At 45.5% G+C, this 109,016-nt stretch overlaps 1 protein-coding gene across 1 annotated transcript; it reads left to right on the forward strand.

Moving 5' to 3' along the window:
• Positions 1–35,402: 35,402 nt before the first annotated feature.
• LOC136577902 (carboxypeptidase O-like) lies at positions 35,403–96,298 on the forward strand. Its single transcript, XM_066577819.1, has 10 exons — positions 35,403–35,423; positions 35,543–35,667; positions 38,353–38,464; positions 43,256–43,357; positions 49,577–49,681; positions 81,383–81,493; positions 81,710–81,800; positions 90,959–91,161; positions 93,643–93,727; positions 96,027–96,298. Exons 1-10 carry the CDS (start codon positions 35,403–35,405, stop codon positions 96,296–96,298), a joined length of 1,227 nt encoding a protein of 408 aa, XP_066433916.1.
• Positions 96,299–109,016: the final 12,718 nt, after the last annotated feature.

Consider the following 109,016-nt stretch of genomic DNA (forward strand, 5'->3'; position numbering starts at 1 on the left):
CCAGTAACATTTCTGTAGCAAAAGTATAGGCAGACCCCAGTAACATTTCTGTAGCAAATGTATAGGCAGACCCCTGTAACATTTCTGTAGCAAGAGTATAGGCAAACGCCTCAAACTATTCAGTATAAAACCTACAGGCAGACCCCAGTAACATTTCCATAGCCAAAGTATAGGTGGACCCCTGTAACATTTCTGTAGCAAAAGTATAGATGGACCCCAGTAACATTTCTGTAGCAAAAGTATAGGCAGACCCCTGTAACGTTTCTGTAGCAAATGTATAGGCAGACCCCTGTAACATTTCTGTAGCAAGAGTACAGGCAAACCCCAGTAACATTTCTGTAGCAAGAGTATAGGCGAACCCCTGTAACATTTCTGTAGCAAGAGGATATTCGAACCCCTCAAACCATTCAGTAGCAAAGTTATAGGCTGACCCAAGTAACATTTCTGTAGCCAAAGTATAGGCGGACCCCTGTAACATTTCTGTAGCAAAAGTATAGGCAGACCCCAGTAACATTTCTGTAGCAAAACTATAGGCGAACCCCTGTAACATTTCTGTAGCAAAATTATAGGCAGACCCCAGTAACATTTCTGTAGCAAATGTATAGGCAGACCCCAGTAACATTTCTGTAGCAAATGTATAGGCAGACCCCTGTAAAATTTCTGTAGCAAGAGTATAGACAGACCCCAGTAACATTTCTGTAGAAAAAGTATAGGCAAACCACTGTAACATTTCTGTAGCAAATGTTAAGGCAGACCCCTGTAACATTTCTGTTGCAAGAGTATAGGCAAACCCCTCAAACTATTCAGTAGAAAAGCTATAGGCAGACCCCAGTAACATTTCCATAGCCAAAGTATAGTCAGACCCAGTAACATTTCTGTAGCAAGAGTATAGGCGAACCCCTGTAACATTTCTGTAGCAAGAGTATAGGCGAACCCCTGTAACATTTCTGTAGCAAGAGTATAGGCGAACCCCTTAAACCATTCAGTAGAAAAGGTATAGGCAGACCACAGTAACATTTCTGTAGCCAAAGTATAGGTGGAACCCTGTAACATTTCTGTAGCCAAAGTATAGGCAAACCCGTGTAACATTTCTGTAGCAAAAGTATAGGCGAACCCCTGTAACATTTCTGTAGCAAAAGCATAGGCAGACCCCAGTAACATTTCTGTAGCAAAAGTATAGGCAGACCCCTGTAATATTTCTGTAGCAAAAGTATAGACAGACCCCTGAAACATTTCAGTAGCAAAAGTATAGGCAGACCCCTGTAACATTTCTGTAGCAAAAGTATAGGCAGACCCCAGTAACATTTCTGTAGCCAAAGTATAGGTGGACCCCTGTAACATTTCTGTAGCAAAAGTATAGGCAGACCCCTGTAACATTTCTGTAGCCAAAGTATAGGCAGACTCCAGTAACATTTCTGTAGCCAAAGTATAGGTGGACCCCTGTAACATTTCGGTAGCAAAAGTATAGGCAGACCCCAGTAACATTTCTGTAGCCAAAGTTTAGGTGTACCCCTGTAACATTTCTGTAGCCAAAGTATAGGCAAACCCCTGTAACATTTCTGTAGCAAAAGTATAGACAGACCCCAGTAACATTTCTGTAGCCAAAGTATAGGCAGACCCCAGTAACATTCCTGTAGCCAAAGTATAGGTGGACCCCTGTAACATTTCTGTAGCCAAAGTATAGGCAAACCCCTGTAACATTTCTGAAGCAAAAGTATAGGCAAACCCCTCAAACTATTCAGTATAAAAGCTACAGGCAGACCCCAGTAACATTTCCATAGCCAAAGTATAGGTGGACCCCTGTAACATTTCTGTAGCAAAAGTATAGGCAGACCCCAGTAACATTTCTGTAGCAAAAGTATAGGCGAACCCCTGTAACATTTCTTTAGCAAAAGTATAGATGGACCCCAGTAACATTTCTGTAGCAAAAGTATAGGCAGACCCCTGTAACATTTCTGTAGCAAATGTATAGGCAGACCCCTGTAACATTTCTGTAGCAAGAGTATAGGCAAACCCCTGTAACATTTCTGTAGCAAGAGTATAGGCGAACCCCTGTAACATTTCTGTAGCAAGAGTATAGTCGAACCCCTCAAACCATTCAGTAGCAAAGGTATAGGCTGACCCAAGGAACATTTCTGTAGCCAAAGTATAGGCGGACCCCTGTAACATTTCTGTAGCAAAAGTATAGGCAGACCCCAGTAACATTTCTGTAGCAAAACTATAGGCGAACCCCTGTAACATTTCTGTAGCAAAATTATAGGCAGACCCCAGTAACATTTCTGTAGCAAATGTATAGGCAGACCCCTGTAAAATTTCTGTAGCAAGAGTATAGACAGACCCCAGTAACATTTCTGTAGAAAAAGTATAGGCGAACCCCTGTAACATTTCTGTAGCAAATGTTAAGGCAGACCCCTGTAACATTTCTGTAGCAAGAGTATAGGCAAACCCCTCAAACTATTCAGTAGAAAAGCTATAGGCCGACCCCAGTAATATTTCCATAGCCAAAGTATAGTCAGACCCAGTAACATTTCTGTAGCAAGAGTATAGGCGAACCCCTGTAATATTTCTGTAGCAAGAGTATAGTCAAACCACTGTAACATTTCTGTAGCAAGAGTATAGGCGAACCGCTGTAACATTTCTGTAGCAAGAGTATAGGCGAACCCCTTAAACCATTCAGTAGAAAAGGTATAGGCAGACCCCAGTAACATTTCTGTAGCCAAAGTATAGGTGGAACCCTGTAACATTTCTGTAGCCAAAGCATAGGCAAACCCCTGTAACATTTCTGTAGCAAAAGTATAGGCGAACCCCTGTAACATTTCTGTAGCAAAAGTATAGGCAGACCCCAGTAACATTTCTGTAGCAAATGTATAGGCAGACCCCTGTAACATTTCTGTAGCAAGAGTATAGGCAAACGCCTCAAACTATTCAGTATAAAACCTACAGGCAGACCCCAGTAACATTTCCATAGCCAAAGTATAGGTGGACCCCTGTAACATTTCTGTAGCAAAAGTATAGATGGACCCCAGTAACATTTCTGTAGCAAAAGTATAAGCAGACCCCTGTAACATTTCTGTAGCAAATGTATAGGCAGACCCCTGTAACATTTCTGTAGCAAGAGTATAGGCAAACCCCTGTAACATTTCTGTAGCAAGAGTATAGGCGAACCCCTGTAACATTTCTGTAGCAAGAGTATATTCGAACCCCTCAAACCATTCAGTAGCAAAGTTATAGGCTGACCCAAGTAACATTTCTGTAGCCAAAGTATAGGCGGACCCCTGTAACATTTCTGTAGCAAAAGTATAGGCAGACCCCAGTAACATTTCTGTAGCAAAACTATAGGCGAACCCCTGTAACATTTCTGTAGCAAAATTATAGGCAGACCCCAGTAACATTTCTGTAGCAAATGTATAGGCAGACCCCAGTAACATTTCTGTAGCAAATGTATAGGCAGACCCCTGTAAAATTTCTGTAGCAAGAGTATAGACAGACCCCAGTAACATTTCTGTAGAAAAAGTATAGGCGAACCACTGTAACATTTCTGTAGCAAATGTTAAGGCAGACCCCTGTAACATTTCTGTTGCAAGAGTATAGGCAAACCCCTCAAACTATTCAGTAGAAAAGCTATAGGCCGACCCCAGTAACATTTCCATAGCCAAAGTATAGTCAGACCCAGTAACATTTCTGTAGCAAGAGTATAGGCGAACCCCTGTAACATTTCTGTAGCAAGAGTATAGACGAACCCCTGTAACATTTCTGTAGCAAGAGTATAGGCGAACCCCTTAAACCATTCAGTAGAACAGGTATAGGCAGACCACAGTAACATTTCTGTAGCCAAAGTATAGGTGGAACCCTGTAACATTTCTGTAGCCAAAGTATAGGCAAACCCGTGTAACATTTCTGTAGCAAAAGTATAGGCGAACCCCTGTAACATTTCTGTAGCAAAAGCATAGGCAGACCCCAGTAACATTTCTGTAGCAAAAGTATAGGCAGACCCCTGTAATATTTCTGTAGCAAAAGTATAGACAGACCCCTGAAACATTTCAGTAGCAAAAGTATAGGCAGACCCCTGTAACATTTCTGTAGCAAAAGTATAGGCAGACCCCAGTAACATTTCTGTAGCCAAAGTATAGGTGGACCCCTGTAACATTTCTGTAGCAAAAGTATAGGCAGACCCCTGTAACATTTCTGTAGCCAAAGTACAGGCAGACTCCAGTAACATTTCTGTAGCCAAAGTATAGGTGGACCCCTGTAACATTTCGGTAGCAAAAGTATAGGCAGACCCCAGTAACATTTCTGTAGCCAAAGTTTAGGTGGACCCCTGTAACATTTCTGTAGCCAAAGTATAGGCAAACCCCTGTAACATTTCTGTAGCAAAAGTATAGACAGACCCCAGTAACATTTCTGTAGCCAAAGTATAGGCAGACCCCAGTAACATTTCTGTAGCCAAAGTATAGGTGGACCCCTGTAACATTTCTGTAGCCAAAGTATAGGCAAACCCCTGTAACATTTCTGAAGCAAAAGTATAGGCAAACCCCTCAAACTATTCAGTATATAAGCTACAGGCAGACCCCAGTAACATTTCCATAGCCAAAGTATAGGTGGACCCCTGTAACATTTCTGTAGCAAAAGTATAGGCAGACCCCAGTAACATTTCTGTAGCAAAAGTATAGGCGAACCCCTGTAACATTTCTTTAGCAAAAGTATAGATGGACCCCAGTAACATTTCTGTAGCAAAAGTATAGGCAGACCCCTGTAACATTTCTGTAGCAAATGTATAGGCAGACCCCTGTAACATTTCTGTAGCAAGAGTATAGGCAAACCCCTGTAACATTTCTGTAGCAAGAGTATAGGCGAACCCCTGTAACATTTCTGTAGCAAGAGTATAGTCGAACCCCTCAAACCATTCAGTAGCAAAGGTATAGGCTGACCCAAGGAACATTTCTGTAGCCAAAGTATAGGCGGACCCCTGTAACATTTCTGTAGCAAAAGTATAGGCAGACCCCAGTAACATTTCTGTAGCAAAACTATAGGCGAACCCCTGTAACATTTCTGTAGCAAAATTATAGGCAGACCCCAGTAACATTTCTGTAGCAAATGTATAGGCAGACCCCAGTAACATTTCTGTAGCAAATGTATAGGCAGACCCCTGTAAAATTTCTGTAGCAAGAGTATAGACAGACCCCAGTAACATTTCTGTAGAAAAAGTATAGGCGAACCCCTGTAACATTTCTGTAGCAAATGTTAAGGCAGACCCCTGTAACATTTCTGTAGCAAGAGTATAGGCAAACCCCTCAAACTATTCAGTAGAAAAGCTATAGGCCGACCCCAGTAATATTTCCATAGCCAAAGTATAGTCAGACCCAGTAACATTTCTGTAGCAAGAGTATAGGCGAACCCCTGTAATATTTCTGTAGCAAGAGTATAGTCAAACCACTGTAACATTTCTGTAGCAAGAGTATAGGCGAACCGCTGTAACATTTCTGTAGCAAGAGTATAGGCGAACTCCTTAAACCATTCAGTAGAAAAGGTATAGGCAGACCCCAGAAACATTTCTGTAGCCAAAGTATAGGTGGAACCCTGTAACATTTCTGTAGCCAAAGTATAGGCAAACCCCTGTAACATTTCTGTAGCAAAAGTATAGGCGAACCCCTGTAACATTTCTGTAGCAAAAGCATAGGCAGACCCCAGTAACATTTCTGTAGCAAAAGTATAGGCAGACCCCTGTAATATTTATGTAGCAAAAGTATAGGCAGACCCCTGTAACATTTCTGTAGCAAAAGTATAGGCAGACCCCTGTAACATTTCTGTAGCAAAAGTATAGGCAGACCCCAGTAACATTTCTGTAGCCAAAGTATAGGTGGACCCCTGTAACATTTCTGTAGCAAAAGTATAGGCAGACCCCTGTAACATTTCTGTAGCCAAAGTATAGGCAGACCCCAGTAACATTTCTGTAGCCAAAGTATAGGTGGACCCCTGTAACATTTCGGTAGCAAAAGTATAGGCAGACCCCAGTAACATTTCTGTAGCCAAAGTTTAGGTGGACCCCTGTAACATTTCTGTAGCCAAAGTATAGGCAAACCCCTGTAACATTTCTGTAGCAAAAGTATAGACAGACCCCAGTAACATTTCTGTAGCCAAAGTATAGGTGGACCCCTGTAACATTTCTGTAGCCAAAGTATAGGCAAACCCCTGTAACATTTCTGTAGCCAAAGTATAGGTGGACCCCTGTAACATTTCTGTAGCCAAAGTATAGGTGGACCCCTGTAACATTTCTGTAGCCAAAGTATAGGTGGACCCCTGTAACATTTCTGTAGCAAAAGTATAGGCGGACCCCTGTAACATTTCTGTAGCAAAAGCATAGGCAGACCCCAGTAACATTTCTGTAGCAAAAGTATAGGCAGACCCCTGTAACATTTATGTAGCAAAAGTATAGGCAGACCCCTGTAACATTTCTGTAGCAAAAGTATAGACAGACCCCTGTAACATTTCTGTAGCAAAAGTATAGGCAGACCCCAGTAACATTTCTGTAGCAAATGTATAGGCAGACCCCTGTAACATTTCTGTAGCAAGAGTATAGGCAAACCCCTCAAACTATTCAGTATAAAAGCTATAGGTAGACCCCAGTAACATTTCCATAGCCAAAGTATAGGCGGACCCCAGTAACATTTCTGTAGCAAAAGTATAGGCAAACCCCTGTAACATTTCTGTAGCAAGAGTATAGGTGAACCCCTTAAACCATTCAGTAGAAAAGGTATAGGCAGACCCCAGTAACATTTCTGTAGCCAAAGTATAGGTGGACCCCTGTAACATTTCTGTAGCAAAAGTATAGGTGGACCCCTGTAACATTTCTGTAGCAAAAGTATAGGCAGACCCCAGTAACATTTCTGTAGCAAAAGTATAGGCGAACCCCTGTAACATTTCTTTAGCAAAAGTATAGATGGACCCCAGTAACATTTCTGTAGCAAAAGTATAGGCAGACCCCTGTAACATTTCTGTAGCAAATGTATAGGCAGACCCCTGTAACATTTCTGTAGCAAGAGTATAGGCAAACCCCTGTAACATTTCTGTAGCAAGAGTATAGGCGAACCCCTGTAACATTTCTGTAGCAAGAGTATAGTCGAACCCCTCAAACCATTCAGTAGCAAAGGTATAGGCTGACCCAAGGAACATTTCTGTAGCCAAAGTATAGGCGGACCCCTGTAACATTTCTGTAGCAAAAGTATAGGCAGACCCCAGTAACATTTCTGTAGCAAAACTATAGGCGAACCCCTGTAACATTTCTGTAGCAAAATTATAGACAAACCCCTGTAACATTTCTGTAGCAAATGTATAGGCAGACCCCAGTAACATTTCTGTAGCAAATGTATAGGCAGACCCCTGTAAAATTTCTGTAGCAAGAGTATAGACAGACCCCAGTAACATTTCTGTAGAAAAAGTATAGGCGAACCCCTGAAACATTTCTGTAGCAAATGTTAAGGCAGACCCCTGTAACATTTCTGTAGCAAGAGTATAGGCAAACCCCTCAAACTATTCAGTAGAAAAGCTATAGGCCGACCCCAGTAATATTTCCATAGCCAAAGTATAGTCAGACCCAGTAACATTTCTGTAGCAAGAGTATAGGCGAACCCCTGTAATATTTCTGTAGCAAGAGTATAGTCAAACCACTGTAACATTTCTGTAGCAAGAGTATAGGCGAACCGCTGTAACATTTCTGTAGCAAGAGTATAGGCGAACCCCTTAAACCATTCAGTAGAAAAGGTATAGGCAGACCCCAGTAACATTTCTGTAGCCAAAGTATAGGTGGACCCCTGTAACATTTCTGTAGCCAAAGTATAGGCAAACCCCTGTAACATTTCTGAAGCAAAAGTTTAGGTACACCCCAGTAACATTTCTGTAGCAAAAGTATAGGCGAACCCCTGTAACATTTCTGTAGCAAAAGCATAGGCAGACCCCTGTAACATTTCTGTAGCAAAAGTATAGGCAGACCCCAGTAACATTTCTGTAGCAAAAGTATAGGCAGACCCCAGTAACATTTCTGTAGCAAATGTATAGGCAGACCCCTGTAACATTTCTGTAGCAAGAGTATAGGCAAACCCCTCAAACTATTCAGTATAAAAGCTACAGGCAGACCCCAGTAACATTTCCATAGCCAAAGTATAGGTGGACCCCTGTAACATTTCTGTAGCAAAAGTATAGGCAGACCCCAGTAACATTTCTGTAGCAAAAGTATAGGCGAACCCCTGTAACATTTCTGTCGCAAAAGTATAGATGGACCCCAGTAACATTTCTGTAGCAAAAGTATAGGCAGACCCCTGTAACATTTCTGTAGCAAATGTATAGGCAGACCCCTGTAACATTTCTGTAGCAAGAGTATAGGCAAACCCCTGTAACATTTCTGTAGCAAGAGTATAGGCGAACCCCTGTAACATTTCTGTAGCAAGAGTATATTCGAACCCCTCAAACCATTCAGTAGCAAAGGTATAGGCTGACCCAAGTAACATTTCTGTAGCCAAAGTATAGGCGGACCCCTGTAACATTTCTGTAGCAAAAGTATAGGCAGACGCCAGTAACATTTCTGTAGCAAAACTATAGGCGAACCCCTGTAACATTTCTGTAGCAAAATTATAGGCAGACCCCAGTAACATTTCTGTAGCAAATGTATAGGCAGACCCCTGTAAAATTTCTGTAGCAAGAGTATAGGCAAACCCCTCAAACTATTCAGTAGAAAAGCTATAGGCCGACCCCAGTAACATTTCCATAGCCAAAGTATAGTCAGACCCAGTAACATTTCTGTAGCAAGAGTATAGGCGAACCCCTGTAATATTTCTGTAGCAAAAGTATAGTCAAACCCCTGTAACATTTCTGTAGCAAGAGTATAGGCGAACCCCTGTAACATTTCTGTAGCAAGAGTATAGTCGAACCCCTTAAACCATTCAGTAGAAAAGGTATAGGCATACCCCAGTAACATTTCTGTAGCCAAAGTATAGGTGGAACCCTGTAACATTTCTGTAGCCAAAGTATAGGCAAACCCGTGTAACATTTCTGTAGCAAAAGTATAGGCGAACCCCTGTAACATTTCTGTAGCAAAAGCATAGGCAGACCCCAGTAACATTTCTGTAGCAAAAGTATAGGCAGACCCCTGTAATATTTCTGTAGCAAAAGTATAGGCAGACCCCTGTAACATTTCTGTAGCAAAAGTATAGGCAGACCCCTGTAACACTTCTGTAGCAAAAGTATAGGCAGGCCCCAGTAACATTCCTGTAGCCAAAGTATAGGTGGAACCCTGTAACATTTCTGTAGCAAAAGCATAGGCAGACCCCTGTAACATTTCCGTAGCCAAAGTATAGGCAGACCCCAGTAACATTTCTGTAGCCAAAGTATAGGTGGACCCCTGTAACATTTCTGTAGCAAAAGTATAGGCAGACCCCAGTAACATTTCTGTAGCAAAAGTATAGGTGGACCCCTGTAACATTTCTGTCGCAAAAGTATAGATGGACCCCAGTAACATTTCTGTAGCAAAAGTATAGGCAGACCCCAGTAACATTTCTGTAGCAAATGTATAGGCAGACCCCTGTAACATTTCTGTAGCAAGAGTATAGGCAAACCCCTGTAACATTTCTGTAGCAAGAGTATAGGCGAACCCCTGTAACATTTCTGTAGCAAGAGTATAGTCGAACCCCTCAAACCATTCAGTAGCAAAGGTATAGGCGGACCCCTGTAACATTTCTGTAGCAAAAGTATAGGCAGACGCCAGTAACATTTCTGTAGCAAAACTATAGGCGAACCCCTGTAACATTTCTGTAGCAAAATTATAGGCAGACCCCAGTAACATTTCTGTAGCAAATGTATACGCAGACCCCAGTAACATTTCTGTAGCCAAAGTTTAGGTGGACCCCTGTAACATTTCTGTAGCCAAAGTATAGGCAAACCCCTGTAACATTTCCGTAGCAAAAGTATAGACAGACCCCAGTAACATTTCTGTAGCCAAAGTATAGGTGGACCCCTGTAACATTTCTGTAGTCAAAGTATAGGCAAACCCCTGTAACATTTCTGTAGCCAAAGTATAGGTGGACCCCTGTAACATTTCTGTAGCCAAAGTATAGGCAAACCCCTGTAACATTTCTGTAGCCAAAGTATAGGTGGACCCCTGTAACATTTCTGTAGCCAAAGTATAGGTGGACCCCTGTAACATTTCTGTAGCAAAAGTATAGGCGGACCCCTGTAACATTTCTGTAGCAAAAGCATAGGCAGACCCCAGTAACATTTCTGTAGCAAAAGTATAGGCAGACCCCTGTAACATTTATGTAGCAAAAGTATAGGCAGACCCCTGTAACATTTCTGTAGCAAAAGTATAGGCAGACCCGTGTAACATTTCTGTAGCAAACGTATAGGCAGACCCCAGTAACATTTCTGTAGCAAATGTATAGGCAGACCCCTGTAACATTTCTGTAGCAAGAGTATAGGCAAACCCCTCAAACTATTCAGTATAAAAGCTATAGGAAGACCCCAGTAACATTTCCATAGCCAAAGTATAGGCGGACCCCAGTAACATTTCTGTAGCAAAAGTATAGGCAAACCCCTGTAACATTTCTGTAGCAAGAGTATAGGTAAACCCCTTAAACCATTCAGTAGAAAAGGTATAGGCAGACCCCAGTAACATTTCTGTAGCCAAAGTATAGGTGGACCCCTGTAACATTTCTGTAGCCAAAGTATAGGCAAACCCCTGTAACATTTCTGAAGCAAAAGTATAGGTACACCCCTGTAACATTTCTGTAGCAAAAGTGTAGGCGAACCCCTGTAACATTTCTGTAGCAAAAGCATAGGCAGACCCCAGTAATATTTCTGTAGCAAATGTATAGGCGAATCCCAGAAACATTTCTGTAGCAAATGTATAGGCAGACCCCTGTAAAATTTCTGTAGCAAGAGTATAGACAGACCCCAGTAACATTTCTGTAGAAAAAGTATAGGCGAACCACTGTAACATTTCTGTAGCAAATGTTAAGGCAGACCCCTGTAACATTTCTGTTGCAAGAGTATAGGCAAACCCCTCAAACTATTCAGTAGAAAAGCTATAGGCCGACCCCAGTAACATTTCCATAGCCAAAGTATAGTCAGACCCAGTAACATTTCTGTAGCAAGAGTATAGGCGAACCCCTGTAACATTTCTGTAGCAAGAGTATAGGCAAACCCCTGTAACATTTCTGTAGCAAGAGTATAGGCGAACCCCTTAAACCATTCAGTAGAACAGGTATAGGCAGACCACAGTAACATTTCTGTAGCCAAAGTATAAGTGGAACCCTGTAACATTTCTGTAGCCAAAGTATAGGCAAACCCGTGTAACATTTCTGTAGCAAAAGTATAGGCGAACCCCTGTAACATTTCTGTAGCAAAAGCATAGGCAGACCCCAGTAACATTTCTGTAGCAAAAGTATAGGCAGACCCCTGTAATATTTCTGTAGCAAAAGTATAGACAGACCCCTGAAACATTTCAGTAGCAAAAGTTTAGGCAGACCCCTGTAACATTTCTGTAGCAAAAGTATAGGCAGACCCCAGTAACATTTCTGTAGCCAAAGTATAGGTGGACCCCTGTAACATTTCTGTAGCAAAAGTATAGGCAGACCCCTGTAACATTTCTGTAGCCAAAGTATAGGCAGACTCCAGTAACATTTCTGTAGCCAAAGTATAGGTGGACCCCTGTAACATTTCGGTAGCAAAAGTATAGGCAGACCCCAGTAACATTTCTGTAGCCAAAGTTTAGGTGGACCCCTGTAACATTTCTGTAGCCAAAGTATAGGCAAACCCCTGTAACATTTCTGTAGCAAAAGTATAGGCAGACCCCAGTAACATTTCTGTAGCCAAAGTATAGGTGGACCCCTGTAACATTTCTGTAGCCAAAGTATAGGCAAACCCCTGTAACATTTCTGAAGCAAAAGTATAGGCAAACCCCTCAAACTATTCAGTATAAAAGCTACAGGCAGACCCCAGTAACATTTCCATAGCCAAAGTATAGGTGGACCCCTGTAACATTTCTGTAGCAAAAGTATAGGCAGACCCCAGTAACATTTCTGTAGCAAAAGTATAGGCGAACCCCTGTAACATTTCTTTAGCAAAAGTATAGATGGACCCCAGTAACATTTCTGTAGCAAAAGTATAGGCAGACCCCTGTAACATTTCTGTAGCAAATGTATAGGCAGACCCCTGTAACATTTCTGTAGCAAGAGTATAGGCAAACCCCTGTAACATTTCTGTAGCAAGAGTATAGGCGAACCCCTGTAACATTTCTGTAGCAAGAGTATAGTCGAACCCCTCAAACCATTCAGTAGCAAAGGTATAGGCTGACCCAAGGAACATTTCTGTAGCCAAAGTATAGGCGGACCCCTGTAACATTTCTGTAGCAAAAGTATAGGCAGACCCCAGTAACATTTCTGTAGCAAAACTATAGGCGAACCCCTGTAACATTTCTGTAGCAAAATTATAGGCAGACCCCAGTAACATTTCTGTAGCAAATGTATAGGCAGACCCCAGTAACATTTCTGTAGCAAATGTATAGGCAGACCCCTGTAAAATTTCTGTAGCAAGAGTATAGACAGACCCCAGTAACATTTCTGTAGAAAAAGTATAGGCGAACCCCTGTAACATTTCTGTAGCAAATGTTAAGGCAGACCCCTGTAACATTTCTGTAGCAAGAGTATAGGCAAACCCCTCAAACTATTCAGTAGAAAAGCTATAGGCCGACCCCAGTAATATTTCCATAGCCAAAGTATAGTCAGACCCAGTAACATTTCTGTAGCAAGAGTATAGGCGAACCCCTGTAATATTTCTGTAGCAAGAGTATAGTCAAACCACTGTAACATTTCTGTAGCAAGAGTATAGGCGAACCGCTGTAACATTTCTGTAGCAAGAGTATAGGCGAACCCCTTAAACCATTCAGTAGAAAAGGTATAGGCAGACCCCAGAAACATTTCTGTAGCCAAAGTATAGGTGGAACCCTGTAACATTTCTGTAGCCAAAGTATAGGCAAACCCCTGTAACATTTCTGTAGCAAAAGTATAGGCGAACCCCTGTAACATTTCTGTAGCAAAAGCATAGGCAGACCCCAGTAACATTTCTGTAGCAAAAGTATAGGCAGACCCCTGTAATATTTCTGTAGCAAAAGTATAGGCAGACCCCTGTAACATTTCTGTAGCAAAAGTATAGGCAGACCCCTGTAACATTTCTGTAGCAAAAGTATAGGCAGACCCCAGTAACATTTCTGTAGCCAAAGTATAGGTGGACCCCTGTAACATTTCTGTAGCAAAAGTATAGGCAGACCCCTGTAACATTTCTGTAGCCAAAGTATAGGCAGACCCCAGTAACATTTCTGTAGCCACAGTATAGGTGGACCCCTGTAACATTTCGGTAGCAAAAGTATAGGCAGACCCCAGTAACATTTCTGTAGCCAAAGTTTAGGTGGACCCCTGTAACATTTCTGTAGCCAAAGTATAGGCAAACCCCTGTAACATTTCTGTAGCAAAAGTATAGACAGACCCCAGTAACATTTCTGTAGCCAAAGTATAGGTGGACCCCTGTAACATTTCTGTAGCCAAAGTATAGGCAAACCCCTGTAACATTTCTGTAGCCAAAGTATAGGTGGACCCCTGTAACATTTCTGTAGCCAAAGTATAGGTGGACCCCTGTAAAATTTCTGTAGCCAAAGTATAGGTGGACCCCTGTAACATTTCTGTAGCAAAAGTATAGGCGGACCCCTGTAACATTTCTGTAGCAAAAGCATAGGCAGACCCCAGTAACATTTCTGTAGCAAAAGTATAGGCAGACCCCTGTAACATTTATGTAGCAAAAGTATAGGCAGACCCCTGTAACATTTCTGTAGCAAAAGTATAGACAGACCCCTGTAACATTTCTGTAGCAAAAGTATAGGCAGACCCCAGTAACATTTCTGTAGCAAATATATAGGCAGACCCCTGTAACATTTCTGTAGCAAGAGTATAGGCAAACCCCTCAAACTATTCAGTATAAAAGCTATAGGTAGACCCCAGTAACATTTCCATAGCCAAAGTATAGGCGGACCCCAGTAACATTTCTGTAGCAAAAGTATAGGCAAACCCCTGTAACATTTCTGTAGCAAGAGTATAGGCGAACCCCTGTAATATTTCTGTAGCAAGAGTATAGTCAAACCACTGTAACATTTCTGTAGCAAGAGTATAGGCGAACCCCTTAAACCATTCAGTAGAAAAGGTATAGGCAGACCCCAGTAACATTTCTGTAGCCAAAGTATAGGTGGACCCCTGTAACATTTCTGTAGCCAAAGTATAGGCAAACCCCTGTAACATTTCTGAAGCAAAAGTTTAGGTACACCCCAGTAACATTTCTGTAGCAAAAGTATAGGCGAACCCCTGTAACATTTCTGTAGCAAAAGCATAGGCAGACCCCAGTAACATTTCTGTAGCAAAAGTATAGGCAGACCCCAGTAACATTTCTGTAGCAAAAGTATAGGCAGACCCCAGTAACATTTCTGTAGCAAATGTATAGGCAGACCCCTGTAACATTTCTGTAGCAAGAGTATAGGCAAACCCCTCAAACTATTCAGTATAAAAGCTACAGGCAGACCCCAGTAACATTTCCATAGCCAAAGTATAGGTGGACCCCTGTAACATTTCTGTAGCAAAAGTATAGGCAGACCCCAGTAACATTTCTGTAGCAAAAGTATAGGCGAACCCCTGTAACATTTCTGTCGCAAAAGTATAGATGGACCCCAGTAACATTTCTGTAGCAAAAGTATAGGCAGACCCCTGTAACATTTCTGTAGCAAATGTATAGGCAGACCCCTGTAACATTTCTGTAGCAAGAGTATAGGCAAACCCCTGTAACATTTCTGTAGCAAGAGTATAGGCGAACCCCTGTAACATTTCTGTAGCAAGAGTATAGTCGAACCCCTCAAACCATTCAGTAGCAAAGGTATAGGCTGACCCAAGTAACATTTCTGTAGCCAAAGTATAGGCGGACCCCTGTAACATTTCTGTAGCAAAAGTATAGGCAGACGCCAGTAACATTTCTGTAGCAAAACTATAGGCGAACCCCTGTAACATTTCTGTAGCAAAATTATAGGCAGACCCCAGTAACATTTCTGTAGCAAATGTATAGGCAGACCCCTGTAAAATTTCTGTAGCAAGAGTATAGGCAAACCCCTCAAACTATTCAGTAGAAAAGCTATAGGCCGACCCCAGTAACATTTCCATAGCCAAAGTATAGTCAGACCCAGTAACATTTCTGTAGCAAGAGTATAGGCGAACCCCTGTAATATTTCTGTAGCAAGAGTATAGTCAAACCCCTGTAACATTTCTGTAGCAAGAGTATAGGCGAACCCCTGTAACATTTCTGTAGCAAGAGTATAGTCGAACCCCTTAAACCATTCAGTAGAAAAGGTATAGGCCGACCCCAGTAACATTTCTGTAGCCAAAGTATAGGTGGAACCCTGTAACATTTCTGTAGCCAAAGTATAGGTGGAACCCTGTAACATTTCTGTAGCCAAAGTATAGGCAAACCCGTGTAACATTTCTGTAGCAAAAGTATAGGCGAACCCCTGTAACATTTCTGTAGCAAAAGCATAGGCAGACCTCAGTAACATTTCTGTAGCAAAAGTATAGGCAGACCCCTGTAATATTTCTGTAGCAAAAGTATAGGCAGACCCCTGTAACACTTCTGTAGCAAAAGTATAGGCAGGCCCCAGTAACATTCCTGTAGCCAAGGTATAGGTGGAACCCTGTAACATTTCTGTAGCAAAAGCATAGGCAGACCCCTGTAACATTTCCGTAGCCAAAGTATAGGCAGACCCCAGTAACATTTCTGTAGCCAAAGTATAGGTGGACCCCTGTAACATTTCTGTAGCAAAAGTATAGGCAGACCCCTGTAACATTTCTGTAGCAAAAGTATAGGCGAACCCCTGTAACATTTCTGTCGCAAAAGTATAGATGGACCCCAGTAACATTTCTGTAGCAAAAGTATAGGCAGACCCCAGTAACATTTCTGTAGCAAATGTATAGGCAGACCCCTGTAACATTTCTGTAGCAAGAGTATAGGCAAACCCCTGTAACATTTCTGTAGCAAGAGTATAGGCGAACCCCTGTAACATTTCTGTAGCAAGAGTATAGTCGAACCCCTCAAACCATTCAGTAGCAAAGGTATAGGCTGACCCAAGTAACATTTCTGTAGCCAAAGTATAGGCGGACCCCTGTAACATTTCTGTAGCAAAAGTATAGGCAGACGCCAGTAACATTTCTGTAGCAAAACTATAGGCAGACCCCTGTAACATTTCTGTAGCAAAATTATAGGCAGACCCCAGTAACATTTCTGTAGCAAATGTATAGGCAGACCCCAGTAACATTTCTGTAGCCAAAGTTTAGGTGGACCCCTGTAACATTTCTGTAGCCAAAGTATAGGCAAACCCCTGTAACATTTCTGTAGCAAAAGTATAGACAGACCCCAGTAACATTTCTGTAGCCAAAGTATAGGTGGACCCCTGTAACATTTCTGTAGCCAAAGTATAGGCAAACCCCTGTAACATTTCTGTAGCCAAAGTATAGGTGGACCCCTGTAACATTTCTGTAGCCAAAGTATAGGCAAACCCCTGTAACATTTCTGTAGCCAAAGTATAGGTGGACCCCTGTAACATTTCTGTAGCCAAAGTATAGGTGGACCCCTGTAACATTTCTGTAGCAAAAGTATAGGCGGACCCCTGTAACATTTCTGTAGCAAAAGCATAGGCAGACCCCAGTAACATTTCTGTAGCAAAAGTATAGGCAGACCCCTGTAACATTTATGTAGCAAAAGTATAGGCAGACCCCTGTAACATTTCTGTAGCAAAAGTATAGGCAGACCCGTGTAACATTTCTGTAGCAAACGTATAGGCAGACCCCAGTAACATTTCTGTAGCAAATGTATAGGCAGACCCCTGTAACATTTCTGTAGCAAGAGTATAGGCAAACCCCTCAAACTATTCAGTATAAAAGCTATAGGAAGACCCCAGTAACATTTCCATAGCCAAAGTATAGGCGGACCCCAGTAACATTTCTGTAGCAAAAGTATAGGCAAACCCCTGTAACATTTCTGTAGCAAGAGTATAGGTGAACCCCTTAAACCATTCAGTAGAAAAGGTATAGGCAGACCCCAGTAACATTTCTGTAGCCAAAGTATAGGTGGACCCCTGTAACATTTCTGTAGCCAAAGTATAGGCAAACCCCTGTAACATTTCTGAAGCAAAAGTATAGGTACACCCCTGTAACATTTCTGTAGCAAAAGTGTAGGCGAACCCCTGTAACATTTCTGTAGCAAAAGCATAGGCAGACCCCAGTAACATTTCTGTAGCAAATGTATAGGCGAATCCCAGAAACATTTCTGTAGCAAATGTTTAAGCAGACCCCTGTAAAATTTCTGTAGCAAGAGTATAGACAGACCCCAGTAACATTTCTGTAGAAAAAGTATAGGCGAACCCCTGTAACATTTCTGTAGCAAATGTTAAGGCAGACCCCTGTAACATTTCTGTAGCAAGAGTATAGGCAAACCCCTCAAACTATTCAGTAAAAAAGCTATAGGCCGACCCCAGTAACATTTCCATAGCCAAAGTATAGGCGGACCCCTGTAACATTTCCGTAGCAAAAGTATAGGTACACCCCTGTAACATTTCTGTAGCAAAAGTATAGGCGAACCCCTGTAACATTTCTGTAGCAAAAGCATAGGCAGACCCCAGTAACATTTCTGTAGCAAAAGCATAGGCAGACCCCAGTAACATTTCTGTAGCAAAAGTATAGGCGGACCCCTGTAACATTTCTGTAGCAAGAGTATAGGTGAACCCCTTAAACCATTCAGTAGAAAAGGTATAGGCAGACCCCAGTAACATTTCTGTAGCCAAAGTATAGGTGGACCCCTGTAACATTTCTGTAGCCAAAGTATAGGCAAACCCCTGTAACATTTCTGTAGCAAAAGTATAGGCGAACCCCTGTAACATTTCTGTAGCAAAAGCATAGGCAGACCCCAGTAACATTTCTGTAGCAAAAGTATAGGCAGACCCCTGTAACATTTCTGTAGCAAAAGTATAGGCAGACCCCTGTAACATTTCGGTAGCAAATGTATAGACAGACCCCTGTAACATTTCTGTAGCAAGAGTATAGGCAAACCCCTCAAACTATTCAGTATAAAAGCTACAGGCAGACCCCAGTAACATTTCCATAGCCAAAGTATAGGCGGACCCCTGTAACATTTCTGTAGCAAAAGTATAGGCAAACCCCTGTAACATTTCTGTAGCAAAAGTATAGGCAGACCCCAGTAACATTTCTGTAGCAAATGTATAGGCGAACCCCTGTAACATTTCTGTATCAAAAGTATAGATGGACCCCAGTAACGTTTCTGTAGCAAAAGTATAGGCAGACCCCTGTAACATTTCTGTAGCAAAAGTATAGGCAGACCCCAGTAACATTTCTGTAGCAAAAGTATAGGCGAACCCCTGTAACATTTCTGGAGCAAAAGCATAGGCAGACCCCAGTAACATTTCTGTAGCAAAAGTATAGGCAGACCCCTGTAACATTTCTGTAGCAAAAGTATAGGCAGACCCCTGTAACATTTCTGTAGCAAAAGTATAGGCAGACCCCAGTAACATTTCTGTAGCAAATGTATAGGCAGACCCCTGTAACATTTCTGTAGCAAGAGTATAGGCAAACCACTCAAACTATTCAGTATAAAAGCTATAGGCAGACCCCAGTAACATTTCCATAGCCAAAGTATAGACGGACCCCAGTAACATTTCTGTAGCAAATGTATAGGCAAACCCCTGTAACATTTCTGTAGCAAAAGTATAGGCAGACCCCTGTAACATTTCTGTAGCAAGAGTATAGGTGAACCCCTGTAACATTTCTGTAGCAAAAGTATAGGCAGACCCCAGTAACATTTCTGTAGCAAATGTATAGGCGAACCCCTGTAACATTTCTGTATCAAAAGTATAGATGGACCCCAGTAACGTTTCTGTAGCAAAAGTATAGGCAGACCCCTGTAACATTTCTGTAGCAAAAGTATAGGCAGACCCCAGTAACATTTCTGTAGCAAAAGTATAGGCGAACCCCTGTAACATTTCTGGAGCAAAAGCATAGGCAGACCCCAGTAACATTTCTGTAGCAAAAGTATAGGCAGACCCCTGTAACATTTCTGTAGCAAAAGTATAGGCAGACCCCTGTAACATTTCTGTAGCAAAAGTATAGGCAGACCCCAGTAACATTTCTGTAGCAAATGTATAGGCAGACCCCTGTAACATTTCTGTAGCAAGAGTATAGGCAAACCACTCAAACTATTCAGTATAAAAGCTATAGGCAGACCCCAGTAACATTTCCATAGCCAAAGTATAGACGGACCCCAGTAACATTTCTGTAGCAAATGTATAGGCAAACCCCTGTAACATTTCTGTAGCAAAAGTATAGGCAGACCCCTGTAACATTTCTGTAGCAAGAGTATAGGTGAACCCCTTAAACCATTCAGTAGAAAAGGTATAGGCAGACCCCAGTAACATTTCTGTAGCCAAAGTATAGGCAAACCCCTGTAACATTTCTGTAGCAAAAGTATAGGTACACCCCTGTAACATTTCTGTAGCAAAAGTATAGGCGAACCCCTGTAACATTTCTGTAGCAAAAGCATAGGCAGACCCCAGTAATATTTCTGTAGCAAAAGTATAGGCAGACCCCTGTAACATTTCTGTAGCAAAAGTATAGGCAGACCCCTGTAACATTTCGGTAGCAAATGTATAGGCAGACCCCTGTAACATTTCTGTAGCAAGAGTATAGGCAAACCCCTCAAACTATTCAGTATAAAAGCTACAGGCAGACCCCAGTAACATTTCCATAGCCAAAGTATAGGCGGACCCCTGTAACATTTCTGTAGCAAAAGTATAGGCAAACCCCTGTAACATTTCTGTAGCAAAAGTATAGGCAGACCCCAGTAACATTTCTGTAGCAAATGTATAGGCGAACCCCTGTAACATTTCTGTATCAAAAGTATAGATGGACCCCAGTAACGTTTCTGTAGCAAAAGTATAGGCAGACCCCTGTAACATTTCTGTAGCAAAAGTATAGGCAGACCCCAGTAACATTTCTGTAGCAAAAGTATAGGCGAACCCCTGTAACATTTCTGGAGCAAAAGCATAGGCAGACCCCAGTAACATTTCTGTAGCAAAAGTATAGGCAGACCCCTGTAACATTTCTGTAGCAAAAGTATAGGCAGACCCCTGTAACATTTCTGTAGCAAAAGTATAGGCAGACCCCAGTAACATTTCTGTAGCAAATGTATAGGCAGACCCCTGTAACATTTCTGTAGCAAGAGTATAGGCAAACCACTCAAACTATTCAGTATAAAAGCTATAGGCAGACCCCAGTAACATTTCCATAGCCAAAGTATAGACGGACCCCAGTAACATTTCTGTAGCAAATGTATAGGCAAACCCCTGTAACATTTCTGTAGCAAAAGTATAGGCAGACCCCTGTAACATTTCTGTAGTAAAAGTATGGGCGAACCCCTGTAACATTTCTGTAGCAAAAGTATAGGCAGACCCCTGTAACATTTCTGTAGCAAATGTATAGGCAGACCCCTGTAACATTTCTGTAGCTAGAGTATAGGCAAACCCCTGTAACATTTCTGTAGCAAGAGTATAGGCGAACCCCTGTAACATTTCTGTAGCAAGAGTATAGGCGAACCCCTCAAACCATTCAGTAGCAAAGGTATAGGCAGACCCAAGTAACATTTCTGTAGCCAAAGTATAGGCGGACCCCTGTAACATTTCTGTAGCAAAAGTATAGGCAGACCCCAGTCACATTTCTGTAGCAAAACTATAGGCGAACCCCTGTAACATTTCTGTAGCAAAATTATAGGCAGACCCCAGTAACATTTCTGTAGCAAATGTATAGGCGAATCCCAGAAACATTTCTGTAGCAAATGTATAGGCAGACCCCTGTAAAATTTCTGTAGCAAGAGTATAGACAGACCCCAGTAACATTTCTGTAGAAAAAGTATAGGCGAACCCCTGTAACATTTCTGTAGCAAATGTTAAGGCAGACCCCTGTAACATTTCTGTAGCAAGAGTATAGGCAAACCCCTCAAACTATTCAGTAGAAAAGCTATAGGCCGACCCCAGTAACATTTCCATAGCCAAAATATAGGCGGACCCCTGTAAAATTTCTGTTACAAAAGTATAGGTACACCCCTGTAACATTTCTGTAGCAAAAGTATAGGCGAACCCCTGTAACATTTCTGTAGCAAAAGCATAGGCAGACCCCAGTAACATTTCTGTAGCAAAAGCATAGGCAGATCCCAGTAACATTTCTGTAGCAAGAGTATAGGTGAACCCCTTAAACCATTCAGTAGAAAAGGTATAGGCAGACCCCAGTAACATTTCTGTAGCCAAAGTATAGGTGGACCCCTGTAACATTTCTGTAGCCAAAGTATAGGCAAACCCCTGTAACATTTCTGTAGCAAAAGTATAGGTACACCCCTGTAACATTTCTGTAGCAAAAGTATAGGCGAACCCCTGTAACATTTCTGTAGCAAAAGCATAGGCAGACCCCAGTAACATTTCTGTAGCAAAAGTATAGGCAGACCCCTGTAACATTTCTGTAGCAAGAGTATAGGCAAACCCCTGTAACATTTCTGTAGCAAGAGTATAGGCGAACCCCTGTAACATTTCTGTAGCAAGAGTATAGGCGAACCCCTCAAACCATTCAGTAGCAAAGGTATAGGCAGACCCAAGTAACATTTCTGTAGCCAAAGTATAGGCGGACCCAAGTAACATTTCTGTAGCAAAAGCATAGGCAGACCCCAGTAACATTTCTGTAGCAAAACTGTAGGCGAACGCCTGTAACATTTCTGTAGCAAAATTATAGGCAGACCCCTGTAACATTTCTGCAGCAAAAGTATAGGCAGACCCCAGTAACATTTCTGTAGCAAATGTATAGGCAGACCCCTGTAACATTTCTGTAGCAAGAGTATAGACAGACCCCAGTAACATTTCTGTAGAAAAAGTATAGGCGAACCCCTGTAACATTTCTGTAGCAAGAGTATAGACAGACCCCAGTAACATTTCTGTAGAAAAAGTATAGGCGAACCCCTGTAACATTTCTGTAGCAAATGTTAAGGCAGACCCCTGTAACATTTCTGTAGCAAGAGTATAGGCAAACCCCTCAAACTATTCAGTAGAAAAGCTATAGGCCGACCCCAGTAACATTTCCATAGCCAAAGTATAGGCAGACCCCAGTAACATTTCTGTAGCAAGAGTATAGGCGAACCCCTGTAACATTTCTGTAGCAAGAGTATAGGCGAACCCCTGTAACATTTCTGTAGCAAAAGTATAGGCGAACCCCTGTAACATTTCTGTAGCAAATGTATAGGCAGACCCCAGTAACATTTTTGTAGCAAGAGTATAGACAGACCCCAGTAACATTTCTGTAGAAAAAGTATAGGCGAACCCCTGTAACATTTCTGTAGCAAGAGTGTAGGCGAACCCCTTAAACCATTCAGTAGAAAAGGTATAGGCAGACCCAAGTAACATTTCTGTAGCCAAAGTATAGGTGGACCCCAGTAACATTTCTGTAGCAAATGTATAGGCAGACCCCTGTAACATTTCTGTAGCAAAAGTATAGGCGAACCCCTGTAACATTTCTGTAGCAAATGTATAGGCAGACCCCAGTAACATTTTTGTAGCAAGAGTATAGACAGACCCCAGTAACATTTCTGTAGAAAAAGTATAGGCGAACCCCTGTAACATTTCTGTAGCAAATGTTAAGGCAGACCCCTGTAACATTTCTGTAGCAAATGTTAAGGCAGACCCCTGTAACATTTCTGTAGCAAGAGTATAGGCAAACCCCTCAAACTATTCAGTAGAAAAGCTATAGGCAGACCCCAGTAACATTTCCATAGCCAAAGTATAGGCGGAGCCCAGTAACATTTCTGTAGCAAAAGTATAGGCAGACCCCAGTAACATTTCTGTAGCAAAAGTATAGTCAGACCCCTGTAACATTTCTCTAGCAAGAGTATAGGCGAACCCCTCAAACCATTCAGTAGAAAAGGTATAGGCGGACCCCAGTAACATTTCGATAGCCAAAATATAGGCGTACCCCAGTAACATTTCTGTAGCAAAAGTATAGGCAGACCCCTGTAACATTTCTGTAGCAAAAGTATAGGCAGACCCCAGTAACATTTCTGTAGCTAAAGTATAGGCGAACCCCTGTAACATTTCTGTAGGAAGAGTATAGACGGACCCCAGTAACATTGGTGTACCTGGAGTATAGGCGAACACCTGTAAAAATGTGTTTACCAAGAGTATAGGCTAAGCCTGGAAAAATTAGTTTGCTAACAGTATTGGCAATGGCCTGAAAAATTGGTGTACCAAGAATACAAGTGTACCTCTGACAAAATTGCTCAACCGCGAGGGCAGGTGAAACCCACAAACATTTTTTAAAGATATAGCTCGTTATTGGTTAATTTGTAACAGAGCCTGGAGACAGCTCTTCCCAAAAATTAGTTTAAGTTTAACTTTAAAAACTAAAAACTAATAAAACTTTTAAAAGTTTTTAACAGAGCATTTTTGGCCGCATAGAAATTGGCAGTTCAGCGTGATGACATTCTGTTTTAGGAGGAGAAGGAGGAGTAATAATATCCGAGGGGATACACAAAGCTAATTCTCTCCTTTTTTGGGGTGATAGAGGATGCATTTTTCTCCTGCTGCAGCGAAAAGATTCTTTAGGATCGGCTGCTTTCCACCGGTGGAGAAGAGAAATCTGGGAAACCCAGCCTGTGGTCATCTTTATGAGGGTAAGCATGTCGGCGGAGTCAGTTGTCAGGCGGGTTCGCTTATCCATGATGATTCCCCCAGCTGCACTAAACACCCTCTCTGACAAGACGCTAGCGGCAGGGAAGGCCAGCACCTCCAGGGCATACAGCGCAAGTGCGTGCCACGTGTCCAGCTTTGATACCCAATAGTTGTATGGAGCAGAGGCATCATGGAGAATGGTGGTACGATCAGCTACGTACTCCCACACCATCTTCTTACAGTGCTCCCTCCGACTCAGCCTTGACTGGGGAGTGGTGACAAAGCCTTGCTGGGGAGCCATAAAGCTGGTAAAGGCCTTGGAGAGTGTTCCCCTGCCTGCGCTGGACATGCTGCCTGATCTCCGCGCCTCCCCTGCTACTTGGCCCTCGGAACTGCGTCTTCTGTCACTAGCGCTGTCAGATGGGAACTATAGCATCACTTTTTCCACCAGGGCCCTGTGGTATTGCATCACTCTCGTACCCCTTTCCTCTTCGGGAATGAGAGTGGAAAGGTTCTCCTTATAGTGTGGGTCGAGAAGGGTGTACACCCAGGAATCCGTTTTGGCCAGAATGCGTCTAACGCGAGGGTCACGGGAAAGGCAGCCTAACATGAAGTCAGTCATGTGTGCCAGGGTACCAGTACGCAACACATCGCTGTCCTCACTAGGAGGAAGACTTTCTGACTTTCAGGATCCTCTTCCTCCTCCTCATCTTCAGCCCATACACGCTGAACAGATGAGAGGGAAGCAGCATGGGTACCCTCTGCAGTGTGGCCAGCTGTCTCTTCCCCCTCCTCCTCCTCCTCCTCCTCCAAAAGGCGCTGAAATATAGACATGAGGGTGGTCTGGCTATCAAGCGACATACTGTCATCCTCCGTCTCCTGTTCCAACAGCAAAGCGTTGGCCTTTATGCTTAACAGCGAACTACTCAGCAAGCAAAGCAGCAGGGTGGTAACGCTAATGATGGCCGCATCGCCGCTCACCATCTGGGTAGACTACTCAAAGTTTCCGAAGACCTGGCAGATATCTGCCATCCATGCCCACTCCTCAGTAAAGAATTGCGGAGGCTGACTACCACTCCGCCGCCCATGTTGCAGCTGGTATTCCTCTACGCTGCTCGTACAGCCTGGCCAACATGTGCATCGTAGAATTCCAGCGTGTGGGCACGTCGCACAGCAGTCGGTGCTCTGGCAGCTGAAACCGGCATTGCAGGGTCCTGAGAGTGGCAGCGTCCGTGGTAGACTTGCGGTAATTTGTGCGCAGACACAGCGCACCTTGCCAAGCAGGTCAGACAAGTGGGGGTAGTTTTTCAGAAACCGCTGAACCACCAGATTGAATATGTGGGCCAGGCATGGCACGTGTGTGAGGCTGCCAAGCTGCCGAGCCGCCACCAGGTTACGGCCGTTGTCACACATGACCATGCCCGGTTGGAGGCTCAGCGGCGAAAGCCTGAGGTCGGTCTGCTCTGTTAGACCCTGCAACAGCTTGGGGGCAGTGTGCCTCTTGTCACCTAAGCTGATTAGTTTCAGCACGGTTTGCTGATGCTTGCCCACCGCTGTACTGCCGCGCCGCACGCTACTCACTGCTGGTGACGTGCTCACACTTCTTTATTGAGAGTTTGGAGGAGGTGGCATAAAACGCCGCAGATACCAGCACCGAGGTAGGACCCGCTATTCTGGGTGTGGGTAGGACGTGACCGGTCCCAGGCTCTGACTCGGTCCCAGCCTCCACCAAGTTCACCCAATGTGCCGTCAGGGAGATATAGTGGCCCTGCCCGCCAGTACTTGTCTACGTGTCCTTGGTTAAGAGGCCCTTCCCAGTAACCACATTGGTGAGGGTGCGATTTATGTTGCGGGAGACGTGCTGGTGTAGGGCGGGGATGGCACACCTGGAAAATAGTGGCGACTGGGGACCGAGTAACGTGGGACCGCCGCCGCCATCATGTTTTTGAAAGCCTCCGCTTCCACAAGCCTGTACAGCAGCATCTCCAGGCTGATTAATTTGGCAATGTGCACGTTTAAATTTTGGGCATGCGGGTGGGTGGCGGCATATTTGCGCTTTCGCTCCAATGCTTGTGTTAGTGACAGCTGAATGCTGCACTGAGAGACATTGCTTGATGGAGGTGAGGGTGTGGGTGCAGGCTGGAAAGGTCTCGTGCCTGTGTCCTGGGAGGCGGATTGGATCTGTGTGGCAGGTTGGGGCACAGGGGAAGAGGCAGTGGTGTGATCCGGAGGCGGTTAATGGCCTTCGTCCCACCTTGTGGGGTGCTTGGCCATCATATGCCTGTGCATGCTGGTGGTGGTCAGGCTGGTAGTGGTGGCTCCCCGGCTGATCTTGGTGCGACACAGGTTGCACACCACTGTTCCTCGGTCATCCGCGCTCTCACTAAAAAACATGCACACCTTTGAACACCTAGCCCTTTGCATGGGGTGCTTTGGGAAACAGTTGGGGTATTCTTTGCTCTGGCCCTGGCTCTACCCCTGGCCACTCCACTGCCTCTTCCAACCTGTCTTGCTGCTGCACTTGCCTCCCGCTCTGAAGCCCTGTCCTCAGTAGGCTTAGCAAACCAGGTGGGGTCAGTCACTTCATCATCCAGCTGCTCTTCCTCCGAATCCTCTGTGCGCTCCTCCCTCGGACTTACTGCCCTTAGTACTATCTCACTGACAGACAACTGTGTCTCATCATTCTCATCCACAAAAAGCTCTTGAGACAGTTGCCGGAAGTCCCCAGTCTCATCACCCGGACTCCGGGAACTTTCCAAAGGTTGGGCATCGGTCACAACAAACTCCTCAGGTGAGAGAGGAACTATTTTTTCCCACTCATGGCAGGGACCGGAGAACAGTTCCTGGGAGTCTGCCTGCTCAGAATATGTCATTTTCATAAAGTGAGGAGGCTGGGAGGAAGGAGGAGCAGCAGCCAGAGGATTCAGAGTTGCAGTCCCTAGGCTGGGAGTAGTGGACTGCGTAGAAGACTGGGTGGTCGGTATATTGCTGGACGCGTTTTCTGCCATCCACGACAGGACCTGCTCAAACTGCTCTGTTTGTAAAAAATGTCTACCACGTGGACCCGTAAATTGTGATATGAAGCTGGGGAGCCCAGAAACTTGCCTCTCTCCTAATCCCGCAGCAGCCGGCTGTGATTCACCATACCTAGGAACTCGGCCTGAGCCCACGCACTGGAGGACAGATGAGAGGAGGCAGGAGAGTAATACAAATTGCCAGGGGCAGATCAGCGGGCCACAGGAAAGTTATATAACAGCTGTAGAGGAAGTATGGATTAAAACCAATTAAATATAAAGCAGCCATTATTAACAAACATTAATATGTATAATTGCTATGCCTGCATAAGATAAAACAGAGCAGGTACAGCGAAAATGTGAGCTCTGTGTTTAGCTATGCCGTTTTTCTAGTAACAGACAGATTTCTCTAGTAACAATGTCTTCTAGTTGTGTAGCTGAATAAGGATTTTCTATGAAAATGTATAGAATGGACTGATTTAACATATTGCAAAAATGCTTGTAATTGCCTATTCTGTACATTTTAGGGAAAAAATTTAAAGTGCAATTACACTCTAATCTTTTTTCCTTTAATTGTTTTTTATTCCCATTAGAGATGAGGTTTTAAGCATTAACCCAGAGACACCAAGCCATGTTGCATACATCAAACAAATCTGCAGTGATTTACAGGTAAGTTACAAATACAGTATTTTTTTATTGCCTGTTTGTGAAAAGGTCTTTGCAGTATTTTGATGAAATAATAGGATAGGACACCAATCGCTGAATCTTAGGGTGCGTTCACACGAACGTATATCGGCTCGGCTTCGATATATGTTGTTCTCATGTGCAGGGGGGGAGGATGGAAGAGTCAGAAGCAGGAACTGAGCTCCTGCCCCCTCTCTGCCTCCTCTCTGCCCCTCTGCACTATTTGCAATGAGAGGAGGTGGGACGGGGCTAAGTTCTGTGAATTAGCCCCGCCCCTGCCCCGCCTCTCCCCATTGCAAATAGTGCAGAGGGGCGGAGAGGAGGCAGAGAGGGGGCGGGAGCTCAGTTCCTGCTCCTGGCTCTTCCAGCCTTCCCCCCCTGCACACGAGGACGACGTATATCGGCTCGGCGTGAAAACCGAGTCGATATACGTTCGTGTGAATTCACCCTTACAGACAATATCCATGTTTTGCCTTTTCATATCAAATTCTCACCTTGCTTGCTGCTAAAACCCAACAGCACAGGCGTATAATGGAGAAATTCCTCTAAAGTGATTCTTTTCGCTGGCAAGTAAATCTAAAAAGAGGAGATTACAGTTTTCCTTAACATTTTTTGCCAGAGGATCCACTAAAGCAAAACCGCCCTTTATCTGGTCTGGGGGAATAGTTGCATTACTTGTTTGTGAATGAAACTTTATAAATCAAACTGCAATGCATGAACCTGGTTTTCAAGATTATTGTTTTATCAAGGTGAAGATTAACTAGACATCAAGGCACTGTGAGGTTAAGAATAAAGGGGTATTCCGGGTCATAGTGAGGTTTTTCTATTGATGATCGACAACTCATCAATAGATGATCCCCACCAATCAGCTGATATGCGGTGTCACTGTCGCTATGGAAGGCGGAGGAAGCTGAAAGCATTGACCATAGTGCAGTGGCCCGGGTTGGCATTGCAGTTTAGCTGTCATTGAAGCCAACAAGAAGAGCATCTGCAATCCCAACCCACAGCGTTACACTATGGTCAGCACTTTTTGCTTCCTCTGCTGTCTATAGCGACGGTAGCAATGGGAATCAGCTAATCGGTGGGGATTTGAGCAACCGGTTCCTGCTGATCATGTATTGAAGACCTGTTGATCATCAATAGAAAAAGTTCACTAAGTCCTGGAATGTCCCTTTAATCTTACCCTGACAGTGCCTTGACGTTTAATTATGGTAATCTTGACTTTGGTAAAACAATAATCTTTAAGATACCCTAAAATTTTGCAATGCCCCTAAATAAAAGGATACAAACTCCTATCTTTCAACTGGTTATTCCAAAAGGACAAAATAAAAGGAGCAGATCATAGGGAATCTCTAGCGAACATTCAAAAATGGTCAGATACTTGTGAATCAGAAAGCAAATCAGTAAAGAAACAAATATGCTTCCTTTTTTTTTTAATGTGGCAGACATTTTGGCAATAGAAGGTGCAGTCATATCGGTTCTAATTTTTACCAAAAAATTCAATTTTCATACCACAGGACATGATCCTGTTGATTGCACATTTTCCAACATATCTGATTATGATGCTGCAGCTGCAGTATAATACCTGCTTCAGCCACCAAGTGGTTATCCCCTTAGAGCTAGCATGTTGCATGTTTGCTTCCCTTGCTCACCGGCCTCTGAGTTTTGTACCTACATAGACTAATAGAAAATTAGTTGTGAATTAGAAGTTTGTGACAAGATTTATTAAATGTATCTCCATGTTCAGAGTTAATTGTACTCTCTTAGGCCTCGTTCACACAAGTGTGTGTTTTGTGCGCGCATAATGCATGCTTCTAAAAGAAGCAATGGGTTCTTATAGAAGGGTTAATATGCGCGAAATTTCAACCGCAAAACAGCGTTCACCTAAAAAAGATAGGATATAGGTGCGCGTTTTGCAGAAGTTACTATTGGCTCCTATGGGAGCAGGAGTTAATAGAAACTCTTGCGCTGCCAATAGGTTCCCCGCTGCTTACAGCAGGACATTTAAAAGGTGCTTCTGGTATCTTTAAGATAATAGTGACATCCCATGGCGGTTCCCAGTAGTAATAGTGACATCCCATAGTGACCCCCAGCAGTAATACTGACATCCCACAGCGGCCCCCAGTAGTAATAGTGACATCCCATAGCAGCCCCCAGCAGTAATAGTGACATCCCATAGCAGCCCCCAGCAGTAATAGTGACATCCCATAGCAGCCCCCAGCAGTAATAGTGACATCCCACAGTGGCCCTCAGTAGTATTAGTGACATCACATAGCAGCCCCCAGCAGTAATAGTGACATCCTATAGCGGCCCCCAGCAGTAATAGTGACATCCTATAGCGGCCCCCAGCAGTAATAGTGACATCACATAGCGGCCCCCAGTAGTAATAGTGACATCCCACAGTGGCCCTCAGTAGTATTAGTGACATCACATAGCAGCCCCCAGCAGTAATAGTGACATCCTATAGCGACCCCCAGCAGTAATAGTGACATCCCACAGCGGTCCCCAGTAGTAATAGTGACATCCCATAGCAGTCCCCAGCAGTAATAGTGACATCTCACAGTGGCCCTCAGCAGTAATAGTGACATCCCACAGCGGCCCCCAGCAGCAATAGTGACATCCCATAGCTGCCCTTTAGCAGTAATAGTGACATCCCACAACGGCCCCAGCAGTAATAATGACATCCCACAGTGGCCCCCAGTAGTAATAGTGACATCCCATAGCAGCCCCCAGCAGTAATAGTCACATCCTACAGTGGCCCTCAGTAGTAATAGTGACATCCTACAGTGGCCCTCAGTAGTAATAGTAACATCCCATAGCGGCCCCCAGCAGTAATAGTGACATCCTATAGCAGCCCCCAGCAGTAATAGTGACATCTCACAGCGGCCCCCCAGTAGTAATAGTGACATCCCATAGCGGCCCCCAGCAGTAATAGTGACATCCTATAGCAGCCCCCAGCAGTAATAGTGACATCTCACAGCGGCCCCCAGTAGTAATAGTGACATCCCATAGCGGCCAACAGTAGTAATAGCGACATCCCATAGCGGTCCCCAGCAGTAATAGTGACATTTCACAGTGGCCCCAGCAGTAATAGTGACATCCGATAGCGCCCCAGTAGTAAGGGTGAAATCTCATAGCGGCCCCCAGCAGTAATAGTGACATCCCATAGCGGCCCCCCAGCAGTAATAGTGACATCCCACAACAGCCCCAGTAGTAATAGCGACATCCCACAACGGCACCAGCAAGTAATAGTGACATCCCATAGTGGCCCCAGTAGTAATAGTGACATCCCATAGCGACCCCAAGGAGTAATAGTGACATCCCATAGCAGCCCCCAGCAGTAATACTTACATCCCACAGCAGCCCCCAGTAGTAATAGTGACATCCTATAGCGGCCCCCCCCCCCCTCCCCTACCTCACTCACAGTTGTGGTGCGCTCTGCGCTGTAATCCTGCGCCTCAGCCTCTTCCGCTGCAGCTCCCAGGGTCGGCATTGTCCTCTGTCCCGGCGCTCCCAGCCATGCCGCTGTCCTGTATGCCAGGGCCGCTGGGCAGGCTCTGCGGTACATTTGCCGCCACTCTTGGCTGTCTCTGCCTCGGGCCCGCCGCGGTCAGCCTCACCGCAGTCTTCCGCCCCCAACCAATCAGAAGCTGGGGGCGTGAATCAGTTAGTTGACAGGTGTATTATGTCTCCACCCATTACTTCCGGTGGCGACATAATACACCAGTACTGAGGAGACGTCACAGTGTCCTGCCGGCATTTACAAGTGGTGAGCGGCCAAAGGCTCTGCGTGCCAGTAGGGAGGACTCTGCGTGATATAGGGTCTGAAAAAAGCTGCAGGTTCTCCTCTAATGCTTTTTCCTTCTTAATATAAGAGGATTATTATAAGTATGCTGGGTGATTCAAAATTCAGGGTCACCTGGAATAACGGTAGTGTCCAGGACAAATCGAGAATTGCTTTTCCAAGCACTGTTAGCGGTTTTCATGAAAAGTCCACAGAAAAGCACCAAGAGACTAGCATCGGGGCATTGTGTAAGTCAGTCAACTGTCACAAGAATCCTTCAGGTGCGAAGGGGCCTGGACACTACCAGTTTCCCTGAATGTCTGAATTAGTTTCCTGATAGCTTGTGCACCCACTGGCTGTCTACTTGTGTATTCTTGATTAAAGCCTCAGCCACCACATGTAAACTTCTGCTACCAGCCATCAGGACTAGAGATGAGCGAGCACACTCGTCCGAGCTTGATGCTCGTTCGAGTATTAGGGTACTCAAGTCAATTGCATTTCCTTCTCCGCATGTTTAGCGCCATTTTCTAGCCAATAAACATGCGGAAAAGGCATTACCACTTCCTGCTGTGACGTGCCAGCCCTTTGCCCGCCAACAGCAGTGAGTGGCTGGGCCGATCAGGTGACCGCCGAGTACTTAAACTGGTCCAGCCCGCGGCTCGCCTCAGATGCATGCTGGCAGAGGTTAGGGAAAGTGCTGCTGCATATACAGGGATAGTGTTAGCGTAGGATCCTGTCTTCAAGAACCCCAATAGTCCTTCTTAGGGCTACTCCTCATCGTGTGCATTATAGTTGTGGCTGGCTGGGAGCAGTAGTGCACCAATTATTTTTTTTAAGCATCTCGGGCTGTGCAGGCCATTTCAGCTATAGCGTTCTCAGTCTGCAGTGTATTACGCAGAGTTTAGGAACATAGCTGCCTATATAGGGAAAGTTTTACAAGACTCCTGATCCTCTGTGCAAGAACCACAACTGTCTTTCTTAGGGCTACATCTCACCATGTGCATTATAGTTGTGACTGGCTGGGAGCAGTAGTGCACCAACTTTTGTATTACACATCTAGGCCTGTTCCCAGCCTTTCAGTAATGGCGTTCTCAGCCTGCAGTGCTGTACAACGAGCTCTCACCATAAAGCTGCACTCTAAAATTTCCTAGCCTACTGCAAAGTAGTTCAGCTATACTGTTCTGTGTGTGCAGTGCATAACGCAGAGTTTAGGGACAGAGCTGCTTCTATAGGGAAAGTTATACAGTCCTGATCCTCCGTACAAAAACCCCAACGCTCCTTCTTAGGACTACATCTCACCGTGTGCTATTTATCTCACGGCACCTTGGGTCACACAAGGTGGAGGCTGGGATCGAGCCTGACCCAGGGCTCACGTACTTTCCTCACAGAGTATCCTTGGTCATGGTTTCTCAGCCTTATTATGTCCCCTCCTCCTCCTGCTTGGGGTCTGGGGATCAGTGGTGGGCAACATGTATTTTCTCTCGTGTTATCACAGTTATCTGAGACAGTGGTTTGGGCCAAACAAAAGGAGCGTTACTGCATTAATGAGACGTTCACAGCTGCAGTAGCATCTGAGTGCACTTGAGGCCCACGATTACTGAGGGTGTGGGCAGAGGCAAAGGTCCTGGGGGGGAAGAATCAATTGCGCCAGGTATGGCCTGTGGAACTTCTTTGTGGTTCATCCAGTCTTTGGAGCAATGAAAGCAACCGTTACTGATTTAAAGAGACATTCACAGCTGCACTAGCATCTGAGTCTGCTTTATGCCCACGATTACTGAGTGTGAGCCAAGGCTGAGGTCTTTGGTGGGGTGAAACTGCCTTGTTTGGGCGCTTTGATATCTTTAGATGTAATACTGTATTTGAGTTTAATGGGCTCACCTATGCTGTGGGTGCACGAAGACTTCCCATTGCATTTTTTTACCTGTCTGGTAGAAATACACTGACTGACTTGGCTAGGGTGCAGACAGCTTTCCCATTGCAGTGTATTACCTATCTGGCACAAATACACTGAATGACCAGGGCAGAAGTGTGGGCTCAGGTCCTGGGCAGGGTGAAACTCTGCCATGTTTGGGCACTCTCTTTTCTTCCTGTTTAATTTTGTCCCTGTTTTTCAGGGGCTCGCCTATACTGTGGGTGCACAAAGGCTTCCCAATTGCATTCTTCAGCTATCTGACACATACAAAGAATGAATTGGGCAGAATTGTGGGCAGAGGCCGAGGTCCTTGGCGGGGAGAAACTCTGCCATGTTTGGGCACTCTCTTTTCTTCCTGTTTAATTTTGTCCCTGGGTTCCAGGGGCTCGCCTATACTGTTGGTGCACAAAGGCTTCCCCATTGCATTGTTCAGCTATCTGACACATACAAAGAATGAATTGGGCAAAAATGTGGGCCGAGGCGGAGGTCCTTGGTGGGGTGAAACTCTGCCATGTTTGGGCACTCTGATTTCTTCATGTGTGATACTTTTCTTAGGTTCCAGGGGCTCGCCTATGCTGTGAGCGCACAAAGACTTCCTATTGCGTTGTTTTACCTGTCTGGCACAAATACACTGACTGACTAGGGCAGAAATGTGGGCCGAGGCCGAGGTCCTTGGCGGGGTGAAACTCTGCCATTTTTGGGCACTCTGATTTCTTCCTGTGTAATATCATGTTTGTGCACCGACAGCATGGGCGAGCCCAGGGAACTCAAAGCCTTCCCATTGCAGTGTTGAGCTATCTGACACCTACACAGAATGAATTGCGTAGGGACACATGGATTTCCCATTGCTATGTAACTTGCGGCACCTTGGGTCACACAAGTCTGACCCTGGGCCCGCTCATGCGCTTCCCACACACAGTATTGCTGCATTGTGGAGATGTGTAGAAGTGCTGGCACCTGAGTCCCCCTTTTGCCCACGTTTGCGGCTCCTGACAATTTTGTGACGGAGCTGGCACGGGATTGGAATGATGATCGTACGTCAATTTCTCATCAATTCTCAACAGCATTGTAGGCTATTGCCCACACTTTCAGAGAAGGACGCTTCCTAGCCCTGCCAACCCTCTGCAGTGTGTGCCTCCGGTTCCTCCTCATCCAGTACGCACTTATAAATAAACATGAGGGTGGTGTGGCTATGAAGCGAGCACTTGGCAACGATTATCGTTCAATGTAAATGCATGCCCCAACTGAAAAATGAAGACAAATTCATTCACTTCTCATTTGTCATTCAGTTTATGCATGCATAAGGGTGTGGGCAGACGAGCGTAGGCGTATTTACGTTCGCACGAGCGCAACGTATAATCGCCCGAGCGATCGTTTTTCACCGATCACGACCAGAGCTAGAAAGCGTATTTTTGTTTGTTCCTACTTTGCAAACGGTCTTTTCGGCGATCGAATATGCGTTGGCGCGTATTTCGGTCGCATATGTTCCGTTTTTTTTCGAATTGCCGTTTTTACGCGCCGTAAAATCGCCCATGTGAACGAATACATTCGAAACCATTGCCTCAGATGGTCACGTATATACGTTTGGTCGCCAAAACGCGCCGTTTATGCGCTCGTCTGCCCGCACCCTTAAGCTGAACAATGGATTGGCCTATGTAAACAGGTAGTCGTTCACTTATCAATAACTGCCGGCCTGCTGTGAATGGAATGATCCCCTGGCCCGCTCTGCCTCCATTTATTAGTGATCATCCTTTCTGTGTAAAAGCACAGTTGCGATCATCACTCTGACGACCTGTCTGGCATCTGTACCCAAAAGGTCATCCTGTGTAAAAGAGTCCTTATAATTAGAATTGCTTGCACATCCCACATCTTTAGGAAGGATTGGTTTAGGATGCTAGCCTTAGGTGATAGACTTCCTTTAATTAACACATCTGTGAAATTTGTACTGGTAATTAAAGTTGTATTCTGGTAGCTGCTGTTTCTAAAGTAGTCACCTATACACTGGATAAGTGAAAACTGATTGGTGGGGGTCTAATGGCTTCATTCATTCAGTTCTGGCAATCAGTCGGGATCCCAGTGGTTGGATCCCCACCAATTTATCAGTTTCCACCTATCTAGTGGATAGGTGAAAATCAGAAAAATCATCACCTAACCAGAACACCCCTTTAAGGTATAATGCAACCCAGTCACACAAAGGTTAATGCATGCAGTATAAACTACTCAAGTATGTTTGACCTATAGATGAACTATAGTATAATCTGCCTACTCCAAAATTAACATACAGCATGTTGACATTCCATTCTGTTTCACTGCAGCTCGACTTGTGGAAACCAAATTACTTAGAGGACATTCACCCTGGCAGAGAAGTACATGTACGGGTGCCATCATCACAGTTGTATGATACTAAGCAAAATCTGCAGCAAAAAAAGATTTCATTTAAGTATGTGTGTTTTATTAAATAAGAGCAGCTGGAAGAAATGTACGAAAGGTTGCTTTTTTTCTAGTATGCTTACATAAGACATTCTATTAAATTTGCCTATATATCTTTAAAATGACAAACAATATGCAGATTGTCCCACAGCAGGGTCATATAGCTCACCAAATAAACAGGGGCATCATCATGCCAGAATGTGTTACGATGCTGTTCTGGCACTATTTTTGGCTAGCAGGACACTCTTAACCCCTTCCAGCCCCATGACATGCATGTATGTCATAGGAAGGAAGCAGTTCATGTGAAATGACATACATGTACAGCATGTAAATAGTGCAAGCTCAGAAGCTGAGCCTGCGATATGCACAGCAGGTGCTTGGTGTAGCTGATAGCTTGGGTCCTGCTGTAATGGAATATAATGTGTATATATTTCCTAGACTGCAAAGGAGTTAAAGATGGCCCTTGCACAATGACAGTCAAACACGGCAGGAACAAATAAGAGGAGACAGCCAGAGGGTGTTCTGCACATTGGTTTATTGCTACTGCACTGAATTACTGATTGAAAAAGAACTTGTTGGTCTTCTCGACAGGAGAACATCCAGTCAGCATTTCTCATTGTAAATAGTGAAGGATCAATAGAATATGAGAGTGAGTGTTGGCCAGGGTTGCCAACCATCTGTAAATTAGTGAATAGTACATAAAATAGGGTTTTCTTTTACAGTGTTTGTAAAAAATTTGTGTCCGTGACTTTTTGAAGCTGGAGAAACTTGTGCAAGCTATCATAATTTTATAGTACAAAGTAAATGCAGGTCATGTACTCATCTTACTATTATGAGCTATATACATGCATCACTTATCATATTAGTGATTCAGTACGGTTTTCCAATGCGTCCGTAAAAAATGTCTGTCCGTGATTTTTAGATACGTTGTCCAGAAAAAAAATAAAAATAACAAAGTATGCTTTTATCATTTCTAGAGTCTTAATAGCTAATAACCTGCTTAAATATGTTTTCAACCAGTACCTCAACTTCTGTATCTTGTTTCTACATGAAAATGCCTTTGCATAATTGCACCCACAAATATTGATCAAACTGGACAACTGTGTTGCTTACTGTCTCTTCAGACATTATAGCCCTGACATTTTTTTCTTTAAGATGATACCTCTGTACATTGGCATTCATAGAAGAGATGGAGCCCCATAGCAAAAACTTAAATGCCCACCTCCCATTAAGGTGCTCAGTTTTGCCACCCCACCAAGCACAGAAGGGATTGACCCTTGTTTCCTATTCCATGCCCTTTAACCCCTTGAGTGGCGGGTTTCCTACCACCCTGTCGTGCCCACCAGGGCAGGTTTTTTAAAATGGTCTAATCATTGAATTTCAACTAATTTTGCAGTTGCGTCTCAAGAGCCATAACTTTTTCATTTTTCCATTGACATGGCATATGAGGGCTTGTTTTTTGCGGGACAAGTTGTGATTTTTTTAAACAGGGGGGAGGAAAAAAAGAAATGGGGAAAAAAGAAAAAAAGGGGCCATGTCATTAAGGGGTTAAATAATGTATTAACTTCCTTCTCTGGGTCATTACGACGCATGGATACCACATGTGTGATTATATTTTTGATTTTTTACAAAGTAAAGGGAGACAAGTGTTTTTATTATTTTTTTTTATAATTTTTTTACTTTTTTTTTTCTTTTTTTTTTTCTTTTGTCCCTTTAGGGGACTTCCACAGGGACCCATCAGGACCCCTGATCACATTCCGGGGGTCCGATGGTGACAGCCCTTTACATGCTGCAGTGACAGCCCTTTACATGCTGCAGTCACATAGACTGCAGCATGTAAAGGGTTAACACAGCAGAGATCGGAGGTTTTCTCTGATCTCTGCTGTAAGAGCTAGTACCTAGCTGTCCTCTGACGGCTAACAACCAGCTCTCCCTGCCACACAGACCATCCGCTTGCTTCTGACAAGCCGATGGTCTCTATGGCAACCTGTAAACAAACCAGTGCAGGAGATTGCCGGCATGTCAGCAATATCTTCTGCTGGTTTTTCAAAGCCCTTGCTTTGTTCTCTGTGGGTCTGTGCAGGCAGAGCACATTGTCACAGCTTGTGGCATTGTGCTCTGCAGCTCACATAGTGATACATAGCCCGGAAATCTTCCGGGCTATGTTGCTATGAGCAGTGGAGCTCGTCCAGGAAAATTTCGGGGCGTGCCACTCAAGGGGTTAATATGACCCTTGGGTCAATTCTCTACATATTAGTTTGCCATCAATGCAGTTTTTCTTTGGAGGAAGGTCCTGGTTCCATACATTTGTTCTCACTACTCAGTAGCAAAAAAGAGATGGTGCAATCAGAGATCAGGCCTCCTTTTTCCATGGACCCCATAGCAGTCACTTGGTCTGCCTCTATAATATGTGATCTCTTGCCCCTGCATATAAGTCTATTCGACAAGTCGCTGCTCTGTTACATCAACTATCTGTCCCAGCCAGTATGCTGTGTGCTGCCACTCCTTACACCTACCTCTCGTACATGATACAAATCCACTCCCAATCCCCATTATTAATATGACTTTGTTCATTTCTATAAATGAGTCCTTACTGGTACATTTAATAGCTAACAGAATAAGTTATAATGAGGAAATCCTTCTAAGACAACAGTAACTTACCTTGTTCTCTTTGATCTTGTTTTTTGTCTTTCAGGGTTCTGATAAATGATGTACAAAAGCTTATAGATGAGCAATTTGTTTCTGAACGCAGACATAAGAAATCATTGGATTCATTTATTTATACAAAATACCATCCAATGAATGAGGTAAGGAGGGGGTTTAATGTTACTTTGTTACAACGTATCGTATTATTGGTTTGAACAGATTAAAAATGCATCAATACTGTCAAAAAGAGGAATACGGTAATTTAAAAAATACACTGAATGGCCAGATCTATCCTTTAATAATTGGAGCTTCCCTTTATGAAAATAGGACATGTGACCGCGGAGTGCAGCGTACAATCAATTGAGTAGGTTTTCGTGCAACTTGAGCAGCTTTGAATGAGGCATGGTCATTGGTGCTAAAGTAGTATGGGCAAGTATTTCAAAAACTTCCAATCTTCTGTTTACAGATGAGCAAAATTTTGAAATATTTGGTTCAGCTGGTTCGATGTATTTCGTCAAAGTTTGGTTTGGACTGAATTATTTCGAACTGCACCAGAGGTTTATAAGAACCCCTAAAACAACTAGGGAATACTTTCTAAGAGCCCTGAAACAATGGTGGTGCATGCAATTGAAAACTCCATGCAAATGTTGTCTTTGGTCAGATTTGAACCAAGGACTCCATCACTGCAAGGCAAGGGTGCTAGACACAGAGCTACATCTATTAAAGAACAACCACCACCATTGTTTCAGGGCTCTTAGAAACTGTTTCAGCATTTTCTGTTAGGGGTTTTTATAAACTTCCAGTTTGGTAGAAACAAACCGCCTGAGGTCCAAGTTCTCATTGAGTAGAATATTTTGCAAAGTTCAACCTGAATTTGGGCGTTTGATGTAAAATATGTGATTGATGTAAATTATCCAGAGAAAAGGAATCCTATGGACATAAACAAGTCATTGAAGAAAGGGTTCAGAGGAGGATGTCAAGAATCATTTTGATGAATACAGTCAAGCAATTAGTAGCTGAATACAATACGTTTGTACTAATATGCCAGAATGTACAACTCATTGTTCCATAGCATACATAGGCTATGACAGCAGACAACCAATTCAAGGGCCATTGCGGTCAAACACAAAATCTTAATCACTGAGTAGTAGAAAAACATTGCCTAGTTATAATGAAGGGACCAAAAAAGAAAGCTGCATGACATTTAAATACCTATATAAACCGTGGTCTGTTGTTAGGGACAGATATTCTACAGAGGATATATTGCTGCTTGGTGTGAAAACTTCGATACCAGCAGAAGTCTTAAACAGCGTTCTACTGGAGGGACCAAAGAAAGTTCTGCTTCACATTTATATGCCTGTACATTGGGGATGGGTATATTTCTGCTGCTGTCATTGTATATAGCAGCAAAGCAGACAGGCAAACTACGCTTTATCATGGGGAATACTGCATTTCACTGTTTATTGCCTCAGACGTTGTTGAATGGCATCAGTCGGCCCTTATAAATTATTTGCAGGCCTTATACTGTTAGCAGTGGGGTGATGGGAATTCAATCACACTGCACAAATAAGGGACAGTGCACAAATGTACAAGCTCTGCTGTGTGGTCTTATGTTCTTACATATTGTGTTGCCCAGAGATTGCAGCTTATTTAGTTGGTGGTGTTTTTTTTTTGCTTATACTAAACAAAAAAAAAACAAATAAGGAAACTGCAAATGCAAACAGTGCATGTCAGTGGCCGCAGATGTCATTCACAGTTGCCAGTCCGACCACTACGAATTATTTGCATGCCTTATGCAGCTAGCAGTGATTTTCTGCTAACTATTAATTTAGCTGAAAAGGTACATTTAACTACACTAAAAAGTAAGCAAATACATAAATTAATAAAAAGACAACATGAATAAAAGAAGGGGTGATGATGAAGGTAGTATAGGATGGGCCAAGTTGGCACTTCAAGCAGCACCCACTGAAGCAACAGCTTCTCATACTGCTGGAGGCAAGGCAAGCCTGCAGCAATTCCTTAGAAGTGGTTCTGCCCATGTGTTAGATTCGCTACACGCAGAACAGATCGTAGAGTGGATGACACAGCATGCCTCAAGTACCACCACCACCTCTTTTCAGTCACAAGCTCACAGCAGTCAGTCTGCACCAGTTATCTCCCTCTACTTCAACCCCATGCCAAGTTCCCCGCACTCTCTGAAGCAGTCCAAATGGTGGAGTCTGGGAAGCTGTTTGATCATACAGTGTTATGGATGTCAATGAGGCAGTCCAAACAACCAAGACATTGAATGCACTGATGCCCAACCATTTTTTTCCACCAAAGAGGAAGATGAGGGTGAATCAGTGCACGTGGTCAGCGATCCACAGGCAATGTGTATTCAAGGGAATGCAGAAACAGAGGTGCCAGCTCCCAGTGTTCACTGTGATATAGTTTCTACGCAAGAGGAGAAGGATGACAAAAAAGGAGGAAGAGGTGGAAGAGGAAAAAGTACTCAATCTAAGATGGAGAATCAGAGAGAGTCATCATAGCAGCTCGCAGGAAAGGAGGAAGAGCTGGACATTGCAGGGCAGTACCATGCAAAAACAGTGATCAGGGTGTTACAGTAAAATAAAAAGGGCAGTGCCGTCACTCTCAGCCACAACTAGCCACAGCAGCAGCAACATAGCTAGGTCTGATCACAGGACTTTTGCAGTCTTGGCATTCTTTGAAACAGCAGGTGATGACAGAAGAGTGGTCATTTGTAAGATCTGCAGTAATTGTTTAAAATACAGCAAGAAGATAGATAACCTCAACACAATATGTATGAACAGCAACATGAACTCCCCCCACCTGCTGCCTTGGAGAGCTCACCTGGGCCAGAGGGCAAATAGTCAGCCTCATTCTGCTCCCTCTTCCACTGCTGCAGCTGCCTCTTTCTCCACTTACTTCCCTGTTCATGGAGTAGCCTCTCAGCACAGAGAGGCAGTTTCGTGTAGGGGCAGTAGCACGCCTACTTCAGACCACTCCTCATGACCAACAGTGAAAAAAGGAGAGTAGAAGATGAGCTGCCACTATGACCTTCACCTTCATCGACATCTACCCAATATTTCAACGTGTCCCAGGTCAGCCGACAGCCCTCCATCCACCAGCTACGGAAATATAAAATAAAATAACCACCCCAACCATCCAAGAGCACTAAGCCTGAACACAAGCATTGAACAGCTGTTTGCAATGGAAAGGCTGTCCATTAGGCCCGTGGACACAGAATCCTTCCACAACGTGATGCTCTGTGCTAACCTACAGTACCAAATTCCTAGCCACCATTTCTTTGTACAAAAAGCCATCCCTGCATCATCATGTGAGTGATAATGTGCCCTGAAGTTGCAGAACACTGTCAGAGGCAGGGTGTACCTAACCACAGATAAGTGGTCAGGCAAGCATGGCCAGGGGCGTTACTTATCCTTAACAGCACACTGGGTCAATATCCTGCAAGAAGCCAAAAGGGATGATCCACATTTCATGGTACGACAAAGACACATGGGACATTCATCAGTGTCTATCCCGTCCTCACCACCCTCTTTCTCTTCCTCCACATCAGCACAGGTATCTGTATATGACAAAACCCGGCCTCCATACAGTGCTCCTCGTGGTAAAAGCCAACATGCTGTCCTAAAACTCATATGCCTAAGGGAGTTCAGCCACATTGCCAAAGAGCTGATGATGGCTTTGTGGCCCAAGGCTAACATATGGCTGACCCCACACAATCTGAAGCAGCCAGGCAAGGTTGTACATAACAATGGGGCCAACCTGCTGGCAGCCCTGTTGCAGAATTAAGCCAACAGTAGAGAGCAATCACATAGTGCCAGATGGTGTATTTTGTTAGCAGGTGCTGTATGGAGATCAGTTATCTGACACCTGTGGAGTGGCTGCAGATCAAAGATATGTGTGCTGTTTTAGCCTGCTTTGAGGAAGTGACCAAAATGGTCAGTCATGATGATGCACTGATCGTTATGATCATCCCTATTGTCTGCCTGCTGGAACAGATTGTACAGGGCTTCAAGGACAATGACATATTGTTGTCACATGAGAAGGAGGAGGAAGGGATATCCAGTTCCCAACTATCTGGCCAGTCCGCGATTACTCAACATTGATGTTGGGAGGGTAGCTTTCAGCAAGAAATGGGGACATTTTCTCTAACTCATTTCTTCACCTATGGGAGAAGTATAAAGGAGGAAGAACGGTAGGAGGATGAAGTAGAGAATAAGGAGGGGGCTAATTAAGATACAGAGGCAAGGAAGGGGGCTACACAATGTTATTTCTATCCATCACTAACCCAAGCTATTCTACGTGGAAGGGGAAACCAGGCACAGAACACTCTTAGTTCTGACCCTGAGGAATGTGGGCCATCACCCTGAGGCACTTTAAGGCATATGAGTGATTTTATGCTTCAGTGCTTGCAGAAGGACTTTTGCATAGCCCACAAAGCCCACACATGACTGGAATAAACATTAAACAGTCTTGGTATGAACATATATCTATCCTAAGAGGAAAATAAACAGGAAATAATATAAGACCAGGCTAGATGGGACACGTGGTCTTTTTCTGCTGTAAATTTTCTGTATTTCTATAAAATACTAATGTTTAGCACAGTTGAAGACCATTTGTCAAAAATATTTTGATGCAATGCATTTAAAAGGGTCCGGAATACTGTAGTGCATGTGTGTAGGCATACACAATCTATAAATATAGCTATTTCAAGAAAGTTTCAAAGTAAATTAGTTATTTTTGATAATTAGACCCATCATAATAATTAATATGATGAGTGGCAATGTAGCGTTAATCTGTTCAATAGATAACCATAGATAAAAAGTGTGAGAAAATTACATTTTCATCCTCCTGTCTGCTTTCTAAAAAGCAAATGTTAAACTTTGGAGTTATAATTACAGTTTTTTCTGATGGTTTCCAATTTACAGATCTATGAATGGATATTTCAGATCCAAGAAGCATATAAAGAATTAGTCTCATTATATTCTCTGGGGTCAACCTATGAGGGAAGAATCATTTACTATTTTAAAGTAAGTTTCCCTCATGCTTTACAGTGTTATGTGAGTAAATTATATTTTGTGCCATTATGGTAAAGAAAATACTATAAAATTCACGATTACAACAGGCTGCAGTTCTCTGAAATCATTAAAGAGGTTGCCTGAGTTCTAATATCTCAGTACAACCCCTTCCCCATGCAGTAACATAAGAAATAGTCATATACTCATCTCTCCTCGCTACCTCCCTGTTCTGCGCCAATGCTCAGTGACCCATATCAATCTGTGTTTACAGCTGCAGCCAATAACAGACCTCAAAGATCGATTGCTAAGCTCTGTTATTGGTTGCAGTCCATGTGACACCCTGTAAACCAGGCGGGACCACATCTGTAAACACAGACTGAAGCAAAGGGACCGAGCATTGTCACGGGAAACAGGGGAAGTGGAGAGAGGTGAATATATGACTATTTCTTATATTACTGCATGGGGAAGGGGTTATATCGAGATATTACCACTGGGACAACCCCTTTAACAATTTACTGTACTTGTGATTTCCAACTAGGATATGTCATAACATTAAAGTGACTCTACAGTTTCATGACAAAATTCTGTCCCAGGACTGGAAAGTGGAGGGGTATCTTAGCTGTACTTTATCTTCTCTTCCTGGCCTCTCTGTTCCACTGGTTCAGTGCTTTGCTTTAAGGTGGCTATGATGGCCACTACCATTTCCTAGCAATCTGATGGTAAGGTAAAGTCCCCTGGTGCAAGCACAGAGTCATGACTGACTCCTAGAGTGATGTCACATTCTGACTTTTTCTTGGCAGACTGCTTTTGCGGGGTGGTTTGCCATTGCCTTCTCCAATCATCTTTACCCCCTAGCAAGCTGGGTACTCATTTTACCGACCTCGGAAGGATGGAAGATTGAATCAACCATGAGCCGGTTACCTGAACCATGCAGTGATTGAACCCGCAACCTTCAGGTCGTAAGCAAGAGCTTAGGACTGCATTCTGCTACCTCAACACTCTGCGCCCCACGAGGCTCATAGCAATCTGATAGACACTGTGAACTGCTTTGTGATTGGCAGCCCTGATCAATCACCGGGCAGCTAGAGTGCATTACTAGTCCTTACACTACCAATGCCCTATAGATGCTTTAGGTAGCCTAAAGTTGGTGTCAGAAATCTTGGCTACCTGAAAACCGGAATCTAAACCAGCAGACCAAAAAGCCAGAAAGAGAAGATAAACTTCAGGTTAGGTCCCCTCCCACCTCCAGTCGTGGGACAGATATTTGTCCAAAAACTGAAAAGTTGTTTTAAGATCAGTGTGATCTGCTGTACGGATTCTGCAACGAAAAAGGTAGAATTTCTTGTACTTGGTTTACAGCATTCTGTCAATCATAACTTTTTTAAAATTTAATAACCCCATAGCTGTTTGAGAACTTGTTTTTTGCGGAACAAGTAGAACTTTTTTCAAGAATTCTTTAGTTAAAGATGTGTTCCCATGTTGACCAAGCATGGGCGAGATCGGAACAGTGCTCTGTATGACATGGCCAGGTGCTAGGATTACAACCAAACACAGCTGAGCTATGATGTTTCTGTGTAACTTCTATAGAAGTCAATGGGAGCTACTTAAACAGCATGGAACAGGGAGTTATGCTATTTCCGTAACTTGGGAGTTACAGAAACAGTGTAGCAAAGCATGCTGAGTAGAGATGAGCGAGCACGCTTGTTTAAGGCTGATGTTCAAGCGAGCATCGGTCTTTTCGAGTAACTGATTACTCGTCTGAGTACCATGCGGAGGGACGGCGGGGGGGAGAGAGAGATCTCTCTCACTCTCCCCCCCGCCGCCCCCTCCGCGGACCGATGTTCGCTCGAGCATCAGCCTCAGGGCTTCTTCCCACGGACGGATTTCTGCCGCGTATAAAGCAGCGGAAATCCGCTGCGTTGCCCGCAGCTATTAGGTTCTATTGAAACTAATAGCACAATGCTTACGGTGAGGAATTCCACCGCGGAATTCCGCACCGTAAAATCACCCGTCCTCACCCGCGGCATGCTCTATTTGCCGCGGGTGTACACGCAGACGGCTTCCATTGCAGTCAATGGAAGCCGTCCGTCACGCTATCTTCCGCTGTAGCACAGCGGAAGATAGCGTGAAACCGCTTCCCCGCCTACCGCCAGCCGCGTCATATGACCCGGACGGCGCATCATGTGACGCTGTGGGCGTGTCATATGACGCGGTCGGCGCATCATGTGACGCTGTGGGCGTGTCATATGACGCGGCCGGCGCGTCACACGCTCTATTGCGCATGCGCGCCGAAGCGTCATGCGGGACGTAGAACGCCGGATCTGGAGGTAAGTATTGGGGTCTCGGGGGATGCGCCGTGACGGGCTCCGCCGCAGAATTACGCAGCGGAGCCTGTCACGGCTGTGTGAAGCCGGCGTTAAACGAGCATGCTTGCTCATCTCTAATGCTGAGTCGTTCTTGTAATCATGAACAAACCTTGGCCACTTCTTACAGCTGGGCTAGTTATGTTGCACTCCAGAAAAAGGTATAGGTCCAAGAGGTGGGACCTGCACCTATCTGATTTTTATGACATATCATATAAATATGCCATGTCTGTGATAGGAATATCCTTTTAATTTAAAATGTGCTTTGGATTATATTGTCTTGTTGTAACTGTATTAGGGATGCCTGAAGTAATAATTAGCTATACGATTAAATTATTTTGTTAATTATGGTGAATACTGTAAAAAAAATAAGCAATCCGAAATATAATTCTCAAATTTTCTACATAAATTCACAGAGAGGCAGCAAGTCTTTTCAAAATTATAAAAGCCCTGTCACAGAAAAGATGAACGTAAAAGAGATAAATTTTATTGAAGTTTCATTAAAAACTACACTTAGGGCACAACATATAACACACACAAATGGTGTCGCCAAGACAGGAGGAAGTGGCGCACCTACTACACTTGGACAGACATTCACACATACGGTCTGAGCCCCACCGGCTAGAGGTTATTAATAATGTGTCGGATGAACTGAGGGTCCGACAGTAGGCTGCGGAGAGGCCTAGTGGTGAATTAGAAGAAATGCCAATACGGGCTTAACAACTCGTTTATGGCCTCCACGCTTAAAGTCTTTCACTCAGACTAAAGACCCTTTGTGAAATTCATTCAATAGAAATTGATAGGGTCTTGTTTATAGAGAGTGCCTGGGCTGGTGGGGCCTCGGACAGAAGTGTTTTAATTTCTAAAAAGACTGAATCTACGGTCTTATTTTCAAGTAGAATGCTACAGAGAGTGTGTCTCCAAGTACCCCAATGGTATGTAAAGGTAAGTATGTTATTCCTGAGTAATGAATTTCAATGGAGAATGTCTCTGTAGGTGACCAGCTCATTAAAAACTTCGTACAGATTGTGTATGCTGTGTGGTTAAACTCTTTAGTATATAAATCTGCTCGTTTACTACAACTATAAACGGTTTCGACTCTATGCGTTTCGCCACTCCATGTGTGTGGCTCTTCAGGAGGATTCGTATTTTAGATATACAGAGCAGCTAAAGAAGAGTTTTAGTCTAATAGAGCTCAGAACAAGGTAGAATCAAAATCGAAGCAATGTTCGTCCAATGTTGAGCATCTACTATAAAGATTCTCTCAAAGCTATAAGGGGATGAACTTAGATACTAGCTGGGGTGCGGATCATGTCCTAACCCTGTCTGGTTCACTGATGGGTTCTAGCTAATACAGAAGCCCATCTGGTCTCCAAACCCAATATACAATCTCTAAAAAGATTCAGAGAATATAGAGAAAAGACGAGAATAGCTCAATTGTTAGAGCTGTCCTCAGAGCTAGACTGAGTTTTTTTAATGTTGAAGCTTGTCAGTATATAAAGCTGAGTGAAAAAGGACTGTTAGGGGTATGAGACAAAATTAGTACTCATGGCCTAAAGTCCTACGCATGGATACCGCAGCTTTTAGATTTCTGACATTAATCAGATAGTCAGGCTGTGTATAGGTAGCGTGGACCTGAAGGAGAGGATTATCCTCCTATCCAAAAACCCTTTCAATAAAGAGTACAGCCGCTGTCTGAATAGCTCAGTGCTGGGTCAAAAAAATCTAGACCATCGAAGCTAGAAAAAATATCCCCATTAGATATAAGTAGCTTAAAGAGAGAGAGTAAAATAAAAAATGGTAGCTCCCACAGCCTTGATGGTAGGCCAGGGAATCTAAAGAGTTTAACCACACAGCATACACAATCTGTACGAAGTTTTTAATGAGCTGGTCACCTACAGAGACATTCTTCATTGAAATTCATTACTCAGGAATAACATACTTACCTTTACATACCATTGGGGTACTTGGAGACACACTCTCTGTAGCATTCTACTTGAAAATAAGACCGTAGATTCAGTCTTTTTAGAAATTAAAACACTTCTATCCGAGGCCCCACCAGCCCAGGCACTCTCTATAAACAAAACCCTATCAATTTCTACTGAATGAATTTCACAAAGGGTCTTTAGTCTGAGTGAAAGACTTTAAGCGTGGAGGCCATAAACGAGTTGTTAAGCCCGTATTGGCATTTCTTCTAATTCACCACTAGGCCTCTCCGCAGCCTACTGTCGGACCCTCAGTTTATCCGACACATTATTAATAACCTCTAGCCGGTGGGGCTCAGACCGTATGTGTGAATGTTTGTCCAAGTGTAGTAGGTGCGCCACTTCCTCTTGTCTTGGCGACACCATTTGTGTGTGTTATATCAAATTTTCTACATAAATTAAATCCTTACTTATATGTGCCCCAAAATAATTTGTAAAAAAAAAGATTTGTGTTTTGCAATGGCCAGGTCCTGCACTTTACCCTATTAAGATACTGTGGCATGACCTGAAGAGGGCTGTGCATGCAAGTCATCCGGGAAATATTGATCAAATGAAACACAGGGAGGAATGGTCCAAAATTTTTCTTTAAGTTTGTGCAAATCTTATTTGCAGATACAGAAAACATTTAGTGGAAGTGACTGCTGCTAATGGGGAATTTACAGATTCATAAAGTTCACTTACTATTTCTCCCTGCAAAGCACTGTGGATGTTTAGTCAATGGGGCACAGATACTATTTAAAGTTCAAAGGTTTTCGAGCACAAATTGTACCAGAAAACTGCCTTACATGGTTTTTGTCATATTTATTATGTGTTTTTAAACACTTTCAAACATAATATACAGGTCATCTGACAAAGGGGCATGTCTTCAAAAAATGTGGGGGGAGAGGGGTGGCCTAAGTGTAACACTTTTTCAGTCCCTTCAAGCAACTTTTGCTTTTAAACTTTTCAACTGTTCTATTTTATGTAAAATGGACAGGCACTTGTTGTGGGCATACCTAAAGTACCTATAATAACAAGGTACCTTATAATATACTTAGCTACGGGGACTTTTTTTAGGCCTCAAACTGACAGTATAAAACAATCAATCACAGCAATCGCAATTATAGGGCTGACAAAGAGATGACAAAAACCCAATAGGTCAATGAGCGAGGATTGGAGTTTCCTTCAATCCAAGCTATTGATGCGGGAGAGCAGCTGTCAATCAGCGCATCTGAGCCCTGCGCAGTTACCATCACCTATATGAGCATTGGGATGTGAGAAGGGGATATTTACCATGCCATAAAAATGGTGTAGGAAGATGGTAATAATAAAAAATAGCTTTATTAGTAATACAACACTAATAATCACCAAATCGATATACATTTTGGTGTTGTTTATAGTACCTTGGTTATTTGTAATTTATATGCATTTTTCAACCTTTTTGGGTCTAGAATATATAAGCATTTGTTTGCTATTGGTCATTCTATATATGCTATACATATTAAAGGTAACTGTATTACAATAAGGCCGGGCTCACACTAACATGCAGGAACAGCAAACTCCGCACACGGGTCTTGTGCGCATAATACGCCGTACAAATCTGCCATAGGCCGCCATGTTGCCGCTTACATGATTTGCAATAAGTATGAATGCCAAAAAATTACAGCATGTTCTATCTTGGTGCTTATTACACGTGCATACACGCCGAGATAGTACATGGCTACAGGCAGCCCGCAGCAAGTACAATATGTCATTGTGTACTTGCTGCGTGCCTCTCATGGGTGGCACATTCTGAATCACAGTCGCGTGAGCTCAGCCTAAGTATTGAAAGTGTGCTTATTTTATAAACATTTGAAATGTAAAAATGAAAAAGAATTTTCCAATTATATTTTATGATTTTCTAGATCGGGTTGCCATCTAACACAAGAAAGAAAATCATATGGATGGACTGTGGAATTCATGCTCGTGAATGGATCTCAGTGGCATTTTGTCAGTGGTTTATTAGAGAAGTATGTAGCTTTGTATGTGCTTTGTTTCAGTTTCGCACAATCGTGTTTCTTTATGTTTATTTATCCTTCATGTCCAGTCAGGACGCTACACTGCATATCTTGGAGGAACCTTTCTCCTTGTTCCTCGGAGTATGCTTCCATGTTCTGCTTGAATTTATGTAGATGAGAATCTAGGATATGAACTTTGAGCGACATCCTGCAGTACATAGCGTGGTATTTTTTCACCATCATTTCCACCAACTCCACATAGTTGTCTGCTTTGTGATTTCCCGAAAATAATAATAATCTTTATTTGTATAGCGCAAACTTATTTCTCAGCGCTTTCAAGCATTGGAGAACACAGACAATACAACAATTACATGTGGTATACAATCAATTTGAAACAAACAGGGTGGGGGTGATACAGGAGGTACAAGTGGGGGAAGACAAGGCATGGGGGAACACAGTCAGTAGGGGGATTACCTGTGGAAATCAGTTATTAAGAATCAAACACCATGGGGCAGTGAGGAAGTGCAGGGGTAGAGGTCGTATGCAATAAGCAGGGTGTAAGGTGTGGGGAGCCATAGGGAGGAGCAGGGGGACTAGGTTAGGAGATTTGGTATGCCTCCCTGAAGAGGTGTGTTTTTAACGCGCATCTGAACTTTCGTGCATCGGAAATTGTCTGGATGTCTTGGGGTAGAGTGTTCCAGAGAATAGGTGTTGCTCTTGTAAAGTTCTGTAGACGAGCATGTGAGGTTCATATTAGAGGGGTCTTTAGTCTGAGTGTGTTAGTGGATTGGAGTGTGCGGGTTGGGTGGTGTATGGACAGGAGGGAAGAGATTACGGTGGTGCTGCGCCATGGAGAGCTTTCTGGGTGAGGTGGAGGAGTTTATATTTAGTTCTGCAGTGAATGGGCAGCCAGTGCAGTGACTGGCATAGTACAGAGGTGTCTGAGAAACGGCTGGATAGAAAAATGAGCCTAGCTGCCGCATTTAGTATGGATTGGATAGGAAAGAGTCTGGTACGGGGAAGGCTAATGAATAGAGATGAGCGAACGTACTCGTCCGAGCTTGATATTCGTGCGAATATTAGGGTGTTCGGGATGCTCGTTACTCGTAACGAGTACCACGCGGTGTTCCGGTTACTTTCAGTTTCCTCTCTGAGACGTTAGCGCGCTTTTCTGGCTAATTGAAAGACAGGGAAGGCATTACAACTTCCCCCTGTGACGTTCAAGCCCTATACCACCCCCCTGCTGTGAGTGGCTGGGGAGATCTGATGTCACCCGAGTATAAAAATCGGCCCCTCCCGCGGCTCGCCTCAGATGCCTTGTGAGTTAGCTGAGGGAAAGTGGTGGTATGCTGGAGCTGCTGTAGGGAGAGCGTTAGGAGTTAGTGTAGGCTTCCAGAACCCCAACAGTCCTTCTCAGGGCCACATCTAATAGTGTGCAGTACTGTGTTAGCACTGTATTTTTTTTTTTTTTTTCAAAATTGGATCTGCAGAGCATTGCGCCCTGCAATAGGGACAGAAGTGGTGGTTAGGCAGGGAGAGTGTTAGCAGTGAGTGTAGGCTTCAAGAACCCCAACGGTCCTTTCTAGGGCCACATCTATCCGTGTGCAGTACTGTCCAGGCTGCTGTTAGCAGTGTTGCATATTTTTTTTTCTTCTCAAAACCGGCTGTGCAGACTATTGCACCCAGCATTAATACTACAGGGATAGAATTGTGTAGGCAGGGCCAGAAGACATACATTATTCATTGAATAGACGCAGTGTGGCTTTTCCTTTGAAAAACAAGGGAAAAAATTCTATTTCGCCTGCCTCTGACAGTCCTCAGGGCTCTGGGTACGTGTGTGCTGCGTGCAGAACGTTAAAAAAAATCAGACGCAGCCAGCTACGTTTTACTGCAGGCTTGCGCCAATTTTTTTCCTGCATGGGAAATCCCTGATCTGCTGTAGCGAATAACTTTGCATCACTGCAGTTCTCTGACACATTTGCAGGGCCACAACACAGTTATTAAACTTAGTAGTATTCATTGAATACACGCAGTGTGGGTTTTCCTTTGAAAAACAAGGGAAAAAATTCTATTTCGCCTGCCTCTGACAGTCCTCAGGGCTCTGGGTACGTGTGTGCTGCGTGCAGAACGTTAAAAAAAATCAGACGCAGCCAGCTACCTTTTACTGCAGGCTTGCGCCAATTTTTTTCCTGCATGGGAAATCCCTGATCTGCTGTAACGAATAACTTTGCATCACTGCAGTTCTCTGACACATTTGCAGGGCCACAACACAGTTATTAAACTTAGTAGTATTCATTGAATACACGCAGTGTGGCTTGTCCTTTGAAAAACAAGGGAAAAAATTCTATTTTGGCTGCAGGCTTGCGCCAATTTTTTTCCTGCATGGGAAATCCCTGATCTGCTGTAGCGAATAACTTTGCATCACTGCAGTTCTCTGACACATTTGCAGGGCCACAACACAGTTATTAAACTTAGTAGTATTCATTGAATACACGCAGTGTGGCTTGTCCTTTGAAAAACAAGGGAAAAAATTCTATTTTGGCTGCAGGCTTGCGCCAATTTGTTTCCTGCATGGGAAATCCCTGATCTGCTGTAGCGAATAACTTTGCATCACTGCAGTTCCCTGACACATTTGCAGGGCCACAACACAGTTATTAAACTTAGTAGTATTCCTTGAATACACGCAGTGTGGCTTGTCCTTTGAAAAACAAGGGAACAAATTCTATTTTGGCTGCAGGCTTGCGCCAATTTTTTTCCTGCATGGGAAATCCCTGATCTGCTGTAGCGAATAACTTTGCATCACTGCAGTTCTCTGACACATTTGCAGGGCCACAACACAGTTATTAAACTTAGTAGTATTCATTGAATACACGCAGTGTGGCTTGTCCTTTGAAAAACAAGGGAAAAAATTCTATTTTGGCTGCAGGCTTGCGCCAATTTTTTTCCTGCATGGGAAATCCCTGATCTGCTGTAGCGAATAACTTTGCATCACTGCAGTTCCCTGACACATTTGCAGGGCCACAACACAGTTATTAAACTTAGTAGTATTCATTGAATACACGCAGTGTGGCTTGTCCTTTGAAAAACAAGGGAAAAAATTCTATTTTGGCTGCAGGCTTGCGCCAATTTTTTTCCTGCATGGGAAATCCCTGATCTGCTGTAGCGAATACCTTTGCATCACTGCAGTTCTCTGACACATTTGCAGGGCCACAACACAGTTATTAAACTTAGTAGTATTCATTAAATACACGCAGTGTGGCTTGTCCTTTGAAAAACAAGGGAAAAAAAATTTATTTTGGATGCAGGCTTGCGCCAATTTTTTTCCTGGCTTGGAAATCACTGGTAATACAGCATGCTGAGGGGTAGGGGTAGGCCTAGAGGACGTGGACGCGGCCGAGGACGCGTAGGCCCAAGTGAGGGTGTGGGCACAGGCCGAGCTCCTGATCCTGGTGTGTCGCAGCCGACTGCTGCGCGATTAGGAGAGAGGCACGTTTCTGGCGTCCCCACATTCATCGCCCAATTAATGGGTCCACGCGGGAGACCTTTATTAGAAAATGAGCAGTGTGAGCAGGTCCTGTCGTGGATGGCAGAAAGTGCTTCGAGCAAGCTATCATCCACCCAGAGTTCTGCGCCGTCCAGTGCTGCAAATCCGAATCCTCTGTCTGCTGCTCCTCCTTCCTCCCAGCCTCCTCACTCCACTACAATGACACCTGCTCAGGAGCGGGAAGACTCCCAGGAACTGTTCTCGGGCCCCTGCTCAGATTGGGCAGCAGTGGTTCCTCTCCCACCAGAGGAGTTTATCGTCACTGATGCACAACCATTCGAAAGTTCCCGGGGTCCGGGGGATGAGGCTGGGGACTTCCGGCAACTGTCTCAAGACCTTTCAGTGGGTGAGGAGGACGATGACGATGAGACACAGTTGTCTTGCAGTGAGGTAGTAGTAAGGGCAGTAAGTCCGAGGGAGGAGCGCACAGAGGATTTGGAGGAAGAGCAGCAGGACGATGAGGTGACTGACCCCACCTGGTGTGCAACGCCTACTCAGGACAGGTCTTCAGAGGGGCAGGCAAGGGCAGCAGCAGGGCAGGTTGCAAGAGGCAGTGCGGTGGCCAGGGGTGGAGGCAGGGCCAGACCGAATAATCCACCAACTGTTTCCCAAAGCGCACCCTCGCGCCATGCCACCCTGCAGAGGCCGAGGTGCTCTAAGGTCTGGCAGTTTTTCACAGAGACGCCTGACGACCGACGAACAGTGGTGTGCAACCTTTGTCGCGCCAAGATCAGCCGGGGAGCCACCACCACCAGCATGCGCAGACATATGATGGCCAAGCACCCCACAAGATGGGACGAAGGCCGTTCACCGCCTCCGGTTTGCACCGCTGCCTCTCCCCCTGTGCCCCAACCTGCCACTGAGATCCAGCCGTCGCTAGCGCAAGTGTTGGAGCGCAAGCGCAAGTACGCCGCCACGCACCCGCACGCTCAATCGTTAACCGTCCACATAGCCAAATTTATCAGCCTTGAGATGCTGCCGTATAGGGTTGTGGAAACGGAGGCTTTCAAAGCTATGATGGCGGCGGCGGCCCCGCGCTACTCAGTTCCCAGTCGCCACTACTTTTCCCGATGTGCCGTCCCAGCCCTGCACGACCACGTCTCCCGCAATATTGTACGCGCCCTCACCAATGTGGTTAGTGGCAAGGTCCACTTAACTACGGACACGTGGACAAGCACGGGCGGGCAGGGCCACTACATCTCCCTGACGGCACATTGGGTGAATTTAGTGGAGGCTGGGACAGAGTCAGAGCCTGGGACCGCTCACGTCCTACCCACCCCCAGAATTGCGGGCCCCAGCTCGGTGGTGGTATGTTTGGCGGTGTATGCTTCCTCCACAAAAGCACCCTCCTCCTCCTCCTCCTCCTCAACCTCTGTCTCGCAATCTAGATGTGTCAGCAGCAGCAGGACGTCGCCAGCAGTCGGTGTCGCGCGGCGTGGCAGCACAGCGGTGGGCAAGCGTCAGCAGGCCGTGCAGAAACTACTCAGCTTAGGAGATAGGAGGCACACGGCCCACGAACTGCTGCAGGGTCTGACAGAGCAGACCGACTGTTGGCTTGCGCCGCTGAGCCTCCAACCGGGCATGGTCGTGTGTGACAACGGCCGTAACCTGGTGGCGGCTCTGCAGCTCGGCAGCCTCACGCACGTGCCATGCCTGGCCCACGTCTTTAATTTGGTGGTTCAGCGCTTTCTGAAAAGCTACCCACGCTTGTCAGACCTGCTCGTAAAGGTGCGCCGGCTCTGCGCACATTTCCGCAAGTCCCACACGGACGCTGCCACCCTGCGGACACTGCAACATCGGTTTCATCTGCCAGTGCACCGACTGCTGTGCGACGTGCCCACACGGTGGAACTCTACGCTCCACATGTTGGCCAAGCTCTTTGAGCAGCGTAGAGCTATAGTGGAATACCAACTCCAACATGGGCGGCGCAGTGGGAGTCAGCCTCCTCAATTCTTTTCAGAAGAGTGGGCCTGGTTGACAGACATCTGCCAGGTCCTTCGAAACTTTGAGCAGTCTACCCAGGTGGTGAGCGGCGATGCTGCAATCATTAGCGTCACCATTCCTCTGCTATGCATCTTGAGAAGTTCCCTGCAAACCATAAAGGCAGCTGCTTTGCGCTCGGAAACAGAGCCGGGGGAAGACAGTATGTCGCTGGATAGTCAGAGCACCCTCCTGTCTATATCTCAGCGCGTTCAGGAGGAGGAGGAGGAGCATGAGGAGAAGGGGGAAGAGACAGCTTGGCCCACTGCTGACGGTACCCATGCTGCTTGCCTGTCATCATTTCAGCGTGTATGGCCGGAGGAGGAGGAGGAGGAGGAGGATCCTGAAAGTGATCTTCCTAGTGCGGACAGCCATGTGTTGCGTACAGGTACCCTGGCACACATGGCTGACTTCATGTTAGGATGCCTTTCTCGTGACCCTCGCGTTACACGCATTCTGGCCACTACGGATTACTGGGTGTACACACTGCTCGACCCACGCTATAAGGAGAGCCTTCCCACTCTCATTCCCGAAGAGGAAAGGGGTTCGAGAGTGTTGCTATACCACAGGACCCTGGCGGACAAGCTGATGGTAAAATTCCCATCCGACAGCGCTAGTGGCAGAAGGCGCAGTTCCGAGGGCCAGGTAGCAGGGGAGGTTCGGAGATCGAGCAACATGTACAGCCCAGGCAGTGCAACAGTCTTTAAAGGGGTTCTGTCATTACAATCTGTATTTTTTTTCTCCAGTAAATCTGCCCCGCTGGCACAACCTGTGGTAAATAACACATATAAAACGTTTTTTTCAGAAGTAGTACTTACCTAGGCTCCATTTTTCACCTCCATGCTCTGTTTACATCTTCAGCCCCTCCTGCTAGGAGGTCATCTCCCAGCACCCCTTGCTGTGCTGACCACTTCCGCCCTCACAAAGCTACTTCCGCCCATCCAGTGCAGTGAATAGTCCTGCCTGCAGTCTACCAAAATCTGCTAGTGTTTCTCCCTGGGTCTCTGAACACCCAGAGTTTCCCAAGGGCCTCCAGATCTTCCCTGCAATCTCACAGTAGCCACTCACTGTAGTCACTCAAAGCAGTCACTCAAAGCAGTCACTCAAAGCAGTCACTCATAGCAGTCACTCATAGCAGTCACTCCACATGGTAAAAACAGGAATATTCCCCATGCAATGTATTGTATGAGTGTATGTATATATACATTTATCTATGCGTATATGTGTCAAGATGTGTGTGTATAGATATATGTGTGTGTATGTGTATATATATATATATACATACATACATACACATACACACACACACACATATAATATGTATAGTGATATATCTACACACTGCATAGGACATGTACGTTCCACGCTTACACCCATGTGCGGCTGCCCTCAGAGAGACAAAAAAGTGCACAAAAGTGTGCGCAACTGCACTTACATCTGTATAAAGCTGGTCTTATTGTATGTATATATGTATGTCCTGTTGTACCGCCTCTAGCTTGGATACAAGATGTGATACAGGGGGCATGCAGGCTCTAGTACCCTGTTGTACCACCTCTAGCTTGGATACAAGATGTGATATAGGCGGGCATGCAGGCTCTAGTACCCTGTTGTACCACCTGTAGCTTAGATACAAGATGTGATACTGGGGGCATGGAGGCTCTAGTACCCTGTTGTACCACCTGTAGCTTAGATACAAGATGTGATACAGGGAGCATGGAGGCTCTAGGACCCTGTTGTACCGCCTCTAGCTTGAATACAAGATGTGATATGGGGAGGCATGGAGTCTCTAGTACCCTGTTGTACCGCCTGTAGCTTAGATACAAGATGTGATACGGGGAGCATGGAGGCTCTAGTACCCTGTTGGGCCACCTCTAGCTTGGATACAAGATGTGATATGGGCGGGCATGGATACTCTAGTACCCTGTTTACTACCTCTAGCTTCGATACAAGATGTGATACAGGCGGGCATGGTGGCTCTAGTATCCCGTTGTACCAACTCTAGCTTCGATACAAGATGTGATACAGGCAGGCATGGAGGCTTTAGTACCCTGTTGTACCGCCTCTAACTTGGATATAAGATGTGATACAGGTGGGCATGGAGGCTCTAGTACCCTGTTGTACTGCCTCTAGCTTCGATACAAGATGTGATACGGGTGGGCATGGAGGCTCTAGTATCCCGTTGTACCACCTCTAGCTTGGATACAAGATGTGATACAGGCAGGCATGAAGGCTCTAGTATCCCGTTGTACCACCTCTAGCTTGGATACAAGATGTGATACGGGTGGACATGGAGATTCTAGTACCCTGTTGTACTACCTCTAGCTTGGATTCAAAATGCGAAACGGACGGGCATGGACGTTCTAGGACCCTGTTGTATCGCCTCTAGCTTGGATACAAGACGTGATATGGGTGGGCACGCTGCCACTTGGGATGCATTATGCATTGACACTTGGGGGTCAGGATAACAGCATGCTGACAATAGAGGGCAATGTATAGCTTTATGTCTTTGGTGATGTTACATTCATTCTCTGTGGCTGATTTTACACAAGTGAGCACTATATCAGCCCGAGAAACTCAAACCAATATCTCGCATGGCAAATATGCGAGTGTGTCTGGCAGTGCAGTGCGCCTTGTAAGAACAATGCCTTGTGATGTGCGTATGTGTGTATCATATATATACACACATACATACATACAAACAAACACACACCGCTGTAAGAGCAACTGTAAGAAACAAAATAAATGGTGGGAATACGGCGGCCGCCCGATCTTTCACGCACATAGTATTCATAGGGGAGGTCCTATATTTTCTCGGTCAAGTATTAACGAGAGAGAAACCACAGTAATCATAGGCTTAGTTTTGTCCCAATATACGGCCGTGACAATCATGGCCGCATAAGGGAAGAAAATTACATTCGCCTGAAACCGCCATATACACACACACAGACAAATAAAGCTAGATAGATATATGTGTGTATATACACATAAACATATAGATGAATAGACGCGGATGGATAGACGGGCAGACGCAGACGGATAAATGCAGACGGATAAATACAGACGGATAGACAGATAAATACAGACGGATAGACAGACGGGTGAACAGACAGATACAGATAGCATATATATGCATATAAATAAATATATATATATATATATATATATATATATATAAAAAAGCATATATGTGTGTGCATATATATATATATATATATATATATGCATATATATATGCATATATATATATATATATACGCATAAATATATATACACATATATGCATATATACGCATATATATATATATATACACATATATACATATATATATATACACATATATGCATATATACATATATATATACACATATATGCATATATACATATATATACACATATATGCATATATATATATATATATATGTGTATATATGCATATATATATATATATATATATGTATATGCGTATATATATATGCGTATATATATGCGTATATATATATGCGTATATATATGCGTGTATATATATTTATGCGTGTATATATATTTATGCGTATATATATATATATTTATGCGTATATATATATATATGCGTATATATATATATATATGCGTATATATATATATGCGTATATATATATATGCGTATATGTATATATATGCGTATATATATATATATATATATATATATATATATGCACACACACACATATATATATATATGCATATATTTATATATGCACACACATATATGCTTTTTTATATATATACTTTTATTTATATATATATATATTTATATAAATAAAATATATATATGCTTATATGCAGAAGCTTGCATTTCCATTGGCTAATAGAAATATATTCTGCCTGACAACAGTGTCAGGGATACATTTCTATTGGCCGAGAGGCAGCAGAAGCTTGCATTTCCATTGGCTAATAGAAATGTATTCTGCCTGACAACAGTGTCAGGGATACATTTCTATTGGCAGAGAGTGTGCACGTGTAACGTGCTCCCAGGCGAGCGCGAGCGCGCCGCAGACTCGCGCATGCGCAGTCGTGTGCCGCTGTCTCGCGCGTGCGCAGTCGTGCCGTTGTCTCCTGCGGCTACCTTCATTCCGCGCTTCCTCACAAGACAATGTACGCACACGTCACTAGTGACGTATGCGTACATTGACCTGAAGGAAGCGGAAGGTAGGCAGTGTACGCTTTTTGACCGGATGAAAGAAAATCGGGTGCTGGAGGTCACGTGACCGAATTGACAAGCGGCTCCAGGAGAAGATTTGGGATAAGAAGAAGAGGTAAGCAGGCTGCCTGGGGAGCAATAGGTAAGTATAAAATTTTTTGTTTTTAATGACAGAACCCCTTTAAGGGCCTGGACAGCTTTATGGCTCCCCAGCAAGACTGTGTCACCGCTCCCCAGTCAAGGCTGAGTCGGCGGGAGCACTGTAAAAGGATGGTGAGGGAGTACATAGCCGATCGCACGACCGTCCTCGGTGACGCCTCTGCCACCTACAACTACTGGGTGTCGAAGCTGGACACGTGGCCTGAACTAGCGCTGTATGCCCTGGAGGTGCTTGCTTGTCCTGCGGCTAGCGTCTTGTCGGAGAGGGTGTTTAGTGCGGCTGGGGGAATCATCACAGATAAGCGTACCCGCCTGTCAACCGACAGTGCCGACAGGCTAACACTCATCAAGATGAACAAAGCCTGGATTTCCCCAGACTTCTCTTCTCCACCAGCGGATAGCAGCGATACCTAAGCAATACGTAGGCTGCACCCGCGGATGGAAGCATAGTTCTCTCTCACCATCCAAAACGGGGACATTTCTGCTTCATCAATCTGTGTATAATATTCCTCCTCCTCCTCCTGCTCCTCCTCCTGAAACCTCACGTAATCACGCTGAACGGGCAATTTTTCTTAGGGCCACAAGGCTCACTCATATAATTTTTCCAAACATTTTTTATACGTTTCAATGCTCTTAAAAGCGTTGGAACTTTAACTTGAACCAATTTTTCGTTAAACTGGGCTGCCTCCAGGCCTAGTTACCACTTAAGCCACATTAACCAAAGCGATAAATGGGTTTCACCTGCCATCTTGGTTGGGCATGGCCAATTTTTTCTGAGGTACATTAGTACTGTTGGTACACCAATTTTTTTGGGCCCTCACCTACAGTGTAATCATAGCAATTTCTATGTTCTTCGCCTGCACTCATGGTACAGAAAGGTGTGTGGGGTTGGCCTACACTTTAGCTACATAAATGTAACTTGGGCCTTGGCTATACTGCAGCTACTGAATTGGAACTAAGACTGCGCTCCCACTATACTGCTGCTTCGGAATTGTTCCTGGGGCCTGTGTAGGCTGCTACTATTACTTAAATGGAACTTAGACTATGCTCCTCCTATACTGCTGCTTCGGAATTGTTACTGGGGCCTGTCTTGAGTGCTACTATTACTGAAATGGAACTAATACTGTGCTCCCCCTATAATGCTGCTAGTGATATGTTAGTGGGGCCTGTCCTAATGCTACGGCTGAAATGTTACGAATTCTGGGCTCTGCCTATACCGCTGCTAATGGTATGTCTCTGGGGTGTGGAAACAGAGGCTTCCCAAAGACATGATGGCAGCGAGGCCATTTCCCACCAACGCGGTTACTGTTAAGGTGCATATAACCACGGACACGTGGAGAGGACACGTAGTGCCTCAAAAACATCCCCCTCCTCCTCCAACAATGAAAACATTCTTGGCAAATGCCTTTGCATTGGTTCGTCTGGTGGCAGTCCAAGAATTTCACCTTTACCTACACAACAAGAGAGCCCCCCCACCATCCCCCCGCCACGGCCCACTTAATCCTGGCCGCATTCCGAAAACCAACAAAATACAACCATGCTACTAGGTCCGCAGTCACCACCACATTACCACCAACGCGGTTACTGTTAAGGTGCATATAACCACGGACACGTGGAGAGGACACGTAGTGCCTCAAAAACATCCCCCTCCTCCTCCAACAATGAAAACATTCTTGGCAAATGCCTTTGCATTGGTTCGTCTGGTGGCAGTCCAAGAATTTCACCTTTACCGACACAACAAGAGAGCCCCCCCACCATCCCCCCGCCACGGCCCACTTAATCCTGGCCGCATTCCGAAAACCAACAAAATACAACCGTGCTACTAGGTCCGCAGTCACCACCACATTACCACCAACGCGGTTACTGTTAAGGTACATATTACCAGTCTGACTGGGGCATACAGACACCTTGACAGAATGAATAGTGTGTGGCACATAGGTTCCCCATTGCTATGCCCACGTGTGCAGCTCCTGATGGAGGTGGCACAGGATTGGATTTCTCATTGCTTCTGTACAGCATTGTGGGCTATCGCCCCACCACTTTTAAAGAGGGTCGCTGCCTAGCCGTGCCAACCCTCTGCAGTGTGTGCCTGCAGTTCCTCCTCATGGCAGACGCACTTATAAATAGACATGAGGGTGGTGTGGCATGAGGGCAGCTGAAGGCTGCGCAGGGACAGTTTGGTGTGCGCTGTGGACACTGTGTCGTGCAGGGGGGAGGGGGGTTGGGCAGCATGTAACCCAGGAGAAGTGGCAGCGGAGTGTCATGCAGGCAGTGATTGTGCTTTGTTGTAGCTAGTGTGGTGCTTAGCTAAGGTATGCCATGCTAATGAGGGCTTTTCAGAAGTAAAAGTTGTTGGGAGGGGGGGCCCCACTCTTGCCGCTATTGTGGCTTAATAGTGGGACCTGTGAACTTGAGATGCAGCCCAACATGTAGCCCCTCGCCTGCCCTATCCGTTTCTGTGTCGTTCCCATCACTTTCTTGAATTGCCTAGATTTTCACACATGAAAACCTTAGCGAGCATCGGCGAAATACAAAAATGCTCCGGTCGCCCATTGACTTCAATGGGGTTCGTTACTCGAAACAAACCCTCGAGCATCGCGATAATTTCGTCCCGAGTAACGAGCACCCGAGCATTTTGGTGCTCGCTCATCTCTACTAATGAATAGTGAGTTGCAGTAGTCAAGTCGGGAGTGGATGAGGACAACAACGAGTGTCTTTAGCGTGTCCGTGGCTAGGAACAGACGGATTTTAGCAATATTTCTGAGGTACAGGTGGTATGTTCGGGACAGAGATTGGATGGGGGGGAAAAGGAGAGTGGGTATGGTGTCTGGGGATTATGATGGTGCCAGACACTGGAATGGAGATGTTGAGGGGAGGTCGGTTGGAAGGCGGAAAGATGAGAAGGTGGGCTCCCACTTGATGTTGCTTTGTCTGACAGGGAAGTCAATACGTTCAGGCCAGTCTCGTCGATGATCGAGTGTTCAGATTTGACTCTGCTATCCCAAAGGCAAAGATAGCAAGGAAACTTTGTGAAACCACCTTAGGAAAACAACCATCTTGAAGTCTCCAATTACCTCTCAACCATACTGATCGTACTTCAGAACTTGCAACAGGAATTTGACACTACTATACTCCTCCTTGAAATGTGCAGAGTGAGCCACTGGAAGGGATGGAAGTTGATTTCCATTGTGTAGTAAAACTGCTTTCAGGCTCTTGGAAGAACTGTCAATGAAAAGGAGCCAATCCTGTGCATTACAAGATATCCCAATTTCACTGAATAGACCTGTCACATTAAGGCAGTAACAATCTTGAGTCAATCTTGAAAGGTTAAGAAGCTAGAAAACATTTGATGCCATTTTCTTTGACTTGTAACTTGCACGCTATCATCCAGCAAGTCCCACTGTTTCAGCCTGGAAGTCAGAATTTCTGCTTTAGCTTTGTAAGACTAAGATCTCTTACCAAATCATAACATCCTTCTGGTTTGGGTAGTATGGTCTTCTGTCATCTTCGCCAGCATGGAAAGGATCAGTTGCATCTTCACTGTCTGAGCTGATGTTTTCTGAACACGTCTGCACCTTATGCATGCTCTAATGGAGACATCAGTATAGGGAGATCAGAGCAATGTGGTACCGGGGCCATAGGTGAAGGAATGTTTGGATACATCACAGCAACTGCATTTTTTTCACTTTGACATTTGGAGGGGTCTACCATGCAGAAATAGCAGTTGGTGAAATGATCAGTTGTCCCCCGCCAAATTCTTGGTTTCGCAAACTTCATTGCTCTATTTTCTCCTCTGAACCAACTTTCAAGAGTTTTCTTGCAATTATCGCATCTGAAGTGAGGTACCCATCACTTATCTTGATCACCCACAGCCATCCCAAAATATGCTTTGTAGGCTGCATTCATTTTTGCAGTTGTTGCCAAAGAGTGCTTCTTTTGAAGCAAAGAGTTTTAATGAACTCTCTGCATACATAACAGAAAGCATCTGCAGGATATTTACAACCTCTTGATGCCATACTTGATAATAATAATCACCAATTTATCTACAGATGTAACAAAACAAAAAATAACAGCATTATATTAGCATACAAAATAATTACTATACATGTATAAGCATGAACCTGCACTGTACATAAAAACGTGCATCACAGAAGGGGAAATAAAAAATTAAAAACAATCACAGAAAATGGCCGTTACTTACTGACTGAGGAGTGCATATAGATGCATCCTCTCACCATGCAGGTAGCTGACTACCAAATGGAGGAGCGAATAACACCTGTGCAGGACACCGATAAGACAACCACTCACACTGCCTCTTGATAATGAGGGGGTGGCTGCTTGGCGTATATCCCACACATAGTGAATACAGAGTGCCAGACCATTCTGATATATGTAGTTCACCATGCAGACCAGCAACCTATCAATGACGCCATGATAATTCGGCGGGTTGCCCTGCATTTCCATCAGTGAACCACATTGGTACTGCCACCCTGGGCTCCCCCTGGAGTCTTAAAGCCATGCTGCATGTGAATGATAGATAATAAATGCAAGGCATTGGTTAAATGTTGGCCAAGATACATGAGCCCAGTAACCACTTCACGGTTCCTTGCGTTGTAGTGGGTCCCTACACTAATATAAATGCATCACAGAAGGGGAAATCAAGAATTAAAAACAATCACAGAAAATGGCCGTTACTTACTAAATGAGGAGTGCATATAGATGCAGCCTCCTCTCACCATGCAGGTAGCTGACTACAAAATGGAGGAGCCAATAACACCTGTGCAGGACACCGATATAACAACCACTCACACTGCCTCCTGATAATGAGGGGGGTGGATGTTTGGTGTACACTCCCACACATAGTGAATACAGGGTGCCAGACCATTCTGATATATGTAGTTCACCATGCAAACCAGCAACCTGCATTTATATTAGTGTAGGGACCCACTACAACGCAAGGAAGCGTGAAGTGGTTAGTGGGCTCATGTATCTTGGCCAACATTCAACCAATGCCTTGCATTTATTATCTATCATTCACATGCAGCGTGGCATTAAGACTCCAGGGGGAGCCCAGGATGGCAGTACCAATGTGGTTCACTGATGGAAATGCAGGGCAACCCGCCGAATTATCATGGCGTCATTAATAGGTTGCTGGTCTGCATGGTGAACTACATATATCAGAATGGTCTGGCACCCTGTATCCACTATGTGTGGGAGTGTACACCAAGCATCCACCCCCCTCATTATCAGGAGGCAGTGTGAGTGGTTGTCTTATCGGTGTTCTGCACAGGTGTTATTGGCTCCTCCATTTGGTAGTCAGCTACCTGCATGGTGAGAGGAGGATGCATCTATATGCACTCCTCAGTCAGTAAGTAACGGCCATTTTCTGTGATTGTACATAAAAACGTAGTCAGCAATGTGACAATTCAAGTTTTGGCTCAATAACTGTTAATTACATTTGTTTGTTACCTAATAATGTGAAAATACCACTGATTTCCCGGACATCCCAAAAAAATTGTTTTGGTTGCCTGCCTACTTTAATAGTCCAACCATAGATAATGATCTATAAAGATAATCTTTGAGGGTACTAACAATATCTTATTAATTGCTTATTGTTTCGATACATACAGATATACCGGATTTTAACTTGGCAAAAAACAAACAAGGCACATGGCAAACAATCCTCTGCCATATGAGAGATACGTATGTGAATCTGGCATAGCAATATACAGCTGTAACTATAGTATAACAACTGAGAATTAATTTTGCAGTGATTGGTAGTTGTAATATTTCATATGCTTCCTGCCAGGTTGCCAGTGCTGCTTAAAAGTTATGTTGTCACAATTATTGTTGCTCGTCATGATCAGCTAAGTGATAAGATCAACCTAAATTACGCTGGTAGAATTTGTCCTTTGCACACTTTATGACATTGCTTTTATAACAAGCACCGCACCTGCTGTCTTCCCGGCATAATTTTCAGTAATTCTACTGCTTTTCCTTGCAGGAGATTTAGAATGATTTTTTGTGAAATAGTTCCCATCCTGACACAAATAGATTACATTAATCATTCATCATTAGTCATGATCAGCAAGGCTTTGTATATGATCTAGAAGAGCACAGTGGGATATTTCCACAATATCAGCATTAAGAGAAGTTACATTTTTTGTGTTTTTTACGCAATATCGCTGTGTTTTTTAACACAATTGTCAATGGGACTTTCTAATGTTAAAAACGCATCACACAGAAATCGCAAAGCGCAAACTTGCAATGCGTTTTTAATAGAGATGAGCGAACGTACTCGTCCGAGCTTGATATTCGTGCGAATATTAGGGTGTTCGGGATGCTCGTTACTCTTAACGAGCACCACGCGGTGTTCTGGTTACTTTCAGTTTCCTCTCTGAGACGTTAGCGCGCTTTTCTGGCCAATTGAAAGACAGGGAAGGCATTACAACTTCCCCCTGTGACGTTCAAGCCCTATACCACCCCCCTGCTGTGAGTGGCTGGGGAGATCAGATGTCACCCGAGTGTAAAAGTCGGCCCCTCCCGCGGCTCGCCACAGATGCCTTGTGAGTAGAGATGAGCGAACACCAAAATGTTCGGGTGTTCGTTATTCGGAACGAACTTCCCGTGATGCTCGAGGGTTCGTTTCGAACAACGAACCCCATTGAAGTCAATGGGCGACCAGAACATTTTTGTATTTCGCCGATGCTCGCTAAGGTTTTCATGTGTGAAAATCTGGGCAATTCAGGCAAGTGATGGGAATGACACAGCAACGGATAGGGCAGGCGAGGGGCTACGTGTTGGGCTGCATCTCAAGTTCACAGGTCCCACTATTAAGCCACAATACCGGCAAGAGTGGCCCCCCCCCCCCTCCCAACAACTTTTACTTCTGAAAAGCCCTCATTAGCATGGCATACCTTTGCTAAGCACCACACTACCTCCAACAAAGCACAATCACTGCCTGCATGACACTCCACTGACACTTCTCCTGGGTTACATGCTGCCCAACCGCCCCCCCTCCCCCCCCACAGCGCACACCAAAGTGTCCCTGGGCAGCCTTCAGCTGCCCTCATGCCACACCACGCTCATGTCTATTTAGAATTGCGTCTGCCATGACGAGGGACCACAGGCACACACTGCAGAGGTTGGCACGGCTAGGCAGCGACCCTCTTTAAAAGTGGCGGAGCGATAGCCCACAATGCTGTACAGAAGCAATGAGAAATAGAATCCTGTGCCACCGCCATCAGGAGCTGCACACGTGGGCATAGCAATGGGGAACCTATGTGCCACACACTATTCATTCTGTCAAGGTGTCTGCATGCCCCAGTCAGACCGGGCTTTTTAATTCATAGACACAGGCAGGTACAACTCCCTATTGTGAAGTCCCTGTTGACCCACAGCATGGGTGGCTCCCTGGAACCCACCGGCGGTACACAGAAATATCCCATTGCATTGCCCAACACAGCTGAGGTAGTAATGTCGTGCTTAATGCAGGTGGGCTTCGGCCCACACTGCATGCCCCAGTCTGACTGGGGTTCTTTATAAGTGTACAGATGTAGTAAAAACTCCGTGTGCACCTACAGCATGGGTTGGTGCCAGGAAGCCACCGGCGGTACATAGAAATATCCCATTGCATTGCCCAACACAGCTGAGGTAGTAATGTTGTGCTTAACCCTTTCCAATCCAATTTGTATATGGTTTTCCTAGGGGGCTTACTCTTTTTCTGCTGTTATACAACGGCGCTATATGCTGGCTAAAGCCAGTACGGCATGAGCTGACACGTAGGATAGGCTCCGACAGCAGAGAGGCTGGCAATATACAGTAAGAGAACCCCGACGGACGTCTACCAACAACGGAGCTGTACAGCCTTAAACCCTAATGTCTTCACAGGTCACACAGTGGACTGGAAAGGGTTAATGCAGGTGGGTTTCGGCCCACACTGCATGCCCCAGTCAGACTGGGGTTCTTTACAAGTGGACACATGTAGGTTAAACTCCCTGTGGACCCACTGCCTGGGTGGGTGCCAGGAAGCCACCGGCGGTACATAGAAATATCCCATTGCATTGCCCAACACAGCTGAGGTAGTAATGTCGTGCGTAATACAGGTGGGCTTCGGCCCACACTGCATGCCCCAGTCAGACGGGTTCTTTAGAAGTGTACAGATGTATTAAAAACTCAGTGTGCACCTACAGCATGGGTGGCTCCCTGGAACCCACCGGCGGTACATAAAAATATCCCATTGCATTGCCCAACACAGCTGAGGTAACGTCAGCTGTAATGCAGGTGGGCTAAAAATTAATTTGATTACACTGTAGGCGAGGGCCCACAAAAATTGCTGTATCAACAGTACTAATGTACATCCCAAAAATTGGCCATGGCCAGCCAAGAGGGCAGGTGAAACCCATTAATCGCTTTGGTTAATGTGGCTTAAGTGGTAACTAGGCCTGGAGGCAGCCCAGTGTAATGAAAAATTGGTTCAAGTTAAAGTTCCAATGCTTTTAAGCGCATTGAAACTTATAAAAATTGTTCTGAAAAATTATTTGAGTGAGCCTTGTGGCCCTAAGAAAAATTGCCCGTTCAGCGTGATTACGTGAGGTTTCAGGAGGAGGAGCAGGAGGAGGAGGAGGAGGAATATTAGACACAGATTGATGAAGCAGAAATGTCCCCGTTTTGGATGGTGAGAGAGAACTATGCTTCCATCCGCGGGTGCAGCCTACGTATTGCTTACGTATCGCTGCTGTCCGCTGGTGGAGAACAGAAGTCTGGGGAAATCCAGCCTTTGTTCATCTTGATGAGTGTTAGCCTGTCGGCACTGTCGGTTGACAAGCGGCTACGCTTATCTGTGATGATTCCCCCAGCCGCACTAAACACCCTCTCCGACAAGACGCTAGCCGCAGGACAAGCAAGCACCTCCAGGGCATACAGCGCTAGTTCAGGCCACATGTCCAGCTTCGACACCCAGTAGTTGTAGGGGGCAGAGGCGTCACCAAGGATGGTCGTGCGATCCGCTACGTACTCCCTCACCATCCTTTTACAGTGCTCCCGCCGACTCAGCCGTGACTGGGGAGCGGTGACACAGTCTTGGTGGGGAGCCATAAAGCTGGCCAGGCCCTTAAAGACTGTTGCACTGCCTGGGATGTACATGCTGCTCGATCTACGCACATCCCCTGCTACCTTGCCCTCGGTACTGCGCCTTCTGCCACTAGCGCTGTCGGCTGGGAATTTTACCATCAGCTTGTCCGCAAGGGTCCTGTGGTATAGCAACACTCTCGAACCCCTTTCCTCTTCGGGAATCAGAGTGGGCAGGTTCTCCTTATACCGTGGATCGAGCAGTGTGTACACCCAGTAATCCGTAGTGGCCAGAATGCGTGCAACGCGAGGGTCACGAGAAAGGCATCCTAACATGAAGTCAGCCATGTGTGCCAGGGTACCTGTACGCAACACATGGCTGTCTTCACTAGGAAGATCACTTTCAGGATCCTCCTCCTCCTCCTCCTCCTCCTCCTCCTCCTCCTCCTCCTCCTCAGGCCATACACGCTGAAAGGATGACAGGCAATCAGCCGGTGTACCGTCAGCAGCGGCCCAAGCTGTCTCTTCCCCCTCCTCCTCATCCTCCTCATGCTCCTCCTCCTCCTCCTGTACGCGCTGAGAAATAGACAGGATGGTGCCCTGACTATCCAGCGGCATACTGTCTTCCCCCGCCCCCGTTTCCGAGCGCAAAGCAGCTGCCTTTATGGTTTGCAGGGAATTTCTCAAGATGCATAGCAGAGGAATGGTGACGCTAATGATTGTAGCATCGCCGCTCACCAGCTGGGTAGACTCCTCAAAATTACCAAGGACATGGCAGATGTCTGCCAACCAGGCCCACTCTTCTGAAAGGAATTGAGGAGGCTGACTCCCACTGCGCCGCCCATGTTGGAGTTGGTATTCGACTATAGCTCTACGTTGTTCATAGAGCCTGGCCAACATGTGGAGCGTAGAGTTCCACCGTGTGGGCACGTCGCACAGCAGTCGGTGCACTGGCAGCTTAAAGTGATGTTGCAGGGTGCGCAGGGTGGCAGCGTCCGTGTGGGACTTGCGGAAATGTGCGCAGAGCCGGCGCGCCTTTACGAGCAGGTCTGACAAGCGTGGGTAGCTTTTCAGAAACCGCTGAACCACCAAATTAAAGACGTGGGCCAGGCATGGCACGTGCGTGACGCTGCCAAGCTGCAGAGCCGCCACCAGGTTACGCCCGTTGTCACACACGACCATGCCCGGTTGGAGGCTCAGCGGCGCAAGCCAGCGGTCGGTCTGCTCTGTCAGACCCTGCAGCAGTTCGTGGGCCGTGTGCCTCTTATCGCCTAAGCTGAGTAGTTTCAGCACGGCCTGCTGACGCTTGCCCACCGCTGTGCTGCCACACCGCGCGACACCGACTGCTGGCGACATGCTGCTGCTAACACATCTTGATTGCGAGACAGAGGAGGAGGAGGAGGAGGAGGAGGAGGGTGCTTTAGTGGAGGAAGCATACACCTCCGCAGATACCAGCACCGAGCTGGGGCCCGCAATTCTGGGGGTGGGTAGGACGTGAGCGGTCCCAGGCTCTGACTCTGTCCCAGCCTCCACTAAATTCACCCAATGTGCCGTCAGGGAGATGTAGTGGCCCTGCCCGCCTGTGCTTGTCCACGTGTCCGTAGTTAAGTGGACCGTGGCAGTAACCGCGTTGGTGAGGGCGCGCACAATGTTGCGGGAGACGTGGTCGTGCAGGGCTGGGACGGCACATCGGGAAAAGTAGTGGCGACTGGGAACTGAGTAGCGCGGGGCCGCCGCCTCCATGATACTTTTGAAGGACTCAGTTTCCACAACCCTATACGGCAGCATCTCAAGGCTGATGAATTTTGCTATGCGGACGGTTAACGTTTGAGCGTGCGGGTGCGTGGCGGCGTACTTGCGCTTGCGCTCGAACACTTGCGCAAGAGACGGCTGAACGGTGCGCTGAACTACACTGCTGGATGGGGCCGAGGACAGCGGAGATGAGGGTGTGGGTGCAGGCCATGAGGCGGTAGTGCCTGTGTCCTGAGAGGGGGGTTGCATCTCAGTGGCAGGTTGGGGCACAGGGGGAGAGGCAGGGGTGCAAACCGGAGGCGGTGAACGGCCTTCTTCCCACCTTGTGGGGTGCTTGGCCATCATATGTCTGCGCATGGTGGTGGTGGTGAGGCTGTTGGTGTTGGCTCCCCGGCTGAGCTTTGCGCAACAAAGGTTGCACACCACTGTTCGTCGGTCGTCAGGCGTCTCTGTGAAAAACTGCCAGACCTTAGAGCACCTCGGCCTCTGCAGGGTGGCATGGCGCGAGGGGGCGCTTTGGGAAACAGTTGGTGGATTATTCGGTCTGGCCCTGCCTCTACCCCTGGCCCTGGCCACCGCACTGCCTCTTGCAACCTGCCCTGCTGATGCCCTTGACTCCCCCTCTGAAGACCTGTCCTCCTGAGTAAGCGTTGCACACCAGGTGGGGTCAGCCACCTCATCGTCCTGCTGCTCTTCCTCCGAATCCTCTGTGCGCTGCTCCCTTGGACTTACTGCCCTTACTACTACCTCACTGCAAGACAACTGTGTCTGATCGTCATCGTCCTCCTCACCCACAGAAAGTTGTTGAGACAGTTGGCGGAAGTCCCCAGCCTCTTCCCTCGGACCCCGGGAACTTTCGAATGGTTGGGCATCAGTGACGATAAACTCCTCTGGTGGGAGAGGAACCGCTGCTGCCCAATCTAAGCAGGGGCCCGAGAACAGTTCCTGGGAGTGTTCCCGCTCCTGAGCAGGTGTCATTGTAGTGGAGTGAGGAGGCTGGGAGGAAGGAGGAGCAGCAGACAGAGGATTCGGATTTGCAGCAGTGGACGGCGCAGAACTGCGTGTTGACGATCGGTTGCTCGAAGCACTTTCTGCCATCCAGGACAGGACCTGCTCACACTGCTCATTTTCTAATAACCGTCTCCCGCGTGGACCCATTAATTGGGCGATGAATGTGGGGACGCCAGAAACGTGCCTCTCTCCTAATCGCGCAGCAGTCGGCTGCGACACACCGGGATCAGGAGCTCGGCCTGTGCCCACACCCTGACTTGGCCCTCCGCGTCCTCGGCCGCGTCCACGTCCTCTAGGCCTACCCCTACCCCTCAGCATGCTGTATTACCAGTGATTTGATTTCACAGGCAGGAAATAAATTGGCGCAAGACTGCAGGCCAAATATAATTTTTTCCCTTTTTGGAAAACGAAAGGCCCCACTGCCTCTAGTGAATGAATAATCTAAGTTTAATAACTGTGCTGTGTCCCTGCTAATGTGTCACAGAACGTGAGGGTAGCAGAGTTATTATAACTCTGGCAGAGCAGGTATTTTTTTTCCCAATTAAGGAAAGCAAATGGCGAAGCCAGCAGTAAAGCGTAGCTGGGTGCGTATGATTTAGCAATGTTTTTCACGCAGCTCACACGTGTCCACCGCCCGTAAGGACGGACAGAGGCTGGACAAATAGATTTGTTTTCACTTGTTTTTCCACCAAAAGGCAGCACTGCGTATATTCAATGAACATGAGAAGTTTAATAACTGTGCTGTGTCCCTGCTAATGTGTCACAGAACGTGAGGGTAGCAGAGTTATTATAACTCTGGCAGAGCAGGTATTTTTTTTCCCAATTAAGGAAAGCAAATGGCGAAGCCAGCAGTAAAGCGTAGCTGGGTGCGTATGATTTAGCAATGTTTTTCACGCAGCTCACACGTGTCCACCGCCCGTAAGGACGGACAGAGGCTGGACAAATAGATTTGTTTTCACTTGTTTTTCCACCAAAAGGCAGCACTGCGTATATTCAATGAACATGAGAAGTTTAATAACTGTGCTGTGTCCCTGCTAATGTGTCACAGAACGTGAGGGTAGCAGAGTTATTATAACTCTGGCAGAGCAGGTATTTTTTTTCCCAATTAAGGAAAGCAAATGGCGAAGCCAGCAGTAAAGCGTAGCTGGGTGCGTATGATTTAGCAATGTTTTTCACGCAGCTCACACGTGTCCACCGCCCGTAAGGACGGACAGAGGCTGGACAAATAGATTTGTTTTCACTTGTTTTTCCACCAAAAGGCAGCACTGCGTATATTCAATGAACATGAGAAGTTTAATAACTGTGCTGTGTCCCTGCTAATGTGTCACAGAACGTGAGGGTAGCAGAGTTATTATAACTCTGGCAGAGCAGGTATTTTTTTTCCCAATTAAGGAAAGCAAATGGCGAAGCCAGCAGTAAAGCGTAGCTGGGTGCGTATGATTTAGCAATGTTTTTCACGCAGCTCACACGTGTCCACCGCCCGTAAGGACGGACAGAGGCTGGACAAATAGATTTGTTTTCACTTGTTTTTCCACCAAAAGGCAGCACTGCGTATATTCTATGAATAATAACTGTATTGTGGCCCTGCCTATACAATTCTTTCCCTGCAGTATCAATGGAGGGTGGAATGCTCTGCAGAGGCGATTTTGAGAAGCCCAAAAAAAATGCAGCACAGCTAACAGCAGCCTGGACAGTACTGCACACGGATAAATATGGCCCTAGAAAGGACCGTTGAGGTTCTTGAAGGCTACACTCACTCCTAACACTCTCCCTGCCTATGCAGCACTTCTGTCCCTAATGCCAGGTGCAACGCTCTGCAGAGCCGATTTTGAGAAAAAAAAAATGCCACTGCTAACAGCAGCCAACACACAGCTATCAGTGGCCCTAATAAGGACCTTTGGGGGGTCTTGAAGCCTACACTAACTACCAATTCTTTCCCTACAGCAGCTCCGGTATAAACAGCACTGTCCCTCATCTAACTCACCAGGCATCTGAGGCGAGCCGCGGGAGGGGCCGACTTTTATATTAGGCGAACACCTGATCTCGCCAGCCACTCACAGCAGGGGGGTGGTATAGGGCTTAAACGTTGCAGGGGGAAGTTGTAATGCCTTCCCTGTCTTTCAATTGGCCAGAAAAGCGCGCTAACGTCTCAGGGAAGGAAGTGAAAGTAACCAGAACACCGCATGGTGTTCGTTACGAATAACGAACATCCCGAACACCCTAATATTCACACGAATATCAAGCTCGGACGAACGCGTTCGCTCATCTCTACTTGTGAGTTAGCTGAGGGAAAGTGCTGCTGCTGGTGCTGCTGTAGGGAGAGTGTTAGGAGTGAGTGTAGGCTTCAAGAACCCCAACGGTCCTTCTTAAGGCCACATCTATCCGTGTGCAGTACTGTGCAGGCTGCTGTTAGCAGTGTTGCATATTTTTTTCTTTTCAAAATCGGCTGTCTGCAGAGCATTGCGCCTTGCAGTAATACTACAGGGAGAGAATTGTGTAGGCAGGGCCAGAAGACATATATTATTGATTGAATATAGTCAGTGGGCCCTCTGTTTCCAAAAAAGGGAAAAATTGTATTTGTCCTGCAGTCTTGCGCCAATTTATTTGCTGCCTGTGAAAAGTAACTGCTCTGCTGCACTTCATATAACTGCATTTCTGTGCAACACATATCTTATCTGATTGAATATAGTCAGTGGGCCCTCCGTTTCCCAAAAAGGGAAAAATTGTATTTGTCCTGCAGTCTTGCGCCAATTTATTTCCTGCCTGTGAAAAGTAACTGCTCTGCTGCACTTCATATAACTGCACTTCTGTGCAACACATATCGTATCGGATTGAATATAGTCAGTGGGCCCTCCGTTTCCCAAAAAGGGAAAAATTGTATTTGTCCTGCAGGCTTGCGCCAATTTATTTGCTGCCTGTGAAAAGTCTCCACTCTGCTGCACTTCATATAACTGCATTTCTGTGCAACACATATCTTATCTGATTGAATATAGTCAGTGGGCCCTCCGTTTCCCAAAAAGGGAAAAATTGTATTTGTCCTGCAGTCTTGCGCCAATTTATTTGTTGCCTGTGAAAAGTCTCCGCTCTGCTGCACTTCATATAACTGCATTTCTGTGCAACACATATCTTATCTGATTGAATATAGTCAGTGGGCCCTCCGTTTCCCAAAAAGGGAAAAATTGTATTTGTCCTGCAGTCTTGCGCCAATTTATTTCCTGCCTGGGAAAAGTAACTGCTCTGCTGCACTTCATATAACTGCATTTCTGTGCAACACATATCTTATCTGATTGAATATAGTCAGTGGGCCCTCCGTTTCCCAAAAAGGGAAAAATTGTATTTGTCCTGCAGGCTTGCGCCAATTTATTTGCTGCCTGTGAAAAGTCTCTGCTCTGCTGCACTTCATATAACTGCATTTCTGTGCAACACATATCTTATCTGATTGAATATAGTCAGTGGGCCCTCCGTTTCCAAAAAAGGGAAAAATTGTATTTGTCCTGCAGTCTTGCGCCAATTTATTTGCTGCCTGTGAAAAGTAACTGCTCTGCTGCACTTCATATAACTGCATTTCTGTGCAACACATATCTTATCTGATTGAATATAGTCAGTGGGCCCTCCGTTTCCCAAAAAGGGAAAAATTGTATTTGTCCTGCAGGCTTGCGCCAATTTATTTCCTGCCTGGGAAATCACTGGTAATACAGCATGCTGAGGGGTAGGGGTAAGACTAGAGGACATGGACGTGGCCGAGGACGCGTAGGCCCAAGTGAGGGTGTGGGCAAAGGGCGAGCTCCTGATCAAGGTGTATTGCAGCCGACTGCTGCGCGATTAGGAGAGAGGCACGTTTCTGGCGTCCCCACATTCATCGCCCAATTAATGGGTCCACGCGGGAGACCTTTATTAGAAAATGAGCAGTGTGAGCAGGTCCTGTCATGGATGGCAGAAAGTGCTTCGAGCAAGCTATCATCCACCCACAGTTCTGCGCCGTCCAGTGCTGCAAATCCAAATCCTCTGGCTGCTACTCCTCCTTCCTCCCAGCCTCCTCACTCCACTACAATGACACATGCTCAGGAGCGGGCAGACTCCCAGGAACTGTTCTCGGGCCCCTGCTCAGATTGGGCAGCAGTGGTTCCTCTCCAAGCTGAGGAGTTTATCGTTACTGATGCCTAACCATTCGAAAGTTCCCGGGGTCCGGGGGATGAGGCTGGGGACTTCCGGCAACTGTCTCAAGACCTTTCAGTGGGTGAGGAGGACGATGACGATGAGACACAGTTGTCTTGCAGTGAGGTAGTAGTAAGGGCAGTAAGTCCGAGGGAGGAGAGCACAGAGGATTCGGAGGAAGAGCAGCAGGACGATGAGGTGACTGACCTCACCTGGTGTGCAACGCCTACACAGGACAGGTCTTCAGAGGGGGAGGCACGGGCAGCAGCAGGGCAGGTTGCAAGAGGCAGTGCGGTGTCCAGGGGTAGAGGCAGGGCCAGACCGAATAATCCACCAACTGGTTCCCAAAGCGCCCCCTCGCGCCATGCCACCCTGCAGAGGTCAAGGTGCTCTACAGTGTGGCAGTTTTTCACAGAGACGCCTGACGACCGACGAACAGTGGTGTGCAACCTTTGTCGTGCCAAGATCAGCTGGGGAGGCACCACCAACAGCATGCGCAGGCATATGATGGCCAAGCACCCCACAAGGTGGGACGATGCCCGTTCACCGCCTCCAGTTTGCACCACTGCCTCTCCCCCTGTGCCCCAACCTGCCACTGACATCCAACCCCCCTCTGAGGACACAGGCACTACCGTCTCCTGGCCTGCACCCACACCCTCACTTCCGCTGTCCTCGGCCCCATTCAGCAATGTCTCTCAGCGTAGCGTCCAGACGTCGCTAGCGCCACAGTTTGAGCGCAAGTACGACGCCACGCACCCGCACGCTCAAGCGTTAAACGTGCACATTGCAAAATTGATCAGCCTAGAGATGCTGCCGTTTAGGCTTGTGGAAACGGAGGCTTTCAAAAGCATGATGGCGGCGGCGGCCCCGCGCTACTCGGTTCCCAGTCGCCACTACTTTTCCCGATGTGCCGTCCCAGGCCTGCACGACCACGTCTCCCGCAACATTGTACGCGCCCTCACCAACGCGGTTACTGCCAAGGTCCACTTATCAACAGACACGTGGACAAGCACAGGCGAGCAGGGCAACTATATCTCCCTGATGGCACATTGGGTGAATTTAGTGGAGGCTGGGACAGAGTCAGAGCCTGTGACCGCTCACGTCCTACCCACCCCCCGACTTGCGTGCCCCAGCTCGGTGGTGGTATCTGCGGGGGTGTATGCTTCCTCCACTAAACCACCCTCCTCCTCCTCCTACGCAACCTCTGTCTCGCAATCAAGATGTGTCAGCACCAGCAGGACGTCGCCAGCAGTCGGTGTCACGCGGCGTGGCAGCACAGCGGTGGGCAAGCGTCAGCAGGCCGTGCTAAAACTACTCAGTTTAGGAGATAAGGAGCACACGGCCCACGAACTGCTGCAGGGTCTGACAGAGCAGACCGACTGCTGGCTTGCGCCGCTGAGCCTCCAACCGGGCATGGTCATGTGTGACAACGGCCGTAACCTGGTGGCGGCTCTGCAGCTCGGCAGCCTCACGCACGTGCCATGCCTGGCCCATGTCTTTAATTTGGTGGTTCAGCGCTTTCTGAAAAGCTACCCCCACTTGTCATACCTGCTCGGAAAGGTGCGCCAGCTCTGAGCACATTTCCGCAAATCCCACACGCACGCTGCCACCCTGCGGACACTGCAACATCCGTTTAATCTGCCAGTGCACCGACTGCTGTGCGACGTGCCCACACAGTGGAACTCTACGCTCCACATGTTGGCCAGACTCTATGAGCAGCGTAGAGCTATAGTGGAATACCAACTCCAACTTGTGCGGCGCAGTGGGAGTCAGCCTCCTCAATTATTTACAGAAGAGTGGGCCTGGTTGGCAGCCATCTGCCAGGTCCTTGGAAAATTTGAGGAGTCTACCCAGATGCTGCAATCATTAGCGTCACCATTCCTCTGCTATGCCTCTTGAGAAGTTCCCTGCAAAGCATAAAGGCAGACGCTTTGGAATCAGAAACGGAGGCGGGGGAAGACAGTATGTCGCTGGATAGTCAGAGCAACCTCATGTCTATATCTCAGCGCGTTGAGGAGGAGGGGGAGGAGCATGAGGAGGAGGGGGAAGAGACAGCTTGGCCCACTGCTGAGGGGACAGATGCTGCTTGCCTGTCATCCTTTCAGCGTGTATGGCCAGAGGAGGAGGAGGAGGAGGAGGAGGAGGAGGAGGATTCTGAAAGTGATCTTCCGAGTGAGGACAGCCATGTGTTGCGTACAGGTACCCTGGCACACATGGCTGACTTCATGTTAGGATGCCTTTCTCGTGACCCTCGCGTTACACGCATTCTGGCCACTACGGATTACTGGGTGTACACACTGCTCGATCCACGGTATAAGGAGAGCCTTTGCACTCTCATTCCCGAAGAGGAAAGGGGTTCGAGAATGATGCTATACCACAGGGCGCTGGTGGACAAACTGATGGTAAACTTCCCATCCGACAGCGCTAGTGGCAGAAGGCGCAGTTCCGAGGGCCAGGTAGTAGGGGAGGCGCAGAGATCAGGCAGCATGTACAGCGCAGGCAGGGGAACATTCTCCAAGGCCTTTGCCAGCTTTATGGCTCCCCAGCAAGACTGTGTCACCGGTCCCCAGTCAAGGCTGAGTTGGCGGGAGCACTGTAAAAGTATGGTGAGGGAGTACGTAGCCGATTGCAGCACCGTCCTCGGTGACGCCTCTGCCCCCTACAACTACTGTGTGTTGAAGCTGGACACGTGGCCTGAACTCGCGCTGTATGCCCTGGAGGTGCTTGCTTGTCCTGCGGCTAGCGTCTTGTCAGAGAGTGTGTTTAGTGTGGCTGGGGGAATCATCACGGATAAGCGTACCCACCTGTCAACCGACAGTGCCGACAGGCTTACACTCATCAAGATGAACAAAGCCTGGATTTCCCCAGACTTCTCTTCTCCACCAGTGGACAGCAGCGATACCTAAGCAATACGTAGGCTGCACCCGCGGATGGAAGCATCGTTCTCTCTCACCATCCAAAACGGGGACATTTCTGCTTCATCAATCTGTGTATAATATTCCTCCTCCTCCTCCTGCTCCTCCTCCTGAAACCTCACATAATCACGCCGAACAGGCAATTTTTCTTAGGGCCACAAGGCTCACTCATATAATTTTTCTAAACAATTTTTATACGTTTCAATGCTCTTAAAAGCGTTGAAACTTTAACTTGAACCAATTTTTCGTTCAACTGGGCTGCCTCCAGGCCTAGTTACCACTTAAGCCACATTAACCAAAGCGATTAATGGGTTTCACCTGCCATCTTGGTTGGGCATGGCCAATTTTTTCTGAGGTACATTAGTACTGTTGGTACACCAATTTTTTTGGGCCCTCACCTACAGTGTAATCATAGTAATTTCTATGTTCTTCGCCTGCACTCATGGTACAGAAAGGTGTGTGAGGTTGGCCTACATTTTAGCTACATAAATGTCTATACTGCAGCTACTGAAATGTGAAAGAGACTGTTATCTCCCTAAACTGCTGCAATGGGAATGTTACTGGGGCCTGTCTTGAGTGCTACTATTACTGAAATGGAACTAAGACTGCGCTCCCCCTATACTGCTGCTAGTGATATGTTAGTGGGGCCTGTCCCTAATGCTACCGCTGAAATGTTAATAATTGTGGGCTCTGCCTATACCGCTACTAATGGTATGTCACTGGGGTGTGGAAACAGAGGCTTCACAAAGACATGATGGCGGCGAGGCCATTTCCCACCAACGCTGTTAATGTTAAGGTGCATATAACCACGGACACGTGTAGAGGACACATAGTGCCTCCAAAACATCCCCCTCCTCCTCCAACAATGTAAACATTCTTGGCAAATACCTTTGCATTGGTCCGTCTGGTGGCAGTCCAAGAATTTCACCTTTAACGACACAACAAGAGAGCACCACCACCATCCCCCCGCCATGGCCCACGTAATCCTGGCCACATTCCGAAAACCAACTACATAAAACCGCGCTACCAGGTCCGCAGTCACCACCACATTACCACCAACGAGGTTACTGTTAAGGTATATATTACCAGTCAGACTGGGGCATGCAGTGTGGGCCGAAACCCACCTGCATTAAGCACGACATTACTACCTCAGCTGTGTTGGGTAATGCAATGGGATATTTTTATGTACCGCCGGTGGCTTCCTGGCACCCACCCATGCTGTGGGTCCACAGAGAATTATAAATGCATCTGTTTCCACTTCTAAAGAACCCCAGTCTGACTGGGGCATGCAGTGTGGGCCGAAGCCCACCTGCATTGAGCACAACATTACTACCTCAGCTGTGTTGGGCAATGCAATGGGATATTTTTATGTACCGCCGGTGGGTTCCAGGGAGCCACCCATGCTGTCGGTCCACAGGGACTTGTAAATGCATCTGTTTCCACTTCTAAAGAACCCCAGTCAGACTGGGGCATGCAGTGTGGGCCGAAACCCACCTGCATTAAGCACGAAAATTCCTACCTCAGCTGTGTTGGGCAATGCAATGGGATATTTTTATGTACCGCCGGTGGGTTCCAGGGAGCCACCCATGCTGTCGGTCCACAGGGACTTCACAATAGGGAGTTGTACCTGCCTGTGTCTATGAATTAAAAACCGCGGTCTGACTGGGGCATGCAGACACCTTGACAGAATGAATAGTGTGTGGCACATAGGTTCCCCATTGCTATGCCCACGTGTGCAGCTCCTGATGGCGGTGGCACAGGATTATATTTCTCATTGCTTCTGTACAGCATTGTGGGCTATCGCCCCGCCCCTTTTAAAGAGGGTCGCTGCCTAGCCGTGCCAACCCTCTGCAGTGTGTGCCTGCGGTTCCTCATCATGGCAGACGCACTTATAAATAGACATGAGGGTGGTGTGGCATGAGGGCAGCTGAAGGCTGCGCAGGGACACTTTTGTGTGCGCTGTGGACACTGGGTCGTGCGGGGGGGTTGGGCAGCATGTAACCCAGGAGAAGTGGCAGCGGAGTGTCATGCAGGCAGTGATTGTGCTTTGTTGGGGGTAGTGTGGTGCTTAGCAAAGGTATGCATTGCTAATGAGGGCTCTTCAGAAGTAAAAGTTGTTGGGAGGGGGGGGGCCCATTCTTGTCGCTATTGTGGCTTAATAGTGGAACCTGTGAACTTGAGATGCAGCCCAACATGTAGCCCCTCCCCTGCCCTATCCGTTGCTGTGTCGTTCCCATCATTTTCTTGAATTGCCCAGATTTTCACACATGGAAACCTTAGCGAGCATCGGCGAAATACAAAAATGCTCGGGTCGCCCATTGACTTCAATGGGGTTCGTTATTCGAAACGAACCCTCGAGCATTGCGAAAATTTCGTCCCGAGTAACGAGCACCCGAGCATTTTGGTGCTCGCTCATCTCTAGTTTTTAACATTAGAAAGTCCCCTTGACATTAAAAAAACGCAGCAATACCACGTGAAAAAAACGTGCAAGAAAAACGCAAGTGGATGTCCACCCTTATGGCTGAATTTTCACTTAGGGCTCAGTCACACAGGCGCAGATCCTCCCGTGTTTCTGCCCGATTCGGACCACTGCACGACTCTCCGCACCGCCGGCAGATAGAACACATGGCTGGCAGTGGAGCCGGTCATGCAGAGAGACGCCCCCACCCGGTACGGCCGTCTTATCGTGCATTAACACGGGCGCATCGGCAGTGGATCTGAGCCCGTGTCACTGAGCCCTTAATCCCCAGAGCTGCACTTAAATGCAGATATTTACTGTATATAGACAAAAAGTGTCAATGATAAAATGTGTTGTTTCCCTGAATTAACTTTATGTTCACTTTACAAGGTTCAGAGCAGCTATGGTTCTAATTCAAAGTTTCTGTTAAATTTCAAATAATAATCCATTAAATGTATGTGTTGGGTAAGACTTCTCTTTATTTTCCAGATTCTTAATCAACACAGCAGAAGTACCAGGGTACATAAAGCTCTGGAGAACATAGATTTCTATATTGTCCCTGTCCTCAACATTGATGGTTTTATTTATTCCTGGACTACAGTAAGAACAAGTGTAGATTTTATAATCTACTATAATTATATATCATTCTGATAATAAGCAATCAGAACATAAGCTGCATACTTCTGTATTTGTAATGCTAAACTAATCAAATTAATTTATTTTGATGCACTAATCTTGTATCTCAACTAGTCATATCATTAAATAAATACCCTTAAACTAAATTTAACATTTGATATATTATGTATTTTAACTTAGGATCGTCTTTGGAGAAAATCTCGCTCATCTCATGACAATGGCAATTGTTATGGTGTTGATCTCAACAGAAACTTTGACTCACACTGGGGCAGTAAGTTTTCCATAAGTAACAGTATGTTGCTTCATGAGCATCCAGAAGATATAATGTATGCACTAGAGATGAGCGAGCACCAAAATGCTCAGGTGCTCGTTACTCGAGACGAACTTTTCGCGATGCTCGAGGGTTCGTTTCGAATAACGAACCCCATTGAAGTCAATGGGCGACCCGAGCATTTTTATATATCGCCGATGCTCGCTAAGGTTTTCGTTTGTGAAAATCTGGGCAATTCAAGAAAGTGATGGGAACGACACAGCAACGGATAGGGCAGGCGAGGGCCTACATGTTGGGCTGCATCTCAAGTTCCCAGGTTTCACTATTAAGCCGCAATACCGGCAAGAGTGGGCCCCCCCCCCTCCCAACAACTTTTACTTCTGAAAAGCTCTCATTAGCAATGCATACCTTAGCTAAGCACCACACTACCTCCAACAAAGCACAATCACTGCCTGCATGACACTCTGCTGCCACTTCTCCTGGGTTACATGCTGACCAACCCCCCCCCCCCCCCCACGACCCAGTGTCCACAGCGCACACCAAACTGTCCCTGCCCAGCCTTCAGCTGCCCTCATGCCACGCCACCCTCATGTCTATTTATAAGTGCATCTGCCAGAGGAAAAGCAGGCACACACTGCAGAGGGTTGGCACGGCTAGGCAGCGACCCTCTTTAAAAGGGGCGGGGTGATAGTCCACAATGCTGTACAGAAGCAATGAGAAATGCAATCCTGTGCCACCTCCATCTGGAGCTGCACACGTGGGCATAGCAATGGGGAACCTATGTGCCACACACTATTCATTCTGTCAAGGTGTCTGCATGCCCCAGTCAGACCGCGTTTTTTTATAAATAGTCACAGGCAGGTACAACTCCGCAATGGGAATTCCGTGTGCACCTACAGCATGGGTGGCTCCCTGGAACCCACCGGCGGTACATAAATATATCCCATTGCATTGCCCATCACAGCTGAGGTAATAAATTCATGTTTAATGCAGGTGGGCTTCGGCCCACACTGCATGCCCCAGTCAGACTGGGGTTCTTTAGAAGTGGACACATGCAGTTACAACTCCCTGTGCACCCACAGCATGGGTGGCTCCCTGGAACCCACCGGCGGTAGATAAATATATCCCATTGCATTGCCCATCACAGCTGAGGTAATAAATTCATGTTTAATGCAGGTGGGCTACGGCCCACACTGCATGCCCCAGTCAGACTGGGGTTCTTTAGAAGTGGACACATGCAGTTACAACTCCCTGTGCACCCACAGCATGGGTGGCTCCCTGGAACCCACCGGCGGTACATAAATATATCCCATTGCAGTGCCCAACACAGCTGATGTTACGTGAGCTGTAATGCAGGTGGGCAAAAAATTAATTTGATTACACTGTAGGCGAGGGCCCCCAAAAATTGGTGTACCAACAGTACTAATGTACCTCAGAAAAATTGCCCATGCCCAACCAAGAGGGCAGGTGAAACCCATTAATCGCTTTGGTTAATGTGGCTTAATTGGTAACTAGGCCTGGAGGCAGCCCAGTAAAAATAAAAATTGGTTGAGGTGAAAGTTTCAACGCTTTAATGAGCATTGAAACGTATAAAAATTGTTTAGAAAAATTATATGACTGAGCCTTGTGGGCCTAAGAAAAATTGCCCGTTCGGCGTGATTATGTGAGGTTTCAGGAGGAGGAGCAGGCGGAGGAGGAGGAATATTATACACAGAAAGATGAAGCAAAAAGGTCTCCGTTTTGGATGGTGATAGAGAACGATGCTTCCATCCGCGGGTGCAGCCTACGTATTGTTTAGGTATCGCTGCTGTCCGCTGGTGGAGAAGAGAAGTCTGGGGAAATCCAGGCTTTGTTCATCTTGATGAGTGTAAGCCTGTCGGCACTGTCGGTTGACAGGTGGGTACGCTTATCCGTGATGATTCCCCCAGCCACACTAAACACACTCTCTGACAAGACGCTAGCCGCAGGACAAGCAAGCACCTCCAGGGCATACAGCGCGAGTTCAGGCCACGTGTCCAGCTTCGACACCCAGTAGTTGTAGGGGGCAGAGGCGTCACCGAGGATGGTCGTGCGATCGGCTACGTACTCCCTCTCCATCCTTTTAAAGTGCTCCCGCCAACTCAGCCTTGACTGGGGAGCCATAAAGCTGTCATAGGCCTTAGAGAGTGTTCCCCTGCCTGCGCTGTACATGCTGCCTGATCTCTGCGCCTCCCCTGCTACCTGGGCCGCGGAAATGCGCCTTCGGCCACTAGCGCTGTCGGATGGGAAGTTTACCATCAGTTTGTCCACCAGCGCCCTGTGGTATAGCATCATTCTCGAACCCCTTTCCTCTTCGGGTATGAGAGTGGAAAGGTTCTCCTTATACCGTGGGTCGAGCAGTGTGTACACCCAGTAATCCTTAGTGGCCAGAATGCGTGTAACGCGAGGGTCACGAGAAAGGCATCCTAACATGAAGTCAGCCATGTGTGCCAGGGTACCTGTACGCAACACATGGCTGTCTTCACTAGGAAGATCACTTTCAGGATCCTCCTCCTCCTCCTCTGGCCATACATGCTGAAAGGATGACAGGCAAGCTGCATCTGTACCCTCAGCAGTGGGACAAGCTGTCTCTTCCCCCTCCTCCTCATGCTCCTCCCCCTCCTCCTCCTCCTCCTCCTCTGGCCATACACGCTGAAAGGATGACAGGCAAGCTGCATCTGTACCCTCAGCAGTGGGCCAAGCTGTCTCTTCCCCCTCCTCCTCATGCTCCTCCCCCTCCTCCTCAACGCGCTGAGATATAGACATGAGGTTGCTCTGACTATCCAGCGACATACTGTCTTTCCCCGCGTCCGTTTCCGATTCCAAAGCATCTGCCTTTATGCTTTGCAGGGAACTTCTCAAGAGGCATAGCAGAGGAATGGTGACGCTAATAATTTCAGCATCCCCGCTCACCATCTGGGTAGACTCCTCAAAGTTTCCAAGGACCTGGCAGATGTCTGCCAACCAGGCCCACTCTTCTGTAAATAATTGAGGAGGCTGACTCCCACTGCGCTGCCCATGTTGGAGTTGGTATTCCACAATAGCTCTACGCTGCTCATAGAGCCGGGCCAACATGTGGAGCGTAGAGTTCCACTGTGTGGGCACGTCGCACAGCAATCGGTGCAGTGGCAGATGAAACTGATGTTGCAGTGTCCGCAGGGTGGCAGCGTGCGTGTGGGACTTGCGGAAATGTGCGCAGAGCTGGCGCACCTTTCCGAGCAGGTATGACAAGTGGGGGTAGCTTTTCAGAAAGCGCTGAACCACCAAATTAAAGACATGGGCCAGGCATGGCACGTGCGTGAGGCTGCCGAGCTGCAGAGCCGCCACCAGGTTACGTCCGTTGTCACACACAACCCGGTTGGAGGCTCAGCGGCGCAAGCCAGTGGTCGGTCTGCTCTGTCAGACCCTGCAGCAGTTCGTGGGCCGTCTGACTCTTCTCTCCTAAGCTGAGTAGTTTCAGCACGGCCTGCTGACGCTTGCCCACCGCTGTGCTGCCACGCCGCGTGACACCGACTGCTGGCGACGTGCTGCTGCTGACACATCTTGATTGCGAGACAGAGGTTGCGTAGGAGGAGGAGGAGGGTGGTTTAGTGGAGGAAGCATACACCGCCGCAGATACCACCACTGACCTGGGGCACGCAATTCGGGGGGTGGGTAGGACGTGAGCGGTCCCAGGCTCTGACTCTGTCCCAGCCTCCACTAAATTCACCCAATGTGCCATCAGGGAGATATAGTGGCCCTGCCCGCCTGTGCTTGTCCACGTGTCGGTTGTTAAGTGGACCTTGGCAGTAACCGCGTTGGTGAGGGCGCGTACAATGTTGCGGGAGACGTGGTCGTGCAGGGCTGGGACGGCACATCGGGAAAAGTAGTGGCGACTGGGAACCGAGTAGCGCGGGGCCGCCGCCGCCATCATGCTTTTGAAAGCCTCCGTTTCCACAAGCCTATACGGCAGCATCTCCAGGCTGATCAATTTGGCAATGTGCACGTTTAACGCTTAAGCGTGCGGGTGCGCGGCGGCGTACTTGCGCTCGTGCTCAAACAGTGGCGCTAGCGACATCTGGATGCTGCGCTGAGAGACATTGCTGGATGGGGCCAAGGACAGCGGAGGTGAGGGTGTGGGTACAGGCCAGGAGACGGTAGTGCCTGTGCCCTGAGAGGGGGGTTGGATGTCAGTGGCAGGTTGGGGCACAGGGGGAGAGGCAGTGGTGCAAACCGGAGGTGGTGAACAGCCTTCGTCCCACCTTGTGGGGTGCTTGGCCATCATTTGCCTGTGCATGCTGGTGGTGGTACCTCCCCAGCTGATCTTGGCGCGACAAAGGTTGCACACCACTGTTCGTCGGTCGTCAGGTGTCTCTGTGAAAAACTGCCACACCGTAGAGCACCTTGACCTCTGCAGGGTGGCATGGCATGAGGGGTCGCTTTGGGAAACAGTTGGTGGATTATTCGGTCTGGCCCTGCCTCTAACCCTGGCCACCGCACTGGCTCGGCCTGTGCCCACACCCTCACTTGGCCCTCCGCGTCCTCGGCCGCGTCCACGTCCTCTAGGCCTACCCCTACCCCTCAGCATGCTGTATTACCAGTAATGCAGAAAAAGAACGCTGTAATTAAATGTGCCGCTTATTGGCCTGTGGTTGGAGGCTGACTTCGCTTACGGAACGCCAGGAAATAATTTGGCGCAAGCCTGCTGTAACACTTAGCTGGCTGCGTATGATTTTGTAGAACTACTACACCCAGCACACACAGACCCAGAACACTGAGCACAGTGACAGGCAGGCCAAATAGATTTTTTGCCCAATATTTTTTAGAAAAGGCCCACTGCCTATATTCAATCAATAATATGTCTTCTGTGCCTGTCTCCACACATCTGTCCCTGGACTATGTCAAAGAACTGCAGAGTGTTGCACTGTTAACTGTAACACAGCGGTGATTTCAGAGCCCAGACAGAGCCAGGAAATAATTTGGCGCAAGCCTGCTGTAACACTTAGCTGGCTGTGTATGATTTTGTAGAACTACTACACCCAGCACACACAGACCCAGAACACTGAGCACAGTGACAGGCAGGCCAAATAGATTTTTTGCCCAATATTTTTTAGAAAAGGCCCACTGCCTATATTCAATCAATAATATGTCTTCTGTCCCTGCCTCCACACTTCTGTCCCAGGAGTATTACTGCAGGGCGCAATGCTCTGCACGGCCGATACACCAAAAAAAAAAAAAGTGCAACACTGCAAAAAGCAGCCTCCACAGTACTGCACACGGTTAGATGTGGCCCTAAGAAGGACCGTTGGGGTTCTTGAAGCCTACAATAACTCCTAACACTCTCCCTATAGCAGCTCCAACACGATAGCACTTTCCCTCAGCTATGTCAGATCGCATCTGTGGCGAGCCGCGGGAGGGGCCGATTTTTATACTCGGGTGACACCTGATCTCGCCAGCCACTCACTGCAGGGGGGTGGTATAGGGCTTGAACGTCACAGGGGGAAGTTGTAATGCCTTCCCTGTCTTTCAATTGGCCAGAAAAGCGCGCTAACGTCTCAGAGATGAAAGTGAAAGTAACCCGAACATCACGTGGTACTCATTACGAGTAACGAGCATCTCGAACACGCTAATACTCGAACGAGTATCAAGCTCGGACGAGTACGTTTGCTCATCTCTAGTATGCACTGATAAGCAAATCACTGTTTCAAGGAGATGTTTCAAGGACATATACTAACGATCAAACGTTTTAGAGCACCCTAATATTTTCAGTTTTTATTGATATCTACATAGTTTAATTTTTCAAATTACTTTGAAATGAATTGATAGAACAATTAAAGAAACGTAAGATGAATAAAAATAATGAACTAGATTTGTTTCACTAAATGAAATCTAAATTCTTGACTCTTCAAAGTAGCCACCTCTAGCTGATATAACAGGTATTCTTTCTACAACTGCATTCAGATATTATTCAGAATATTCTTCCCAACAGTGTTGCAGAAGTTCCCACAAATGTGCTGCACTTGTAAGTTGCTTTGATTTCACCCTTCTGTCCAGTTCATCGGAAACAAGTACAATAGAATTTAAGTCTGGAGATTGTGCAGGCCATTCCATTTTTTGAAGCCTACCAGCTTCTTTTTGTCTACTTAAGCAGATCTGACATAACCTAGAAGTATGTTTTGGATCATTGTTTTGCTGTACTATGACCCCCTGAACCTAGAGGCATAACTTGAAGCTCCTGGGCCTCAATGCAAAATCTGTAACAGGGCCCCCAACTATAATGCTTTATTCATAGTACTGGGCTCCCTATATGAGGAAGAGAGGCCTTATTGGCCCCCTAAGGTCCCTGGGCCGTGGTACAACCGCATCCCTTATAGCTACAGTGCCCTGAAGAATTAGGCATACCTCAGAGGGGACTGTACTGCATGGTGTATCAAAATGCTGTGGTAGCCCTTTTTGTCTAGTGTGCCAGTCACCCTGTGCAAGATGCCAACTCTGGATTCAGCAGAAGAGTCCCAGACCATCACGCTTCCTCCTCTAACCATCCTTTCACCTATGTGATGGCATACAAAAACTCTGCATAATATACCAAAGGTGTCAAATTTTGATACTTCAGTCCATAAGACCTTTTTTCGCTCTTCTTTTTTATATTAAATATTTTTTATTTAGATTTCCATCACTTTTCTTATTTAACAAAAATAGAAATAAACAAAACAAAAGTGTTGCAATCGCCCCTTCCTTGAGCCTCTCTCGTGTATCCAATATGTAGATCATCCAGCATTCTGAGGAAACAGCAGAAAAATTAATCGATGAAACTTTCTATGCTTTCAGATTATCTCTTAACTTTTTCCCTGTGAGAATAGTCAGTTGTGCTTTCAATCATTTCCATCCTCACTTCAGTGAATACTGTACTTTCCCCATCCCCCATACATATACAACAACTATATCACAATACAATGTAAAACTACAATAGCAATTGTTATAAACAGTCAACCAGATACATTTAGATACATGCCCTGTGATTATTTCATGGGTCACTACTTTGCTCTCTCTTGTATATATCCTATGCAGCATTTCCCTTGTATACTCAGTTTACCTAATGTGCAAGTTCAGTTGTGCCAAGCCAAATGCACCCAACCATTTGGACCAGATCTTACTGTATTTGTGTCCTGCTTTATGCCTTTTCCCCATGGTAAGAGTCGGTTGACTTTATCCTTAAATTCCCTTAATGTAGGGGGGACTCATCGAGCCAATCCGGTGCTATCAATTTTCTGGCAATATACAACAGTCTTGCTACGGCTGGTTGTTCGCACTCCTCCACTGGTATATCACTTATATATCCTAGGATACATACTAATGGAGTAAACTCCAGATTTATTGTATATACAGTGTTAATCAGAGAGTGGACCTCACTCCAGTATCGGCTGAATTTTGGATAACGCCACAATCAGTCCCATTACTTGAGTTTTACAGCGAACATACAAAGGGCTATTTCTTACTCCTATATCATACTAAAAGGCTGGAGTACGATGTACTCTATGTATCTAATATATCTGTGACAGTCTATGTGATTCACTTAGGGACAACTTAGGGGTCATCTGCAGGGTTTCATCCCAATGTGAGTCCTCTGTGGGACCAATATCAGCCTCCCATATATTCTTAGGATTTCGAGGATTGCTTCTATAGATTTACATATCATTGTATATAATTATAGCACTGCGATACCTTCCCTGCTGTAGTGGATGCCGCACCTAGAATGTCAGCCAATATAAAATTTGTAGTCTTCATTTCCCTAGAGACCCCCTCCGCCTGTTTTTGAACCATTTCACACATTTCTTTCTGGACTTGAACAGTTTTAAATTCAAATATAACTGGAAAAATGTAGGTGTACTGAAACTTTTGAACAATATTGTGCTCTCTGATGTTTTACACTGCTAGCCAACTACTTGTTTTCTGTTACCACACTAAAATTACACCCTAAGGGCTCCTACCCACTTGCGTTTTTTAACGCTGCATTTTTTTAACGCGATTGTCAATGGGACTTTCTAATGTTAAAAACGCATCGCAAGTTGTCGCTTTGCGATTTTTGTGCAATGCATTATTAACATTAGAAAATTCCATTGACAATCGCATTAAAAAAAAACTCTAGTGGGTAGGAGTTTCATGCATTTCGTTGTACTTTGTTTGCCTTCAGCGTCATTTTCTATCCTTCGATTTGAAACGATGCACTGCATGATAAACACAATAAAATAGTTTATTGTATTTCAGTTGCAGATTTCTCCAAATATGCTTTATAATCTTCGAATTACCTTGCACTGCAGTTAGAGCTTGCTGCTCTAAAAGAAACGCAAGGCAAAAAAATGCAAGCCAGCAGTAAAACTGTTTTTGAACATTTTGTAAAACGAAATTGGTTCAAATCTGTGACTGAAACCTGAACATATATATCACTGATTCTCAACCAGGGTGCCGTGAGAATCTCCTAAAGGTGAGAAAGAGAGAGAGTTAGGAGAGAGATTCCATCCCCTCCTGCACTTAGTCCCTAGCAAGGGACTCTCAGCCTATTGCCTACAAGGTCCACTCTCTGCTTGCTGCGCCAACACTGTTTCCTCTTCTACATCAGGACTTTCCACGAGTTCCCTTTATGCAGGGGATCTGACCCGCACCCCCAGAAAGGGAATGTGGCTACATTATGTGTCTTGCACTTCTCTGCTAAATGGGTGATTCACTAGCCATATCATTGCTGGACTGCAAGGTGGTTTGAACTTTCCCTCCTGTTGAACTGGGATAGGCGGAGTACATAAGAAGGCCAGTCTCCACCTCTGCACTCCTTCGAAAGGCACTCATACTCTCTTTCAGGTTGTCTTTCTTGGGAAGGTGGAGAGACTCCTCAACTCCCTTCCAGTTACAGGGGGGATTACTCATAGAGGTATAATGCAAAGAGTAGGTGTCATATTTTATAAGAAAAACTGATTTAATTAAAAAGCATAGAGGAATGTTAGTTTTTCTCTTATATGAAGCCACGTTGTATGTGATATTATGTTTACTGTTTATTTCCTCTAATTTAGTGGCAACTGAGTTCCAACCGCTGTGAGAATAACAATTTAGCAATATCGTACTGTATGAATTCTTCTTCAGTTTCTCATTTTTTATGCATTTCTATCTAGCAATTGATGCCTCAAAAGACTGCAGAAGCACTATCTTCTGTGGAACTTCACCTGCGTCAGAACCCGAGGTCCAGGCTTTGTCCCAGTTAGTGAACAGTCTTAAATCTGATATTGTGTGCTTTATAACAATGCATTCATATGGACAGTACATTCTCCTTCCTTATGCGTTCACCAAAGATCTACCTATCAACCATGCTGAAATGGTAAGAATTCATCCATCTTTAGTCAACCACCAGGTTTAGCAGGAAGACTCATTTATCTTATTGGAAGTTCACACAGAAGTCAGATTATGATACTTGATTTTATGAATAAAAGTTTAACATTAAGATAGTTAAATCGTCTGCATAACTTACAGCCAGGAAAGAACGCCAGATCACTAAGCCTCACTGATTATCTCCTACTGAGTACACGGACATAGAAAGCCACTGCTTGAACACCATAAGCAGGCCTGTCACATATCCTATGCACCATTCTGCTCTATGATTATTTGTGGAATAAAGTTATTTTCACTTTCCTGAGGTGCTGGAAAGTAAAGTTATATCAACCACATGACTTGGAAGTTTTTTCAGGCATTCACATTCATTTTATTGAGGGTGTACCATGCTATGGTACCCTGGATGTAGGGGACTCAGAATTGACTGTAGATTGGCTATATTCCTTCTTTTAATGGTGGGAACTTGTGTAGTGATCCCTCCTACATGATCCTTCAAATATGGATTTGGAGAGTAAAGGCCCTTTTACACGCAACGATTATCGCTCAAAATTCATTAAAATTATGGCTTTTGAGCAATGATTGTTGTGTGTAAATGCTACCATCGTGCACTTTTTGTTTGAACGATGATTTTTAGGTTAGCATAAAAAACATTGTTCAGACCCCATGCTAGGAGCAGGAGATAACATTGTATTCTCTGTGCAGTCCATGGGTGAAAACAGCCAGCAAGCTCATTTGCACATAAATGAAGCTGTTAGGCACCTGTATCCTCAGAGGCCCCTCTTTAAGGGAGAGGTACTGTAATGGTTGTGCTGGTGGGGATCTGTTGTACTACATAGATTTCTAGCAGCACAGACCCACAGGTGTGGAAAGATTAAGCTGGCTGAGTGTGGATTTTCCCAGTCAGCAAATCCCCAAGGTCTGTGCTCATATATACCAGCTCCCTTGCTAGAGGCTGCTGGTCTTTCTCCTGTCTGTTGTGGTGTTGGCAGGTTCTGTGTGTGGTGGCTGCAAAAGTGGTTTGTGTCTTGGGTTTTGTTTAAATGTGTTGGTGGACTCCTGATTAGCGCAGGGACTAGCGGTATAGCCTGGAGCCGTGAAGTGCCCGCTAGCTTCCATGTTTTGATCAAAATGTCAACCAATACCTGGCATTTATAGCATTTACATCTGCTACTAGCATTTGTGTATTGGCTGCTACTAGCATTTGTGTATTGACTGCTGCATGGTTTGATTCTGGCTCAGTGTGTCATCTCTTATCCTGCCCAGTTGTCTCTGTTGGTGGTGGCATGTTTGTGTCCTATCTAGAGTGCTTGGGTTCCTAGGAGCAGCAAGGGCTGAGATCCAAAGATTATTGGGGTGATGTCCCTGCTCAGGTAGGTCAGTGTCACTTACCTAGTAGAAGATGGCTGCATTAAACAGGGCTGCATTAAAGGACTGTAGATACTAGATGACACTGCTGAGCAGCCTGACTATATAGCAGTGAGAGGGCTGTGATTGTTGTCTTGGCAGCTTGGGGCCTAACAAAGGTCTCCAGGCCTGCCTCAGCTATATGCCCATTAGGCCATGCCAAAAGCATAGCCAAATAGTTTGCCTGACAGCTTATAACTGAGAAGCAATAATGCTTTAGTATACTAAGTATACCAAGGTGTTTTATAAGTAGTTAGCAAACTGAATTGTCAGTTCTTTTAGTGGGAATAAAAAATAAATAAATAAATACAACTTAAAGTTTATTTCAAAAGGGGTTCACAGTGAATTTTTTTTTCTATAAACTTTTGTAAAAGTGCTAAAAATACCCATAGAGTACATGATATTTATGCAATTGTAACAAGTCATGAAATAAAATTAATAGATTATTTACATCACAAGGCGAACAATGTAGAAAAATATTTTTTTTTAAAATAACACAATAATTGTTTTTTCCAACCCCACCCAAAGAATAAATAAAAGTTAGGGAGGTTTTCCACAATTGGGCATATTTAGCCTTAGGGAAGAAATTGGATAAAATAATAAGTTTGTATTAGCTGCAGCTACAATACCTGACCTCTGCAGCCAATCACTGGTCTCACATAGCCCAGCACGGAGGACCAGAACACAGTGCTGGAACAGCAAGGGAGTTTAATAGGTGACTACTTTATCTTTTATTATTTTACCCCATTTCCCCTCCCACACTTGGGCAAATTTTGTCTAATGATAGAAAACCCTGTTTATCAACAAGGCACTGAGAAATACAATTTATCCCACAAGAAAAAAGCCCTCAAACAGCTAAATCAGCTGAAAAATGGGTCTCTTAATATGGCACTGCAAAAGCAAAAAAAAAGCCTATAGTCATATGTGGCAAAATAAACGCGGTAATTATGTGGAAAGGATTATCAAACATACTTACAATGCATAGTACAATATTTGTCACCAGCTTCAGAAAAAGGCAAGTAGAAAACTTTTTCTTTTTCTTACATTTCGATTATTGTTTCCGTAGTTGTCAGTCGGGCAGACGGCGGCTTCAAAAATTGCAGAGACTCATGGTGCTCAGTACCGAGTTGGATCTGCATCTCACATACTGTGTAAGTATGAGGCAAAATGAGCTAAAGCATGTTTGTACTTTCATATGAAACTCGAATGTTATTGATAAGGTACATGGTGTTAGTTCTTGCATGACATACATGTCCTACATGCCCTAAAGGAGAAGTAGGTTCATTTAGCTAAATATCAATTGCTAAGATGTAACCCGACTAACAGTACAGAATCCCAGAGTATTCAGTTTATACTGCTGTGTGCAAGTCGGGGTTTAATAGCAATTTTTAAGTAATAAAGATACTATTACACTTACAATTCTCGGGTCAGGAGGGGTGTTGTGTCTCCTTAGGGAGAGCACCCAAAAAGTGTGTGGAGACAGCCAGGGGATGAGTAGGTCGGCGAATGGTATAGTCTCTCCCCAAGGAGAGCACCCAGAAGGGGTGTGGGAACACCTAGAAGGTGAGTGAGGAGACTTATAAGGCCATGCAAGCTCCTCTGAGTAATTTATGCAAATAAGGAAGATGGAAAAATACATCTGCAGCGCCACCTATTGGATGGCAGCATTCTTTCAAATCAATGTGACTTTTTAACAAGTCTTAACAGTGATTGGGAATAGGAAACCAAACCAAGCACAATTCTGTGCTTCAGGAACCACACTTGTTATTTAGTGCTCTTAGTACTTCATACTGTTTTTCTAATGACTAATGCTTGCATTTATGCATATAAAACCACTTTATTCTACTCAAAAACAGAACAGTCTCCATACGTACTAGCAAACATATACAAGCTGTAGGGCACATTTACTGAGACAAGCATTTCAGACGTTGGTTATATTGCAGAGTGCCAGAGTAACATGTGACAAATTTAAAGGGGACCTGTCATCTCCATCTGTAAACAATGGGAGAAATTCCGCAAACCTGTCAGCAGAGGCAGAGCTTCCCTTCATCCCCGAAGTGAGGCGAGGCTGTTTTGAGATGAAAATTCATGGCCTTATATCGCCTGAAGTTAGCCTAACTTAGTTTATGGTGCTGTTCCTAAGTGACAGGTTCCCTTTTATAAGAGGAGTGCGTCTCTTAATAACTTTGATAGATCTCTAGCAATCTTATATGCCATGCATAAGCTGGCACAGGTTTGCACTATAATTTATGATCGTTTCTGGTTTTATGCGCTCCCATTTGGGACCAAGCAAACCAAGCAATATGGACTTTCCACCTTTTCTCTAACTTTTTCTTATAACTTTATTAGCTCTCATCTTCATTAAAGGAATTTTTGGAGTTTTATGTACAGTTGTGCTCATAAATGTACTTACCCCATATAGAATTTGTAACATTTGTAAACATTGGAAATCAAATATGTCTGTTTTTTTAATGTGTTTCAAATTAAACTCGGTCGGGAGGGGTAACATCTCTCCTTAGGGAGAGCATCAAGAAGGTGAGTGAGGAGACTTATAAGACTATCCATGCTCCTATGGGTTATATGCAAATAAGGAAGATGGAACAATACCTCTGCAGCGCCACCTATTGGATGCAGCATTCCTTCTGCACACTGATGAAGGGCAAAAAGCCCCAAAACACCGTATGTGTACAGATTCTGGCTTGGTTTTCAATTTCTAATCATTGCTCTACAGACCTGTATAAAGGGTCAAGCATTGATTTAAAAGTGGCGTTGCAGAGATATTGTTCCATCTTCCTTATTTTCAAATTAAACTATTATGTGCCACAGATTCGCACAACCAGAATGGTAATAAGTAGTATACCCCAATATTCAGTGCCAGGTTCTCTATTGTTTGACAGGTAATGTAATATAGTAATTACAAGCGAATTTGGATGCACTGAGCATATGAGCATCCACATGGCAAAGAGAAATCGACCCTGGAGTGTCCCTGATTTTTGGCAGTAGTGGTCACTTATGTGTTTCACAGCGCAATGCTCTTCAATAGGAATGTCAGAGATAGCCGAGTTCAAGTGCTAAGCAATTTAAGGTCGTCCGATTCAGTGCACTTGCCGAGTGCTTGAACTCTGCTATCTTTAGGGATCCGTTGGAGAGGGGATAACTTTAAATTACAGGAAAACCCTTACATTTTCAGAATACACACCTTTTTTGTATGCACATATTTTTCAAGACATATTGTAGTAATGACTTTAGCTATAAATTCCTCCAACCTAGAAGGAACTTACTAATTGTGTAATGAGAAATTATGCAACTTTCTATTGTATTTCAATTCTTCGTCATTTTGAATAGAAATGACAGAAACAGCAAAATAATCTCTACCACCAAAACTTTATAAGTTATGTTGCACTACTGATTTAAAGATTACACTTAATGTATTCCTATTGTTTTAAACAGATAGTGCATCTGGCTCTTCAATGGATTGGGCTGCAGAAAAAGGAATTCCTTTTTCATATACCTTTGAGCTAAGAGATAATGGAACTTATTTATTTTTTCTTCCTGAAGACCAGATTCAACCCACTTGTGAAGAAGCTACAGCTGGGATCCTATCCATTGTCGACTATATCAATGAAAATCATATTAATGGCGTGTCAAGTGTTTTTTCTGGCACTTTGTGGATTAATCTAAGTGTTTCACTAGTCATTGGCACTTACCTTTCTGTACAATGATGGTATTGAAAACAACCTGCATGCTGTTAGTAGGCAGTGAACGGAGGTAAAATAAAAGCTGTTAATGTTTTTGTTTGATTCTTTGACTATCTAATTACTGCTGCCAACTTATTACTGTCAATATGCATTAAAAAGGAAACAAAAAGCTAATAATATGTCTTTTTCTGTTTCTATATTGTTTAAACAATTCGTGTAAAAGCAGCAATGTAGTAATAGGATGAGCAGAAGTAGCAATAGCACCTAAATCCTAGCAGAGGTAGAAAAACGGCAGCTTTATTTGGTCATACTCCTACCATTCCTTTAACCCCTTAAGAGCATGGCCTATTTTGTCCATAAGGAGGAAACGATTTGGGGGGGATTTTGATCTCCACATTTTAAAAGCCACAACTTTTTTTATTTTTTCACCAACATGGCCATATGAGGGCTTGTTTTTTGTGTGACGACGAACTGTAGTTTTTATTGGTACCATTTTGGGTATATAATATGTATTGTAAAACATTTATAATTTTTTTTGATAGCAGGGAGAGAAAACAAATCAATTCTGCCACTATTTCTGAGAATACAAAAATTATTTATTTTTTTTTCACTTTTTTAGAAAATTGTGTGTTTTGGGAGGCAAATGAACAAAATAAGTATTTTGCCTCTATCTTAGTTTTTACGGTTTTTTACAGTTTTTGGCATGAACGATAAATATCATACAATGATATTAAATATGTGGGATTTTTATATATTTTTTTATTTTTCCTTATACAAATAGGAGAAAGTGTGCAAAAAAAGAAGGGGGTTGTAGGTTTTTTTACACTGTTTTTATATTCTTTTTAAATTTCGGGGACTTGAACTATAACACCTATGATTGCTATGATAATGTATTGTAATGCTTCTGTATTGCAGTGCCTTATTGCTTACAATAGTGATTATAGGCAATAGCAAGCCTGAACAGCAGTATCTGGCATCCTGTGGCCATGGCAACCCATCAGCTCTTCGCAATTATATCACAAAGGTCTGATTACATCACAGAAGGGGGGAGCTCCCTCTGAGCACCCTTTACATGGCGCAATATACATAGATCATGGCATGTAGGGGGTTAACTCTTTCCAATCCACTGTCTGACATCTTCAGATATTCTGATTGAAGGCTGTACAGCTCTGATGTCGGAAGACGTCCTGCAGGGTATTCTTACTGTATATCACTAGCCGCTCAGTTGTCGAGGGCCTCTCCTGCATGTCTCATACCGCAGTACTGGTTCTAGCCAGCAGATGGTGCCATTGTACATTGGCAGAAAGAGAAAGCGCCCCCCCCCCCCCTAGGAAACCCTGAATCTAAAATTGGATTGCAAAGGGTTAATAGTGAAGAGCAATGTTCTTATCAATCTACGACTTTGCAGCAAGAGGCCTGCTATCTGTCACAGCTGGCTCCCTCTTCATGTAATAATGAGAAAATTGACTTTCAATGTGTGAAATTATTAATTAGGAAGAAGGCTGCATTTTTTGGTGTAGGAGACATTTTCAGCAGGCATTTTAAATTTCACTGTAATTAATTCAGTTTACAAGTTAAACAGATGTGTCCAGACTTTTGCCTCACCCTCTTTTTCTATTCACAGATGCTCATTTTCCTCACATATGATCATTTTCTTAATAAACTGTAATCCTATAAATTGATCTATAAGTCAGGTGCAATCCAGCCATGTCTTCCCACTAAGGCCTCATGCACTCGGGGGAAATTGTATTGCGGATCCTGCAGGCACGGGCGATCCTCTGCTCAATGTGCCCATTGATGTGTGTGGAGATTCCTCTCTTCACGTACACAAGCGGATTTTATTTGCGGCCGCTACGTGCCGAAAATTTAAATTTGCAGCATGCTCTATTTTCAGAGCAGATACGCAGGGACGGCTTCCATTGAAGTCAATGGAAGCTTTCTCTGCCATGGCACATCTGCAATGAGCATGGCAGAACTGTCGCAGATCCACATCATTGCCTAGGCAAGGGTGTGGGGAGATGTGTACTGCACATGTGCGCCGGAGCGCCGGCAGCACATCTGGAGTACAGAAAGAGATTCAACTGACAGGTATGCAGTGTTGTTGGCAGCAGCACAGGAGAATTCCGTGTGGGATTTCTCACATGGAATCCATGTGTGCCCGTGTGCATGAAGCCTAAGGCCGAATGCCCACGGACGGATCATCGCTGAGGAAATTGCGGTCAGACACCTGCCGTGATTTCCACAGCAATGTCTGTCCATAGACATGCTGTGTAAAACGATTCTCCCCTGCCCACGAGTGGAAATCAACTGTGCTCACAGGGGAAGAATCGTAGCATGTTCTAATTTGTGCGGAAAAACGTACGGACAGCTTTCATTGAAGTCAATGGAAGTCGCCCGTCCCGCGATATTCGACACGGTGGGCACAGCGTGAGTATCGCGGGAATCCGCATTATACCCCAGCGCTGGACAGGTGAGTATAGGGTTTCTGGGGGGCGCCGGGTCTGATTCCGCTGCGGGATTTCTCAGGCAGAATCCGACCCGGCCGTGGGCATGAGGCCTTGCTTTTCCGCAGACATTGTTACTTTTAATTCCAGTTTCTCAATTTACTTTATTAGGCTTCCTGCATTAGTCAGCATGCAATTTTGAGGTTTGGGGGTTCTATAGGTGAGGCTTGCTTAACACTTATCCTTATTTATTATTCTTAACACTATATTGTATAAAGAAGGGCTGAAAAGTATCAGTCTTCTCACACTTTGTTTGCTTATATTTGTTATTCTCTTTATTATTATTTTCCTGGCCTTAGGCCACCTGCAGACGGCCGGGTTGGATCCCGCTACGAGAATTCTCGCAGCGGGACCCGACCTGAGCCCCTGCAGGAACCAGCGCGGCACTCACCTCTCCCAAGGCTCCAGCTCTTTGATGTGCCGGCTGCTGGCCATCTGGCGCATGAGCAGAGCGGAGCCAGCGGCCGGGGAGATACATTTCTGTGCGGGGCTCGCAGAAAAATAGAGCATGCCGCGATTTGTTTGCCACGCGTGATTTCACGCAGACAAATCGCGGCCGTCTGCCAAGGATTGTGTTTTTAAACGCGATCCTATGGCAGCTTCCACGGGCGGAAATTCTGCGGGAAATCCCGCCGCGTAATTTGTGCCCGTGTGCAGGGGGCCTTAGTGAAGAAAGGTTGCAGTGTTATAATATCATGTGTGTTTAGAAATAAATTGCAGCAATAGCTCAGGCTGATAGTTCTAGAGTCTATTTCTGAGCAATTTATTATATGATACAAAGGGAAGGGCATAGATAGTGTTATCTCAAGTCCTGTTTTTGCTTTTAGGTTACACATTTCTGTGACAGACTACAGTTATATCGTAGATTGTCCTTTTAAGCAAAGAAAATGACTGCTTTCAAGATTCAGTACTGTTTCATGATCATTCTATACTCCATAACATTTGAGACATTAGCTATACAAGTTCGTTATAAAGGGTAAGTAGGGAGCAATATGGCTACTTTAGTTCTAAATGCTATTGTTCATTTTACTTGGGTTTGTTTCATATTTACAGTATTTAATTTATTGTAACTTAATGATTGTAATGGGACAGACAACATGGGAACGATTAGTGATCTCTGTGTATTTATAATACAGAGATATATGATGGGGCAATGCTCTATCACACAGTATACTGTCATTTACAGTTCTGTCTTTTGATCATTGATGCCAGTTGTCTACAAAAAGCTCCATAAAATATCAAATTGTTTTATGAAGTGCACTAAAAGTGTGTCAGCTAGAATCAGACTGAGGCATTATAAGAACACAAAAATGAAAATAACGGCAATGGGAGATCCATCTTATGATCACAGAGACACGCTGCACTATTTTATCAGGCTTTTTAAACAGAATTTGTAATAGAGGCTCCTAGCAGAACCTACAACCCTTAGAACTTTAGACAACATGACTGATTTTATTTGCCACAGCTTTTATAAATGATACTACTGAGAAATTAGAATGATGCCTCCACTGCTGGTTCACTCTAATTACTCCATACCTTAAATTAGTAGGTTCAGACAATTTGTATGGCATCTGCCATCAATTAAAGCACATGTACCTAATGAAACCTCTATAACACATTGGAAAAACATTAAGTAGCAGTGATTCACTGCAATTGAAGACTTCAGCAAAAATGTATGTGGCATTCTCTGCTTGGAACCCCTCTCTATGAACCACAGCAGAGAACCATTCAGTTTTGATGGTTCTGGATGACCCAGCCATTCATTACATGAGCAACCATTTATTTTAGTAACCTCATGTTATGATATATTATAGTATGGCTGCCAATGGTTTGTAAACCTGAACCTATGACAACCTAAATTTTAAAATTTTATGTATTCACTAGCTGATATACCCGGCTTCGCCCGAGTTAATTTGGTACTGGTGTTTATCTGGTGTTCACACGGAAAATCTTATGAAGTCGTGGTTACTTTAGAGATACCGGAAAAACATATGTTCACCATTTTGCATAGTTCTCTGTGTTACCCAGGAAACACCACGTGGAGGCAACCATGCGACGTTTCCTTTATATAAAATGACATCAGGAAGTGAGAGAATTAGATTACGTACATAAAATTTGGACACTAATTCTTTTGCGCTTAGAATTGAATAATCGAGTTGGGACCTATTAACTTTTCATATTTATGACACAATCAATGCTTGTGCCAAATTTCATGTTTCTATGACATTGGGAAGTGAGAGATTTAGATTATGTACGTAAAATTTAGACGCTAATTCTTTTGCGCTAGAATTGAATAATCGAGTTGGGAACTATGAACTTTTCCTATTTATGACATAATCAATGCTCGTGCCAAATTTCCCGTTTCTACGACACAAAAAGTGAGAAAATGACATTCCACACGTAAAATTTGGACCCTAATTCTTTTGCGCATAGAATTGAGTATCCGAGTTGGGACCCATTAGCGTTTCCTATTTATGACATAAACAATGCTTGTGCCAAATTTCCCGCTTCTATGACACCGGAAAGTGAAAAAATTACATTCCGCACGTAAAATTTGGACGCCAATTCTTTTGCGCATAGAATTGAATAATGGAGTTGGGACCTATAAACTTTTCCTATTTATGACATAATCAATGCTCGTGCCAAATTTCCTGTTTCTATGACACCGGAAAGTGAGAAAATTAGATTTGGTACGTAAAATTTGGACGCTAATTCTTTTGCGCATAGAATTGAATAATCGAGTTGAGACCCATTAGCTTTTCCTATTTATGACATAATCAATGCTCGTGCCAAATTTCCCGTTTCTATGACACCGGAAAGTGAAGAAATTACATTCCGCACGTAAAATTTGGACGCTAATTCTTTTGCGCATAGAATTGAATAATCGAGTTGGGACCCATTAGCTTTTCCTATTTATGACATAATCAATGCCCATGCCAAATTTTCTGTTTCTATGACACCGGAAAGTGAAGAAATTACATTCCGCACGTAAAATTTGGACGCTAATTCTTTTGCGCATAGAATTGAATAATCGAGTTGAGACCCATTAGCTTTTCCTATTTATGACATAATCAATGCTCGTGCCAAATTTCCCGTTTCTATGACACCGGAAAGTGAAGAAATTACATTCCGCACGTAAAATTTGGACGCTAATTCTTTTGCGCATAGAATTGAATAATCGAGTTGGGACCCATTAGCTTTTCCTATTTATGACATAATCAATGCCCATGCCAAATTTTCTGTTTCTATGACACCGGAAAGTGAAGAAATTACATTCCGCACGTAAAATTTGGACGCTAATTCTTTTGCGCATAGAATTGAATAATGGAGTTGGGACCCATTAGCTTTTTCTATATATGACATAATCAATGCTCATGCCAAATTTCACGTTTCTATGACACCGGAAAGTGAGAAAAATACATTCCATACGTAAAATTTTGACGCTAATTCTTTTGCGCATAGAATTGAATAATCGAGTTGGGACCCATTAGTTTTTCCTATTTATGACATAATCAATGCCCGTGCCAAATTTTAAGTTTCTATGACACTGGAAAGTGAGAAAAATACATTCCGTACGTAAAAATTTGACGCTAATTCTTTTGCGCTTAGAATTGAATAATCGAGTTGGGACCCATTAGCTTTTCCTATTTATGACATAATCAATGCTTGTGCCAAATTTTAAGTTTCTATGTGCGAAAATTAGATTCCGTACGTAAAATTTGGACGCTAATTCTTTTGCGCATAGAATTGAATAATCGAGTTGGGACCCATTAGCTTTTCCTATTTATGACATAATCAATGCCCGTGCCAAATTTCGAGTTTCTATGACACCGGGAAGTGAAAAAATTAGATTCCATACGTAAAAGTTGGACGCTAATTCTTTTGCACATAGAATTGAATAATCGAGTTGGGACCCATTAACTTTTCCTATTTATGACATATCCAATGCCCGTGCCAAGTTTCTATGACATTGGGAAGTGACAGATTTAGATTATGTACGTTAAATTTCGACGCCAATTCTTTTGCGCTAGAATTGAATAATTGAGTTGGGACCCAATTACTTTTCCTATTTTGGAGATGATCTATGCTCGTGCCAAAATTCATGTTTCTACGATATCGGGAAGTTGGAGAACTTTTGGCGAGTCAGTCAGTGAGTCAGTGAGGGCTTTCAGCTTTATATATATCTATATATATAAAATTGAATGTATGTCTGTCTGCGTGTCTGCGTGCGTGTCTGTTTGTCCTTTATGCGCTACTACACCATTCATCCGATCGCCATGAAACTTTGGGAAGTTGTTAAGTACACTCCTGGGAAGATTATAGGCATAGTACAAATATCCTACGATAAATGGCGCGCGAGCGTCGTCGAAAGTTACGCCCCCCCCCCACCTAGATCGAGTAAGTAAGCCACCTGCTATTGTGATGTCATCACTGATGTCATCAACATCGGACGCCCTTGAACATGCCCCAACATGTTCTATAAAGCTGCATTGTGATGTCATTAAGGCTGTATTATGACACGTACAGCTTGGAACCACTAGAGCACGCCAGCCAATTACCATTGGAGTTGGAAGTGGGTAAACAAGTACTAGGCTATCTTCCCAAGAAGCCACAGCAGCCGGATAAATTGTATGTTCCACCCAACGGCTATTTTATTCAGCCCGCAAGGGGGAAGCAGCGGCCTACAAAATCTAATTCTCTAATTTCCTGATGTCATAGATAGATAGATAGATAGATAGATAGATAGATAGATAGATAGATAGATAGACTGTATGCAATAACCCAGATAGATAGATAGATAGATAGATAATAGATAGATAGATAGACTGTATGCAATGACACGTACAGCTTGAAACCATAAATACTAGAGCACGCCAGCCATTTACAGTCAGTCTCCATTGGAGTTGGAAGTGGGCAAACGTACTAGGCCAGTGATGGCGAACCTTTTAGGGACCGAGTGCCCAAACTACAACCCAAAACCCACTTATGTATCGCAAAGTGCCAACACGTCAGGGGGCAGGGCTTATCACAACGTATGATTTTACCCCCGTCGTTCTAAAAAGGACAAGGCTGTTTCAGAATAGACCGGGTGCAGATTCTGACTGCTTTTTGGACGCGGAAATACTGCAGAATGTCCTCAGCGGAGATTTCTGTGGAAAATTCTGCAGCATTTCCGCATCTAAAAAGCAGTCAAAATCTGCACCCGGTCTATTCTGAAAGAGCCTTGCCCATTTCTGCCACATGTACACATACCCCAGCGGTAATAGTGACACCTTCACCCCAGCGATAATAGTGACATCCCACAGCAGTAATAATAGTGACACTCCCCCCATTAGTAATAAGAGTGACATACCCCAGCGGTCCCCCAGCAGTAATAATGCCCGCTCCCCCCCCCAGCGGTTCCCCCAGCAGTCATAATACCCCCCCCCCCCCCCAGTGGTCCACCAGCAGTCACAATGCCACCCCCAGCTGTCCGCCAGCAATAATAATGCCCCCCTCCCCCCAAGCGGTTCCCCCAGCAGACATAATGGCTCCCCCCCAGCGGTTCTCCTGGCAGTCATCATGCCCCCCTTCCCCCACAGAGATTTTCTTGGCAGTCACCATGCCCCCCCTCCCCCCAACGATTCTCCCAGCAGTCATGCCTCCGCTCCCCCGCCAGCGATTCTCCCAGCAGTCAGAATGTCTCCCCCCCCCCCCCAGCGATTCTCCCAGCAGTCAGAATGTCTCCCATCCCCCCCCCAGCGATTCTCCCAGCAGTCAGAATGTCTCCGATCCCCCCCCCAGCGATTCTCCCAGCAGTCAGAATGTCTCCCATCCCCCCCAGCGATTCTCCCAGCAGTCAGAATGTCTCCCATCCCCCCCAGCAATTCTCCCAGCAGTAAGAATGTCTCCCCCTCCCCCCCCCAGCAATTCTCCCAGCAGTAAGAATGTCTCCCCCCCCCCCCAGCGATTCTCACACAACGGCTATTTTATTCAGCCTGCAAGGGGGAAGCAGCGGCCTACAAAACCTCAGTGGTCCCCCCCCCCCAGCGGTTCCCCCAGCAGTCATAATACCCCCCCCCCCCAGTGGTCCACCAGCAGTCACAATGCCACCCCCAGCTGTCCGCCAGCAATAATAATGCCCCCCTCCCCCCAAGCGGTTCCCCCAGCAGTCATAATGGCTCCCCCCCAGCGGTTCTCCTGGCAGTCATCATGCCCCCCTTCCCCCACAGAGATTTTCTTGGCAGTCACCATGCCCCCCCTCCCCCCAACGATTCTCCCAGCAGTCATGCCTCCGCTCCCCCGCCAGCGATTCTCCCAGCAGTCAGAATGTCTCCCACCCCCCCCCCCAGCGATTCTCCCAGCAGTCAGAATGTCTCCCATCCCCCCCCAGCGATTCTCCCAGCAGTCAGAATGTCTCCCATCCCCCCCCAGCGATTCTCCCAGCAGTCAGAATGTCTCCCACCCCCCCCCCAGCGATTCTCCCAGCAGTCAGAATGTCTCCCATCCCCCCCCCAGCGATTCTCCCAGCAGTCAGAATGTCTCCCATCCCCCCCCCCCAGCGATTCTCCCAGCAGTCAGAATGTCTCCCACCCCCCCCCCCAGCGATTCTCCCAGCAGTCAGAATGTCTCCCATCCCCCCCCCCAGCGATTCTCCAAGCAGTCAGAATGTCTCCCATCCCCCCCCAGCAATTCTCCCAGCAGTAAGAATGTCTCCCCCTCCCCCCCCAGCAATTCTCCCAGCAGTAAGAATGCCCCCCCCCCCCCCCAGCGATTCTCACACAATGGCTATTTTATTCAGCCTGCAAGGGGGAAGCAGCGGCCTACAAAACCTCAGTGGTCGCTGCTGCCGTCATCTATCTATATAAAAACGAATGTATGTATGTATGTCTGTCTTCGCAGCAACGCGCGACGGGTACGCTAGTAGATATATATAGATATATATTGTACATACATGCACACTCTCCTTGCACACATGCACATACTAATTTCACATTCCAGACACCCCTGACTGAACCCCAAGCTGATACTCATCATCCTGTAGACTAGTCCTTTATATTTTAGGCAACTGTTTTGCCTCTCACCTCTTCAGCAGGAATAGAGGATGGGGACTCAGGGTGCGTTCACACAAGCGTAGGCGTATTTACGTTCGCACGAGCGCAGCGTATAATCGCCGGAAAGAACGTTTTTCGCCGATCACGACCAGAGCTAGAAAGCGTATTTTCGTTTGTTCCTACTTTGCAAACTATCTTTTCGGCGATCGAATATGCGTTGGCGCGTATTTCGGTCGCATATGTTCCGTTTTTTTTTTCGGGTTGCCGTTTTTACTCGCCGTAAAATCGCCCGTGCGAACGAATACATTGGAAACCAATGCCTCAGATGGTCATGTTTATACGATTGGGCGCAAAAACGCGCCGTTTATGCGCTCGTGTGAACGCACCCTCAGAGAGGAAGTGTGCAAAATGAGAGTAATTGATCCTGGGGCTTATTATCGGAACTGGAAGATAAAGAAGGAATGGGGGACAGAAATAAATGGGGGCTAAGAAGACCTCTGAACAGCAGCTATGTAGTGAAGCTGCTGTTTGCTGCTGACCTGTACAGTGGCCAGTGAATTGGAGCAAGATATTGGACAGCTGCCTTACAGATCAGCAACCCAATCTGAAGTAGCGGATGTGCCACACAGCATATACTCTCATGGGCCAGCTTCCAAGTCGCAGCTGAGCCTTTCTTCCCCTGCTGCAAGACTTTCATCAATTTTTATCTGGAAGCAGCATGGAACTACATCTGTACAATGCACAGCAGGAGCAGCGGCAAACATCTCACAATGGGGAGGGTGACAATGGCTATGGCCAAGCATTCATGTGTTTTACATGGGGAGAGTGAAAAACGCTACAGTCAGACAGCTCTGGTGGTAGCTTATTTCCAAGGGTGGGACAAAAAGGCTGGGAACTGAAATTTGAATCTGCTCAATAGATCCTTCTTTCCCCCAACATCAACTGCCAAGAAAATGACCCCATGCACTGTCAGTGTATGTCACAACCCAATGCATTGAAACACTGACAACACGTGTGGTCTAGCAGGGAACAATTATGCTGAGAAGAGGAGAAGCTGTTACCATAGAACGGCTTCTTCTTATGCAGCACTGGGGGACAGATGAAAAGAGGCAGGAGAGTAATACAAATTGTCGGGTGGCAGATCAGCGGGCCACAGGAAAGTTATATAACAGATGTAGAGGGAGTATGCATGGAAAGTAATTAAATATAAAGCAGCCATTATTAACAAACATTAATAAGTATAATTGCTGTGCCTGCACTAGATTAAACAGAGCAGGCACAGCGCAGATGGGAGCTCCGTGTTCAGCTATGCAGTTAGCCGAGGACGGATTTCTCTAGTAACAATTAGAGATGAGCGAACGTACTCGTCCGAGCTTGATACTCGTTCGAGTATTAGCGTGTTCGAGATGCTCGTTACTCGTAACGAGTACCACACGATGTTCGGGTTACTTTCAGTTTCATCTCTGAGACGTTAGCGCGCTTTTCTGGCCAATTGAAAGACAGGGAAGGCATTACAACTTCCCCCTGCGACGTTCAAGCCCTATACCACCCCCCTGCAGTGAGTGGCTGGCGAGATCAGGTGTCACCCGAGTATAAAAATCGGCCCCACCCGCGGCTCGCCACAGATGCGTTCTGACATAGAGGAGGGAAAGTGCTATCTTGTTGGAGCTGCTATAGGGAGAGTGTTAGGAGTATTTTAGGCTTCAAGAACCCCAACGGTCCTTCTTAGGGCCGCATCTAACAGTGTGCAGTACTGTGGAGGCTGCTTTTTGCAGTGTTGCACTTTTTTTTTTGTTATATCGGCCGTGCAGAGCATTGCGCCCTGCAGTAATACTCCAGGGCCAGAAGTGCTTAGGCAGGGACAGAAGACATATTGATTGAATATAGGCAGTGGGCCTTTGCAAAAAAATTTGGGGAAAAAAATCTGTTTGGGCTGCCTGTGACTGTCCTCAGTGTTCTGGGTCTGTGCTGGGTGTAATAGTTCTCCAAATTCAAACGCAGCCAGCTAAGTGTTACAGCAGGCTTGCGCAAAATTATTTCCTGGCGTTCCGTAAGCGAAGTCAGCCTCCAACCACAGGCCAATAAGCGGCACATTTTATTACAGCGTTGTGTTTCTGCATTCCTATAAATACAGCATGCTGAGGGGTAGGGGAAGGCCTAGAGGACGTGGACGCGGCCGAGGACGCGGAGGCCCAAGTCAGGGTGTGGGCACAGGCCGAGCTCCTGATCCAGGTGTATTGCAGCTGAAATTATTTCCTGGCTCTGTCTGGGCTGTGAAATCACCGCTGTATTGCAGTCCACAGTGCAACACTCTGCAGTTCATTGACATACTCCAGGGCCAGAAGCGCTTAGGCAGGGACAGAAGACATATTGATTATTGATTGAATATAGGCAGTGGGCCTTTGCAAAAAAATTTGGAGAAAAAAATCTGTTTGGGCTGCCTGTGACTGTCCTCAGTGTTCTGGGTCTGTGCTGGGTGTAGTAGTTCTCCAAATTCATACGCAGCCAGCTAAGTGTTACAGCAGGCTTGCGCAAAATTATTTCCTGGCTCTGTCTGGGCTGTGAAATCACCGCTGTATTGCAGTTCACAGTGCAACACTCTGCAGTTCTTTGACATACTCCAGGGCCAGAGGCGCTTAGGCAGGGACAGAAGACATATTGATTGAATATAGGCAGTGGGCCTTTGCAAAAAAATTTGGGGAAAAAAATCTATTTGGGCTGCCTGTGACTGTCCTCAGTGTTCTGGGTCTGTGCTGGGTGTAGTAGTTCTCCAAATTCATACGCAGCCAGCTAAGTGTTACAGCAGGCTTGCACAAAATTATTTCCTGGCTCTGTCTGGGCTGTGAAATCACCGCTGTATTGCAGTTCACAGTGCAACACTCTGCAGTTCTTTGACATACTCCAGGGCCAGAAGCGCTTAGGCAGGGACAGAAGACATATTGATTATTGATTGAATATAGGCAGTGGGCCTTTGCAAAAAAATTTGGGGAAAAAAATCTATTTGGGCTGCCTGTGAGTGTCCTCAGTGTTCTGGGTCTCTGCTGGGTGTAGTAGTTCTCCAAATTCATATGCAGCCAGCTAAGTGTTACAGCAGGCTTGCGCAAAATTATTTCCTGGCTCTGTCTGGGCTGTGAAATCACCGCTGTATTGCAGTTCACAGTGCAACACTCTGCAGTTCTTTGACATACTCCAGGGCCAGAAGCG

The sequence above is a fragment of the Eleutherodactylus coqui genome, chromosome 8, assembly GCF_035609145.1.
Source record: "Eleutherodactylus coqui strain aEleCoq1 chromosome 8, aEleCoq1.hap1, whole genome shotgun sequence".
Taxonomy (NCBI): Eukaryota; Metazoa; Chordata; class Amphibia; order Anura; family Eleutherodactylidae; genus Eleutherodactylus; species Eleutherodactylus coqui.

Coding starts and splice junctions, on each gene's coding strand:
- LOC136577902 (XM_066577819.1), top strand. CDS start 35,403: ATGCAACCCAGTCACACAAAG. Junction 35,424..35,542: donor TGCAACCCAGTCACACAAAG/GTTAATGCATGC, acceptor GTTTCACTGCAG/CTCGACTTGTGGAAACCAAA. Junction 93,728..96,026: donor ATCTGCATCTCACATACTGT/GTAAGTATGAGG, acceptor TGTTTTAAACAG/ATAGTGCATCTGGCTCTTCA.